The following is a 108,147-nucleotide window of genomic DNA, read 5'->3' as shown; positions in this document are numbered from 1 at the left end:
CCTTTTTGTCTTTCAAGTTTTCTATATGTTTTGTGCGAAGTTCTGCCAGTGGTAGATAAGTCCTTGAAATAAGATGGAAGCTGCAAATGGTGCCTTGCCTCCAGCCTCTAGTGGAGAATTTGGTGGGGGAAGCAGGATGGGATATGGAGCACCAGGTTTGGCCCATGTTTTGACAGAACAGGATTGTCTGATCCATACCTCTGGAGGAACAAGCCATGATTACTTTCCAGCCTTTTAACTATTCAAAGAGTATATAAGAAATCCTATGCTTAAGGACTCTTCACCATTGTTGTGCTGGAAACCAGCAGGCCAGTTGTCTTCCCATGCTGACTCCTTTTCAGTAAGAACTGTGACCCTGCTCTGCCAGTATTTTTTATGTTCTTAACTACCTACCAGTTGCTTAATCAGCCTCTGTGTTCTGTTCCCCAGGGGAGGAACCTTTCTCATCGTGTCAGTGAGCACTTATTCTTCTAAATGCTTGCAATAAAATCTACGCTGTCACTGCAATTATGCGGCGTATGTCTGGGGAAAAAAATGTGTTTAAAAGAGGAAAAAAATAACCTTCTCTCCTGCCACATCACAGGTGTGAACTCCAAAGCTTCCTTCGGTTGACTGTGGGCTGGAGAAAGTTGAGCTAGTATGTTTATTATATGAGTTCAGAAATGCACATCACAGAATGCCTGTTAATTTTTACCATATCCTGTCTTCAGCTCTTTTTTCTTTTTCTCATTTTGTGACATACTGTTGAAAACATTCTTTTTCCAGCAGGCCTACTTCAGGGAGTGGCTACCTCTGCAGATGACATCTTGGGATAATCTTTTTTCTTTGCCTGTCTAAACGCATGATTTCTTAATGCCCTTTGTGAGCTATTTGCATGATGTCAAGTGTGAATCCAGATTGGGAGTAAATATCTGTGTCTGTACAGTGTGACACCGTTACAGATTCCAGATGAGGACTTGGTACACGTGTAATGTTATCTCACAGATGACTTTGCTGTTGTCCTCACCATTGAGCCTATGCATGGCTGAGCTCATTCTGCCTCCTAAAAAGATACTGGTGTCTGCTCAGTTCTTGTAGGATGGCAACACGTATCTCCCTCTGCTTCTGTTCCTGCTGTTTCTCTGCTTTTCTGCACGTGATATTGTGGTGGTATACCCTCAAGATCCATTCCCGTGCCCAGTTAATGTCCACTTGTGGTCAGTTTTGATTTCAGCAATGAAAATTCTTTTCATTGGTTGCAGAACCAATAATGGATTTTGATTTATATATTGATAGCAATTTTATGAGCATTGTAAGTGATCTTTGTAGTGATGAAGTGGGAAGATTTTTCCATATGGAGTGATAAGATTTTCTTGTGTGACCGCATTATCCAGCATGCTCAGGATGAGTGACATTGGTGTGAAAAGTTTTACCTTTCTGAAAAGAACACAGGTCCTTTAAAAGAAAAGTGGAGCTTTGTAAACTTGTTTAGCAAAACCGAGGCTTGCTGAATCCACGAAGCACAAACACTGGGAAGAGAAGAAAACAAACCATCCTGTATCAATAGGTTAGTTGCTGTGGGTTCTAGGAAGAATGAACTGCGAGGAGGAGTCCAGCTTATATAGAGGAGTTATTTGGATGAATGCATAGGAGTTGTTCCCAGGCAGGTTTTCCAGGCTGGAAATCAGCTGATGTATGAGGAATTCAATACCTGTCTAGGTTGTTCCATTGGGTTTTAAAATGCTTTCTGATTTTTACACCCTCCACCCTGCCCTAGTTCACCTAAACTCATTTACAGCACAGGCAGTGCTTTTTAAGGCATTTGTTGCTCATTGTTGTAATCGGGCCTAAGGGAGCAGAACTGCAGAGTCTGGACAAGACTTTCCCTGCTGAAAGCAAGGTTGGATATGAGCTAAATCTGAGTGGAAGAACTATGGGATTTTGCTGGAGAAAGGGAGATCATATGTATGGAGCACTCTAGGGAGTAGAGAAATGGAGCTGGGAATGTAACTTGTTTCTTTTTTTGTTATTAAGCAGTTAACTTTATTATAGATATAGGCAGGGAGAGGGAGTCCCACATGTCCAGAAGCTATCTGAAGCAATGGAGATGCTCTTGTGTTAGATGAGATGCTTGATACTGCAGTGCTTCAGGAATAAGGTTACATTTCTGTGTTAAAGCAGCAAGTGGAATATCAGAAACGATCAGGTAACTTTTCTCCTTTTTTGTATTTCTTCAGTGCAGACAATGCCACCCACAGGACATTGCTACCTCTTCATTTCATTTCTGAAAGGAAAAAAAAAAAAGAGGGCCAAATTAATTTGTTTTCATTCCAGCCAGCTCTCGAAGTTTGTGGAGACTTCCTTCTTTATCACAAGAAGAAAGCATCGATTAGACTTGGTTTACTACAGTAAGTGATAAATTTGGTATGGAACGAATTCACAGTGCTGGAGTGAACAGGTTGGGCAGCCCTCTGCCACTGGCACAGTGCACTGTCAGAGCTGAGCTGGTTGTCTCAAGGCTGGAGAAAACAAACAGGGAAACACATGTCAAAGAGATAAATAGCTCTACTGCTCAGAGCTCTCTGTGGAGTCCATTCGTCTCCAAGATAAGGAAGAATGCACTCCAAAGCTGAAAAGATAAGGTGAGAGAACAAAAACGAACGTGCAGTTGCTGTGGTCATCCCTGATGGAGATCCAAACATGCACATCCCTCCCAGGGTTGTGCAGTGACGGCTGTGAGCAGCCAATGTGAACCTGCACAATTCTGTTAAATACTTCAGCAGTGGAAGACATTTGTACCTTTACCACATGCAAGCAAATGGAATTCATGTCAGTTGTTTGCACAAGTCTCGAAGTATTTCCTATGTCTGTTGTGGGTCTGTTTATTTCCTTTTTTGTGGTAAATGGACTGCAGCCTGTGATTATACAGGCACATGTGGGTGTGATTCCAAAGTGGCAAACTTGTAAATTTGAGTTTGTAGTATTGGGAGACCTATAAATCATATTTCTATACTTCCAGGTTTTAGAGAAGTGATGATACTATTTCCTCGAATACTACATTTGGAGACCTGACTTAGGTCATGTTTTAAGTGAGTCCTGTGATGTTGGTTTGCATTTTATTAAATGCTTTCTCATATTCAAAAGCCACAACATGATTCAGCACTGCCTTTGGAGGATGCTCGAGGACAAGAACAAAGCTGCACACCTCTGGTGAGAAGCATGAGTTCAGTGCAGCCAGCATGTATCTTAACAAGAGATGCAGACAGGTGAATGCTGAGCAAGCAGCTTGGTCGGAGGTGGCAGCTCCTCACAGCATGAGTTTCGTAGCCTTCAGCTGTGCTGCTCAGTCTGCAGTCAGCAGCGAGGTGAGTGGCAGCAGCCAGCATCCTGTCTGCTATGGATGTGGGATGGGCTGGGCAGTGCAGCATGTAATGAGATGTTATGGCATAAATCAGCTGTTTATCAGGGTGAGAATGAACTGCTGTGCCCCAAACCCTCCAGGCAGCGACCCGGCTGTGGCACCTTCCCACTGGGGCTGTCACCACGTTTTGTTTCGTGTCTGCGTTTTTTTGGCAATTATGCAGAAACATCTCGTTTCCTACAGCAAATAAATTGGGATTCATGTTTTGCCTGGATGTAACTCCTCCTCCTCCAGTACGCTGCATTGTCCATTGATTTGCCTAATTGCGCGTATTGCTGCAGCGTAAGGCGCCGCGTAGCAGCAGGGCTCCTTGGAGGAGGAGATGGCTCCATCTGTTCTACGAACTGGTGAGAGGCTCAGAGCAGAGGGGAGGAATTTCCATCCAGTGCAGGTGCTCTGGAAGGAGAATCCCACAGCCAGGTGCTGACAGCAGCTCTGTGCAGCTCCTCGTGTGCTTAATTACCCTGCAGTGAGGCTTCCCTGTTAAATTAGAGCAGGCAATTGCAATTGAAGTCTTGAAACAGAGTGGGGAGTGTAGCTGTGCTGAATCTATTTCCCTACTGAGACCTGCGTTTCTCATTCAGCAAGATTCATGCCCCATTCAGCAGAATTTAAAAGCACTTACCTGGAATTAGATGATTAATTTAAAAATCGGGATGGAGAAGTGTAAAAGCAGACAAGGTCAGAACCTCAAAGTCTGGGAAACCACTCTGGTGATGTTCCACATGACGGATGCAGCACTGCCCTGCGGATTTAAGAGGATGCTGCTCAGCAGAGCACGGGCCGAGCTCTCCTTGCTGTCTGTTTGCTGCTCTGGACATGCAGATTAACACCTCTGTGGCTGCTTTCCCTTCTCACCCTCAGGACCACAGGTGGATCAATGGCAGCAGTAGGATAATGGCACCTGCTGACTGCTGCCAACAGCTGCAGCTGGAAATTGCATCCTCTGGGTCAGCCTGGCTGGGGGTACTGAGTACCAAGAGACACATGGTGTACCTGAGGAATGTCATGTGGTGGGAATGATGTGCTTGGAAGGGCACGAGTGCCAAGGGTCAAGTCCTGGTGTGTGTCCTTCCCCACCCCAGTGCTTCTTGGTGTGCTGCTGCACTCAGAGCAGTGCTCTGCAGCTCTGTGTGTTTCATGCAGGCTGCCTTGCATCCACGTGGTGTGTTTTAACTTGGCTGTAACAGGGAGATTGCTCTGGAGGATTTAGCCCTGTAATTAATTTAGGAATTAAGTTGTCTGAAATAGTCATGTAACAGAGCACAAGGCAGCGTGGGCTTGGGGCCCATCCTTCTGTCACTGCTGTCCCTTTGCCTGGCTGACTGCTCTGCGCACAGCTGTGGCACAGGGGTGGGCAGAAAGTGTGATGGAGATGTGTCAGTCACAGCCATGAGGGTCAGGAGGTGGGCTGAGGGTGAGTGAAACAGTGTTGTCTGGCAGCTGAGTGAAGTCTTTATTTCAGAAGACGGCAGTGCTAATGTGGTTATGCCATAAGGCTGTGCTCCTCTGGGATTTGAGTTGTGAATAATTACCCTGATATGTGTTTCTTGAAATTGTTTTCTATTGCCAAAATCAGCTTGTGGAGCCTTAATGCCATGCTCTTAATGACACTAATGAAAAGTCCTAGCTTGAGATTTTCCCACTAACTGTAAAGCTGGTTGGGCACCAGCGAACATCTGAACTGTGCAGGTTGCAGAGGGAGAGCATGCCTGAGCGAATCAATTTGTTTTTCAAGCAGCTAAAAACAAAAGTCTGAGGAGCTCCTGCTGCAAGGTGATGACCCTGGGCAGTGCTCAGCTCATGGCCATGCTGACTGCTGTTTGTGCTGCTCGCCTCTCACAGTGCACTGTGCTTGGAGCTGAGGTGAGCAGTGAGCTGCCATGGCACAACCCAACCCACCTTTAGCAGGGGCTACTGGCCAGTGAACTCAGCCAGTGGGAGCACTTGGGCAGTTGACTGTTAATAATTGGGATTGGGTGCATGCTTTGCCTTGCTAACCCTCCAAATTGCACCTTAAATCCAAGGAGACAGACCAAATTCCAAACCAGTCCTTTGAATAAGTTGGGATTTCATAGTGTTGAGAAGACACCTTTGCTGATATGGTGAAGCCTGTTTGCATGCCCATGCTGTAAGGATGGGAACACCAGAGGTGCTGCAGTGCAGGTGCGATGGTGATGCTGTGGGTACCTCTGCTGTCATCACCATGATATAAATGTTTGGTGGATATTTTATAGATCAGGGAGAGCAGGCTAAGTGACTGACAGCTATGGGAAGACATAAGTACCTGCTGACATTCAATGCTGGAAATGTGGTTTGAGTGCTGAACTGACCGCTGCAATTACAAGCCATGTGGTGAGCAGACGTGAACTCAGGGGAGATGTTACACTGCTGTAATGTGTGAGGCAAGGCAGGAGCAGGTGCACAGAACACAGGGGATGTGTTTAACCCACCCTGAAAACACAACAGGCATACGCTGCTGTGCGGAGTGGTGGCTGTTGTGTGCTTGGCTCCAGGCCCTGCAGCACAGAGGATGCAGGACACGCAGATAGGGGACAAGCTACCAGCAGCCCACACAGCCACCCCAAGCACAATGCCCACGTCCCTGCAGGCAGCTCTCCCCCAGCTCACAGCACCAAAAAGCATCCTCTGTGCACCACTCAGCACAATCCCCTGTGTTCTGTGCACTTGCTCCTGCCTTGCCTCACACATCACAGCAGTGTAACATCACAGTTTTGATGGAGCAAGAAACTGAGGACAGCGTGAAGGTGGGAGTGGTTCTCCTGTTCACATCATTTGCTGTTGGGGTTGCGTATTGCTTCAGAGAGAATGTAATAAATAAAACACAAAGCTGCCTACATGCAGTGCTCAGTGAGGATCTCATGGAAGCATTTTGCAGCTCACCAGCCTGCTCCTGCACTCCACCTAATCCCCAGCAGCCCTGGCAGTTTGCTGCCTGTGATGGGTGTGTGGGTGTCCCTCGCTGAAAGGTGAACTGGAAAACAGAGTTTCAGTCTGTTTAAACCTGGTGATGCTCGCTGCGAGTTCTGGTTCTCTTTTTCTGTTGCGTTTCCCCATTGCTACAACAATTAATTAAGAACGGTTCTGCTGAAGCCTGTTGATTAATTTGGCACTTGGAAGCTTAATGAGGTGTAAACCCACAGCCTGCTGCTGACGTGGTGATTTATATCAATTGGTGTGATTAGCACTGCTCCTCCATCATGGCTGTGTTCCTCCCTGCGATCCGTCACAGCCCGGATGGGGAACCTCGATGCCACGTTTCTGTTCTGTGGTGCTGCTGACACGGAAAGTACCGCTGGTGGTGGCGTGCCTTGAGAACAGCAACGCCCAAATTGCTCCCGAGATGAGTGAGAGGCAGCCCTGCTGGGTGTGCAGCCACCTGGCTGGGCACTGGGAGGGTTTCTTTCGAGAGACAGCAAGCACCTGGCTGGCTCCCGTTGCTGCAGACTGTTGGCAGCCCGTGGTGCGTGGCTGTGAAATCCCTGTGGGTTGCTGTGCTTGCTGTGTTGTGATGGTTCGTTAGCAATGTCTGTTGCTGCAACATCAACCCAGGGGTGCACGAGCTGCCTGTGGTCTCTTCTCCCTTCTATTATAGAATGGTTTGGGTTGGAAGGGACCTTTAAGGTCATGTCGCTCCAGCTCCATGCTGTAAGCAGAGATGCCTCCCACTAGATCTGCTTGCTCAGGGCTCCATCCAGCCTGGCTTTGAATGCTTCCAGGGAGGAGGGGGGGGCATCCACAGCCTCTCTGGGCAACCTGTTTCTGTGTCTCACTACCTTCACAGTAAAGAATTCCTTCTGTCAACCCTGTGCAGGGGTTGAGTGAGGGCTGTGAGTTCTCTGCTCCCTGGTGATGCTATTGTTGATGCCAGCATCCTACTGACTCCATGTTCTAAGAGAAACGCACCTGCTCAGAGCTTTGGAACACCTTTGCTGAGGCACTGTGTGAAATAGAGGTGCTCTCACTGGTGTGAAGCATAAACCCACAGCTGCATCTCTGCTGCTCTGATATGGTGGTGTTACTGGATAGATGTTCATATGCATGGTGCTGGTGCAAAGCCCCAGTTGTGCCCTGGCTGTGGCTGGAGCAGCATGAGGGTGACAGGCATGCTTGCATCAATCCAGTTCATGTGGTTCAAATCAACTTGAGTTCATACAGCATAGAATGGTACCACTGCTTTTTTGGGGACCTGATTTCTGCAGGGGGAAAGAAACAAACTTGAAACCAGAAACATCAGAAACTAAGCTATACCAAAATAAACTGACCTTAAAGTGGAATAAACAGATCAAATGGATAAAGGAATAAATCTAGAAGCCAGGTACAGACCTTTCCTATATTCACAGAACCCGAAGGCAGCTTTGCAGTTGATTCTTACAGCAAAGAACACATGTGCTGCGTTCTCTTATTCAGTGTTACGCTTTTAAGTTGAGCAGTGAGGCATGGACAGGCCCATTTCTGCACCGTGACAGTTGTGTAAACCGATTGTAACAGCCTTTCTACTTCCAGAGCAAAGAGTCCTTCGAGTAAATGAGTGTTTGACCCGTAGCCACTGGGAGCAGCATTCTCTCTGGGGCCCATCAAAGCCCTGTGTGGAGAAATAGAATTTATTTTAATGATATTTAAACTAATGAGCTTGGCTAATAGATATTTTTGAAGCCCTTTATGGGGGCTCAGCTATGGGACAACATGCCACTGGGCACAAATGCTCATTTACCCAGCGTGATACCAGAGAGCGGCTGGCCTATTAGTAAAGTATTTGGTTTGAGGTTTTGTTTTTTTTAAAGAATCCATTTCCATAAATTACCAGTAAGAAATAAATCAAGCAGCTGCATGCAGGGATGCTGGGGTGCCCCCAGATCTGTGCTGCTGCTGCTTTACCCCCCATCTGGCTGTGTGCTGTGTTGCACAGCTGCTGCCCACGTGCTCTGTGTGTTTGTTGGTGTAAGTGCTGGGCAGGGCAGGAGTTTTTGGCACCAGTGCATCCATGGCCAGCTCAAACTGTTCATGTTCCCAGTGCTTGCAGGGCCAGGGAGGGGAAACTCTTGTAATAACATCATTGCATTGAGGAACAGGGAAGGAGGCAGAGCTTAGAAGAGCCATTTGCCTGCCCGGAGGCAGGATTATCCACATCAAACCATCACCAGCAGCTGCTTGTTTAGCCCATCCTCTTGTGTTGCCACTGCTGCAGATCCCCCAGCATCTCATTGCCGTGAGCTTCATTATAGCATGGACGTGTCAGCGCACACTTGGCAGCAAGTATGGCCAGATCTCTTCTCCCCTTCAGCAGTAGTGAGGTGAGGCTCCTTTATACTGCAGCACACAGGGCTGCTCTGCGGGCACAGCCTGCTGGTACCAGCAGCCCAGCTGCACAGTGAGCAGATGAAGGATTATGGTGATCAATTTGGTGAGAAAGGAGATTTTTCTCTGTCTGTCCACCCTCAAGGCTCTATTTCCTCATAAACCATTCCAAGAGACATCAAGAAAATTGAAGCTGTTCAGAAATGGAAGAGATAGTTAGCCCAAAATGAATGAATATCCAATACACCAGCTGACTTTCATGAAACATAATGGGAGCAGCCAGCTGAACCGATGGCTTTCCTGCAGCATGCTGATTTTTTTTAAAGCAGAGAAGTGCTTTTGTAGCATGGTGCTTGTAGCAGTGATGCTCAGCCCTACGTTGCACAGCCCACTGAAGGTCCGGATGATGTGCTGGGTGTGGGCTGGCATCCAGCACTGATCCTGGGCCCTGCTGCATGTCCTGGCCCTGCTGTTTGTGCTCGTTAGCAGAGCCTGTGGGTGGAGGACTGGTGCTGGCCAGCCTTGGCTGCTGCAATTGCCTAATGCAGCATCCAGGCTCCCAAGCCCTGGGGCTTTCAGTTCATTTAGTAACCTAATGTAATGCATTTTGATATATTTTTTTTTAATTTAAGGGAACAGCAAAAGGTGGAGAGAAGACATTTTAAAGGGTGCCTCTGAAGCTGTCACATCCCACGTTCACATGTCCTTGGGTCCTTCAGTACTGCAGCTGGACTTCTGTTGGAGTTGCAAGGCAGCCCTCAGCTCCTCCTCACCCAGTGCAGCCAGGGATGCTCCAGAGCCCTGGGATAAAGGGCTGAATTTGTTTTGGTTTTGCCTAAAGCTGCCTTTCTACCAGAAGAGCTTCCCCTGACCTGTGTCCACTGGAGTCCAGGCTGTGGCGGGGAGGACAGAGAGCTGCACCCCAAACTAATTGGAGTCCTCACAGGTAGAGCCTGGCCCAGGCACACTGCAGTGTGAGCCCAGCGCTGCTCCTGCCTGCTGTCATAGAAGGTACCACTCAGTGTCACACAGGTCTCAGAACTACTTGCTGTTGTTGTTGTTTCCTCTAGTTTGGTTCAAGAATGTTACTGGGCGTGAGAAAACAGGAAGCAGTGTCAATAGCAGCGTTTTTTTTCCTTTTCACAGACACTTTGAACTCCTTTTATTCTGTCTCTCCTCCTGTTACATTTACACACCCTATAAAGAACCTCCTGATGCTTCCAAATGCTTTTACTAAGAAAAAAAAAAGTGTTTTCTTATTTTTTTCAAGTCCAGTCTAATTTTCTTCATTATTGGTAGGCAGCCTTCAGAATAATGATTACAAATGGCTTTAGGTTTCAACCACCATCACTGTGTGTGCTAATCAACCAGGAGAGCAGAGCACAAAGCCAGCGGGAGCTGGGAGGCTGATGACCACTGCCCTGCATCCCCCTGCATCAGACTAAGGCTGCTGGATCTGAGGTTGTGGCTTAAAGAACTGCTTGGAAAAAGTTTGACTCCAGGGGACACAGCAAAACCACTGAAAAACCACCCAGCGAGTGCCATTAGCGCAGCACTTAATGATGGCAGATGAGGCTTTCTGGAAGCTTAATGAACCGGGAGGTGAGACCACTCCCACCAGCCTTGCAGCCTAACGAAGGATTTATCTCTGCCTCTTCTTATCTCACTGAATGATGAAAGCTGTGTTCACCGCCATCTATCTTCAGCTTTCTGTAGCCAGGCGCTGACTGCAGCCCCAGCAGGGGGGGTCGGGGCTGGGGTTGTCTTTCTGAATGTCACTGCTGCAGCTTCTGCTGAGGTGTGGTGCCAACCTGTCCACTGTCCTGGCACCGGTGTGCCTGATATTCTGCTTTGGCAACACACCTGGTTTTTTAATGGAGTTTTTTAATGGAAGTTGAAGGTTTGGTGCCAGGATATTCCTTACCAAACATCTGAGCTGCTTGCCACCTCTGCTCACCCACCTTGGCACAGGTGGCACAGCTGTAAGACATCAGCTTTTGGATATAGCTAAAGATTTTGGGGAAAATGACACCAACTAAACCTCCTGCTTCTGGGATATCTATAAATACAGTGTTGTGTTGGATGGTGTGTTTTGCAGGAGCTGAGCGAGGGAGGAATTTTGAACCAGCCCGGTGGCAGTTTGGCAGGTCATTTTCTATTCTACGTGTGTGAGCCATGAAGGACATTAGCTAAATAAGAGATGATTTAGTGGTGATGGCACTATTGGGCCACAGATCCCACAGCTGCTAAATTTCAATATAAACTCCATAACTCTGGATGCAGAAAGAACTGAACGCGCACAAGAGACTGTTTCTGAATATATTTCCCCCTCTCTCTCCAATAAAAGGCACAAATAATAGCGTATTTTTCAAAGTGCAAAGCATTTTACATTGCAAATAGTTACATTAAATTTACATTTCACGGGTGAGTGGCTGTAGTTGCTGCTTGCCACATCCTCACCAGTGATGTGGCAGCAGTTGCAGATGATCTCCCACCCTTCTGGGCTCAGTGTGCTTGGATTTCCTGGGCCAGAGGCTGATGGCAGAGTCCTGCCACACCAGCAATCCTGCGGGATCTGGGTGCTTCCTCCATAAAGGTCAATGCACTCGCTGTGCTTGTTTTCTCCAGAGATAATCAATGTGATGCAAACGCTCTGTTGCCAGTTACGGTCACTATGGAAAACTCATTTTCAGCCTTTAGGATTGGGTCGGTAGAACCATTCTAATAAACTCCATTGGGAGCTCACAGGTTGGAGCCATTCTGGCAACCTGATGGTGTTCCCCTCTGGTGTCAGAAAGTGCTGATCAAGGCAGAAGGGCTATGGGAGCAGGGAGCAGCTGGCATGTCACAGGACAGGTGGTGCTGGGAGCTCAGTGCCCCTTTGCTGCCTCTCACTGTGATAAGAGCCATTTTTTTCCTTTCTCTTATCTGCAACAAGCTTGATGACATTTCTGGTCAGTCCCTATCGTGACCTTTCCACTCAGCACATTTGTTTATGCATTGTCTCAAGGTTCATTGTTTGCCATGTGTATCTGTGTTGGTTTTGGCACCTGCCAGCACAAGGAATGCATGTGAGTCACTCTTTACCTGGCGGGGGTGATTCCTCATTAGTCATCATGCTGCCATTTTCCCTCCTGGCAGCCTTGAAGTCCTGCCCTGTGTGGGGCTGGACTGAGCCACAGTGGGCATCTCCTCCATGGGACACTGAGGTGACACGAGTGGCAGCACTGGTGCTCTACTTCTGGATGTGCAGCTGTGCCCACACCTCTGTTGCATTCCCCAGCCTGGGATAAGCGTTATTCCCTATAAGATTCATCCTGCTATGGCTTACTGGCTTGAAAAGCCATGAGGGTTTGCCAGGCCATGCAGCAGCAGTGACTTTGCTAGTGCAAAGATGTAGCTGCAGCCCTGTGCACAGCTGCCTTTTGCTTTTTGCCCTTTTGCATTTATTGGCAGGCTGCCCCATCCCCGTGAGCAGCAGCGCAGTGCCACGGAGCCGTGCACATGGCATGCAGCCACGCACTGCAACACAGAGCTGTGCACCGTGTGTGCTGCAGGGCTGTGTGTCATGGCATGGATCTGTGCACCTCAGCACGGGTCTGTGCCACATCCCCAGGCCTGACTCCTGCCCTCAGGATGTTACTTTCCAGAATGGTGCCTCTCTGAGAGTCTCAAGTAGCTCCTTAATAAACTAGTCCAACACCTGAAGCATTGCACTGCTGTGCAATTTCCTGGCAAGCCAGGGGGTCCCCTGATAAATGCCCCACTGTTGCTTAGGCTGCCCTGTGTGTACCATCAGCGGGCAGAGAGCCCCAGGCAGGGCTGGGAGCCCCCCACTGCTGTGCCTGCAGGCTGCCTGCTTCCAGCTGCGCTCCTCACAGAACCAGTTATTCTCCTCCACCTCCGTGTACCCTTTTGCCTGGAGGGCTGCTGCTGGTTCCTGGCCTGAGATCTGGGCTGGGCTGGGTCTCGGGCAGAGATGGAGAAAGCCTCCTGCTGCTGCAGCCCAGCACTACGGCCACCTCCACCTGCTCAGCTCCCTGGGGAAGAGTACAGGGCTGAGGGCAGAATGGGGCCCTGCAGCCCGCACACCCCCACATCGGAGCTGGCCCCTTCACCACACTGACCCAGCAGGAGGAGCAAAGGCCACAGTCCATGCAGGGCCTGGGGCAAAGTCTGCTGCAGCCTCGAGCTCTCTGCTGACTCGGTGCACTTTGCACCCACAACCATCAGGGAGGATCCGTGCCCCACATGAGACACTTTTCCATCCACAGCTGTTTTTTAAAATGGGCACTTTGGGTAGGGCTGATGCCAATGCACAGGATTGCTATTTGTGTTTCTAAAGGAGAGCTGCTCACAGGAGCTTATTTGTGAAGCAGGCTGGGGCTGCCCAAGAAGCTTGGCATGGTTTTGGTGTTGTTGCATTGCCTGTGCCAAGTGAGAGCATCGTGCTCTCCCAGCAGCCTGAGCACGGCTGCGAGGATTTCCTTCCCCTGCAGCTCTTGTTAATGAAGATTGGCTTAGCAGGGGGCGGCTCTTCGGGATTTGGCACTTCCTATGCTACATGCACAAGGAGGTACAATCTGTTGGCAGACCTTCCCCCAGAAACGCCCTCAAGCCACAGCTTAATTCATCCCAGATGGGCACTGCATGCACATCTCAGCCTCATCGTGTCTCAGCCCTGTCATGCCTCAGCCCTGTCATGCCTCAGCTCCATCATGTCCCAGCTCCATCATGTCCCAGCTCCATCATGTCTCAGCCTTGCTGTGTCTCAGCCCCTTCATGCTGGCAGGACCGGCTCCTGGGCTCTGTTCTCTGCACAGAAGGAGCACTGTACCTGCTCCACCCCTCCACCAAATCCTATCTTTCAGCATGAGCTGTGGACGTGACACCAGCCAGGCTTTTATTCAGTATTCTGGGCAAGATCTGTACATATTTTGTTGCTCTAAATGTCTGTTTTCCCTTTCCAGACCCAAAAATCAGTTTCTTTGCTGTATCCATCCCAGAGCTGCTCACCAGAAACAGCTTCCTACACTGAAGGCTTTGTTGGGTGCTCCACCTCAGGCAGAAATCAACTGCTTTTCTGTCTGGAGACAGAAGGCAGCCAGTTAGCCACACTTCCTTATTTTTGTTTAAGTGGCCATCACATCCTAATTACAGTTTCTCTTTTTTTAACTACTGCACTCAATTTACAGCCTAATTACCCTTACCTTGTTTGTTTAATGAAGCTGATATAATGATTCCTGTGATCTTCATGAGACGTTACGCCGGGATTTTATTTTTCACTTTATAAACTGTGATTTTTACATTAATGTTTCATAACCTCAGGTTTCTAATCATAAAGTCATAAGGAGTTTAATTGATTTGAAACTAGCCATGCCCTGAAGTGTGTACATGTCAGATTGATTCAAATTGATCCAATGTGCTTAAATAAAGCTCGTGCCAACAGCGTGCAGCACCTTATGCTACCACATACTTGCCCAAAGGCCTCTGGAAGCTTAATTATGCTGCCATCTCGGTACCATCAATTATTGACTAGGAGATATTTTCTGGTGTGTTTGTTGTAGGTTGCAAGTTTGTTGTGCCCACAGTGCAGATGCAGCACAGAGCATCAGCACCAGCAGAGCCATTTGGTGCCATTAACAGAGGCAGAAGTCCCTGCGTGCAGGCAGCCCTCTGCTCTCCACACTGCCTTACCAGTAAGATACGAAGCTCTGTGAGCAGCATGCATCGCTCTCAGGAGAACATTTTTTATCAACTGGCCCGTAAAATTTCACCAAGGAGTTATGCCAGCATCGATGTATCTCCAACATCCCTCCACTGATTATGGCAACTCTTTGGTGTCGATGAAATTGAATTTTAATTTGTTTGCTCTCCCACACAGTTTTGTTTTCCGGGTGGATGTGTGGAGCTTACACAGAACATTGAGTCTCCTGGGGATCTGGTGATGTGCGTCGCTCCGCAGCCACGTGGTGCGATGGCAGAGCCTGGTGGGGTCAGGCATGAGGACAGGGTGTGGGCAGCAGGATTTATCTGTGTGCTGCGGGGCGGGGGGTCCTTATCTCCGCAGCAAGCTGATGGAGCACAGCTCTTTCCATCTCGATAAGCAAGCGGGCAGCATGCATAATTCTTGCAGGGGTTTCCTTCCAGCCTAAACAGAGACTCTGCAATTTTATGCTCCAGGAAGATAAAAGGTAATGAGACTCCGTACATTTCCTGCTCTTGTCTCTTTACCAACCTTTCAATTGCTTCTAAAATGCCCTCTTGTAACCTCTCCATTAAGAAGAGATTGGAGGGCTGCATGCTGCTCTTACTGCAGGCAGCGCCCATGGAAACAGCCCTGCAGAGCCACCGTGGGGTCAGCCCTGATCAGCCCTGGGGAGCAGCTCGGGCAGCTCCAGCACCCCAGCCCATGACAGGAGGCTGTGGCAGCTCTCACATCTGCACCCACGGAGAGGGATTACAGAAACAGGAGTGTGTTGGAAGTGCTCGAGTTCCTGAGGTCACACTATAGCATTTTCTCATTTAAAGGTAATGTGTGCTGCTTTTTGAAACCTGCTGAAGTCCAGCCACACTGGTGCTCTCCTCAGTGTGCAGAAAAGAGCAACTTCTGTTCTTCGTTAAATAGAGATGCTGTCGGCTTTTATTTTTGTGCTTCAAAGTTGCTCCCATCCGTTTTAATCTTCCTGCTTTGAGCTGCCAGCACTGCATGGCACATCCCATCCACCTTTCATTCTGCTCTAGCTTTGCTCTAGCACGGTGATGCTCACCTCCCAGCACTTATACCACTTCTAGACCAGAATGGTGTGACTCCTATCCCATGTTTCTTTAAATAAACTAAGTGAAGGTGAAAGAAAGGCTGAGATGCAACCTCTGTTCCATGCCTTATGTTCCTTCTGCATGCACAGCGATCAGCAGAGGACTATGCCCTCCTCACTGCTGCAGGAGCCAGGCTCTGGGCACAGCTCTGAGTGCATCCAGCTCCCTGCCTGCTCTCGTGCTGTGGATGCTCGGAGCATTCCCACACCTGGGGATCCCACTGCTGGTGGCTCTGGATGATGTCAGTGCTTGGTGTCTGCCGGGGGCCAGCCTCCTCCTCACTGCATCAGCCTGCTCCTCTCAAGGCATTGCAATGCAGTGAGCCCACGTGCCGGCACATCACCAAATGACCATTGATTTCCCAGCAGGGAGTCTGAGCTGCAGGCAGAGCGCTGCTCTTCAGCCCGGCTGCGTGCTGCAAGAAGTCAGTGAGGTATAATCTGAAGACCCGACGTTCCCAGCTGACCTCGCAAAGTGCAGCAGCGGGCAGCGGTACGGTGTGTGTTTGATGACAAGAGAGCACCTCGGGCTCTGTGCCAGCACAGCAGCACGCCAGCTTGCTTCTATATGGGTCCGTGCCAGCATCCTCCTGCCCAGCCAGGGCATGGAGCCCACAGCACACGGCCGTGTTGGGCTCTGGAGGTTGGAGCCCCCTGAGCTGCTCAGCACCAGCCCCTGCTCTGCTCCAGTGGCTGCTCTGTGCCTCATTTTGTGACACAAGAGTTTAGGATCTGAGACGGGTAAAGGCTCTGCTTGGCTAATTCAGCTGGCAGCAGGGGAAAGGCCATGGGTGTGCTCCTGGAGACCACCTCAGACCTCACAAACCACGCTCCATAGCTGGCATCTCCTCGGGCAGCGAGCAGAGCCCGTGCAAGCAGGGAGGTGTGCGGCTGCAGCGCAGGGATGTGTTTGTGAATGCAAAGCAGCCACTCAGCGAGCCACCAGGGCTGGAGGCTAACTGCTGCTAAATGGAGCAGCTGTTGGCTTCTGTTTTCCTCCAGCAGCTTATCAGAGATCATCTCTTCAATCACAGGCACTTAAAAAATCTTTGACAATCAATTCATATTCTACTCTGTGCTGGGGAGAGAAAAAGCGCTAATAAAAGACCTCCTGTGATTGCTTCCCTAATTTCTTCTGTACAAGATAAGTTTAGGCCCCAGTTCATAAAGTACAACTTGCAGGACATTAAGTTGTTGTTTTATTCAGAAAAATGCTGCCAGCCCATAAAGAATTCAATTTTGTGATTCATTAAACCTTTATTCCGTGTCTCTATATTGCACCCTTTGAATGCATAATCCCAGACAGTCGATTGGTAGAAAGATAATCCTATTTTTAGCTTGGAAAAACATCCATCCAGCAGCAGGGCGAGGCAGCAATACGAGAGCCAGAGCTCAGTGCTGCTTCAGGAGAGACTGTGCTGGGAAACAGGTGAGATAGGGACTGCTGATTCACCCCAGCGCTGCACTGACCCCAGCACACCCTGCATCCCTGTGTGCCCACCTCTGCCTGCTGTCTGCTGGCACAGAGCTGCTGTGCCTCCTGATGGATGGTGGGCATAAAACCTTCCTGCTGAGCCAGGCAGGTTTTATGGCTCTGTAACTCATCCCCAGGGCCCTGCGGCCCCACGGCAGTGATGGATGGCTCCAAGGCCACCGTGTGTCCCCGGAGGGATGGAAGAGCCTGAGGAATCTTCTGGGTGCAAAGAGTGCAAATTCTATGCTCCAGTTTCTTTTCTGCAGGGTGAAGAGTGCTTCTGGGGGATACTTTGGCTTCAGATATGCAACTCCCCAGGAGAAGCTCTTGGAGTACTGCAGCCTGGCTCCAGTCTGACCCTCAGCCCCAGGGGTGTAGGGGTTTCTGGGCACAGAGCTGGAGACCTCTCCTGCCCATTTCTGAGCCGATGCAGGGAAAGCCTTCTCTTTGCTAACACTCCTGTTCTGTCACTTTTACTGTTTTAATCACACTACAGTGATCCAACCCTTACATTTCCCAGCCCATCTGGAGACAGTGAGCAGAAGAATGCCCCTTTCCTGGCCACGTGTTCCATCTCCCCAGTGTGTCTCTAAGAGGAACTGGGGTCAGGGTTGTGCCTCTCCCCAGCACCAACAGAGCTGGGGCTGCACCACCTTCAGTCAGCTGGAAACGGGCATGGGGACACATGAGGAGCACGTGGGCACCCACTGCCATCTCAGATCCTGCTCAGATCCTGCAGCCATCACTGCACTGCCTGACCTTTCTCTGCCTGGGGACACAGAGCGATAACTCAGCGCTGCGTTGCCACCAGCGCCTTGATTGGTCTCGTCTCATGAACAAAGATAAAGGTCGATTCAGAGCTGAGTTCAACCAATATGTTCTCCATATGGACAAGAAATGTTGCCTTTGTGTTACCCATGTGCTGAAGTAAGGCTTTTTTTTTTCTTTTTGCCATGGGGTTTTAAACTTCAATGTAGCCAAGCACCAGTCATTAAAAAATAGCTCCGGCTACGAGAAGAAGTTGTGGTATTTATAGGCAGTTAAAAGAAATCACTGCTTCCCATTCAATGCTCCGTCTCAGCAAATCACTTCAGTACACAGCTAAATTGCAGCACATGATGGATCCTCCCCATGCTCAGCAGCATGTGCGCTCCCTTTGATATCAGTGGGACCTGAGCATGTTCTGAAGATGGGTAGAGCCATATTTATTGGCTTCAAATGGGTGCTCAGTGCTGGGCTGCATCAAGGCCATTTTATTAGCGCAAAATTCGGAGATCTTACATCAAAGCCGATACTATTTATACAGAGTCACATGCTGCTTCTGATGATGAGACAATGAGGGAAGCGATCAAAGGTTTGAGGGTGAGGTCCCAGCACTACAGGCAGATGCAGAGGCCCTGAGCTGTGTCCTAAACCCAGCCCTACGGCCCTGCTTATCGCTTATCAGCTGCCAATATTGACACGGGTCCCAGACACCCGGCTCGAGGGCACCCTTGTTTAAACAGTGGTGTTAACAAAGGTGCTCAGGTGTCTGCTGTCCTTCCAGCGCCAGATGCCAAAAATAAATAAATAAAAGGAAAGAAGAAGTAGCCAGATCCCACGATGTTTTGATTTTTGCAGGGCTGGTTTTGCTCCACCAGCATGCTGCCTCAGATCTTGCAATCGTTCGTGTTTGATGTGGTGAGGCTGGGGGGGCTGGGGTGGTGGGGGCTGTCTGAGTGGGCAGAGTGCAGGCGAATCCCACAGAACCCCACCTGGGGGGCTGCTATGGGACCCTCATTGTTCTCTGCCCGAGGACATGGGCACTGAGCCAGGGGTGGGGATATCCTTTGGTCTCTCTGGAAGGGGCCCTTTGCTCAGCCCTTTGCTAAGGCTGAGTGAGTGCAGTTCCCTGGAAATGCATTGCCCACAGCCGTGCTGCTTGCAGCAGGAGCAGGGTTTCTCCTTTCACCTGGGCTCTGAGCAGGGATTGCAGCCTGGGGAGCACGAGGCTTTGGTGTGTAGGCTTCCAACATCTTTCAGATCTGCTTTAGATTTACCTGTGTTGAACCAGGAAATAAATAATGTACATGGGAAGTACGGTAATGTGTTGTGGCACCAAAACCCTGGAGATGGCTGAATAATAAATAAAAGCTCCTCCTTTTGTCATGGCCATGTCCTTGCTCCAGACCCTGTAGCCGCATTGCTAACACTTGGGCTGTGCAGATAAACGTTTTCACTGCTTGACATGAACCGTCCTGAGCAGCGGTGCTGGGGCTCCGTTGGGCATAGCGGTGTCAGGATGGAGACCTGGGGATGGCAGCACTGTCCTGCACAGCATGACTGGTTGGTGTCAATGAGAACAGCCAAAATCCACATCCCCACTGTTGGCAGAGAGAATCGATGGGTCAGGTTTGCTGTGGGGCAGAGGGCACTAATCCTGTCTCTCTGAGTTTTGCCAGGTGCCTGAGCCTGCTCCAGCTACACAGATGTCAGGCTGAGTGGAACCGCCAGGGTCACTGGGTGCTGCTCGAAGTGCACAGTGAGCTCATGGCCGGGAGGGACCAGAAGTTGTGCTGCACACTTGTGAAACTTGGCACGGTGTGCTGAGAAGCCCAGCCTGCAGCACAGTGCACTCAGTGGATAAACCTCCATGAGCAGCAGTCGTGCAGGAGGAGCACCATGCATTCCCCCGACATGGCCAGCAGTGCCCCTAAGAGACGCTGCGGGGGAGGTTTAATGCCTCCACTGAGACACAGCAGAGCCTCCCCATAGGAAGTGAGGAGCATTTATCAGGTACCTGAAGCGCACGCCTCGGCAGGGCTGATGGGAACCAGCTGCACATGTTTGTGCTCGTGCTTTCGCCCAAGGAGCGGGGTCTGGTTTCCTCTGCAGCTATGAGTGCTGTGCAGGCTGTGGAGGAACGCGCCTGGATGGGGCTGTGGGGCTCTGGGCTGTGTCACCAGTGCATGCAATGAGCAGTGCCAGAGTGTCAATAAATGTGTGAAGAGAGCTCAGCGCTGGCTGGTCCACAAGCAGGGAGCATCCATCAGTCTGGGCAGGAAGGGAAATCCCAAAACAACAGGGAATGTTCACTGCAGCAGCCAGGCTGCTTGTTTTCATACTGCCTTGCTTGCCCCCTCTTGTGCACAAAAAGCCCTACTTCCATGTCATGCAGCACTGGGGAGCTTATGGTGTCCCTGTGCATTAGGAAGCATCACTACATGATGCCCACATCCCATCGTGCAGCGTGGCCTGCAGTGTGGCAGTGAGCAGGGATGCACAGCCCCAGGGAGAAGCCCCTTACAGCTGCAGCTGGAGGCATGCCTTCAAAACATAGAGAGACACAGCCAAGCTTGAGATGCCGTTTAAAATCCCGTGCACACGCTATTGCCATTCACCAAAAGGTATTTTGACAGGGCTCTGTGATGCACTAATTAGAAACAGTCACTTAAAATCCACATCTGAAACACGTTGTGGGATTGAGGTTCAAGGAGTGCAGGTTTGCTACAGACACCAGATTCCTAAAGAACAATTTCCCACACCTAAATAATGATGTTTTCCATCATGTTACATCCATTAGCTGAAGCTTGGCAGTTGCATCCATCATAATATGCTATTTCAGGGAAATAAATGAGTGTATTTTTCTCTCTGAGAACCAAGGCACAAATATCCAGCTGCTGAAATATTGAGCAGGTTTATAGAGACAAACCCAGCACAGCTTCTGGCTCTGGTGCCTTCGCTCAGACACAGACAGATGGAACAGACCGGTTTGCTCTCTTTACCCCAGGTAAGGATTTCCGAGGATGTAATCACAGGATATCTGGAGATCCCAACTATCCACATGGCAAATCCAAAGGAAGGTTTGAACATCAGCTGTGGAGCAATCTCTGCTGTGAGCAGTGCATTGCTGAGCCCCAGGGCTGCAGGGTGGGATGGGAGCAGCGTGGGGCTGATGTGGGGTGGCTGCAGGGGAATGGTGCTCCAGGCAGCACTGCTCCCATTGATTGCCAAAGCAATAAAATGGGCCTTTAGCGAAGCATTGCAAAGTTGCATAAAGCACATTTGATGGATTACACCTATCACAACTTTTAGTGCGAGAAACAGGTACAATTAGCAGGCTGCGTGCAGGATCTTCTCTGCAATTTTTTCCTTGACATCATCAGTAATTACCTGCAATAAACACGCTGCTGCCGAGGGCAGCTTGTCAATCACGTGGCAGCGCACACCCGGAACACCATAAATCCTCCACCATAAACTCTGCTGCCAGAGAGAGCGCTGCCAGAAGGTGCCCCCTGCCCCTGGGGCACTGCAGGGCTGTGTGCTGAGCACCGGTCCCGCTGCCACCCCTCAGTGCCTCCTGCCAGCCTGGCAGCGCTCTGCCGGAGCGATCCGGGGTTATTAAGCAAATGTGATTAATGAATTAAAGGACCTCTGGCACGCTGGAGTGAGGCTCACCGGGCGCCGGGAGGATTCACCGCCAGCACTGCAGGAGCCGTGCTGGGTTTCTGCAGTAATGTGATTAATGCTGAGCCCATCCCCGAGCATCTCTCGGTTCGGCCTCTGCCTGGATGAAGCCCTGTGCCTATCGCTGCTCTTGTGAGGGATGCAGAAAAGGACGTGCTGTCGCAGATGTGTGCTGAGCCCAGGCTGCAGCCGCTGCCTCCTGACAGATTGCAATCAGCTGTGGGCAGATGGCGAGAGATGGGGATCTGCTGGGGCTGCAAACTGCTCCACTCTGGCAGCGGCTGCGCTGCCTGCAGGCGGGGAAACTTCCCTGCCCGCGGGGCACAGAAATGGAAGCACAGGAATTCAAGCTGCTTCAGGTTGTTGGTAGGCTGGTTACCCCGTTCTGGGTAACTTCTGTGGCAATATGCTGCTGTAGTAATTCCCTGCAAGTAACTTTGTTTTGCAGGCTCGGATAGATCTGTGCTCAGTGTGGTTCCCTACAGTCTGGTTTTGGCTCTTCATCGCTGGGTGATGGTGAGGAGCTGAGCTGTGCCGAGGGGCTCCCAGGGAAGGGATTCATCTCAGTCAGACCTTTAAAATCGTGTTGCCACACCAATTCCCCACACTTACAGAACCTGACCGCAGTGTGAAAATTGATATTTATGCTAAGGAGTGTGAATGTGCCGCTCCCCAGCTCACTGTTCTCTGGTCCAAACACCAAGGCAGCAGTGAGAAGCACTGCTGTATTTCCAGTTATTTGGTGGTGTGAGCAAGTGTGCAATGTTTTGCTGCCAAATTAAGCTTAAGGAAGAAGGCTGGGTGAGGAGGGAGGATGCTGGAGAGGACTCCCCAAATCCCCATGCAAATCTGCCCAGTATGCAGGAGCTCTGAGCACAGCAGGATGCAGCAGCTCGATCTTCTTACAGCGATCTGAGCACCCACCCCAGGGAGCAGAGCCAGAGCGGTGACACACAAGGGCAGAGCGTCGGTCAGAAGGGACAAATGGAATGCAAAAAACCAACAGAAGCTCCCAAAGTGGGTCAAGTTCCTCGATGCATCCAATGATAGCCGTGGGATGGGAGGGGCAGGGTTGGTGACTTCGTGCTGCAGCCTGGGCTCAGCTCCAGCTCAGACAGGGCGATGCTTGGACCTGAACCATGCCCTCTCCAGCCCGGCTTCATGCCTTCATGCTATTAAACTGCAGCTGTGCCTTGTGCTCGCCCTTGGGTATTTCAGGCTGCCGGGTCTCTGGGGCAGGATGCTCTAATGCTGCTTTTATACCACGTCTACCGCAACAAGGGCTCCTTAATTGGCTTGTGGTTCCCACCAGCACTGCAGGCACCGAGCAAGCAATGGAGCAAAACGCAGCAGGAACACACACAGCTGCTGTGCGCTCCCCTGAACCACAAACTGGGCAGAACCCAGGAGAACCCAGCCCAGCACACAGGGTCCCACACAGCCCTGCACTGCCGCAGCACAGGGGCATAAAATTGCAGTGACGTTTTGTTCTTTTTGCTCTCTTTACAAGAAGTACTCCCTCCGCCCCCCTCCTGCTTTAATCACCTTTAAACAATCCTGGAGGAACAAGATGAGGGTAAACAGATGTGGGAACCAAGGGAACGGTTAAAGAAATCAATACAAATCACAGCACAACCTTGCCCTGGTATCTTCCTTATCACCTCTGAGGCTCTACCTGCCTTTGTCTAACAACAATCCTGGTTAATTACATAATTAATTTAATGATCTAATTAGGTGGAATAGCTAATAGCAGTTCCCCTGGCGAGGCCGCACCTTGCAGTGTGGCTGTAGCCCTACCCAGCCGTCTGCCTGCTGCCCACAGCCCGGGTTGCTTTAACCATGCTCCCATTTGGTTTCCCTCAGATGTGAGCAAGGCGGTCACTTGGAAGCAGAAAGGGAAACTCTCAGTGTAAGATTTCAAAAAGGTCCTTTCTGTACAATCCAAAAGAAAGGGGCAGCTGTCTGCTAAGCCAGCAGGCAGACACGGCCCTGAGAGCACTGCTGTGCACCCAAAGCTCTGCGTGTCCCACCTTGTGCACGAGGGCAAGGAAAACCATTGGCACCTGAGCACTGCAGGAGCTCTGCCAGCCTGAGGACGTTTCTGGGCAGTGCCATTGCCACCAGCTGGGGTTTTGTTTGTTTGTTTTTGTCTTTATGTTTGTGTGTGTGTATATATACATACATATGTAAGAAAAACACCATGAAATGTCTCCATGGGTAGTTTGATTTTTAGATCTATACATATATATATACACACACACGTTCTTTTAATTGGTTGGAACAAAGTTGTCTCAGCATTCTCATCTGGAAACCCCCATCCTGAGCTGTTTATTACAGCATTGTGAAAACTTACATTTAGCTGAAACTTGGCAAATGCTTTTTGGCTCGAAGCAAGTTTTCTTTTGAAGGAGTTTGCCACGAAGTGTTCAAGGGTTTTTTTTCCTCTTTTCTGTTTTCCTTTTTGGAGAGCAGCCCCTCTCAGACCCAGGTGCAGGAGCTGCGCTGCACAGTGTGAGAGCTGTGAGTCGGTCACACAGCCGCAGCCCCTCGTGCTTCTTTTCTGGCGTGTGTTGAGGAGATGGGAGGGAGAGGTTCAGCTGTACTCGAGAAGAAAAGAGGGTCTTGTTTTGTTCTTCAGTGAGCCCTGTGGAGCTGTGCTCACACCAGATGCTGGTATCTTAATGCCAGCTGCATGAGTGCAGCACCATGGGTTTCCCTTTGCAGAGCCAGGGCTGTTACTGTACCTGTAAGGAAATGGAGCAGGAGATGTGCCTGGTGCTGTCACCCGGCTGTGTGCTCAGTAATGATGTCCCTGGCAGGGTCTGGTGTTGTGTTGTGGCTCCATGCAGTAAATGTGGTTACTGTGCTCTGATGTGTGCTCTGGCCTCAGAACAGATGGCACAGTCTGTGCTTTGCTTTATACCCTTGTGTTTTTCTTATTTCTCAGGTGGGAAGACCCAACGTTTCCATGAGGACATGCAAATGGATGACTATGTTCTATGCTAACCCAGACACACAAGGCTCGTATGAGCTCACTGACCGCAGGAGGAGGGCTGGGACGTGGTTCTGCTGGGGAAGATGCCTCCTGCACACAGATTCCTTTTTGGCAAAAGATCTGCAGCCTGAGGGCCGGGCAGGACTCAGTGTGGGCTGGGCAGAATGGGTCCTGCCTCCCAAAATGCCTCAGCTCTGCTGTAGGAGCCAGCAGGGTGCAGCCATAGACACCAGAGGGTGCAGCCAGGGCTGGAAGGACCCAAATTTCCCATGTGAGCATGCATCTCCCAGCTTAGTCCTGCGAGCTGAGGACATTTCCTGATAACCACCTTGCCCGTGGTTCTTCGCCAGCTTTGCCTCCATCCAAGGGGTTCCCAGTGCCCAGAGTGGGATGGCTGGCAACCACTGCACTGTCACAAAAATGAGAAAAAATGGCATCAGTGCTTTTGGTTCCATTTTTGCAGCAGTTTTTCTATTTCCACAACAGAACTGTGAAGATACCCATCTATTTATCACCATTTTGTATCACAGATCTGACAATCTCACTGCAATATTTAAGATAGCTTTGTTGTTGGACAAATAAGGATTTGGATCTCTCCAGACTGGGATTTTGCAGCCTCTTCCACAACACAGAAGTTATTTAAGTTACTGATTTCCAAAGGTGACTTGTTATTTTCTCCCGTTCTTTCCTGTTTTATTATTTATTTATTTATTATTTTATTAAACGTGATTTTTTTTGACATTATGCTTGCAGGTATCATTGCTATGCAGATGCTGCACAGATGTATTCCCTGTTTCCCACTGCCTGTGTCTCAGCAGCACGGTGTTCTCCCCTGCCTGAAGCCTCAGTGCTCTGCGTGCTGCGTGGGGCTGGAATATCAAGGTGCTTTTTCTTGGCTGCCAGCATCTAGCACAAAGGGGGGAGGCAGATTTGGTGATGATGCTTGTTTCTATGGATAATAATCAATAAGACCCATTAGGCAGACAACTACATACATCACTAAACTTTGACCTCTGCTCTCCAGAGCAGTCCCAAGATGCCTATTCATATGCCCGTGACATCCAGATTGTGCTGTTGCAAAAGCCTCTTTGCTTGGGAAGGGATTACAGATTTAAATTGCGCAGCCTTCGCTATCAGTGGAGTGCAGTGTGCAGGATGCTGAGCTGTGCCTCTGCTTTCTGTTGCCTTTCTTTTCTCTCGGCAGAGTTTTGTATTTAACACTGTTGCACACTCAGCTTTGTGTGCCTCTCTACCTTTCTGGGCTGCTTTCTGCTCCAGCCTTCTGGCATTTCAAGGGTTTGCAGTCCGGGGGATTCTTGGCACTGACTTGTGCTTGCACATTGCTCCTCATCTTTCAGATCCTTTTTCTCCTGAGTCGCTCTTCGGCAGGCTGTTTCTGATAGAAAGTTTTTGGCTTGCCGTTTGAAGTCCCTGATAGTCAGCATTTGATCACTTGTTAATTCAGTTCTAAAACTATTTCCCAAAGAACCCATGAAAGACCATCTATAAATAGATGATATATATTAAAGGAGAACTTTTAAAAGACCCTTATTTGCTGAACAGAGGAAGTTTTAAGTTTTCTGGGATGGCAAAGAACATACACCAAATTTAGAAGCAAGTCAGAAATCCCTGGGTATCTGAGAAATCCACTTCTAGAGTTCTCCTCCCCTTTATCCTCCCCCTCCAGGGGAGATGTGCTAGAAAGCAGCCAGAGGAGCTCAGACGGTGCTGGGGGTGAGCAGGGAGATGTGTGTGTTCTGTGGGACACTGACCTCAGGGCTGAGCCCAGGAAGACACAGGGCAGGGGGAGCCATGGTGGCCACTCCACTGTGCAACTTCCTCTGCAGGCACTCGAGGTCCATCCTGACACCTCCTGCTTCTCTCCTCCAATTGCAAGGCTGTTTCCTCTGAAGGTTAGAAGCAGATGTTGGATTTCCAGACCACATGGCCAGCACAACTCGGCTGTGCTCTTCTTTCTTGTCTGTTAGCTCTTTTATTGCTCTGACATTCTGTATCCAACCCCAATCCCTGGTGTGCTTTCAGAGTGCAGCCATACCCCCCTCAGCCTTTGTTTCCCAGGTTGTGCAAGTCATTCTTACAGAGACTTCTGTTAAATAGGCTCTCTACCCCTCTGACCATCCTAAAAGCTCTCCTTTGTGCCTGTTCCAGCCCAAATGCATTCTGTCTTCAACTGGAGAACTGCCTGGAGAACATGGAGAATGGCAGTTCCAATAAGATCTTGCCTATGGGTTGTGCAATGCCACTTGCTGTTTCCCTCTGTCTCTGCTGGAATTTTGGACCCCTCTGCTTGACATTTGCCTTTCCAGAAGCTAGATCACACTCATGGCAGATGAATTATAGAATTGTCAAGGTGGGAAGAGACATCTAAGATCCCTGAGTCCAACCCCAAGCCATTCCCACAGTGCCCACTGACCATGCCCCTCAGTGCCACTTCTCCTCAGCTCTGGGACACAGTGACACCACCACCTCCCTGGGCGGCTGTGCCGCTGCCTGACTGCTCCTACTGAGAATTAATTTCTCCTAATATCCAACCTGAACCTCTTGTGGTGCAACATGAGGTTATTGCCTCCCATCCCAGCTGAGATAAGTCTTTGCCTCCTGTGTGCCAAACCAAGGAGAAGTCAGAAAGTTTTATTATCGGCACCCAACCGCCTACGTCAGCTAATGCTGCATTTCGCCTCATTTCACTTTATCTCAAAGTTATTCTTTGCTTCAGATGCGACATCTGCTTCACATCTTTGGGTTGTTATACAACCCCTCATTTTCCTAATAGGGTCACTACTGAAAAGATAAGTCATGCTCATCCCAAGGCAGTTTTCTTGGAGGAGCTCTGCCAAGGACCTTCCTCCAGCCTGGCTGAGCTCCTCACTTCATCCCCTGCCCGTGCTCTCAGCTCAGCTAAAAATACACCGACTGACAGCTATCAGTGTCCTTACTGAAGTCTGGAAAATGCACACTGCGCAGGAACTCTTCCTTATCTCTTGTTTCTCCCTCACAATTATCAGCAAAGTCTCTCCGTGTCTCTTTATTAACCCAACACACTTGTTAGCTCGGTACGCTTTGCAGCAGCGCGCATAAATCTCAGCGGTGCACCAGGGCTATCCATTAGCGAGTTCTGTGTTTACACAATTCCTCACACAACGCTTTCCCCAAAAGCTTATGGACTCAGCCTGGGCCACATTTTTAAGGATCCTGTCAAGCGCTAAGTGAGATTTCCAAGAGCAGTTTCCTCCTGCCTGCTTGCTGGCAGCGGCACCTGAGAGCCGGCGGCAGCTGAACTGTGCTGGAAGCAGTGCGGGGTGCGGCCAGTTGGCCACCGTGCTTCTGGCCACTGCCTGCCCTCTGCTTGGCTGTTCTGGTCTGCGGCGAAGACTTCCAGCGTACAGCGCCTGCTTCCTCTGCCAAGGATGCTCTTGTGGCAAACCTTGCTCTGCTTTGTGTGAAGTCCGTCAGCTCTCACATAGCCTTTTTCTTCCACCCCTCAATATCTTCTCAGCTTGGAAACCAATGCTTCGCCCCTCAGCAGGATGTGTTGGATGCTGCAAAGTGAATGGCTGCCGCTAATAGGGTCTGTGCAGATTGTTCCCGGTGCCTACCCTTAATTGCTAACTTCTCTTTCCACCCACTTCCACTAAAAGGTGCTAATCATGTGGTGAGACGCAGCCTTCCTGCCCTGGAGAGCAGCAGCATCGCTTCTGGTGCTACCAGCGCTCAGAAACTCATAGAAACCCCTATGTGCTGAGCCCCATTCCTGGGTAACACATTCCCCATTAAATCCACAGAGAAGTCATTTACAAGTGGTTAGAGTTTGGGCTCCTGAGGACAGCAGTCACTTCTGAGAAGTTACGCAGCTCTGATGCAAAATTACAAAAATGCATCTTTACTGCAGCAGCTAACGGGGCCGAAGGGCTTGAGTTAATATTTATATTTGGCATTGAACCCTACGCACAAATACTGACTTTGGCCGTGCGCGTAGCGTCCCGCTTTGTTTTCGTATCCATTTCTACCAGTGGTCCAGGTGCATGGAAATACCCCCATGCTCTCAGCACGGGGTTCAGGAGATGGTGCCAGGCTGCGGGGCTGCCAGAGGGGTGCACCTCTGCACAGGGGGAGGTGTGTGCTGCAGTTAAGACCAGACCTGTTCCCTGAGCTGCAGTAGGAAGCGGGAGTAGGGACGGTCCTCCTGCAGTTGTGAGGGCTCAGAAAACCGCTGGCTCTGTCAGTACCACAGAGAAAGTGCCATTTTGTTGTGCCATTTTGTCAAACGCAGAGGGACGGCAAATGGCTGCGACAGCAAACGGAGTTGGGCTGCTCCCAAGCCAAAGTTTCAGCACTTTCTGCCTATGTGTGCTCTCCTTTGCTGATGTTGTCCCCAAACACGTTGCTGTTGTCTGTAACAGCGCTGCGGTGGAAGCCCTGGCTGCAATCACACAAAGGCCGCCGTGCCTTGCACACACCGCCGGGCGCCTGTTCCCACACACGTCCCCATAGCAAACACTGATGCTATCTTCTAAAAGAGCAAAGATGTTTGGAAAACAGCAGATGCAATGGGAAAATGACACTTCCTACTTGTGATAATTACACAACCTTAGCTCTGCCCTCGGAGGATGCCTGCTTCTTGCTGTACCGCTCAAGAACTGGCAGGGAGAGGGCTCCGTGCAGCCCTTACATCGGAGGGGGACTCGGTGGGCGCTGGGGTGGGACGAAACCTACTGCTCGAGGAGGAGTGCGGCCCGACCACCACAGCAGGCCGGGGGCTCGGAGCTGCTTTGGGCAGCGCCACTCACTGCCACCTCAGGAGTTTTGCTTCAGTCGGAGCGCGCGTACGGATCGGCACCGGATCCACGAGGATGCCGCTGACGGATTACGGACGCGCTGTCAGAAGACTTTAACTCAGAGCCGTCTCTGCGCAGGGCCGGCGGCTCGACCCGAGGAGAAAAGCCAACTCGCGAGGGCACTTCGTGAAGCGCTCGCGAAGCAGCGGCGCTCCCCCCCCCGCTCGGAGCGGGCACCGCAGCTCCTCTGCCAGTCCGCCGCCGCCCCCCGCACCTCCGCGAGGCGAGCGGGGCCTCCGGGGCCGCCCCTCCCGCAGGAGCCCGGCGAGGGGGAAGGGAAGGGGTCGCCTCCGCCCGCGAGAAAGCCGTCCCTCCTCCCGCGGTGCGCTGCGAGGGGGCGACGGGCGGAGCGCGCCGGGGGGCTCCGGCGGGGCAGGGCCGGACCGCGGGGCTGGGAGGGCGGGGGGAACCCGTCGGGGCGGCCGCGGCGCGGGGGGCGCTCCCCGCTCAGGGCCGGCGGCGGGGCCGCCACCATTGGCCGCGGCGCGGCGGAGAGCTCCGCCCGCCGGAGCGGCGCGGGGAGGAGGAGGAGGCGGAGGAGGAGGGAGGGCGCCGGGCTGCGCTGCGCTGCTAGTCTGGAGCGGAGCCTGGCAGCGGCAGGAGCGGCGGCGGCGCGGGGGTGAGCGGCAGCCGGAGCCCGCCGGCCGGAGGCAGCCCCGTCCCCCTCTCTCCCCCCTCCCCTCCGCCCGCCCTCCTCCCTCGCGGCTTTCTTTGTGCGCAGGGCAGGGGCGGCCCCGATCCATGGTCATGGGCGACAAGAAGAGCCCGACCAGGTGAGCTGGGGGGCGCGGGGGCGGGCGGGGAGCGGCGCCTAAGATGGAGGGAGCGCGGGGGGGGAGGCGGCGAGGCAGCCCGGCCCGGCGCTGCCGTGCGCGGGGATGGCGGCTGTAGGCCCCGCGCTGCGGGCGCGTGGGGCGGGGGGAGCGGCGGCGGAGGGGCGCCCTAAGATGGAGGGAGGGAGGGAGTGCGGGAGGGGCGGCCCGGCCTCGCCTCGGCGCCAGGTGCGGGACTCGGGCGGGAGGCGGCTAAGATGGAGGGAGCGCGGAGCGGGGGGAGGAGGAGGAGGAGAAGGAGGAGAAGTGTGCGCGGCTCTCCCCGCCGGTGCCGGGCTGATCTGGTGTGAGAGCAGCAGCCATGGCGGCTCGGCTCGCACACGCACTCCCGCCCCGCACACTCACTTCTCCCAGACAAAGGGAGATTTAACAAGGTGGAGGCGGCGGGCGGGCGCCGAACACGCCTCCCGGCCTTCCAACTCTCCGCCACGCCGCCCCTCCGAAAAAGGAGGGCGAGGGGGAGACGGCCCCCGCTCGCCGCTGCCCCCGCCCCGGGGCTCGGGGCGGCCCTCCCGGCGGGGCCGGGGCAGCGCGGTGCGGCCATCCCGGGGAGCGGAGCGGAGCCGCGGCTCCGGGCTCGGGCCGCGCTGGGGAGCGGCGGGGCGAGCGGAGAAAGCGCTGGGTTTTCAGGGCTCTGTAATATGGTTTCTAATGTGTGTGTTTTCTTTCTCTCCTCCTCCTCTCTCTCTCTCCTCCTCCCGCTGCTTTTCTCCTCCTCCCCAAACGCACGCATACACACACACGCACACACACACACAACGCTTCTCCCTCCCTCCTCCAGGCCGAAGAGGCAAGCCAAACCTGCGGCCGACGAAGGCTTTTGGGATTGTAGCGTGTGCACCTTCAGGAACAGTGCTGAAGCCTTCAAATGCAGCATCTGCGATGTCCGGAAAGGCACCTCGACCAGGTATGCCGCACCTCTCCGGATGTGTTTCATCGCACAGAGCGGTTGGTTTTGCTGCTCCCTGATCCCGGTTATGTGCAACCCCCCCTGCCATGTGCTCCAGCTGTCCCCATTTGAAATAGTGTGGTTTTTAAAAATTCTCTTTCAAGCGCTTAATTAGCCCCAGGAAGCATGTTCCGTGGCTGTGGCAGCGACCTGAATCTTTTTGTTCTCTGCTTTTCTGTTGCTGTTTTGAGAAAGAGCTCTTAAAGCTCTGCAGGCAGCCGGGAGTGCTCAGATGGTGTTTTAGAGCAGATGGCTTTTGGGGAAGATGTACCTGTGTGTTGTGCTGGAGTGACAATAACCAGGAGTTGAGGAGGGCAGCAGCTGGGACTGGAGATGTCTCCCACCCTGAGATGTTGATCTCTGCCTGTTGTCGCCTGGAACGGATTGGTTGTCGTGGGGATGGAGTTTGTTTCGGAGCACTTGAACTGTCAGCTCTCTGACTGCCTTCTGCTCAGTAACTTTGTGCGGTTGTGAAGCTGACATGGAGTGGTTAATTTAACTCCCAAACCCCCCAGATTGTACTCTTCCAGTTAGTTGGTTCAAAAAGTTTGTTCTAGAAGGACCAGTTGGTGCTAAAACAGGCACGTGGTGCTCTTCGTCTGCTTTGTTGTACAGTGTTGTCTCCTGATTTCCTTTTCTTAAATGTGCATGTCCCATATTTGGTTCACGTTACTGCTCCCTCCATCAAGGCAGTGGTCTGTTAGATGTGCCTTGTGGGAAGCATCGTTCTTTTCCTTCTTAGGATGAAGCAGTGTGTTGTGGTGCTGCCACAGGCAGGCTGTTCTTGTGAGTTGGGTGTCTGGATGGGATCGACAAAGGAACTCACGGTGTTGTTGGTTGTTGTTTGCCTGTGCTTTAAGCAGTAGGAGGTGGCAGTGTTTTTTACAGGGAGTGTGCTTTTGGGCCATTGAAGCTCTCTAAGTTACAGTCATAGGATGTGGTATTCACTGTGCACAGATTACAGGTAGCCCTACTTTTTACAAAAATATGCTGAGATGCCAAACTTTAAAGTTGTTTCATGTCGTTGAATGCAGTCCAGCTCTCGGGACAGCAGCACTCTGTACATGCATAGATCTGATTCTTCTCTAGCTTTGTTCAATCTTGTTTTGTCATGCAGCTGAACCTTCAAAGCATGCTTGAGTGCTGTGGGTTTCTCTTCTCTTGGCTTTACCTTGATGCAGGTAAAACACGTTGGTCCTGCAGCTTCTGGTACAAACTGTGCTGCTCCAGCGCAGCGTGGAGCCCTGCAGTCACCGAGAGCACTCACAGCATAACGTGGAGCATGTGCAGAGTGTTTGTAGGAGGGGAGTCCTAATGAGATGTGGGAGTCCACATGGAGCGTGGCTGGTATCATACCGGACCGTTTTTGTTTGGCCACCATACTGATGCTTGTTTGGAGAGCAAAAGCTTTATTTTTTTTCTCCTTTTTAAATGAGAAATTTCAAAAGGTTTGTTGAGATAGTAAGAAGGTTTTGTCTTCTAAAGGGCTCTTCAGAGGGAAAGCAATTCATGGTTCATGTTAACAACTACAGCCTTGCTTGCAGATGTGATCCACGGGTCTGCAGTGCTGTGTCTGTTTAGCTTTTTTTATAGACACTTATGAATGGCTTCTAATTTTAATTCATCAGCTTTCTTTTCATTTTTGCCACTTTCTAAATTGCTTTTGTTTGTACAATTTGAGAAAGTCTTTTAAATACTCAATGGACCATGATGCCTTCTTGCATATTTATGTCATTTATGAATAAATACCAAGTTCACTCACAACATTCAGTTGTATGATGGGAAGGGTGGGGGTCAGAGCACTTTGTTGTGGTTCTGCTCTGACTGTTACTGTGTGTGATGAACAAGTCGATGGCTGGGAAATTCATCAGGATTTTTTAAATGAATGACTGATGTAAGGAAACCTTGTGAGTTGTGATTGATAATTTATTACCTGAAACACGATGAGCTTGACTTCTGAGTTGTAATTTGACAAGTTGGTGACACTTATCCCCATCTGAAACTGCCTTGCATCATGAAGGCTGACTTTGATAGGATTTATCAGAAACTTACCAAATGCACTTTCTAAAAAACTCAAGTGAAAGAAGAGCATCATAGATGTGATGAGGCAACTTGTTTTCATCAGATCTTAGTGGGAAATTACAGGATGCACAGCATTTCTACGAAGATCTGATATGTTCCTCCCCCATAGAATCAGTTCTTTGCTGTAGAATTTTGGCTGACAAATGTTCTCCTACCTGAGAACTAGCTCGCTGTTAGCTAATTCTTACTGTGTCTGTGTTCTCAGGCTTGATCTGATTGCTGTGGCATGTGAGAGAGGGGGGCTGGCAGCCTTGACGAGTTGGACTTCCTCTGCTCCAACTATCCCCTTTCCATAGGATCTCAGAAAAGGAGCTTTAATTACAGTAAGAAAATGCAGAGCAGTTGTGCAAACATCATACTAAACCTGTAGTATTTACTTGAGTATTGGATTTTGATATAGGTTGTCACTGACTCACTTTCCCCAACTCTGTTCCTGCTTTTTATGGTTAAACTTCACTCTGGCAGGTATGTTGAGTGTGGAGCACACTGACTTTTTCTGAAGTGTTCCTTCTGTGAGAACAGCAGCAAAGATGCAAGCTGTGTTCAGCGCCACAGCATCCAGTTCAGTGAGGTGACAGTTTAATTGGCTGGCTTGGGAATGAGTAATGGCAACGTGCTTGCTGGGCTTTGCAATCATTTTCTTTCCTGGAGGTTTCTGCATTGGTGCAGTGGCTCAGGAGCTGCTGCTGTCACCGCTCCCACGTGTGTGCTGTGCTGCTCGGGTGGTTGCTCTGCTGGAGGCTGTCTGCTCCTGAATGCAGAGGGATGGAATTTAAACTGCTGCTGGGAGCTCTGCTCCACTAACACACATTCCCTTCCAATACCCATTCCCTCTTCAGCATGGAAGGAAAGTTTACTTTGGATTTCCTGAGAACGTTAGGCTGTGTTTGGCCTTGTATTCCCTGTTAAGGGGAGCTGTATGTCCCTGTGTGAGGCATCACAACATTTTCACTCCCCCATTCTTTCTCTGTTGGTTCGGGTATGTCATGTTCCTCTGCACTTCTTGGGGCTGCCTCTTCTCCAGGTGTGACTTTAAGGCTTTGCTGCAGAGTAGGATGTCCCTGTATTTCACAGAGAAAGTTACTGTTTTCTGAAGTTTTCCTTTTGGTAAACGTAGCAGCAGCGGAGGTGAAAGCTGCTCTGATGTTCCTATTTGTCTAACTTTAAGATAAGTGCTTTCACTATCTGAACTTTGTGTCCTTTATTGCAAATGTGCCTTGATTATAGAGAAATGCTCTGAAAATCATCACCTGAAGATGTGCAAGCAGCAATTAGATGTCTGACTTCCAATTTAAAAAAAAAAAAAAAAAAAGACTTTAATAGAAAGACAAGTTGCAGTGTCAATGTCCTCTGGAAGGCATGCGTTTAGTATTAAGTGTTCCTGTGTGCATATTGCTAGTATCTGTGTATACTCAAAGCACATGGTTTGGGGAAAACATACATTTCATTGCGGAGCACTCAAGTAGCTTACACCATTGGATTTTCATTCTTCAGCCATCCTAGGTTTTGGAAGGCCAAGCTGAACCTATTCAGTACAACTTTAAAATGAATTTTGTCCTCTGTGGAACAAGTGTCTGGATGCTGGCCTTCATGCCCCATCACTTCTCCAGGAGCTTGCTTTGCGTGCCTGCAGTAGCTGTGCTCATACCTTGCAGGACATAAGTCACTGCTGTGCTCTCTCGCTCTGTACCCGGGCTGGGCTGACCAGAATAGACATCAGATAGCCCTGCTATTCCTGGAATGAGGAATCGCTTCTGATCCCGACCTCTGCAGGACTGATACTGCAGCCCTGCTTATTTGCTGCCTATTAGCAGGGCTGCTCTTTTAAAAATGCTTGCTGGTGTGTAGCTGTGGCGTAGGTTAGAAACAAAGTGGTTTTCATTCAGTCCTTTAATGTTAAATATCTTTCACCCACGTTAGGGTGGGCTTTATTTTGTCATCACGTCTGGCCTTTTAAGTGGGTTATTCTCTATGAAAATTGAGTATCTGCCTCTTGTGGAAAAAAGCTGTCGGGGAGGGGAACTCAGTGCTTCTGCTCTAGAATATTAACTTTGCTAACTGGCTGCTTAGGACTGTAGTGAAATCATCTCTGCTTGTGCAGCCATGGCTGAAGTTCAGTGGCAGCCAATGGGGTCTGTGTGAGCCCTGGGATGTCCCTGCACCTTGTGGGTCTGGAGACGTGTCCCCTCAGGAGCTGTCTGCTGGTAGGAGTGAGAACAGCATAGTTCTGCCTCGGTCAGTTCAGTTGCTGGAATTAACAATATGTGTTTGGTAAGTGTTTGTCCATGTGCAAGGAGTTCTTCAGACCCCAGTTTTCTTGTATCTTATTTACCAGCACTGTCTGAAACTGATTGGCTGTTACTTTCTGAATGTGTAGTTGAAGAGCACTTTTACTAGGTTTGGCAAACCCTCTGTGGTGTGGGAGCTAAAAATAGGAGGAGCCTTCTGCGAATCTAGCATTTTACAAGCAGAAAATGCTGATTGTTCACAGCAAGACCTGAGTTCTCAGGCTGTGGTTTGGTGATACACCGCTTGACTTCGTGACTTATGTTGTTGCACTTCAAGTGCATCAGCCAGCATCAGTTATAAACTGTTACTGGTACAGATTCAGCTGCTGTTTTAACCAGCCTAGAGTTGGTCTGTTAGGCTCTGTCTGGGCGGATGAAGCTCTTCAGCTGCAGATCATCTATTATCTGTCATCCTGGTGCAAGCACAAAACTGGCATAGGATCAGGCTCCTGTGCTTTGGCAGCTGGGAAGGAGTGAGAGCCATGTCCTGATTTGCTCTTTGCTGGTGTTTGGCTCTGGCATTAATGATCTGGTTACTCCGATCCCGGATTTTTTCTCCTGGGCTTCAACACCTCTGGGTTCATTCCATGCAGGGAGGATCCTCTATTAATGTGTAGCATCTTGGGATAGCACTGAGCTATAGCCTTCAAATTTGGGTACCTGAAGTGTGGTAGGTGACAAATGCCATAGGCTCTGTGTTAGCTGCTGGGGCTCACTATTCTTCTACCACTTTTGCTCCTCAAGGATCCTAGTGAGGAATTTTAACTACATCCATTGTGATGCTTTTGTATTAGGGAAGGAAAAAAGCATATTTAACAGTGTAGTAAAGTGTTTAATGTGGATAAAGTGTATTATAGCTTTCACGTGGAATGCCTGTTTGGGTTAAATGATGGCATACTGGAGGGTTTAAAGATCTACCCCTAATTTCTGCTGGTGATGGCATAAAGGTCTGATTGATAAACTGCAGCACTGAGCATGTTAATCTGCCACTGATAACACCCAGTGTGGGTATTATTTATTTTCTCCTTACTCTATAGGCTGCTTTTTTTGGAGACAGGAATCCAAGTCAAAGCATGCATGTGCATGTAGGAGGAGAGAGCACGCAGCTCTGTTACTGCTGGGCTCCCTGGGACACTGGGCTCCTTCTCTGTAGGTCAGCATGGATGGCTTGTAGGCAGAAGAATGCAGGGTGACTCCCTGCATGCCTGTCTTATATTGAGAGGATTGTTTCAAACTACTGTCAGCTGCCCGTGGAAGGGCTGTACATCTGCAAGTTCAGTGTGTAGGTTTTGTGCCCCGGTGTGGCTTCATCAAGCACATGGAGCCTTGTCTGAACTGGAAATAGAAAAGCTTTTGTACAAGATTGCTCTGAGGAAGTGGTGGATACAAAGAGCAGTTCTCTGTGGACACCTTTGACTCGTGCAAGATCTTGACTTACTGTCCTGTGCTGCGTGTTAATGTTCCCAGCAACCCTCGGAGCTGTGGAGCTCTATTGGGGCTGAATTATTAGATCTGTGCAAACAATGCATGTGACCCACAGCCCCTGAGGGATGAAAGGTGTCAGGCAATGTGCTGAGGGCTAGATGAGTTATTTTGGTTGGCTCACTCCAGCTTTTGTGCTTGGATGCCTCTGCCATAACTCCAGGCTAGTTGGCTGCAGGCTATGAATCAGGTGTCCACTCCCCTTTAGGAGTGGGAACTGCACAGCTTTGCTGTTGGTGTTCTCTTGCTGCAGTGCTGCTCTTCTTCTCCCTGCTGCCAGACTTGGAAGGCCAGGCAGTGGCTTCCATTGGTAAGAATCAAAGTAGTTGTTGCCTGCACACAAATATGACAGTGTGGTGAGAAGTAGACTTGGCAGCGTGCTCCTGTGTTAGCTGGGCAGAGGACGTGCTCTGTGTTCTCCATTACGTGCAGGCCTTTGTGTCTGTGTGAACCTTCCTACCAGGAAACCCACTGACCTATTTTGTGGGCTTTCACGTAGTTCTGTAGGTTAGTGGGTTTCAGTTCCACAATGTAGGTCACTTGCAAGGTGCGCCGGAGTTTCGTAACACAGCTCTGACCTGAAATCAGATTCACACACACTATAGATGTGGCTGCGTCCTGCGGCTGTGCTTTTCATCTCTTTGCACTGCCCTCCTCCCAAGGCAGAAGGAGAAATCTGGGCATTTCCAGAGGGAGGTGATCTTGCAGGAGGGCTTAGGAGCATTTCCACAGCGTGCATATTTCAGACAGGTGAGGGCACATTGCTCTTATTTGCTGCCTCGTGCCTTTTAACTGAAGACACTGTTTCAAAAAAAAAGAAAGACTGCAAATATTGAAAATTGCATTCATACTGTAAGCAGACGTCAGATTACAGAAGTAAGGTGACAGTGCCCATGTTCTGTATGTGCAAGTTCCTCTTGGAGGTTCCACGTGCTAGATACTTTGCTTTCCTTCCTGTCAGCCACGAATCCATTTAAACTCCTAGTTACATCTGGAGGTACGGCCAAACCCTTGGTGTCTTTCTTCCCATAAGCCAGCTGCTAATTAGGAGCGTGTTCTTTGTAGCAGAGCACTAATTGGGATGCTAACAAATCACTGTCAGCTTAGCATTGGAAGTGGTGTGATGCTGAGTAGCTCGGCCATAAGGCATTGCTGCTCACAGCAGAGGGGTACATGTGGGACCCAGCTTATTTTGTAGCATTAGGCCCTGCTGGAAGAGCGTGGGAAGGAGGGCACGGACTTGAAGCATGGATCCTGAAAGCAGGTGAGTGGCTGTGAGAAGAGCATTGCCTGGCTCAAGGGGCTGCCTTGGGGTTGTGGAGCAGCCCGTGCTTGCTTTCGCACAGAAACACGTGTGGCTGTGTGCTGCAGAAGCCTTCTGATTTTTAAATTGATTTTAGCTTTCTGACGGCTGTACGTCCCGAGCCCACACTTTGCAGCAATTTGCTGAGAGCTGAGATGTGCCATATTTAAGCAAGCACAGCGTATGCTTTATGTCACTTGCTATGTGGAGGTGCAAACTTCCAAAAAAAAAAAAACCTATCTGCAGCTTAATGTCTGAGTGTGTCCGGAAGCTGCAGAAACTCCAGCTTTAGGATCTTCTCTGGTTGGTTGTCTTCAAATCCAGAGGCAGTAAAACAAGCCAGTTTTGGGTTCTGTTTAGGGATAAACAAGGAGTAAATGTTTGGACGTGTTTCCCGAAGCAGAGTGCTCTTTGGGATCTCTGAGTGATGATGGATTGTCTGTAACACACAGAGGTGCTAAGTGAGACAAAATATCTCACTGAGATAAAGCTGCCTACTTCAGATTTATATTGTTGAGTAGACAAACGTGAGACTGATTATAATCTTGAAATACTTTTCCTGAGCTAAATTATTTTTGTGCGGGTGGAACGATGTCTGGGTAATTCATGTGCAATTTAACACAGCCAAATCACAGAGGTGGATGAAGGATGCAGAAGTGCTGTGTGAGGAAGATGGCCAGAGCGCTGCAGGGTTTGTGGGGAAGCTGTTAATTGAAGAGGATTCCTCCTTTCTTTTTTCTTTTTTTTCCCATGGTATTCTGGATGTGGTGGAGAAATACACAGAAGGATGTGTGACATCTCTCACTTCACCCAGGTGGTGGAGGCACCATTCCTGGGGGTGTCCAGAAAACGTGCACTGAGGGCATGGTGATGGTGGGCTTGGCCAGCTTTAATGGTTCTACAATTCTGTTTGCAGGTGCCAGTGGGGATTTGGCACTGGGGCAATCTGAGCGTATGTAAAAGAAGCTGGGAGTCACCTTTAGGGAACGAGTATGCTGAATGTCCTCAAACTCCATTCTTTAGTCTGCCTGGTTGTATTTGCTGTCTGCTTGAGCTTGCCCAGGGAATTTATGCCTGTGCTAGGTGCTCCATCCATTGCTAAGGAGCTGCTGGAGTAGGGTTCTGCTGTTGTCGGGGAAGTGAAGTACTGAAAGAGCAAGGACATCTAGAAGTGTCTCATTGCCTCATTGTAACAAGGAAATAAAGTGGGGCTAATTTACCTGGGTTACAGATTCTGCAGTGAGACTGCTGTTGTCAGTGAGAAAGGTATGTTATGATTCAATTAAATATTGTGTGTTCTGCTGCACATGGAGTTACAGTGTGAAATTGTCAGCATCCCTAGCATGGACCAGCCATGTGACACCAGGGAGAAATGGGCAGTGTGTTCAGGCAGCTGCAATGGGAATGGGCATAGAGCTTTGGGGGACAGAGCTGCACTCCTAAAAGCTGCTCTCCCGTTATTTATTAAGTCTTATTATGATATATGGCTCAAATTGTTGGCAGTTTTTCCAGTGGTTGTTTTTGGTCTTTAGAAATGCCAAAATGTCTCTGGGAAAAATCCTTGGGTGGGATTCTCCCATTCTCAGTAAAGAAATTCATCCCTAAAGCACCATGAGGAATGAATTCTGCTGTGGGAAGGATACGCCCTTATCTATTTCTTCCTCTCTATACAGCTTGTGTGTTCCTATGGCGTGCCAGGCTGCAAGGAGTACCTGCATGTATCTGCACTCTGCAGCAGGGAGTAGGCTGGGCTTTCCTGGGCCTCTGGTGACAGTGTCACCATGTCTGGCAGTGGTATTGAGAAGCATTGCTCAGAGGGACGGAATATGTACGGCTTGTGGGGGGTCTAAGTTAATTTTTGGAGAATTCAGCTGGTATGGCACAGCTGTGTTACTGAAGGCATAGGGTTGTTAGAGCTGCACGTGGTTTCAAATGTGGGACAGCAGTGAGGAATGCTCTTCAGCATGGGTGTGGGAACATAGTACTCTGGGAGCAATTAAGAATCATTAATTGGAAGCACTTGTTGCCGGATGTGACTCAAGTTAGTTGCAAGTTGCTTCATTCACAAGGTCAGGAGAATCCCTGCATTCAGATGGGTGTTCTGGTGGTCCTTGAAGTTGGGGGCTGTGTGTGGGGATAGGTGGCAATGCCAGAGCACCAGCTGGGATATCTGCAGGTTCATTAGCTCATTTATTTATAATTACAGCTTGAAAGACCTCTGTGAGATGGGATCGCATTTACATGCAGAAGTTCAGACCTAGGAGTGCCTCCTCTCGATTCCTCAGTTGTATCTCCGGGTTGAAACACAGTGGGAATTTACACGGCTGTGCTGAGTCTGCTATTACTCAGCCAGCATTCAAAGTGATAGTGAAACTGCATCACAAACAACAGCTTCCTGACCTGTGTGAAGAGGGTGACGTTTTTTTCCAGTTACGCATTAACCAGCAGATACCACTCTGCACTGCTGACTTTGTAGAACATCCAAGTGCATGCCAGGTGCCTGGGTGTCGAGCAAGGCACAGAAAACAATGCACAATAAGGGACTTGCTGTGTTTCTGTACCAGTTCTCTGTCTTTTCCTGAGGGGTAGCATGTAGCACTTGCTCATTTCTAAAAGCCTGCCAGGGGCATGAGCAGTGTGGTTTCCTTGTTGTGTTTTGTTACACGAAAGCGCACAGCATAAGGAAATGCCTTTTTAGGCACGGATGTGGGGATGTGGAATGCTGCTGTAAGAAATTAGTTTAATAGCAGTTGGTGACTGTATTTCTGAATGTGAGAGCGTTGAAATGTCATGGTGGTTCAACAGGTAGGTGACACACGGAGACGGTGACCTTCTGTTGTTTGCATCATGCTCCCCTGAATCATGTCCAGGGGCTGCAGGGCAGCACTTTGCTGGCAATTGCAAGAGCAGGATCAGATCTCTGAGGCTGATTCCTGCGAAGATAGGGAGTAAGCTGGCGTTAAACTGAAGGTAACTTTTGTGGTCTTGCTTTGTTCCAGGAGCATTTTTTCTTTTTTTTTTTTTTTCTTTTTTTAAAAATCTATTTAAAAGGAATGAATTGTGTTGTATGAAGCCCTAAATGAAGCTGCAGGGACAAATTCTGTTAAGTAAAGAACCTCTTTGGATTTCTCATTGCCTTGGTTATCTCTCTATCCTATCAAGTTTGAACAGTGCTGAGACTGGTGAAACTTGGGATTTTATCATTTAATCATTTATATATATGTCAGAGATGGTAATCAAACCAAGGCCAAACCACTTGTTACTTCCTGGGAAGAAACAAAATGCTCAGTCCAATATATTCATGAAATATTGCAGGGCCATAATTCTTAATGAGTCCCATCTGTCCAAAGTGTATTCTTTCTGCTGCCAACTGAGAGAAGTTCTTGGTTTTGGTGTTAGTGTACAAATACAGTTGTCCTCTTCCTCCTATTGCTCATGTGGACCAAAAAGATGATGATCCTTCTGCTGAGCTGTGTCTGTGCCTTTGCTCATGGAGCTGGCAGGTGAATTTTATCTTCAGCAGCTCAAGTAAGGCTCCTCTTAGAATAATTTCTTGCTCAAGGCAGAAGTTGTTTCCTTACCTGTCCTGAGCTGCTGGGACTGTGGTGTTTTTTGAAATTCCATTCATCTCTTCACAAAACTTTTACAAGTACCGCTTGAATCATGTACAGCCTGGAGAATATCCTGGGGATAAAGAGGCTTAAATAATCTTTACTTGGGCTACTCTGGTGTGTAGCTTATATTGCGTTGAGTATATGGAAAACACTGAAGAAAATCAGTTCTTTACTGTAAGAATTCTCCCAGGCTGAAACTGAGCATTTATCTTAGTGAAATTGAGTGTGCTAAATTAAGTGAGATCTGCAGATGTGTTTTGGCTTAAAGTTTTCATTGGTGAATACAAATGTTGTGCTGAACTCCAATGAAATCCTCTTGCAAGGAGAAACTTTTCTGATTAATAGCTGTATGAGTTGATGGATAACTTTGTTTCACTAGATTTCTGAAAAAACATCCCATGTCTTCTGTGGTGGTTAGAAGGGAGAACAAAAACGGGAGCAATATACTGACATTGCTTTTACTAAAAAGACATTGATATTCTCCTAAAAATTCAGTACTGATTTTTCAGCTCACGGACGTGAGTGTAAAACTGAACTTCTTATTCTGCAGAATGTAAGTTCTTGAGCTCAAAACATGCAGCAAAAGCAATCCCATGAAAATCAATTAGAATAATAGAGTACAGCCATTGCAAAATAGCATTACAATAGTTAAGTAATTATCCCACTGCATGACTTAGCAAGAGGGATAAATAATGCATGCGGAATTGTGTTGGGGCTTGCAAGGGAGGTTGGTGCTGGGAGTGAGGGGGGAAAGGGCGCAGATGAAGCTCTGGGCAGGGGAGGTCTGATGGGCTGAAGCCTTATTGAGCCTTGAGAGGGAGCAAAATAGACCATTTTCTATTTCTTTCATGCTCATTTGGAGATAACTTTCAGGAAGAGATCTTTGCTGTGTTAGTGGATGAACTCATAGCGATGTGTTTTTTCCTCCTTAGTGTGGCACACTGGAGGTAAGACGCACACACTTAAGAAAGGTGTGTGGGGCTTTACATGGGACTGCTCTAGGATGTGCTGGGGTTGGTCTGATGGCTGCTCTGGCCCCAGAGGGAGGGATGGAGTGATGCCCACTGGGTTTGGGTGTACAGCATATATGAATGGCGGTGTGCTCCTTCGTGGGTGGGAGGTGGTCCCACCTGTGTGATGCTCAGCTCTGCCAGCTGCAGGAAGAGGCAGTGAGTGAGGCCACTGCACTGCTGTGTGAAGGGACAAGGACTCGGTGGCACACAGAGGCACTGCAGTGACTGGTCAGGAGGCTGAGCTGCTTGGACAGGGTATGGCTGCTGGCTGGTGCCATCCAGGCCGTGGGGCAGCTCCTCTTGGTGCCCTTCCCTTTCTCCTCCCTACTGCCCTTCTCATCAGCACAGGACCAAGAATCCTGCTTGGTTTGGATCTGTTGTTTGCCTTTATGTTGCAGAAGTTTTCCTTTATTGTGTAAAGAGGGGTACTACATGAAACAACTCTTCAGGCTGAGGCTGAGCGTTTCTGTAGTTGCTCTTTTGAATAGAAATTTCAGGGAAATTGTGCAACGCCTTTGTGTTATACATTGCTAGTTAAGCTCTGACAGCATCTCACCACTTGTGTTTTGGGGAAACTGAAATGGTCTTTGAGATTTCCCCAGTAGCTGCTGTTCTGTGACAAGCTCAAATGTGAATGTCCTGAGGACGCAGTGATCAGAATGCAGAGCTGCTGCTGTAATGCTGAAGGAGTCTGATAAAAGGTTGGTGTAATTGTGCCATTTGCTTACTTTAGTTGTCTAAAGCCTCGTACTGTACTCCAAATATTAGTTAATTAAAAAAGAAAATAATTATCCTGGTGTGTAACTTGATACAGGTTTCTAAAATTGGCACCTTAACAAATGTATTGATTGATTATTTAGAAAGTAATTCCCATGTCTTAAAAGAGCCACTTAGTATTGAGATGCAGCATTGCTGCCCTCCAGTTCTGGGTCTGCGTGGGTTCCCTGTGTCAGTTTGTTCAATATTCACTGCCACTGACCTTGGATAATTAAGAAGTCTGCTGTTTGGAGGAGATAAATGCAGCTTGTGTTTGGCACATGACTGATGAGCTCAGCTGTGGAAGTGTAGTTTCTGTGCTGCTGGCAGGATGGATGCTGCCCTGCACAGCTCCGCATCCCTCTGTGCTCCAGAGCTGAAGCTTTGTGTGGAGGTCTCCCCAGGCTCCAGCACCTGAACCAGTTTGCATGGGCCTCCTTTCTCACTCAGGATATCATGCTATGCTTGTCCTGGCAATAGCTCTCAGAGGCGAAGATGGCTAGTAAGTTGCTTTTCTGTTTTGTCTTTTTTTCTTTCTGATCTCTTCTTATTGATATAATAAAACCATCTTAGCAGTAGTAGTAAATCAACCCAAAGAATAGCTTTAAAAATACAGCTGTATCCGTGCCAGAGTATTTTAGCTGGTGTCAACTTCCTTTGTGTTCTTGAGAGACAGAGCAGTGGTGGCAAGTAGTGTTCTGCTGGGCTGCTTTGTTTGCGCCCAGCGGGGCACTGTCCCTGATGGGATCTCTGGGTGTGGGCACCCAGGAGGATTGCGGATGACATGTGCTTCTTATGGACTCTACTTGTTGAAGCCAAATCTGTAGCCTTGAAAATCTGGAGGACTTTGTAATCTTCCCCCCTGCAAGGATATTATTTATTTGTGAAATTGCATAATGCCTGTTATGCAAGCAGTCTCTTTTCAGCAACTGTGTAAAGTGTATTATAGAAGAAAAAAATGGGTTTTTGTATGTTAAATTCAGGCTTCAAGTGGCACAAAATAGATCCCACAACTGAAGTGTTTTAATGAAGAGAGGCTTTAACGAAGGCTGCATTCTATTTATAACAGGAGCGAGGCAGAGCCGAGCGCAGCTCTCACAAACACTCACACCTGTTTCCACAAAGAAGTTCGATTCCCACCATGCATCCAGTTCTGAGAAATAGTGATTAAGTGCACGGACTGTGTTGCAGATGAAATCAGCGCAGACCTATTAAACTGATCTATGTTGGTTTCTTTTTTTCCTGGAATATCTTTAGGAAACAAAATCTTAGGTGAAATATAGGCATATCTCATTTTACAGCATCTCACTTAAGGATTTACTGCTTACCCTGAGTTCTGAGTCCTTTTTCCACCTGTCTGTACACATCCTGAAATAAGTCACTTCGTAGACAAAACGCCAAATACGCATCTCTCCTTTCCTTTGCTAGCTGGTGCAGTTTGAAAGTTTCCTGAACAACCTGAATTAAAAGCAGCAGCAGTTGATGAATGGCTGTTGGTGGGGCTGTAGGAGGGCACTGGAGCCTTTGTGCCTCGCAGTGTGGATAAGAGCTCTGTGTTGAATGCTGCACAGCTACTTTCTTTGCAGACTTCATGTTCGGACTAGGTTCTCATGCAGTCTATCTGTTTAGCTCTGAGTGCTTTCTTTAATGGGATACGTCTGAGTAGAAGACTGACTCGAACGCAGGAGGCATAAGATGAAGCTGTTGTCACAGCCACTGCCTTTTTCTTGTGCATTGCTGTCTACTGACAGCTTTTCAAACTTGCCTCCAGGTCAGAAGACCTGTTCTGCTCAATTCTGTCATTGGAGCCTGTCTTATTAAAACAACAGATGAGTGTGTTTGTGAAACCACTCTGGTGGTTTTGTTTGTTTATATAGCAGTAAAAAAAAAAAAAGTAATCTGTGGAAGCATGGGTCCTGCATTTCCAGTGGGCTCTGTGCACAGGCATGCTCTGCTGCTCTCTGACAGGCCAGCTTCATGAGACTTGGCTGTGTAATGTTCTCTTCAGAGACTTGTTTTCAGGTATTTTATCTTGCTACAGGAGAGTGGCAAGGTGTGGGTGCCTGCCGTGCTTGTCTGCAGGGCTGCGGTGTGCTGGGGCACTGCTGCAGCAGGTGGGATGGAGAAGTGGTGAACTTGTGTGGTGGAACACCCTTTCCTTAAACATCTCCTGCTGGCTTGCAGTGTGAGGGTTGCAGAGTATGAAGGAGCCGACTTGCTGGTGTTTGTGTGCACTGTGGAGGGATTTGGTGGCTGTTGGTTCCATGTGGGAGATGGAAAGCTGTTGCTGAGGCTGCAGGTGTACAAACACTGCAGGGTGCAGCCGTGGTGCAGAACTGCTGTTGGTGATGATGAGGACAGGAGTGCCAGATGGGAGCGTTTGAGATCAGGACCGTAAAGCTGGATTTACACCTTCATGCGAGCATGGAGGTCCCAGAGGAAATAAAGCAGATCTGTGCTGTGTCAGAAAGCTGCCTTGCAGTGGAAATCCCCACGGAAGAGCTCTACCAGCGCTGCAAAATGAGCACGCTTGTTTACAAAGGGCGTTTGTGGCCAGGCTTCCTACTGCAAACACACATGCCTGGAGGTTCAGCCCCAGCCCTGCAGGACCTCCGTGCTGTGCTGGGCAGGAGGAGCCAGCTGGCAGGGATGGGCTGAGGGCTGAGCCTCAGCTGGGATGGACCCACCTGAAACACCAGGGTGTGTTTGTCATATCCACAGCAACCTCGGGCATCCGGAGGCTTGGGGATGGCTCCATATAAATGTATGTTTTAAGTAGCTTCTGAAATGACGTCCCACCTTATGGGGTTTTTCCCCAGGCTGGGAGGAGCAGCTCCCAGCAGCAGGAGCCAGCCAGCCACAGGGCGCATGTAGCTGTTGGCTAGAGCTGCTCACCTCGCACTGAGCAGCACACAGCCAGCTCTCTCGGGCTGCTGCTGCAGAGGAAAGGAGCTACATAAACAGGGAAGCTGCAAAATAAACAGGCACCAACCCAAAGCCGGCCCCTGTGCATCCCAGGGCAGTGAGGCAGCGGGTTCCGAGTTAACGCTGTCTGCTGTTGAAATGAACGTGTGCAGGAGAGCTCTCTGCTTTTGTGCTTGTGCCATAGTGATCATTTCCATTCATCTTTTTGTGATACTCACAGGGTTGTTTGTTTTGAGGAAATGTGTCTGGAAAGCTTGTGGTTCTTTAAGTTGTTATTGCAGTATTTACTGTAAGTGGCTGCTTCTGCCTTTTTGACTTGGTGTGCCTCCAGTGTTCCTAGTACAGGTAATGATTTTCAAGCAGCAAACTTAAACCTATGCTGCTTTCTAAGTTTCCACTGAATCTTTGAAGACTTCTGGGCACTGGATCCACACGTCAGGGTGCTGCTGGCCCTGTCCCAGCACAAAAGCCTTCTGTTGATGGGATCCTGCAGCTTGCTGCTTCTGGGAGTCACTCTGGCAATTAAGATAAGGGGGGAATATTTTCTGTTTTTCTTCTCTATGGTTTGTTGCACCATTGGGCCAACCTGGGAGGCTTTGACTCTATTTTCTCCCTGGCTTTAGTGCGGTGTGGGGGTCTGCACTCAGTTGGCTGCTCAAGGCAGTGCATGCTGTTTTGTGCATTGAATCTGAGTAAGAACATGGTTCTGTTTTTAGCTTGCTTTTACTTGGAATAAACAATTAGCCACACAAATCCAGGAAGAAATTAGAAGAGGAAGCAATGTGAGATGGTAGTATCTCACTGACTCATTTCTGCAAATCTGTAGCAACGAGTAATTTCTGTAATCTGGTAGATGTGCATCTCTGATGTGGTGTGATCTTGAGGATCGGAAGACCTCTATGTATTTTCTTCTGCTGTAGTCATCCTGGGGTAAGTCACTGCCGCAGCTTCCCCGCTGTTAGATGGAAATGAACCAAAGTGATAAATACAGGTGGTACTGAGGTGCCTGGGTGGTATGGTGTGGGAATACACCTGAAGCACCAAACCTGCCCCCATCTGACTGCTCAGTGGTGGTTGTCAGGACTTTAATTTAGTAGTTCTGGTGTTGTGTTTGGAATTATAAACACACGCTCCTTATTTTATCAGCAGCAAAATACTCTGTAACACTGTGCATAAAAATTTCCTGTATTTAGCTGTGGAGTTAGGAATCTTTTATCATTTTCTGAGTATTCATAAAAATCTGTAATGTGGCATCAGATGTAAGTGTAGAAAGTCTTGGTGTGCGGTACAGAAGGCAAGGTGTGAGGGGCTGGGGGGGGATGCACCGTGTGCTGTGATTGGGCTTTCTGGTGTGTGTTGCTATATGGGGGAAGTGAAACTTCAGAGATACTTTGTGTGTTCTTCCATTTCCAAGAAAGCTCTCCCTAGCACATCTGTACTTCATTCATCTACAAACCAGTTTTGCTTTCATTGCCTTTCTTCGTTAGGAACAACGTTAAACGTGCGCCTGTCTGCTAATTGCATGTGGTCTGCTGCTTCCTTCTAAATAAAGGATCTTCACTTGCAGGACCAGCCTGGAGCTCCAGCAGCACGCTGAGTGCTGTCACTACTCTTGCTATGTGTGCTCACCTCTCAGTGGGTGACCACAGCATTTGTGCATACATCTCCTCCTCCTGCAGTTCTGTGCAGCTGCTGGCAGTGCCCTGGGCTCGGTGTGTCCACACTCAGCTGCTGCCTTGCATGAGGCTGCCAGTCCTCAGCGTGCTGTGGGTCGGGCACGCGGCCAAGGGCAGCTCTGTGCCGGTAGGGAGAAAGCATCAGGAATCCCAATAATGCACGCAGCAGTCCCTGTGCTGCTCGGTCAGTGGAGACGAGCGAGTGAGCTGTGGAGAGATTGTGGGTATTAAGTGGGATGGGTAATGAAAGGCTGCTCGGGCACTGATGGGAGGCTCTTTAAATGGAAAATGACTTTAAGTGATGGTGCTGGGCTGGTCGTGGTGATTTGCAGCTGGCGCGGGTTTCTGGCTGAGCTGGTAGGTTTCAGCAATGATAACTGCTGCTGTGTGATGGAACACCAGGATTGTTTTGGAGAATTCAAAGGAAGAACGTCTAACAGAGCTTGCTCTCTTTCCCTCCTTGGAGTCCAGAAAGAGGGCAGCTGATTGTATTTCTGTATGTTTGTGTGGGTCTGCTTTATACAAATAAACGTTAGGTGGGGAAGAGCTGAACTGAAGTCAGTTCCTCCAGCCCAGGAGCGATAATTCTGAAAAGCCAGAGTGGTGCTCCTGGGGCTGCAGTGCTGATTTGCCTGATGCAGGTGCGGGAGCAGTGGCAGAGCTGCAGCTGGGGGCTCCTTAGGCTTCCCCAGCAGAGTGCTGTGATCAGGCACGGTGGGTTTCACTCGCCTGTCTGTGTTCTGTTCTCATTGTTTATCTCATAAGAAGAAATAAGGCTCGAAGGCACATGGTCGCCTTATAAAAAGGCATGCCTGCCTGCACCCTTGTCTCAGAGCATCTGGTATTCCATGCAGTGTTAGGGGAGCATGCTGCTCCACTGGGCAGGGAGCTTTCCTCTTGGACCACAGGCAGCAACCGTTTCTGTGCAGTGTGTGCTGTGGCAGAGCTCAGCTTCTCTCATGAGATAAAGCCTTCCTGACGTAGCTGAATTAAAATCACCACCTTGCTCACTTGGCTCCTTTTCATGCCATCCCTGGAGATTTAGGGCCTACAGAGACTGTTCAGCATCTGCTGTAGAACAGGTAGCGTCTCATCGTGCTGCTGTGTGAATTGAGCCTGGCTGGTAAATGATAGAGAAATCTTTTTTTCCCCAAGCATGCGGAGTGCTGCTGTGCCATGAGCACAGCACGATCTCACACCAATGAACTGGCACATCCCTGCACTGCAGGTAGCTCTGCAACACGGGGACTCCAGAGGAATGGCTCAGCTGTTTTAAGCACAGAGCTGTCAGCCTTTGTGCTGCCGGTGCACCTTGCTGCAGGATAGCAAGTTGGGGGACTGTTTGCTTTCCACAGGATTACACACAGCTCAATAACGAGTCCAAAAGGAAGGAGCATTCAAGGAATTGTTTTGTTGTAAATCTGAGTATTTTATTACACGCATTGTGGTTGCTGCCAGCTTTATGAACTGTTTTCCAATTTTTGCTAGTGAGAGCAGCTTATTTCTGACACGCGAGTGAAATCGCTTTGGTTTTATCATCCTTTGGGTGATAGCAGGCGAGTAAATTTTGTGCTGAGATCAGTGAATTTTCCCTGACAATTTTAGAAGTTGTAAATCAGGGATCATTTGGTAGTTCTGCAGAGAAGTATGTCTGGATGGAGGTGCCAGAAGAAACAGTGCTGCAGCTTTTGCAGTTTTGGTGACCAAAGAACATAGCCTAAGGAAAAAGAGTCAGTAATCTCGGGGCCATCATCTCAAGTTCAGACTTGGTTGCATTTTTACGTTTACGGCTGCATCTGGTTTTATATGAACTCAGTTGTGGGTTTTCCTACTGCTGTAGAACTTCTTCCCTGCAAAAACAATTTTAAGTTGTTGCAAAAGGAGGGGTTTTGCTCTCAAAGTGCAGTTTTGCAGAGGAAGATGGCTCATCACTCCTGAGTGCAGCAGGAGCTCTCTTTGCTGCTCTTTGTGCTCGGGGTTTCGAGCTCTGTCCCTTGGTGGCAAGCAGGTGGACTTCAGGGAGAGCTGTAAGGGTGCTTCTGCAGTGACAAACACTCCCCGCCATTCCCTAGACATCCCTGCTCTCTGGCTTTATCCTCACAATGTAATTTGTATGCTGATACTCCTGCTGCTGAGCTCCTTCTCCAGCTGGTGAGCATCATGATTTGTAAATGTGCCCAAATAGTAAGGAAAAAGCCAATGCTGAGGTTCCTGGTAAGAGTTGCACGTTCCTGCAGGCATCACTGAAAGAGCCTCTGACACCACAGAGTGACGGATGGGCAGCGAGCGGGCAGCTTCCAGTAAATGCTTTCTCCAGTAGTGCTTGTGTTTAATTTAATAACCTTTTAATTCTTAATCTAAGAACCAAAAAAAAAAAAAAAAGTAGTAAAAGGAGGGGTTGTCTTGGCAGTCCTGGCTGTGCTGTGTCTGCACATTGCTGCCCTTTGCAGAGCACACAGGAGGCAGCAGGTGGGCCCTTGGCAGTGGCTGAGGGTGTGCTGGAAGCTCACCATAGGTGGCCATGCGTTTTTAAATGGACTCTGTGTAATCTGTGGTGAACAGTGATTTTGTGTGTGTGAAGTCATTGTTTTCTTGCACTTTTTTCTTTCTAAAACGTTCAGACCTAATGCTGGTAGTTGTACATAATGCTTTGCTGTGTCCTCGTGTGTACAGCTTACAGCAAAGCCTGTCCTTCCCGTAGACCCAACTGTGTCTTGCTCATGAAAACCCCAAACCTGCAACCCAAAATTAGATCTTCCTTGGGTTAACTTATTTTTAAACATCTACTTCAAACAGTCAGTGCAGAAGGAAAACTCCCCTCTTTCAACAGAGTAATGCTCAGTCATATGTTTCTTGCTGTTTGACCTTTTGTTCTTGGTGCTGCTGCTGTCCTGTGCTCCTGTATTACATGGGGAACCACAGGTATCTTTACACGGCTCCTGTAATGCTGTGTAGTTGTACACTAAGGGCAATTTGTTCATTCATCTCTTTTCTTGCTGCTGAAAAAGGCTGTGTGGTCACCACAACTGAGCTGGAAAACACGCATGCATGGAGTTCTCATCCCGTTGTTTGTATGGCTTAATTTCTCTAAAGTTTAGGTACTTCCAGGCGTAACGTTCCTTAAAGGAGGCAATTTTATTCTTTTTCTGTTGGATGTGTCCATGGGTTGGTTCCTAACCTCTCTTGCAGAATTTCTCTGAAGTGGGATTAGTGTACCATTGTTCTGACACTAGTGGTTTCATAAACACATCAATACTTTTAGTCCCATTTTTCCTTTGAGCAGAGACACACTCATGTTGCTGGGATTATTAAAATAATCATGTACTTCAACTTTACACTGCACTGCATATGAAACAGATTTCCTCAAAAGAAGCAGAGAGCCTCTCAGAGGTCTGCTGTATCACCACTTGCATCAAAGCTCGAACAGCATGAAATTACCCAAATCCTCAGTACTTCATGTTACATGAGGCTTTTGACTCTGAAATCCCACTTGATGCTACTTTCATTCTTCTGATAACAGAGTTGTAGGAAAGTAAGAGCAATTATAATTAGATCCACATTGCTGGGATTGCCAGAGTCCCCGTGTGTGCTGCTGTGGCTGTAAAGCAGGCTGCGGTTTCCACGCTGTGTCTTCAGGAGATGGGTGGTTTGTGATGTGTCGAGAAAGCAGGATCAGAGAAATCCCAAACAGATACAGAAATTAGGGTCACATGAAAAATACGGTGAGACTTATCCTCCTTTATCCCCCTGCAAATCCAGCTCCGAGTAAATAGCACATGTTGAACGCGTGGTGTGATCTGTGTGCAGTCCTTGTGCTCTATTTTCAGCCCTGAAACGAGTTTCCCAAGGCGAGTCTGAAGATCTGGAAGGAAGTGCACAGGGAGATGCTTGGCAGAACCTTAGGAGTATGGTGCTTTCTTGTTCTGGGAGCACAGCAACGTGTGGGAGCCCTTGGTAGAAGGACTTGCACTTTGGGCGCTTCCTCTTGGTCTCACTCAGTGTCACTTAATGGGACATCCCAGGGTACAGCCCAGCTCTGTTAGAGAAGGGGTAGGGCGGTCCTCTCTGCAGTCAGGAGTGTGACTGTGTTCCTTGTGGGTCCTTTACGACTTGAGATGTTCTGTGGTAGCTGGGAGTATTTGTGTGCAACACGAGGTGAAGACCTGGTTGCCCGAATCATACTCTAAATAATAGCCAAATATGTTCAGCTTTCTCATGAATCACAATTTCTTTGCTGCAATTACTTTCTCCTGTGGTCAGCTGCAGTTGAACACTATAATTACTGTGAAGCAATTGGTTGAATGCACCTTTGAAAGCATAGTTTAATTGTGCTTAGTTTTAGGGTGGGAGAAGCCAATCCTTGTCACTGGATTCTGAAAACACAGGCAGTGTTCATTTATGTCACATCGAGATTGCATCTTCACAGTTGGGTCTTTATCCAGACTGTCACATTAATAGGGGGAAATTGCCCAAGCAAAGCCAACTTAATGCCAGGTAAAGGGAAGCCATCTTATTGTGGACACTTGCATTGACAAATTGTTCTTATGCTGTTGGCATCACTACAGTAATTCTGACCTTTTTGTTGCTAGCAACAACTTAGATGTGTTTGAGACCACTATGCAGTGTTGCATCTCTTCAAGGACATTTATTGTGGAGACTGGGATTTGTTAGCTGTGTTGTGTGTATGATGACATTCAGCTGAATGATGAGATAGATATTGGTGTTCTGTTTAGAAGAGGCTGAGATGAGGTTTAATTTTTGTTGCCTGAATATGTTCATGGGTTGTATGATTTGTTTTCATGTTACAGACAGCAAGCTGGTGAGCAGATTTGGGATTAAAATGGTTAATGCTCATTTCTGAGGCTCTCTGTCATACAGAAAATTTGGAAGGGGCTTTAAGTTTCTGTTCAGGTTATTCTGCTTGAATGATAACTTATATTAAGATAATAATGGTGTATTAGAGTTGAAGCATTCTCTTTGGAGATTGTTCCCATCTGGCACTTTTTTTTTGGCAGAATTAGGGTGAGGGACACTCAGCCACATTGTAATGTTGAGAAAAGAAAGGAAAAAAGAAATTTGAAGGGGAAAAAAAAAAAAGCAGCAACAAGGGTTCCTTCTGTTTTTATGAGTTCATGTTCTGGAAGGGATGCAAAGTTGTTGTAGTCCTTGTGGGAATGGTACTTGGATCTTCCCACTAGCTTTATGTCATTGCTTGCACTCAGGAAGGCAAGGTGAGTGGTGCCCAGTGTGGGCTGTCACCCAGCAGTGCTGCTGCTGCTCCTGGAAGGCGTGCTGCAGGACAGGGCTGTGCTCGGAATGAGGCTGGGGTATTGCACACACATCCTTTGGTTGTGGTTACTATGGTTGTGGCTTGCTGTGCTGGAAACATGCTGTTGTGCTTGCTTTGTTTGGCTGCTTGTGAAGGGCCTCTAAGCAGCAGGTCCTGGCTGGAGCAGCACTGCGGCCTGACTGCAAGGCGGTGGTTACTGCTGGTGCTATTACTGCTGTTATGCCAGTTGCTGAACTGGTGTTCTGACTTGTGTTCTTTTATCAACTAAGGCCAGTCATTAAAAAGAATTTCCCCTTTAAAATTCAAATCTTTATTCAAGCAACATGAACTACACCTCAGTAGCTGTTAAGGTTGAGAATAACATCACAAACAGCAACAGAATTAAAAACAGAGAGACGTGGAAAGTGTTGCTCTCAGGTTCCTGAGCTGGGACTTCCCACACACAGCCCAAGGTTCTGATTTACCTGCCTGGGTGAACAGCAGATTGCTGCGAGTGTGGCACGGGAGGCAGCTCCACGCTGTGGGGTTAATCATACAGGGAGATGGTGTTTGCCTTTCCTTTCAAGGTTCCTTGATGCTCGGGATTTTTCACATTACTTTTTAAGGTATAGGAAGTGAAAATCAGGAAACAATGCACGAACATCCTTTATTATTATTATTATTTAATTGAATTAGCTGCTGGCAAGGAAAAATGTCATAATTTTCTGCTCCTGGAGGAGTGATGGGTCAGCAGGTTGCTTCAGACAAGCTGCTGCTGCCAGCTGCATGTGGCTGCATCTGAGTAACTTCTCTGTATAACAGAAGGCTTTGTTGCATGCTTATTTACAGTCGGCAGACAGAAGTTGCTGTATACCAGGATTCTAGATGCCACGGTGCTGAACACCTCTGCTGTTCTGTAAACTGTTGAATAGAACAGGGAACTGCTTGGTCTGATCTGCAGAGCTTTCCTGCACGATAATTATTGGTACACCATATTTACTGAAGGCTGAAATCCAGATTCTTTGTTCTCTAGAAAACATGTGCAGATTGTAGCACAAAATGCATAATAGCTTCAGTACTGCATGAAAAAATGCAAATGGTGGTGGTGTTGACATAGATTACCCCAATTCCAGCTTGTAGACTTAGCAAAAACTTGTTATAAAAATCAAGCGTTAGGGCAGATATGGCTCAACATACATTTGTAGGAAGAGCAGCCACACCAGAGATGGCTCTGGAGGTTGGTGGTGTCTGTTGCTGGAGCAGGCTGACCAGGCTGCCCTGTTTGTAGGGCAGCAGCCACAAGTTCTCTTTGGGTGCTTGTAGTGTCTTGGGTTTGTGCCCTGTAATACTGAGCAGGACCAAAGACCAGGGCGGCATTAATGATGTAGGTGATGATCAGGCTAATAGGGTTTGTCAGGGTTCCAACTGCAGTGCAGACAGGTTCAGAACAACCTGGGAGCTGTCTGGGGGTCGTGGCTCCCCATAGTTGCCACTGTCCCAATGTTGATGCAAGTGTCAGCTGTGTGCTGCCTTGAGTCTTCCTTAACCTGCATAAAGCTTGAGCTGTGCTTGTAACCAGTGTAGCAACGTGGACAAGCATCAACAACTGTTGCAATTAGAGTTCAGCTCCTAATAGGGTTGACAGCTCTGTTTCCTTCCCCTCCAAAGCCACAGGGAGGGTGTAGGTCTTTGTGGTATAATGGTACTGCTCTGTACTGGACCAGAGGGTGAGCTGGCAAGTTGCTGAGATAAAAGTTTGGTTGAGGAATGTAGAAGAAACCAAGGTATGAATTACTAGGGACTGAGGGAGTATCAGGTTCTTGCATGCCTTGGTGTTTTTTTGTTTTGTTTTTTGTATAAATCATAATTTGAAATTGTCTTTGCAAGACTTTTTGCTTACCTTTGTTGTGTTCCCTTTTTCTTCCTGGCTCCAGCCTGTGAATTTTGTTGCTGTGCATTGCTTGACCTGTGCATTGCTTGTTGTCCTTGCTCAGACTCAAGCTCTTGTGGCAGTCATGGCATAACCTGGTGCCTTGCCTTGGGTTGCCACATGTTGTGATGGTGAGCAGCCATTCCTCCTGCCCTGTGCTGAGGACCTCACTGTGATTTGGAGGAGTTGACTCTTTTGCTTCTCTTTCAACCCAAGTGTGAACTGTATATATCCCAGAGCTCCACACAGGGCTTTCAGACAATGGTATGAGGACAACGTGCTGGGGGCTGGCACAGCCTTTCTCCCTATAGGGTGCTGAATGCCTGTTTGTTTTCTGTGAATTTCAATCCTGGCGTTTGGGACAAAGCCATCTCAGTTACCTTCTCTTGTTCTTTGTTACATGTACTGCTTGCTGCATCAGTGCACCAGAAACTCATTTGAAAAAATACAGCTGGAGCCTGATATTCATCAGGGAACTGACTTTTGTCTTTACCTCTGTTCCTTCTGTTGAAGAATAGCCCATGCAGTGTGGTTGGCAACTTCTTGGAAGCTGCTTTTCACTGTTGTCTAAATTTGGGCTGTGTTTTCATGAAATGGGTGGGAGAAAGGGAGCATTATATTTAAGAGTGTTAGATGAGGCTGAAAATGGTGGAACAGCAGTTGGGAGCATTTCTTAATTTGAACACTTGTGTCTTGTTTGGTAGCAACAGTAGTACTCAACATGAAATGAGGGCATCCACGTGGTATTTCTTAAGTGAGGTATTCTTCCCCAGTTGCTGAAATAAATCTTTGCAGTGCTTTCTGTAATTATTGCTTTACAAAGTCTGACTACAGATCTTTCTATTATCATTGTAGAAAACCTAGGATAAACTCTCAGTTGGTGGCACAGCAAGTTGCTCAGCAGTATGCAACCCCACCACCACCCAAGAAGGAGAAGAAGGAGAAAGTGGAAAAACAAGATAAAGAAAAACCTGACAAAGAGAAGGAAATCAGTCCCAGCGTCACAAAGAAGAACACTAACAAGAAGACTAAGTAAGTTTCAAGGGTGCAGTGTTAAATGTGGTGTGACTTAAGCAGTGCTGTGCATTGATTGATTGATTTGAATGTTAATCTAACATGATCTCCCCTCTTCCTTCTAATTCTTACAGACCAAAGTCAGATATTGTGAAAGATCCTCCTAGCGAAGCAAACAGCATACAGTCTGGGAATACTACAACAAAGACAGGCGACTCAAATCACACTTCAAGGTAACTTTGTGGAAAACGTTTAAGCTCTTAATATTTGAGAATTGTATTAGATAGCAGACACTGCTCTTTTGGTGGGCTGACAGTACTGTCTAAAGGACAGGATCTGGTACAGTCAGTGTGACAAGACCTTCCTTGGCTGTGCATGTGTAAGCTCTCAAACGCTCTTCTGGTGAGGACAGATTCAAGCATTGGAAATACTTGTTCTGCTAGCCACTCAGTTCTCATTTCATTGCTTAAATCATATGTCACTCAGGCAGTAATGTGTCTTGGCTGGACTGAATTCATCAGTCATCATACTGATCTTGGTCAAATTCTTGCCACCATTTGATAGCAGTAATGAAGGCTTACTTTTTTTTTTTATTTCCTTACCTGTAATTAAGTCACGGTAATTGTCAGGGTAATTCCCTGAGTGTGCTGGAGTTAAGACTGCGTGAGCAGATTTGTTGGAATCTTGCTGTCAATAAAAAGCATGAATGGTTGGTTTTGTTTACCTATCTGAAATGAGCAGCTGTTTATGGGGAGAGGTTTGATCCTAGTCTTGCCTACACTGATACTCCATGCTTGTTTTCCTTAAGTAGTGTCTTGTGCTCTACTTCATAAATCAAAACTTGGGAATCAAAATACAGGTTTTATGTTCTTGAAGAGCTGCAAGAAGCAGAATTCAGCTGGGCACTTTTCTCTGCGTGGGCTACATAAAAATTGTCTTTTAGTGGTGTTCAGAGGTGTTTTCCAGTGAAGCTTTGTGAACTGAGGCAACGTTAGTTAGCTGCAAACAGTCGTGAAGTACATGAGAAGTATGATTTTCACTGTTGTATTAGCATTGAGATTGGCAAGACGTGACTGCAGAAAACTGTCTTGGATGATTGTAAATAATAGAATGAAAGTATTTAACAGTGGCTGTCCTTTATAGAGTAATTCATTTGAATGTAGGAAAGGTGTTGTGAGATTTGTTGTGCTAAAACGAGAAGACAGAGCTGTTTGTGGTGACTCCTGCCATCTGTCTTCCTCAATGCCCAAAGATTTAAGTCTGTGTTCTTGGGCTGGTTGTAGAAGTACAGCTTTATTGCAGTGATTTTTTTTTTCTAGTTCTTTTTGAAACAGTACTTCCTTCAAAGCTTAGGATGCAGGAGTCTCAATGCACTTGACTAATGAGATAATGTTATATTGATAGATTGCATCAAATAATTGTTTTCACTCCTTAAAGGAGTCGTTCCGTCTACTGCAGAGTTATCTAGTTCATGTTTTGTGACAAGACTTTGTCATTCCTAATTAATCCTTAGAAGTATCAGGTCTACCTGGACTATTTTTAGGGGATACATAATCTCCTTTGAATATTAAACTCTCTTTCTAAGTGCTTAGTTTAGTGGAACTTAACTTACAGCTCAGTGCCCTCAGGAGCATTGTCAGTCATCTCTTCAAGGCCCTGATTTTTACGGAGTTCCAGGTTACTTTTTTATTGGTTTTATTGGTTTTCATGCCCAAGTTTTTTAGCATTTTTTGGTAACTCTTTGAAGGAGTCCTGTTTGAGCTCCTGGCCATGCTTATTTCTGACAGAACCTTTGTTTATTCTGCATTGTCCTGCACTCTTTGTTTTGAATTGCATTTCTTACTTGGCCATAAACTTTTTCAGCTATAAAAGAGGATGTGAAGCATCAGTGTGTTTGGTCAGTGGTGGCTTTGGAGAAGCTGTAGCAGGAGCTCATGTTTGGTGCTGTCAGGAGGTGGAGGCGGCAAGGTCTGTTTATCTGGGCCAGCATTTCTTGGGCTGAGTAAGAGAGAAAACAACTGCCCCAGCCCAATTACAGGAAGAGCTGGGTTTCCTAGAGGAACTCAGGGTTTGAGGAGGAAAATACGTATGTGTACTACGCTTCCGGGAACGCTTACCACTGCATTCAGTGCTGATGCTTTGGGGCAGCGCTCATCTGAGATGTTATCAAAAGCTGACGGAAACCCCAGAAGTTGCTGAGCTGGCTGCCCTTCCTTGTCACCCACAAATGGGGTGACATCATCTCATCTGGTCTGTGGTTATGCTACACTTGCTCACTCTAGCAAGTGCGTATGTGCAACGTGTGCACGTGGACGTGTGTGTCATTGCTGCTGGGTTGAGAAGACTGGGAAGTTCTACTCGTGGGTATTCCTATGCAGTTAGCATTCTGGTTGTGTTCTGAAGCTATTAGAATTGTTGCTCCTGCTGTACTTGTTAGAAATATACAACTTGTTGTATGAAACACCTTCTAGGTTTGATACGAAAATACTGCTTGTGCTGTATTTGCTTCGTTTTTGTTAAGGAAGTCTGCAGCAGTACAGTTGTCTATCCCTGAAGCTGTACATTGATCCTTAACGCTTCTTTCTATTCTGTCTAGTTCTGGAATACCACATGGATTAACTTTTTAAGGACTTCCTTCTTGTTAACTTAGCACTGTGAGCCAACAAGTATACATGGCAAATACAAAATCAGCTTAATTTTCTTTTTGTTTAGGCTGCATTAGCCTAATATGCCGTAGACAAAGAGAAAATTGGTTTAAAAGCTGCAGCTATCCTTCCCTCCATCTCTTGGAATAAGGCAGTTCTCAGCAAGCTACTTTTCACTGAAGTATAAAGACTCTCCTTTTTAATTTCCCTACTGAGAATATTCCACTGCTTAAGTCTGACCTTTAATTAGGAGGAAAAGCAGTAAATTACAGCAGTTGCTGCAGCTGACTTGGAATTGGTTGGCAGCTGGAGGAGTGTCCGAGGCTTGTTGTATCAGGGCTTTGGACCAGCCCCGAAGCACACGTGGATGTCAGCTTCCTAGAGTCTAGACCCTTATTAGCTGCATTACTAATTGAATGATAGCACAGCATGCAAATTACTGAGATAATCCTAAGCTATAAATATCAGTTTCTTTTCTGTTGTTTTTTTTTCCTCTAACCCAAAGAGCTAGCTGCAAGAAATATTATTGTGTGTTCTGGATGTTATTTCCAGTCGCTTTGTTTCCAGAGGGAATGTTCTGAGCGATTTCACACACAGGCTGATTGGGCATCTGATTTGTAGAAGCTTGAAGCGGTTGGAAGAGGAGCCAAGTTGTCCCAGTGCCCGTGTTGTTTGCAGCTGCAAAGCTCCAATATGGGAATGAAAGAGCAGTGTTTGACTGCTTTAATGTGGCTTTGTACTGCGGAGTCACAGCCTTGTCTCATAACATCAGGGCGCATGGGGAGATGGAGAATTTAGATAACAGAATCCTTTCATCCTCCCTTTAGGGAGGAGATCCCTAGGTCTCCCTGACTCCTGTCTGCTTGGCTCTGGTTTAGTGTCCTGCTTTCCGGCAGAGATGGTGGAAGATAATCGTCAGCAGCATGGCACCGTTTGCTCTACAAGACAGGTCTTCCCCCTGGGATGGAACACCCTGCTGCAGGGAGCAGGAGGTCAGACCTGTGTCCTCTACTGTGCAGCATTTGCTGCTGCCTGGGTTCTCTTCCCAATTGTTACAGTCTGTGGAGGCAAGTGGAAGGAAGGCCACCAAACTTGTTGAATACTGTTTTGTTTTGTTTTTTTTTCTAATAAACGCTTCCTTTCTCATTTGTTTTCATTTTGTTTATAAACGTTTTCTCATTTATTCTAGACCCAGACTGAAAAATGTGGACAGAAGTACTGCACAACAGCTGGCAGTCACAGTGGGAAATGTCACGGTAATTATCACAGACTTTAAGGAAAAGACTCGCTCCTCTTCCACGTCATCTTCTACAGTGACCTCCAGTGCAGGCTCAGAACAACAGAATCAGAGCAGCTCGGGCTCTGAGAGCACAGACAAGGGCTCGTCCCGCTCCTCCACGCCAAAGGGGGACATGTCAGCAGTCAATGATGAATCTTTCTGAAAGTTGCACATGGAGTTGTGGAAACTATGAATCAGGGTATGAAATTCAAACACTCCACCTGCCCACGCTGCTCACATCCTGGAAAGCCTCTTCTGTGCTTGAACACACTTCCTTGGACATCGACCTCTTACTGATGCAACCAGGATAATTTCTGCTTGCCGTGGGCATCTGGCCACCAAGGAATTTCTCACCCTAATGATTACTCTTGACACTTTTATGTATTCCATTGTTTTATATGATTTTCCTAACAATCATTTATAATTGGATGTGCTCCTGAATCTACTTTTTATAATATCTGCTGTGCACAATTTTCCATGAACGTTACGACTTTTGTTTTGGGATAGGGAGCGGGTGGGGAGGGAAGGGGGCTTTATTTATTGCATTCACAAACTCCATCCTCTCTCAACATATCCTTTTTAAGTTCAGTTCTTCTTCCAGTTATACTGTGTACTATCAGTTTTGATATAAATTATATATAAATATATATATAAATAAATATATATAAAGGGTTATTTGAAACCAATACATGGAAACGCTGGTGCTTGAAACACTGTGAAGTGAAAACAAAATATTGAGCAGTTAGAGATCTGAGACAGTCCCCTTCTGTGAAAGTGCTGAAACTGAAATGGAACTGGTCGTAGGTGAGGATGTTCCTGGAGGTTCGAACCTAGATAGGACCCATTTTCTTGACTTGTTCCTTCCCCATTTCTTCCCTAAGCAGTGGCTAAAGTGTACTGAACACAGTTTGGATTTTTATACCTTGGGGTGTGAAATCAGAGAATTGCTCTAGGGCAGCTCGTATTCGCACTGGAGTGACTCGGCTCAGCGCTTTGCAGGTTTGTGTCCAACTGGAGCATGAGTGCTCAGAGCCAGGCTGGTGTCAGCACACCCTGATCCACGTGCTTTGGTAACGTGAGCATCGCTGTGTCATACGCAGCCAATCCCACAGAAGTTTGGCATTCTTAGGTTTAATGAATTTTGGCTGTTTTTCAAACCTGCATCAATAACTGAGGTAGCTCTAGAACTGGAGTTGTGCTTGGGATTTCAGGCAGCAGTGCTGTGGGGTTGTTTCTCGCTGCAGCACGTACATGGGTGCCATCAGCTCCATGTCCTGTGCTGTGGGATTGCTGTTCAGCACAATTCCAGCTGTGCTCCAGAGCAGCTGAGCAGCACCCAGCAGGGATGTTAGGCATGTGGCAGCAGGTGCTCTTGGTATCCCGCTGCAGAAACAGTGAAAAACTTTGGTGCTGGGCACTGCTTGTGACCAGCACCTCCTTCCTTCGTGCTCTGATGTATTCAGGCTGTCATTCCTTTTCCTGGCCTGTTAGTGTTGCTTTACAGTTTACCTTCCATGCATTATCCTGCTAAAACACTAGTCTGAAGAGGTAGAAAAAAAACCTCTTTTGCTTTTTTTTTTTCTTCTTTATTTAGTGGCCCCAGAGTGTTTTGCAGTAAGGCACAGAGGCGGTGGCTTTGGTCAACATCGATGCGTAACTTTGGGGTATGATGAAAGAGTGCCACTTTTTTTTTTCATGACAACTCCGTGCCGGCTGTTACATTGTGAATTATTTGCTCAGCAAGAGGCGTTTCTCTTTGTGGAGGCAACTGGTGTAACCTTTCCTTTAAAATCCGTGTGGTTTTGAGTAGCAGATGTAGGTTCCTTTCACACAGTGACAGAAAGCCGTGCGGTGCCACCGATCCTTCCCAGCCTCTGCCTGAGGGCGCACGCGGTGGCAGTGCCTTGGTGGTGGTGGTGGTGGTCCCAGTGTGTTCGTATGGGCACCCCAGTGTAATTCTGCTGATATCCGCGGTGTAGGCCGTCTTTACCTTTTTAAGCATTTTTAAAGTATTTATTAAAGAACCAAAGGAAACCGGATGCTTCCTATGAGCATCAAGACAATTTATTATACATAGTTTTAAATACTATGAATTTCTCAATCCACATTTTAACATTAATAGTGGGATATTGCAAAGACATTCCTTTTCCAGTTTTTACTATTCCTTTAAGGGTCTCAGGGAGGGTAAACTGGTCAGCCATATTTATTTATTTTACTGAAATGTATTGGAATAATTTTTTAAGAGAGATTTTTTGAAGATGCCCCCGAACTTGTATATTTTGCACTGCTTTATAAACGATCCATTATCAATTAGGCTTGCGCGCATGGTGCCCATGATCCAGCGGCGCGTGCGAGCGCACGGCACGTCCCTCCAGTGGGGCTCTTCCTGGTGCTTCAAGTCAGCCGTGTGCTCCCACTCGTTGTTGAATCTGGGAATTTGTGCAAAAAAAGCATTGTGTGTACCAGGAAATGGCTTCTTTCTCAAATGGATGGACCTGTAGATGAGCTTTAACGCGGTACCCGGCTACTCATCGGCTACTGGTTCAGTAAGCAAAATCTGATTTTGGGTGTGCCTCCTTGATAAAGCAGCTTACTGTAAATAAGTGGGAAAATGTCTTTGGGACAAGTGACCTGTAATTCTGCGTTTGGTAGGAACTGCTAGCAAAGCATCCAACTCAGCCGGCCTCGTCCGTGGCCGTTGTGCCGTGGGTTTGAAGGACAGCATTCACTTCTGCACTTGGTTTCTGAGCTCAGCACCCCAAGGCACGTGTCCAGAAATGGGATTCTGTTCACACTGCGTCCGTAGGTTTCCTGCTGTTGTTGGGGAGTGTGGCTAACAACCAAGCCAGCAAAACACTAGTCTAGAGGAAGGACCGGGCTCTGGGCGTTCAGTGGCACAGCAGCAGGTAAGTAAAGCACAGTGTTACGTTCGCTAAGTTTCAATTTGGCACAGACACACACATACCCACACAGCTTGCCCGACTCGCTCAGTTTAACGTAGTTATGCAAAGGAAGAATCCAAAAGCATTTTAGGCAAACAGACTATTTATTTTAATTGGAATACCTTGCTGGTCTCAAATTGGACAGATCTAAAAAGCGGCGATAGCTTCCATGAGTTTATTTCCACTGAGATTTTTCACCTGCCTTACCAAGATCATTCTCAGTCTACTTTTTTAAGCTCTACCATAAACTTAAATTATTGAAAACTTATTAATTGCTGACTATATAATAACCTTTGCTTGTATGTAACCGAATGGTTTTAAGAGCCAACATTTAGAGTATGACAATGGAGCTGAACAGTTTTTAATGCGCAAGCAGTTCTGTTCTTGTGTATGACTTGTAACCTTAATTTACTGTGTAAAGATGGTTACATTATTTCCTTAGCTTTGTTTGTTGGAGACAAATATAGAATGCTTGTTTAAGTATGTCAAAACATAATCTTATCTTGTGGATTTTTATGTTAATGTATTATACGAGCTATATTTTTCATTTGCCCAGAAAGACAGCTTGTATAACGCTTCTGAAAGTTTTTCCGCTCTGTAAAGTCTTTAGAGCTGACAGTCCTGTTAGGTTTGTTTTAATCTTCATGCTAAAGTGTCAATGGTGGTTTTGTGAACTGGTCAGAAATTCACAGGTCTTAAATGTTTTCGAGAAATTTATATTGGACACTGCTCTTTGTCTAGCAAATAAAAGATGTTAATATATTCCTGTTACTGGCATGTGCACGACTGTTATTAGAAGCCACTTTATCATTTTCCTGCTTTAAATAGAAATGTCTATTTATGAATTCTGCTTGTAGTTTTTTCACAAATAAAATAGTAAAATTTACTTCCATCTGAAAGCTCTCTTTTTTGGGAGATGCCACTGTTTGGTAACAGGGAAGCGCTTTGCCTTCCCTTCGAGCTGTCACTGGAGCACCCCAGTTCTGCAGAGCCACGGCTGTGAATCCGCCGTGTTCCTGAGGGTCTGGTTTGGGGTTTGTGGTGGTGGCTGCAGAACTGGGGTCCTCTTCCTGTGACGTTTTCCCTGTGCTGTGGCCATGGAAGCGGTGAAGCTCCGTGCAGGAGGTGTTGGTGAGAGCCCTTGGGAGCTCCTCCAGTTGCCGTGCGCTAACGAATTCCCACCAGTGGGATTAATGGAACTTAAATGTAATTGAGGGTCAAACTGTATTTTTGGTGCATAAAAGTGCTGTTATTTTGCAAGCAGTAGTTTGATCCTCTGCTAGGAAACAGGCTGATGTTTCCTGGCTGGAGGCATTTTGTGACCATGCAAATCCAAATACAAAGTTGAAATATGGGAACCAAATGATCGGTAAAACGCAAAGAAAGAAATCTTATCCAGAGTTCTTTTTTCTTTTTGCTTGGGAATATGAGACAGTTACTAACCTAAGAGCAATTTGAGTATTTTTGTGTGTGCAGGGGGAAGTGTGTGTTACAACCAGAGGTCGCATTAAAAAAACACTGTGCAAACAGACTCCTAAATGCTTTAACCTCAGCTGGAAGCGAGTCAGAGCGGCGGGTGCCAAGAATAAGAAGCAGCAGGAAAGGCGCTGTGCGGTGCGGCCGTGAGCAGCTGGTGATGCTGGGACAGGCAGTGCTGGTACAGCTTGAGCAGCGCGGGTGGCACCGACCGCTGCCTGAGCAGCAGAGCAGTGAGGATGCGAGCTGAGGGATGCTGTGGGCAGTGGTGGGGAACGCTTGGGCTGACCGTGTCCATGTGTCCAAGACTCACCTGTTGTGCCACTTTGCTGCTGGGTGGTGCAGTGAGGCTCCTTTTGTTGGCTTTAGGTTTGATGGAAGGAAGTTTTTCATACAGAGGGTGGTGAGGCACTGGAGCAGGTTGCCAAAGGAGGCTGTGGATGCCCCATCCCTGGAGGCATTCAAGGCCAGCCTGGATGTGGCTCTGGGCAGCTTGGTCTGCTGGTTGGCGACCCTGCAAATAACAGGGGGGTTGAAACTAGATGATCATTGTGGTCCTTTTCAACCCAGGCCATTCTATGTTTCTATTATATGATTCTATGGATGAGCACTTGGTGCTGCAAGGAGCCCTTTTCTAGGCAGGGTTGAGGCCAACGCTGATCCTGCCTACACCTGTCTCCTAGGAATGTGCTGGAAGTGCCTGCTGTGCTTTTCTCAGTGCTTGTTTGTGTCTCTGCAAAGAACAAAGTGCTCACTGAAGTCATCAGTAGCACCAAATGGCTGTCATAGAAATACTGAATCCAAAGCATTACAAGCCATACCTGTGTAATGATCCTGCTTATGGAATAAGATGGAAACTCATGATGGCACAGAGCAATCTCTATAGAACAGTGGTCTTCACATAGTGTAAAGCTAGAAAATAATGGTGTTATTCCTGTACTGCATGTCTCTATCTGGATACCAAGAGGAAGTTCCCACCATGATTATTGGCTATTTCCACTACCTTGAAAATGTCATGATTTTCTATCACTGTAGCCATATTCCTTCCTCACCTTCTTCTTCAGCATTTGGAGCTGTAAGTACTCTTCCAACCTGCAGAAGAGGATGCTCCAGAGCACAGATCACCTCTTCCTTATATCTCCACATTACGTACCAGAAATCTGCAGAGCAGAGGTCTGTCCTGCTCTGCTCTCCCGACTCAGCCCCACGTCAGTGCCAGCAGGTGAGTCAGCACCGTGTGAGCCGTGTAATGCCAACAGCCTTTGCCTCAACACCGTGAAATTCCCAGCGTAGCACACGCTGATAAGAGCACATCAGGAGCTTTTAGGAAGCATTAATCGGTCACAGCTCCCGGAGCTGGCTGGGGCTGGAGGAGGGCTGCCGTGCCTCAGAGCTCTTTGCAGATGGCAGAAGAAACACACATCTTCCAAATTTGAGAAGCGTGGAAGTCGCATATCGGATGCAGGTGGCAAAGGCTGCTTACCTGGGGCTGCTGCTCGTGCTTCAGCCCAGGGTGAGGGTTGGGGAGCCCCAAAGAATGTCCCATTTGTCACAGCAGGAGGCGGAGCTCAGCCCGGCAGCTCTGCTGTGTGTGACCCAGCCATTAAATGGATTTAAAAAAATAATACAATAAACAGTGGTGCTCTTACCTCAGGCAATCCATTAGGAGTGTGATTTAGTGCAGGGAGGGCTATAAAGGCAGTTGGTAAATTCTTTGTGTGGCACAAGTAACATTCCTACCAAGGAAAGGGGCCCTCATAATGGGGCAGGGAGGGGCCTCTGGTTTAATGAGGCCATCCAGGAGGAGGTGATATAAAATAACAGAGCTGGAGCATACGGATCTTCTAAATCTCAGGAAGGACTCCATCCCCTGAAGTCATGAGACTGAGACCTCATTCAGTGCTGCTTTAAAGGCAACCAACTGGTGGTGTGTGTGTGTGTGTGTGACCTGGAGCTCAGAATCTGGCTCTGTATGATTACAGCTCCTTCTGAGGAGCCCTCTTGCACTGACTGCTGCTATTTTTATCCTCCTTCATCCTATGGGGCATTTCCAAAGGGAAGCAGCACAGGAAACAGCAGTGCAGGGAACAACAGCTCCTAACTCTGCTCCCTGCAATGATCCCTGTGATGAGAAGAAGGGAGTGAGGCACAGCCCTGTGCCAGGCAGAAGCGGCCAGCATCACTCCAACACACACCATAAATCAGAGCTGCAGTGAGTTATGGTGCCACAGTGCTGCTCGGGCGAGGGGGAGTCTTTAAATCAATCAGACCCCAAATAAATAAATAACTGTGCAGCACACGCTGGATTGCACGTCTGGTTCCCACTGCAGGCGGTCATTTAACTCTGACACATGGAGTTTCTCCGCGTTACCTGGGCTGCTGAAGTCATGGAAGGGAGAGAGCAAAATTCTTACGTGCTTTGGTTTGTTGTTGCTAAAGAAACCATTTCATTTGGTTGCCATGTGTGTAGCAAAGCTGGTTCTGTCTGTCTGGATGGCAAAAACTGAAGGAAACAGCTTTGGGAAGACAACACACAGAATGCTCTGCTGCTGCCTGGCCCCAAGTTTGGGGGTTCTCTTCTCCAGGGGATCTTCTGTCACTCACACAGGGGATGGGGTGCCTTCCCAAATCTCTATGGCTATGCATTGGGATTTAAGCAGCGCTTTTGTTGCAATGGTGATGCTCTGCCCTGGTTTGTAAAGGGCAGTGAGCACTGCTGAAGGGAAACGGTTCTGCTGCAAAGTCCCCAGCATGGCATGGCTTCCCTTGGGCTGTTCCAGCCAACCCAGGTGGGCCTGACAGAATGGCTCTGAGCCCTCTCCTGTGCTGTACCCCACACAGTACACTGAGCTGAGCAGTGGAGCTGTTGTTTTCCCAGCACCTTGCAACAGAGAATAAAATGATTGCACAACCAGGAGTTCAGCTTTAGCTCTGAGCTGCTGCACTGGGAACTTTTCTGCTGAAGTTCCCCTCTTGACCCCAAAGTGATAAAGGCCCATCAGCACGTAACGCTGTGTCCCCTGCACAGCTGTGTGACACCCAGGTCTGCTGCGATGTCACACTGCACATCCCCACTGTTCTCCAGCACAACCCCATGGGGCACCTCTCAGCACTCTTCCTGCTGTACCACATCCCTGCCCGCTGCTGGCTAAATCCTGCCTTGCAAATCATTGACCCCATAGGTCATAAATGCTCCTTTACGGTCTGTCAAGACAAACTCAATTCTTTACGTGCACCCTAAGTCAGCACAGTAAAACTTTTATGATGTTTTTAATAACAAGAGCTACTGCACATGAACAGCAACTAATTTTTAAAGCCCTGGTATTTCAGCTGAAACAGGCTTTTCCCTCTCCGTGCTGGAAAAACACTCAGGTCAGCGCGTTCAGAAAGCAATGTCTGAAGCAAACCTCTTTGCCTGCACCCCAGTGCATGCATCCTCAGCCCAAAAGAAGTGGGAGATCCCAGAAGCAGCAGAGAGCCCTCGCCCCAGGCAGATGCAGGATGAGTCCCTGCTGCTGTGAGGCTGCAGCGCTGCGAGAGGCAGCGAGCGCTGCGAATGCTCGGGGGAGCTGCAGGGAGGAACTGTTGCTGTCGATCTGCTAATTAAGATTAATGTGCGAGCTGATAAGGATGACTCCGTGCCAATTGCTGCTACACGCCAAGATCCTGTGAGGCAGCAGCGGGTGCGTTCCTGCTTCCCCAGCAGCTGGAGGCCCCAGAGCTGTGCTGGGGCTCGTAGTGGGGTAGGGGGGTGCTGGGGGCTGCCTTGGCAGAGGAAGGGGTTTTGGCTTTTAGGCAGTGTGAAGGCTGTGCTTTGGTTTTGTCCTCTTGCCCCAGTAGGCATGGGAAAATGAGGGATGTTAAAAAAGATAGACTTATAGAAAGGTGTGTGTATGGTTTCCTGCCCCCTGGCCAGGGCTCTATGGGGCTGCATGTGCCCACGCAGTGGGACTCCAGCAGTTAGGATTTGCCTTGGCCGTGGCTGTTGGTGCATTGGAGGAGCTTCACTTTTGCCCGGCTCCGCAGCCAAACCCAAGCCTTCTCAACCACTCTGTCTGAAGTCATACTTAGTGCAAATTTACCCCAGTCCCACGTGCAGAATTAGATAACCTTATCGCTGCATCCTGCACAGATCAGTAACTCTGTGACTGTCGGCTCCTTTCAGCCAGACGTCATCGCCTAGCAACGTCGCGCTGTCTCTTTGGATGCAGCCTAATTCAGTTTCTGGTCATCCATAACAAAACCTCACGGAGGCATCTGGCACACGGATGGGCCGTGGGCATGGGGATGGCTGCAGGTGAACAGGAGGAGTTGAAGTCTTCATGTCTGAGTCTAAGATGGTGGTTTGTGTACCACATGCATAGGACAGAGCTGAGCCTTCAAGGAATGAAGTCTGCAAAAGGGTTTTACCCCATACTGCTGTTATGTCTGGCGATGACTTATGGCAGAAGCTGGCATCGGGCTTGGCACTGGGACCCATGTCAATGGAAAGGCTGAGCATGGCTGTGTGGTGGTGCACAGCCTTGGCTCAGGGTGGGTTAAAAAACCTTGATTTTATCATCTAGAATTTGCCTTTGGGAACCGAATACCAGCATTCAGCTGTATTTCCTCTGCAGAGTCCATCCGTACGATACAGTAAGTGGGCAGGATAGTGGTGGTTAGAGGGCATGGCGGTGATGGGCTGAAGGTTGGACTTGATAATCTTGGATATCTTTTCCAGCCTTAATGATTCTGACATTCTATAAGTCTCTTTGAAATAAATGAAGTGCTGATGCTTCTTTAGAAAGGATTTATGGGCAGTAGGGTGCAGCTCCAGATGGTGAAGCACAGATGGAAACCTAAGTGTGAAGCTGGGTGTAGGAACCAGGGCTGTGGTATGGGTGTGTGCCAGGGCCATACCTGTGCCACCCCCATACCTGCTGCATCCCCGCAATGGGGGAAGTGCTGTTCGTGCTGCCACTGTTCTCCTAATGCTGCTGAGCACTGCTGGATCCCCAGGGATGGACTTGTGCTGAAGGCTGTGCAGTGCCATAGAGCACTTGGGATGAGGATGTTAACATTTAAATATAAGCAATTTCTGTTTGCATGGGTGAGAGCCCTTTACCGCTGCAGAAACGCTGCCACTTACTCAGTGATTGCTGCTGGGGGTGGGAATGTGCTGCAGACTTCCCTCCAGGTCTGCACTTTCCCCACAGTTGTCTGAACCGGAGCCAGCACTGCCATCCTGCCTGCACACTCACTTCAGAGCCAGTAGATGAGGATTTTTTAGGCTCATCCCAAATTGAGATCTACGGCTAAAGCTGCTCTACTGGCCTGGAAGCCCATGCCCTCCCCTCTGCCCTAAGTTCTGCACCCTCTTGCAAAGCACCTCAGGTGGAACTCTCAGCAGTTCTCCTGCACAGCTATTCTGTACAGAGCATGGAGTCTGCATCCTGAACCCCAGCAAGCACCCAGCTCCTGCAGCTCAGCCTCCTTGCACCCAGGGAACAACAGGGTGGTTTTGGATCTCACCATTACAACCTCATGCTCAAGAATTACTACTACTATTATTTCCAAGGAAACAAGGACTCACACTCATATCTTTTATGTGATTTCTCACATCCGGAGGTTTGCACGTGACTTTGCTGCCTATTTTTAGCTCCTCAAACATCCCTGCTAGGATGAAAGCTTTAAAGAAAACCCACCCTCAAACTGATGAAACATGCATTTGTTTCAGTGCTGAGTTACTGAGCGCAGCCCCAAATCCCTGAACAGATGATGGGCTGCCCCATTTGCTGTCTCAGCCTCCAGGCCCACTGTTTGGGAGGTATACTTCAATCTTGCAGGTAAAGTGCTTGTCCCACACTGCCCTTGGGCATGTTATCCTCCCTCTGCCTTTATTCATGTCTGCATTTGCTTTTAGGGAGCAAACCACAGTGCCATGAGATGGGACCAACCCAAATGACTTCCAGCTGCAGGAACAGCCCAGCTGTGAGTGGTTAAAGCTGATCACTGCCTGGCTGGCAGGGCCACTTAAAGAGCCCACACTAAACCTCTGCAGATCACTGGCTGTGTGCAGCAGGTGGGTGATGGTGGGATAAAAATCCCATGATCCCAGAGCCATCACAGAGCCTGGAGTGCTGTAGGGTATGCCCTCACCTTCCTGATGTCCTGGGGGAGGAACAGCAAGTCCTGGTCATGCTGACAGCCCCAATCCGAGGGTGGGGTGATGGTGTCCTGGTTGGAGGTGACAGTGTGTTGGGCAGGGAGCTGGGGCTGAGCAGGGCTGGCAGCTGTCTGCCTTCAGCATCTCGTTAGCAGTACTGTTATTAAATGTTCTTGGGGCAGGTCCCTGCTGAATGCTGCTCTGCTGTGCTCCCTTCTGCTCAGGCTGTCAGTGTGGGAAAACCCTCTGCCTGCTCAGCTGCTGTCACCGTGGAGTGCCTACTGCCTTGAGTTCCTGCCCAGGGAAGGGGCAGCTCTGTTCATCTGAGCACTGTGCATGGATTTATCTTTTCACGCTCTGGTTACAGAGCTTGGAGACCCTGCAGCCCCTGGCCACGTGCTACTGAGGTGTGGGCTAATTGAGACATGACAGCGTGGAGCAGCAAATGGTGATTGCAGAACAGCTTCAGGACCGTGTCAGAGGTGGGGGTGTAAGGTTTCTTGATAAAGGCATGGCTGTAAGGCTTCATCACACAGCCATGGTGATGGCTGCTGCCCTCATCCTCTCAGGTGTGAGCACACAGATGGCCACTGCAGTGGTGCCTGCCTGATGCTGAGGTCCTGTGGCTGTGAGATGGCATCTTATGGGGCTGGGCACAGCGGTGTCTTGCATTGCACCTTTTGCCAGTTCTAGTCTGGGTGGGCTGGCCCAGCCTCTGCTTACGTGTTACGCTAAGAAAAGCAGAGATAAGCAGCAAAATAGCATGTAAATGACACATGTAACTGATGTTCTAACCCTTCACCTTCTTATTTGACCCCTTTCCAGCTGTGACCCACGGAGAGGAGGTCAGTGAGGCTGAAATCTTCTGCACAGCTGTGTGCAAGAAGCAGCAAAGAGTTGCACTCCTTACCTCCACCATCCGTACTGCTGAGAAGCAGCCTGGGGTTGCCTCCTCCTTGCAGCTCTTTCTGGCTGTGCCCAGAATGGAGTTGATCAGGGCTGGGTGCTGTGGGGGTGCACCCTGTGTGCCTCCTGCAGTGCTGTGGGCATGGCAGGAGCTCAGGAGGGTGCTGAGAACCTGGGGATGTCTTTGTGATCTGAGCATTTAATGCCATTACTCGCAGGCTCTGAATAGCTGGTTTAAACACCCTTGACCTTCTGCTGCAGAGCAGATCAAAGCCGATCTCTCTGCAGTGATACTCTTTATCTGATTCAAAAGGGAAGCATCCAATGAAGGGCTTGTTTTGAAAACATTCTTTCACGTTGTGCCCTATTAAATTGTTGACATGTTGCCCTCTGGCTATTTGGCATTAGTTGCACTCCAAAGCTATCTGCGGCATTAATCTAATTTTGCCTTTCCTCATCTTTGCTCCTTGATCTCCATATTATGCCACTTAACAAATCTGCTTGGGGCCAAACTCGCTTCAAGACGGAGCTCAATAAGTGGTGGGAGACTGCGGGCAGTGTGGGGCACATGAGCTGCAGGATGCAGAACAGCACAGCAGGACAGGGATCTGTTCAGCTGATCTTTGCTTCTCTGATGCTCTTGGGTTTGGGTTGGTGGCGATGCTGCTCTCCTTACCCATTTGTGATGGCTGTGGCCTTTTCCCTGTGTTCTGAGAGTGCTGGGGGTGATCTGCCCTGTGAGCTGCAGACCCTGAGGTGCAGTTGTGTGCACACATGCAGGGCCAGGAGCAGTTTGGGAGCAGTGGCTGTTGCGGTTTTCAGAGCACGCTCTTGCTGGATCTCGGTGGATGCTCTAACTTTGGCTTTTGGTTGTGTGCAGTTGTGTCCAGATTAGAACCAGGTGAAAAAAAAGTGCTTACAAAGCTCTCAGTGGGAAAAAAAAACAAAGGCTTGATTTTAAAAGTGTTTCATTTTGAAAAGGAGAAGAAAGCCTAAACAATCTGTGTTGTTAATACTTGCCATTCGCTATCTTTTTAATACAATACCATTTCACCACAGCTGTAGCTTTCAGCAGCAATGCGGGGCTCCTGGGAAGCAGCTTTCATCAGAAGTGCACAGAAAAGCTCTGCAGAAATGGAACGGGGGTTTACAAGATGGAAACAACACTTTTCATGGAGACTTTTCCAAGTTTGTGGCCCTTTCTGGTGGGACTGTAGTGGGTTCGCTTTGTGCCGGTCCCTGTGGAACATGCAGTGATGGTGTCATCATTGGCTAAATATGTATCTGTGCAATGTTGGCTGCAAAAATGGATGAAACAAATGAAGAAAGGTACAGCAAAGGCCAGTGCTCATTGAGATTGGTGCTTTCATCTATGCTTTGGGATTCTGAGTTGGAGAGGAGTGGTAATCCACCTCTATTGCACATAAACAATATCATTTACTGTAGGGTCTGGATTTACAAGGGTTTATGAGATCTGAAAGCCATAGATAAGCATTTAGTAGGATTTACTGAAAAGCCATAAATGAGACTTCCAACAGGTTTTGGGTACCTCTTGCAAGTCTCACTAACTTTTATACCTACACCTTTAGGGGTGTAAATACCTTCTGAAAATCTAACAGACCCTCCCCTCTTACCATATAAATCGAAACAGGGCAGCCTGAAGGATGGGAAAACCATTTTCTAAGTGGGGAATCTGGACCCCATCAATAAGGTCACCATTCTGCAAATAGTTTTAGCATAAGTGCATAAGAAAATTTGTTTTCCTTTACGTGGAGAGCAAATTGTATGTTGTAAGCAGGTGAAGCTGCAGCAAGGCTACAGATGGGCAGGATTTTGTAGCTCCTATGACTCCTTGCTAAAGAGGTTACCCTCCTGTGTGTATCCGTGCAAGCAATTTATTCTGTCATCCAAATGGCAAAATGTGCTCTGTGTTTTCTGGGGCCTCCACACAGCTGAGATTCCAGAGTGGAGCACTGGGAGCCCTTGCTCTTCCTCATCTGGAGATGCCAAACGTCAGGAGGTCGATGTGAGCAGGTTCCTGTGTGACCCTGTCTTCCTGAAGGGAAAGAACAACACCAGGCTGTGTTCTGCTTTTTAAAAATTCTTCTGATGTGAAGGGGGGAAAATAGTGCTGCAGGGACATGGATTGAGCTCAGTTCCAAAACTAACAGACAAACAAAAAACCCCATATAACAGAAGGCCCAGAAGCCATCGATCAAAAGGAGCTAGATCCCCAAGTGGCTGTTCAGTGGGGCAGTCTGCAGCTCCCCAGGTCTCTGTGTACAGCTGAGTGCCAGAAGTGAAGAGATGCATATGAGGATGATTCTCTCTCACACGGAAGGGTCTGGTAATGTCCCTGGGGCTATGGTCCCTTGCTGCACAAGTGAAGTGCTGGTGCAGCAATGTCTGAACGCTGCTGGCCCTTAGTCTGGTGATATCTATCCCTAGGGGCTGCAGGGTGCAGGTCCTGCAGCAGGAGCTCAGGCCATCACTGTGTTGTGCGAGCTGCTGGGAAAGGCAACAAGAGGGATTGTGCTGGAGAGCCTGGCTGATGTAGAAGTAAATCTTAGGAGGCGACGCAGAGTGCAGCTCCTTACATCGAGCTTTAGGACTAATTGATTGCTTTCCCCAAGCACACAAACCTGTCTTTATTTTGAGCCCGAAAGGAAAAGTTCTCTCAAAGTCACCAGAGACAAATAATCCTTCAGGAGTCACTGCTGACATGGAATTATATTTTCAGTCATTTTTCAGTTGTGTGCGTCTCCATCCCGTCACATTAGTTTGCTAACACTTCCCATGTAACAATGAGACAAACAGAGCATTGTGCTGGTCCAAGCCAAACATTCATCTCTGCTTGGCACTGGTTCAACGGGCCTGTCAAAACTCCTTGTGCACTGGCCAGAGCTCATTAACAGTGGTTGGATGCATATTTAGCATGGAAAAGAGCTTTACCAAGGGCTCTTAGTACTGTGGGGCTGAGCAGGGAGCAGAGAGGAGGGTGGTGGGAAGCAGAGAGGGGACATGTTCCTTGCAAAGTTGAAATGAAGGGAAAAAGTACATATCTGTGGAGCAAACATATTTCAAAGCAATGCTTTGTGCAGAAGAGAAGCGAGTTGCAAAATCCCTGGGCCCAACGCCAGCCTTAAATCTGTCTCAGAAGAGGCTCCGATGTTATCGCTCCTCAACGTGCATTCACTTAGAGCTGCTCTCACAGGGATGGGAGCAGATCTGCTGACCGCAGCCCTCCTCCCCAGCCAACCTGTGGGGACTGAGAGTGGTTTGGCCGCAGGCAACTCCACTGAAGTCAATGGAAGGATCTGATGGTGGGGTCTCGTACCCCTGGGTGCTGTGTGGACTAGCTCAGCCCTCAGCAATCTCGGAGGCCTGTTGGGGCTGGTGAGCATTTCAACAGGAGGGAGAGGGAACTAATTACACAGCCTGGGTGTTTGTGTTGAGCTGGTGTCAAGAAAGAACAATCAGGGTGTGAATGATACTTTCCAACTTGTCCGAGATGTTCTCGTTGCCTGCTGCACATCTTTGCAGCAGAATCCTCCATCTGCAGGAGTGTTGCTGATTTTCAAAGACAGATGTTGATATATTAAGGAAATTTATCCCCAGAAATGCCCGCATGAAATAGAGAAAAGAAATTATTTCCTTTTTCGTGTATCCATACTCATGTACCCATGTCCCAGTTTGCCTAAGAGCACCTATTACTAAATTCCTGTGTGTGGAGATGGGTTAATGGTTGGACAAGGTGATTCAGTGGTCTTTTCCAACTTTAATGATTCTACGATCTCCTAAAGCTCTCAGTACAGTTCCAGTAAGTATTCACTCTTGTAAAGGAACAACAACAGACCCTATGTGCTGCAGGAGAAAGGGAGGAAAAAAGAGAAAACCTGTTGGTATTGAAGAAAGCTTTTAGTTCCTTTGCAGAGAGATGATTCAGTATGAGGGCAAATAATGAAGATGCTGGAATTGAGAAGATCATTAAAAAGAATGATGAAAGAAGTTATTCATGGACTAATTGCCAGAATGCTTGAAGCAAATGCTAACAGTTAACTGATTGAGTATCTCAAGGTGTGGCTCATTTAAACCTAGCATCTCTGATTGCTTATTCACTTAACACTTGCATGCTTGCTTGCGAACAACTGCAGTGCTCGTTCTGCTTTTTTCCTTCCTTCTACCTCGCTGTGCTCTGCTAGGTCTTGAATGTTCTGAGTCTGATCTCTTATAGTGACATCCCTCCTGATCCGTGCAAGCTGTTCTGGGCCACCCAGCAGCGTTCTCTGTGCCAGGATCTGCCTTTTGGAGGTGAGCTGTGCAGTTCTGTTTGTGGTCCTCCAGGTGATGAGGGAACATGCAGCGCAAGGCTCCGGTCTCTGCTGCACCCTTATCCCAAACCACTGCTGAGAGGAGGAACTGGGGGAGATGGGCAGTAAGAACTCTGTAAAAATAGTGCTTCAATTTTAAATATATTTTATTATTTGAGCTGGGGAATAAAAAGTCTAAAGCATGCCGAAAGAGGGGGTTCCAATCCGTAAGCTAACTGTTGCATATCCTGTGTATCTTTATGACATGAACCTGAATGCACGGGTTTCACCAAGAACCCCTGGCTTTAATATCAATTTGCTTGTAAAGACACATTCCATAAAGAACGAACAATGTGAGCAGGGCGAGTCTGGCTGGGGGGAAAGGCTGCGTTTGCACCGCTGAACGTCCCCAGCCTGCAGCACAGCTGCTGGCCTTGCATGAGATGGACCCTCCCACCTCCAGCAGGCATTGTGCAGAATTTTGTGCAGGTGGGATCTTGCTTTCCAGCCCTCTGCCTACAGGAATGCATTGGGTGGCTCGATTCAGAGTTTCGATGCCATGTTCTTCCTGTTCCAAATCACTGTGCAGCACCAGCAGGTGACCCAGCTGTTGTTCAAAGGGAGGAGAAAGCAGGTGGTGGTGGGGACCACAGTGGGCATTCACAGAGCAGCAAGATGTAATACAACACAGGAGTAAAACTTCACCTCAGGCAGTAAGGTTTGTGTTGGGCAAAGGGAATAGCAATAAAGACTTTTAGGAGTTACAGTGAAATGTAGGAGTTTCCTAAAATCAATTACCTTGTCCTTCAGAGAGACTGACTTGATTTTATTTTTTTAATAATGCAATAATCAATAATAGATTAAATCTCCATTCCCTTACAAATCCTCTTGCCCAGGAACAACAGAACAAAGGTCTCCAGAGGTCCATTAGGAAAAGCAATCTGAACACCAACCTGGATGGTGTGTGTCTTAATCCAGAGCAGGCACGTGCACGCAGTGATCCTTTCCCTCTCGCAGGCTGCATGGTTAAAGAAGCCCATTCCTGCAGGATCAGGCCACGACCTGCTGCAAGCAGCCCTTTGCAGTCCCTGACTCCAGGAGCATTCAGGAACCCATGTGTTACTCTCTGGTTTGTGGCCACTGCTCATTGAACTGAGAGCTGAGGGATGTGGTAGGGTGAGTTGCAGCCAAAGGTAGGGGGTGAGTACAAAGCAAGCAGAGCTGTGGCCATGGGGCTGCTGCATTGCTGCTCTCCTCATCCCACTGCACACACAGGGTGCTCAGGGTCAATGGAGGCTTTCCTAGGGCAGTGACTGTGGGGCATCTAACAGCATGCCTGCTGCTGTGGAAAGAATATTTTGCTCTTGTGTGCTGTCCAGAGCACTAAGATTAGCTTGGAAAGAAAGGTTTGGAAGGAAAATTGAAGTGTAAAATTGCTTACTTGGTAAGCTCAGGGAGGAGGGAGCGTATCTGCGGACCTTGGGATTCTGGCACACGATGATGCTGAAGTACCTGCGTGTGATGTTTCCTCTGTTGACATCTTAAAAACGCGAAGTAAGCAGAGGCTGGGATGCAGATAAGCGTGGGGCTGATGAATGCTCACAGGGGGAAGCTTAGCTGGAAACCATATGGGCAGTAAAAAGGCACTTGTGTAACATGGTCCCTGGCAAGTGGGGCTTTGCTGCTCCAGCCACAGGACAGGGGCGATACAGCCTGGCTGTACCAGAGCAGCTCGGTCAGAGCTCCCTGGCTTGGCTTCACATCCATGCTGGGTGTTCACAATATGTCACAGCAATGGTGTAAAATGGGAGCAATGTTCCTCCAGCCCTGCCCTGTGCAGATCCCAAATGCCACTCAGGATACTGGGGAAGGCATACCACTGAGAGCATCACTGCTGATCTCCGGGATGCAGAGGTTGACACGTCGCATTAAGTGCAGAATGTTTTATTAATCACCAGAGTAAACGAACGCATAAAGCCTCCAGAGCTCATTGGCAGGAAGGCAAGTCCTGCTGCCCCAAGGCTGCAATAATTTATGCTCTTGTCTTTTAATGCAGTTTCTTTTCCTGTGACTCCACAAGATTTAATGCTCTTTGGAAAGGGTGTATGTGAGTAGGCTGCAGGCACTACTGTCAGAGCACCTCATGCCAGGGTTGCTGCAATGTGCACTGCTCAAGCAGCACTCCAGGTCAATGCCCGTCCCTTTTGGGTTTTGCTGCTGACCTAGCTGGAGCCAGGAGTTCATCCCTGACTGCACAGTAGCCCATCCAGCCCTCTTGTCTATCCATCTCCTTGTAAATCCATTCTGGAAATAGGAGAATAGGCGGAACCTTCAGGTCCTCCCTCAGCAGGACTGGGATCCTCCTTTGGGCTCCATCACTGTGGTGCTGAGGGTGGGCTCCCAGGGCTGCTCTGGCAGCAGACGTGGCTCTCTCAGAGCTGCTGGAGGTTTTCCCTGTTGGGAGCCCCCCGGCCAACTGGTGGGCCTCTCACCAGAAATTTGGGCAGAATCGTCTTTGATGGCCTCCTGCTGCTCTTTTCTTTCCACATTCCACATTCGACTCCCACCCCCCCGTCCCTCCCACCCCCATTTCTCTTTTCTTTAAAAGCTTTATTGCAAAGCAGTAGGTCATTTCCTACCTCTGTGCCTCTCCCTTCTCAGACCCCACTCCTTAGCACTGCAGTTGTTAACCTCTGCTTTTAGGTCGACCCAAATGGCACTCACTGTTCTCAGCTTACAAAATAATCAGATTGTTACAGAAGTACAGAAATGCTCTGGTTTTGGGTTCTGTTGCTGTCCAGCAGGGAGGGTGATGGGAGGTGGGGAGGGGGAGACGCATTTCTTTCTTCTGCCCCTTTTCAAGGAGTGAAGCCATGCAGTGTGATAACGACAAGGTGACCAAACTCAAAGGGATGGCAGTGAGGATGGCTGGTGTGTTAGAGACCTCCACAGACCACCTGGAGCTGAGTGAGGTCTCCCCCATGAGTGTCCTGCTTACCATGATGATCCATGAGCTGTGTGCAAGGAAGAGCTTTGCTGTAACAGGGCTGTGTGTTAATTTGACTCGTAGAATCATTAAGGTAGGAAAAGACCAGTAAGATCATCAAGTCCAACTGTCAACCTATCCCTACCATGCCCCAACTGTCAGTCCATTCCCACTATGCCACGTCCCTCGATGCCATATCTACCCTTTTCAAGATCTCCAAGGATGGTGACTCCACACCTTCCCAGGGCAAATTTGGGTGCAATGAATGGGCCAATGGAGTAAAAAATGTAAGTGAGCCTCTGCTGTGGTGCAAAGCAGTTACCTGAGGTGGAGGACATAAAGCACTAAGACCTTCACTTGCCTCTGAGCAGTGAGGGCCATTAAAAATAATTGCTCCTTTCATTAAAACCAGAGGAATACGAAAATTGGCTTCTAAAATTCAGATATGAAGGACTAACTAGGAGAGGTTAACTGGAGTAGGCCACAGCAGCATAGTTTTGGGGCAGTCCTTCACACAGCATCACTGTCATCTTCAGGGCAAAGCTCACCTGAGGTTGGTCTTGCTCAAGTCTCATCATGTGTCAGCACTACAGGCCTGCAAAACCAGGAGGGGAGAATGAAGACAAGCAACACAGTCTCCCCTAATGTAGCAAATTGGAGACACCATTACTATCCTGTCCTGGGTGATGTCCCAGCTGTAGATGCAAGAGCAGTGCTCTGGGTGCAGCTCTGGCTGCAGCTGTGCAGCTGCTGATTTTTCTTCCTGGGCTTTCATGCTAACTGTCTGTTCCCACTGGTACCCTGACGCAGTTCTCTCTATCAGCCCAAGGTGCAGTGCAAACGCGCGCAGCGGGAGATGCAGCCCTCGTGGGAAATCTGTGCTGGCTTCAGATAGACCTTAATTTATTTGATAAAGGCAAAACTGTAAACAACCTAATCTCCCCCTTGGGCCTCGCAAGCCTTCCTAATTATTAGCACCAGAAGGAAGCTGAGCTAGATTCCTGCTCCACCAAGCTTGGGGGATTGCATCCCTTCCAGGTCTCGCTTGAATGTTTTCTGGTAGCATGCCTTGGTCTGTGCTGGCAGTCAGGAACATATCTCTGCTCTTTGCTGTGTGCGCCCAATTCTCTGTGCCTGTGAGCAGCACCGGCTCCTTGTGACACTTTGTGGATGGGTGTCCTGGGACCAGGATTTTTGGTTCATCTCAGGGAAAGTGATGGATGCAAAGAAGATGTGCTGAGAAACTTTTTTTTTTTTTCCCCCTCTTATTCCTTTTGTTCATACCTCCCAGGTAAAGACTTCTTTTTGCCCTGGCTTCTTTTTATCTCAGAGGCTTTAATATTCACAACTTAAAAAGGGGAAGTACATGGAAGAGGTAAATCTCCAAAGTCTGAGACTACAAAGCTACTGAAGAAGACAGAGCTGTGTGAAGGTAATTGCAGGGGGAAAAAGGAAACCAATCCTCATCGTAGGACACAGCTATTGAGCTGCTATGGACTTTCCAAATCTGCTCTGTATTTGAGTTTCACATAGCAAAGACATTTTTAAAGGTGCCTGTGTTAAATTACAGGGTCTTGAGCAAATGCATTGCTGAGATAGAGACGATTTTATGCCATTCCTGTGCAAAATGCTCCTTCCTCATCCAGCACTTTGTGTGAATGGTTTCCTCCTGTCCTTTCCTCTCTGCTGCATGAATGACTTTCTGCTCTTTTATCTCCTTTTTCTCACGTGTGCCTTCACTGCTTCCCTTGGGCCTGCTTTGGTTTTCTTCTTAAATAACGTTTTTCTGTTTTAAGGTCTGCCAACCCATGGCTGAGGATGATGAAGCTGAGGAAACTGGGGTGTTTTTAAGGAGGCTGAAAGACAGCAGTGATAGGCACCAGCACCAAGCCTGGCTTAGGCACAGGGAGGCACTTGCTGGAACCAGAATATCACATAAAAGCCAAGGGAAAGATTCCCATCAGACTCAATGGGCTTTTGTCTTTTACCTGTCATGTTTCCTGTCAATTTTCTGCATGAAAACAGAGCCCAGACCCCACGGGTATGAAGGTTAAATCTTTCAGATCGACGAAAGTTTCTCCTGAAGCACTGTGGTCCCATCACCTGCATGTCCCAGCCCACGGGGCTCAGACTGCAGAACCCCTTTGGAGTGTGAGGGTATTTCATGAAGCAGCACCCATCCTGTGCCCATTCCAGCTGCTCCCTGCTGGGACCATGCTTGCCTTGGGCTGTGGGCTGCTGGAAGTTGAGCGTTTCCAATATGCAACTCATTTCAGTGCTGTTCCAGAGGCTGCTGGAATGCAAGACACTTCCAGAGTATTTTAATAAATATAAAAACTTAAAACAAGTGCAGACATGCTGGCTCTTGCCAATTCTTCCTTTCTCAACCAGGGCCTGTGTTGTTTTTTCTTCTTGGAGTATCAAGAAAGAGCAAAGCAAAGGATATGACAATGAGTGGGGAGAGAAAGCTCTGCTATCCCTAACTCAAAGCAAACCTGTGTGCACAGCTTGCACCATGCTGTTCTGCCCTGATGCAAGCACATGATGGGAAGCATCTCCCTGTGCCTGGTAAAGCAGCCTGACATTGGTGGACACCCCACTTGGCACCCCGCTGTGGGGTTTGGGGCTTCTGGGCACTGGCTGTGGACTCGCTCCCCTGGAGGAGAGCCGAGGCAGCAGTACCATCCCTCAGCCAGAAGTTAATCCGACTCCACGCGACCAGAACCTTATGCTCCAGAGACACAGAAATTAGCTTTTCCTCCCTCATTTCAAAGCTAATCCTGCCCAGAGCTGCTTCGGCACAGTCTCGCCTCCCTGGTATCTGAAGGCACGGAGCCGCAGCCGCGCTGACATTTCTGGCTGCAAATGCTGCCCTCTGCACACACACTTGATGCTGATACAAGGTCTCTTGGCTGCCTGTGCTCAGCCCCATCTGTCGCGGTGGCACTGTGCCTGCCAGCAAGATGCTATGCTATATTTACTGAAGCAGAGGTGCCAAGCGGACCAGATGTTTTCAGCAGGAAAGTGAAGCAGGGAGGCAGGGGCCCTTCTAAAAGCACTGGCCCCCTTGGCAGCACTGCGAGGCAGCAGCACGGGGAAATGAAGCCATGTCACCCAGCTATCAGCATGTAGGCAGCCAGCATTCCGCAGCTGGAGGCAGGAGGGCTCCATCCTCAGCACTCCGGGTCAGCTGTGCTGGTACTGAGATGAAGAGCAGAAGATGGTGCTCACGGTTGGGTTTTGCAGCCATGAGCATTGCATGCTCAGCCATCATACCTGAGGAGAGGCAGTAAATAAAGTGGTGTTTCCCCTTCTACATGAGCAGGAATTTCAGGACCAGTGGCACTCCCCTGTCCCCATGGCAGTGCATAGGGGTTGGGATCACTGGATACAGCAGCATCAGGGTGGGAAGCACTGTGTGGCTGTGGTGGCACCTGCAGCACTGGGGAAAGCAGTTCCTCCTCTGCTTATCCTTAATGTTTTTCAAGCAAGCACTGGAAAAATAAAAGGCATCGGTAACAGCGGTGAGGGTTTTGGGAAACAACTCATTGGTATCTGTTCACACCAGCTACAGCAAAACCATCCCTACAGGATTACAGGCTGCCCAAATCCAGGAAAGAAGGGTGTTTGAAGTGCCTCGCTGTTAGCAAAACCCCCTGAGTGTTTTCTTGATATCGTTGTCAGGGAAATGTTGAGGTTGGAGATACTCGCCCCACAAGTGTCTTGGCTCTGCTGTCAGCTGTGGATGTGCATGGAAACCGTGTGCCTCGAGATCTCCTGGTGCTGAGCAATGAATGAGGCAAACCCCACAGAGCAGCTCACATGTGGATGCTCAGCGCTGACAACGCTGCTCTGCCTGAGAAGAGATGTGGTTCTCCAGGGTTACAGAGAAAAAAGCATGGGAAAAAAAGCAAAAGGTTTGAGCAACTCTTGCAGAAATCTGGCACTTCTATATTTATTGTTCTGATTGACTTGAAAACTGCACTGCATCTGTGTTATTCCAATCAAGCAGCTCAGTGCTTCTGTGGTGTTGCAGTGAGCATCTTGTCATGAAGTCGAGCTCTGGAAAATAGTTTTGAAGCTCCCGGGACCACGACCTGTGTTTTATTGCTGTTGGCTGATGCTGTTTGTGGAAGTTGGAGCGGCGAGCTGATAATTTGCCAATCACCACCAAGCAAGAACTGCTCAGCTTTCCTCGTTGGTGTCCCATGGGAATTATCTGCTGCTTGAGATGCTCCACGAAACACAGCAAAGCTTTCTAAATTTACGGGGAGTTGGGATGGACCCGGGATGTGAATGCTGCTGGCTCCCAGACAGACAGAACTCTCTTGTTTTTGTTTTTTAAGTGTGGAAAATGGAGCTAGTTGCTGTCAGGGTTAGCCCGTCCCATGACTTATGAAGCAAATGCTGGGCCAAGCTCAGAGCTCACAGTGTTTGTTTGTTTTTAGCAGAGCTGGCCAGAACACAGCAGCACTGTGATACTACCAGAGGGAGGCCTTGGGTTTTCTCACCTTTAGTTCTGAAAGCCTGGGAGACACACGGCCCTCTGCTCCAGGCAGCCCAGAGCTGCAGATGCAGCGGTGATGCCATGGGTGAGATTGAGCCCTCAGCGCAGAGGCCATCACTGGCAGCTCGGGGAAATCCTCACCAGAAGCACCACTCCTCTGCGCTGTTGTGTTCCCCCCAAAATCCCCGGTTTCAGGAGATAAAAGCATCACCCACGCGTGACTCATCTTGTTGGGTGTGTGTTTTCCCTCCTCTTTCGAACTCATCCTGAGCTGTGTGTGCTGTTGTGAACAGAAAGCAGCAGGACGGAGGGGGGTTTTGGGGGAAGGAAGGGTGAGAAATATTTGTGGTGAGTGAGTGCTGATGGGCATTGGTGGCTGCGAGCAGACAGCCTGCTCTCTGCAAGGCGCTGAAGAGTGACTGGTGAGGGGAGAACTTGGGTGCGTGGGGAGGGATGAGGAAGGCTCTGACCTGCTCCAAGCAGATGGGGAAAGTCCCCCTGAGTCCCATTCCCCTGTGGGAAGGCTGAGAGTGAGAGAGGCTCCCCTTGGCCACACCACTGGGAACCAGGTATAGCCACTCGAGGTGAATTTAACAAGATTAAAGCTCCCTGTTTGCTCTCCCTTGCTCCCTTCCAGCCCCAATTAACTCCCACTTAAGCTCCCTGTTCCCAGCCACTGACCCCAGCAGAGGCTGTAGGATGCCCTGGAATGGGGCACGGTGGCACTTGGGCATCACACCATCTGCTCCATTGTCTCTTGCTGTGTCTGCCTTGAGCCCTGGATGCTCTGGAAGAGGAGCAGTGCCTTCAGGTCAGTGGCAAATGGAGGAGATGGTGATGGAAGAGAAATCCATCAGTCACATCCCTGCACCACTCCCCATCTCCACTCTCCATCTTTGCTCATCCTCCCATGGTCGGGACGTCCTGCACTCTGCTGGAGAAGCAGCCACCTTTGAAGGGTATTTTTAACATCACCTTCTGAAAATGTTGAGGCTGAAACCTCCTGGCAGACAGAGAGCTATTCTTCTCTCTGATGAAGAAACTATTTCCTCATACATCTGGTTCATATTTTTCTTTAGGTTTCTGCCAGAAACAATTCTGAAAACAAAACGCAGAGCAGAGTGAATGTATACATTCCTGAAGGATTCCTTCACCGCTCCTCTCTGACCCAAACCTACAGCCCTCCTCACCAACCATTCTTTTTTTTTTTTTCAATTTCTTTTTAATTAGTTTTCCTTTCAAAATGTGAAAACATACGGCCTGATGAGCTCTGGAACACTGTTGCCTGCGTCATATAAAATGATCTACTTTTAGAAATTAATTACGGAGAATACGACAAGGAAAATATTCTGTTGCAGAAACTGTCGGGTTTTTTTTTCCTAATTATTTGAGCCCATTATCTCTCCAGTCAGATTTTGTCTGGAAATCCTTATCAGATATGAGTTTTGCCACTCTGAAATGTTGTGTTCTTTTTGGAAATCCAGGTTTTAACCCCAAAAGGGGAAGCAGTGGTGCTTGGAACTGCAGTTAGGGTTGGTGTGCAGCCCTATGGCACTGTGCCAGCCCTGGTCTGGTGCCACAGGAACAGTGCCAAGGCAATGCTGGCAGGATGCAGCTGGTGGGTAGGGGGAAAGCAAACAAAAAGCCTGATGGAAAAAAGTAAAGGGAGAGGGATATCCCAGCTCTGCTGCATCTAAGCCCCAACAACTGGGAGGGATGGAGTGGGAAGCTGATGGATCAGTGCAACTGTGCTGCACGCACCTGCAATGCACAGTGTTGTCATAGCACCACGCTGCTGCCCCTGGAGCTGCTGCTGGGGAAGCAAAGCGTTTGCAAGACACTGGTTTTCCCTAATTGGGAACAGACACCGTGCATTAAGAAAAAAGTGTGCAGCCCCAAATTATTTATATTCCTTGTGGGAGCTGTGACTGCTCATTTGCAGTCAGCCTCTGCTCGTGAATTTATTTTTTATTTTTTATTTTTTATTTATTTTTTATTTTTTGCCAACATATCCAGCAAATGCCTGAGCTAAAGACCCCTCATTTTGCAGTCAGCTCGATGGCAATGGTTGCAAGCACTCACGGAGGGAGGCTTGTCGCTGATGCGGAGCAAAGAAACCTAGACTGGGAGCAGGACCTCCTCTGCCTCCCTCCCAAAAATCTCAGCTTTTCATTTCTAGTTTAGTTTCCCTGTGAAAGAGCGAGTGTGAATCGCCTGGGAGCTTTGCAAAGGCAGCCAGGGCTGAAAGCTTTCCTCGGGCGAGCCCGGTGCTCTCACAGCCCGAACCGAGGGAGGTAGGGGTGGTTCGCACACGGCTGAGTGATGCTGCGGGGCGCTGGGAGCAGAGCGGACCGGCGGGTTGGGGCAGAACTCGTGAGGCTCCTCTGGGAGGCCAGCAGCTCAGGGCTGGGGGCATCGGGCTGCCCTCAGGGATACCGTGCGTTCAGGGGAGGATGGAGGAGGGCGAGTGGTGGCGGGGTGTGACCCTGCGAACGCACTTCTGGTCGGGTTTTGACCCGCTGTAGGTGGTTATGCAAACGTTGAGAGTGAGGGGGGTTACAAGGTGGGACTTTCTGGCTTTCCAGGGGAGGAAAGACGCCGGGACACGGCGTGAACGCTGCAGCTCCTGCTGGAAGGACGGGGCTGCTGCTGCCGGGGGGAGTCCGCGCCTGCTGCCTCTCCTGCAGAGAAATGCCGGCTCTCACGCAGTAATTGCTGCTGCTTGTAAGCCGCGCTGCTAAAAGACCAAAGTGACTGATTACAGAAATGGGAAAGGATTAAAATCTCTAAAACAATGCGAGGGGAAGAAAATAGATGAGTTAGCAAGGGAACCGGCTTATCTCTTCTTGAGCAAACAAACAAGTGGAAGCTAATTTTCCGAGCCAGCAGCTGAATGATTAATGGAACTCCCCGTGATTAACCCTCCGTCACAAGCTCACCCCCTCCGGATAACCGCTTCGCACAGCCATTGCTCTGTTTCACGTCGGGATAAAGACGCGGTTTGATGGTCGTAAATCTGCCGCTCAGGTTGTATTTCAAAGGGCTGTGAGTCCAGGTATATCTGGGGAAGGCAGAAAGCATCTTGTAAAGATGTTCCAGATGCACAGCACACGCACTTGTTTTAAGCACCATCCGCTTGTATCTTTCCCAGCATGCCATCACAACAAGCTCTGTGACACGGGAACAACATACTTTAAAACACGAACTTGTCTTTTTCACCGCATTTTGTTAAATGATTAATTTGCCTTATATTAACTTAAAATGAGCTCATTAAGAGATTTCTTTTTTTTTTTTCTTTGAAAGCACTGCTCATTATACTATCATTTTAAGTAATTAAATCAGAATAAATGGCTCTGTGAAGCTATTTTAATGTAACATCTAATTATATCTGACCTAGACACTGAACTATAATCATTAACTACATGAACTGTGTAATGTTCTGCAGACTCTTAAATAATTTACACTGGCTGGATTCAGCTGCGTGGTGTTGCAAACTGAAGTCATTAGATCCCATGCACCTGTAGGCTGTGTGGGGCTGCAGGGCAGAGGGTGTTTCAGGTGGGTTTTCCCCAGCACAGGGTCAGGCTGCTGAGCTGTGAGCTCTGTTTGGTTGGGTTTTCTCCTTTATGTCGTGTGTGAGGATGGAGCACGTGTTTGCCTGATGCTTCCTTCTCTCAGGCTTGCTAATCAAGGTAATACATTGAAACCAGGTGTATTTAAATGGCATTAGTCTCTCATTTAGATGCTTTCACGTAAGTGGTCAGAGCACTTGGTTACAAGAAGCTTGGGCTTTTACTGTGCTGAGCTGTATGATTTCTGTTTCCCTTCCACTGAAGCTCTGCCTCCATTTTAAAGAATTTTTTTGCATCCAGGCTTCTGTTCCCTGAAATGCCCAGGTAAGATGCGCTCCTCAAAATGGGTCTGTCTAGGAAAGAGAAACAGACTTGTGGGACTGTAACCTCTTCCTAACTCAAACAGATGGAGAGGGGCCATGTGCTGTCATGCCTCCACCCCCCATCCATCTTCGGGTGGGAAGGGGGCCATGAGCACCATGTTGCAACCTATCCAAAAATTGCTGGTGCCACCTATTGGTGGAAAGTAGTCGGTTATAACACGATTAACGCGTGTGATTGTGCCCTCTGCCTCTCATTTTCCAGCTGGCAGGTGGGTCAACCAGTTTTACTGTTGGTCTTCCTATCGCTTACTGCTGGCAAACATTGTTTGCATTCCTCGTGTATCTTGGATGTGATTTGCAGAGCAGTGGCAGTGATGTGGCTTGTGGCAGTGGCCCCATAGAGCCCTGGGGATGTGTGTGCAGAGAGGGCAGGTCTGCAGTCTTGAGCTGGGAGGCTGGAAATGTGGCTTGGAAAAACAGATGATTTTAGACATACTGTTGAGCCTACTTGGCTTAGGTTGGGTTTTCCTATGGCAGGCGACCACAGTCATGGTCAGGAAGATGAGGGATGGCAGTGTAACTTGGAGGTGCGTGGTGTGGTGCTGGGGGTTGTGCCCACAAAGGGGAAGTGTGGGAAAGGATCTCCCATCCTTGGGATTTTTCAGCCTTGCAATAGAGGTGAGCAAAAGCTGGCTCCCTGCCCTGCTGCTGCCTCAGTGCATGAGGCCTTCAGCCAAGCCCTGATAGGTAACAAAAAGCCATGCTGGCCTCTTGCCTGGCGTGCTTAAGGAGTTTTATAGCTGTCATATAGTGCAGACCTATATTAGCATCGGGTTTAATACTCCCGGGAAACATTCAGCCACAGCACTGACATCATGGACTGAAGGCTCCAAAGGTTCACTTGCTTAAGTGGCTATTTGTAACAGAGTCTTTTAATAAAAGCTCGTTAGAGGAGAGCTCCTGCCTGAACCTGGTTTCTGAGACAGATGGAGCAGAGCACAAATGCCCAGCATGGCCTGGGGTTTGGGGAGCAGCCCCACGAGGGCACTATTAGGGAAGGAGAGAAGCTCTGGGTGTTGTATAGGGACCAGTTTAAGTTGCTGGAAGGGCTGGTAGGGCAGAGGTGAGAAGGGCTCAGACATCTCCAACTCCTCCTCCTTGCCCTCACTGCTGATTAGTTTGTTCCCCAAGCAAGGAGCAGAGGGTGCAGGGTGCTCCCAAGTTGATGGGATGTTGGTGCTTCTCTGTGCCACTGTGTGCACCCATAGGGGTGCAGTGCCCATCCCAGTGCCACCACCAACGCTCTTGTGCCAGTCTTGAGCTGCAGTCTGTGTTCAGGGCTTCCTTTATGCTTTCTATTGCAATTTGGCTGAATTTTTTGTTATTTATTCTTGAAGCACAGGGTAAAAACAATCTGAATTCTAGGGAAGAGTTTTTTAAATGCTTGTCTCCTCTGTAATTTTTCTGTCATGTCAGAGAGAGGAGCTGCTTGAGATACTTCAGCAAAGAAATTATCTACTTCAGTCCTAGGTGTTTTTTTTTGTTGTTGTTGTTATTGTTGGTTTTTTAAATGCCTTAAAAAAATTTGCTCTTTGATGTGAAAATTATATGCACTTAGAGATATGCTAATATGAATCTGAATGGAGGAGTGCTGAGCATGAAGAGCAGCTTGTTTCCAGGCTCTCTCCTTCACCACCTGCATCTCAGACAGCCCCAGCCTCATCCTTCCCTGTGCAAGTCTCTCTCTATAGCCATGCTACTTACATGCCTGTTCCTCATTTAAATTAGGTTTAAAAGCAGATTCTTCGTGTTTGCATTGGGAATTTGCCTTCCTTCTTTTTCAAATAAAGAGTTTTATGCCTTTTTGGTGGCTCTGGTTTTGCCAAAAGATGTTGGTGAGGCACCACTCAGAAGATGCTTCAGAACCAGCTGTGCTTTCCATGGCTGTGCCCTCACAGCATAGCAGAAGCTCAGCCACAGCCCTGGGTCTCTGGTGGTCCCAGGTACTCCTTCTGCTTTTGGCTTTGTATGGATGAAATCTTACTGCTGACTGAGCTAAAGCTGCCTGCCTTGGCCGCCAGTTTTGAGGGGCTGCATGCTTCTGGTGTCTGTCTGCTCTCAGAAATGTTTTGCCTACGGTTTTTTACATATGCAAAATGAGATAAGCTGGTGAAAAAGTGTAGTGGTAGAACAGGAGCCAGGATTGTATCTTCATGTTTACTTCCCTTGCTGGTTTCTGAAGCAGAACTTGCAGCCTATAAAGGCAGGCTGGTATCTTCGCAGCTGGGGATGGCAGTTTGCAGTGGTGCCATGCTGTGTGCCCAGCATGATGGCTGAGACGGGAAGAGCTCCTGCAGAAAGCCTGGAAAGCAGGAGGTGCGCTCTTCTGAGAAGCAGGAGCAGCAAGGTTTAACAGATGCTGGTGACACCTGTGTCTTTCAGTATCCCCATTGCATGGGGCCATTTCCCTGTAGACTCTCAATTATAGAAGGTCAGGCTGGAGAGAAGGGCCCTCAGTGCCAGGCCGGCCTATTGATTTCCCAGCTGTTGTGTGGAGCAGCTCCATATCTGTTAGTTGCACTCCTGAATTCAAGGCTTCCCAAGGGACACACCTAGATTCCTCCAAAGCTTCCAAGCCACCACATGTTCTGACTGTCTTGCATTTGTTTGCGCATTATTTGCTTCCAGGTCTTTTTTGTCCAAGTGCCAAGGGCACTAAAAATAACCACTAAATTTAAAATATATCTCAAGAAGTGCAATGCTTATCCACCTGTATGGTATCTGATAAGTTTGCCCCAAAATCTGGGGATATGACACATGCACCCTTCATTCGTAGTGCTCCTCTGAGCAGGTATGAGCTGTGTGGGACTGGTGACTCTTCCCAGTTACATTATGTGCCCGTCCAAGCTCAGCAAAAGCTGCAACCCAGCAGCTGGGGGTGGAGCAGTTCTTCACGCCCAGTTGGAAGCTTGCTGCACGTTGCCTTTGCTCCCAGCGCACACTGCTGGCTACTGGCTCGCCCTGCTCCTGCTGTACAATGTGTTGCTGTTCCCAGCCTGGATCTTGCCCTTTGATTTCCATTGGTGTTAAACCAATTGTTTAATCTAAAACCTGCATGTGAATGTGAAGGCTTGGGTATAGGCTAAGCTTTGCTGCTTTAAGTCCTAAACCCACTTAACTGAGAGGCACGTAGGCAGCATTTTGACCTTGCCGAAGGGAGGACAAGCAGGTAGATCTTCCTCTAGTAAGGTCAGCTCTGAACAGGGTTGGCATATTTGGGGGGGAAATAACACCCTGGGGTAAGAGTGGGAAAACAAGCTGTATCTATGAAGCTTTGTATTAAATAAATCAATTGTAACCAGCTTTGCCTTTCCCATCACATGCCAAAATACAAAGCGTGCTGTCCAGGGTTGTGTGAACAGTTTGGGAAGCTTAGCTTGGGTGCTTGGGTTCTGAATGGGAATGGAGATATTCTGGCTCTTGGGAGGTTGTTAAGGGAAAGGTATCTTAAGTGTCTGAGATGTGTGTGCTGTGAGTGTACTTAGAGCTGCAGGTACTTGGAGCCCATCAACAGTACAGCAATGAATCAAAATGAACACATGCATATGTCCAGTAGAACAAAGGGAGCATTAAACAGGCACTACCCATTTTGCTGGGAAAGAGCAAAGTTTCGGAGTCCATAAATAAAACCTTTTCCTCTTCTGATAAATGTTCTGAAGGTAACTGGTAGAAACACCAGACAGGTCACAAGCATATTTCAGTTCTGTCCAGCAGAAGGGCTGTGCGGTTGGGTTGATTCATGGCCCTTTGTAATGTCCTGGTTATCCCCTGTCACAGAAGCTTTGTGCAGCAGGTGCTACACTATGTCAGTGCCTTGTTAACATTTTAGGGGGAACAGAGAACAGCCATTTCATAGTTGGCTGATGTCTTCTCTTTCATTTCTTTGGTTATTTGTTAGGGAAGGGTCTGTACTGAAAGCCTGTGCAGAAATGGCTGTTGATGCGTATGCTGTGCACATCCAGTGACTTCTGCCATCATTGAGTGCTGTGAGGGACTCAGTTCTGCCAGCTGTACCAGCTATTCAACACAGTGAAGAGATGCTGTGTGCAGGCACTCCGGTTGCTGTTCTCCTCCTGCTTGCAGCTGGAATGAGCCCTTTTGGGATGGAGGGAGGTGATGGACACTGCTCTGCTGCTTTGCTGAGCTTCAAAGCTGCTCTGTGAGGCGCTCGCACTGTGCCCTCAAGTTATCCATGCCTGAATCAAAGATACTCCTTAGTAGTCCATATTAAGCAACATGAAGTCAGAACTGGCTGCTCAAGCATGTGCTTTGGTAGGTTTTTCTGACCAGGCATAGTGTGGCAGGCAGCAGGAACAGTCCCAGCCATGGCTGAGCTGCCCCCGTCACTCTAAGCCTGTCTTGTGCCACAAACAGGGATGGTGTGGCTGAGCTGGGCTTGTGTAGATGCTGGACCTGCAAAGCTTTCCATTAACCCTTCCTGAGCATCCTTTGTCATCAGGAGGCGCTTGGCAAATCTAACTGGGAAACTTGAAGAGAGTGTATGGTTAGATAATGAATTATGGGCAAGAGAAGTAAAGTTACAGATTCCTTTATTCACTGTAGCTAAATAGTTATTGATTAACTCACCTGTAGCTGTTTTGAACTTGTGCCACTTCTTTCAACATAAGGACGTACTACAGATCCTGTCTTTCTCAGTGTGATGGTCGAGCTTCACAGCATATACCTATGTAATGCAACCTAGGGTTGCTTCAGAATATTGTTGGTGGCTTAGGTTTTCTATACATTTATATTTTTGTATATTCACTTCTTGTATGGACTCTGAAACATTGCTGAGTATGAATACAGAGAGGAGAAAAATCTTTTTTTTTTGTCCTTGGAGAACTCAAACCAAATGATCTGGTTTCTGGAGAGCACTGCTTTTTGAGGACTTTTGAGTTACATGGTGTTTGATTATTGACAGTGGGGCTCTGGGAGCTGGGCACCTGGAAAAGGCATTGGTGTGGAGACGGCTGAGTGAGGTGTCAGTTTTGGCAAGGGGATCAGTGGGGCTTTCCAGAGCTTGCATTTCCATTTTATTTGAGAATCTGTCACTCAGCGAACACCTTTAACCTGGAGACACCATTTCAAGTGCAGCCTGTTGTCAAGGCTACAAAGAATTGCAGATGTTTGCTCAGTGCTTCACATGCACACAGCGTGGGGTTTAGGAGGAAGGTTTAGGAGCAGGGTGGTACAAAGCCAGCATCCCATGCAGATTGCTCACCCAGCTGCAGCCCCACTGCACTGCAGGTGTTTCCCAGGGGAGAGGCAGACTGCAAGTGTGGGCTGGGTGCTAATGGCCTGATCTGTGTCTGGACGAAGGGCCCTTCCCTTCCATGCCGGGCTGAGATCTGCTTTCCCAGCCCTTCAGCGTAGACGTGGTAACATCTGGTGAAGCACCAAATGGGGAATAGCACTTGTGGGAGAACATCAGGAAAAAGATGGAACTCTAGGTCTACTGAGTGGGAGTCTGGTGTTAATTCCCTTTTTTTTTTTTTTTTTCCAAATGGTATTTTCTGAGTAGGTGATAATCACTAGGCTCCTACTATTTAATTAAAGGGCTTAGCAAGGCAAATGATGCAGAGAACGTGAAGCCTGAGAGGGGAGTGGGTGAGGGATGCTCTGTCATGTCCATGTGGTTTTAATCTGAAGGTTTTAATCCATCTAATAGTCTTGTTTGGTGGGAGTGAGTGGGAAGGAAGGCCCAACCCCTGAGGAAGGGGAGGTTTGGAAGGGGAGAAGTGGGTGGGCAACACCATCTCCAACCACCTGGGTTGGTGCAGCTGGAGGAGCCAATGGCAGCCGTGCTGCTCTGGTCTGAGTGCTGGGAGGCAGTGCTGTGTCGTCTTCAAATATTGATGTGACCTCCAGATGACGCTTCAGAAATGTGCACTGATGCTCTTCATGTTTCATTGAAATCCCAGAGAGATTTGTCACTGCCTGCTATGAGAAAAGTACGATACTCCAAGATTGCTAATTTAATAACTTTTCAGTAGTTGTACTACAAAGTGAATGCATACATTAATGTGTGAGTGTGTAATAAATGTTTGGAGAATTTAACCTAGCGTAGATTAGTTCTGAGTTTACTTCTCACAGTGCCTGCTGCAACTTCTGCAGCTTTCCAAAGGGACTTGGCCCCTCAGATTGAGAGGGTATAATTCCTGGGTGTCATTTTAATTCTTTAAGCTTCCAAGATCAGTATAAACTTTTGTCTGCTAAATGGTTTTGGAGGTGAACTTGAAGAAAGGAGGGCTTACGTATGGGAAGATCCCTCATAAGAGGAAAGCTGTATGTCATGAAGCTGAACCACATTAACTAGCTTCTATCTCCAGCCCGTGTTTGGAACCTAGGTGAATACAGTGGTACTGGTAATTAGTGTGTTCTAGGCAAGGAGGATCATTTAATGCTAAGCTTTTACATTAAGACTGTGGGAAGCATGCCTGGACTCTCAGCATGAATGTGATCAAATCCATATGAGGACAGGGTTATCAAATTCCCCAGCTTCCCACAAAAATGTTGTGATTAATCATGCTGAGAGTTGCAATTAGACCAAATAAAAGCAGCATGTTAAAGGAGCAACGAAGGAGGTGAGATGAATGTTATTAATGAGCGGGAGTTCTTGGATTTGTAGTGTTTTTCAGCAGCTCTTGCCTGAAATATGTCAAACAAATAGAAGCGAGATAAATGTAGAATCAGCTGGCTGCACATTACCCACGAGGATTTGAAATGAGTGTTGGGGAGAGGAAGAAAGATCATAATTACCCAAAGGAAAAGGGCTAAATCTGTGGAGTGAAATAGTTATTAACGTTAATTGTGGCCATCATTGCACAGATGTGGAAGGCAATGCCATGTGAGGTTTTGAATGCGTGCTGTGTTCCAGGATGGTTGGCAGGATTGGGATGGGCATTTATGTCCTGCACAAAGGACATCAAGCCCCCTCCGAACACTTGTCCCTTATATGGATGTGGACCTGTGGGAGGAGATGGGGAAACCTCAATCAACTGAAAGAACAGCACTGGCAAAAAGCATCCTATAGTCAGGTTGGCCAGTATTCATCTCCCCTTCGTGGGTTCTTCCATCAGCAGAATGATGCATTGCTGATTATTATCTCCTGTAATTTAATTAAGTTGTCATACAACACCTTTTCTGGGTTTACTTGAACTTCAACAACAACTCTTATTTTTTCTTCTTCTTCCATTGGTTATAATCTTTGTTTTGGATTGGTTTCATGCTGGTACTTTCCAGCATACTATGGCTATTCAACTTTCCTTATCTGTTTTTGTGCTGTGTGCTTGCAGAGATTTATGGGCTGAAGTATTAGATGCAGAGCAGGAAAAGGGGAAATGGAGCTAAAAGCATTAAAATCCTGGAATTCAGGCACTGAAGGAATTAAGTCTTTAAAAGAAATAAGAGGAAAACCTGAACTCAGACCGGTATGTGAAATCCTTGTGCTTGGCCCCTGAAAAAGAGCAATCTGGGACTGCAGTCCAGGCCCTGCATTTCAGGCTGAAGAAAGGGAAACCAACAGCGAACTGTGAGAGATGCCTCTGGTTTGGAAGGGCTCATCCTGGCTGCAGGACCCAAAGGTCTCAGTGGTACCCACGCTTAGTGGTCAATCAGAGCCAGGTAGTATCAGTACCTCAGCAGAGTTGTCTCCCAGACTCCTTTTTTGCTTTTACATCCTCTCAGCCACGTGAGTGGCTTCCTCGGCCTCAAGGTCAGGTTGGCTCTTCACAGTCTAATGGGGTTTTTGTCATATTTATTAGGTGTTTGTGTATATCTTACCACTCAGCCTTTGAAGCTGTTCTCTCCTGTACCTGTGTCTAGTTTAATTCATCTGCAGTTATTGGCTGTAGTTGAGTATTATGTGGATCTGAATGGTGTAGTTATTAATTTAGCCTTTGGGCTTTTTTATTGGGCTTTAAAAATAAACTGGGATATTGCAGAACAGAGAGGTAAGCAAGGCCTGATTGTGCTGTCTTGTGATCCCTTCCCAGCCAGGCTGAGTTGGCAAAAGACTTAACTACAGAGAACAAGTCATCTCCTCATCTTCTGCCATAAAACAGGGCTCTGTAAAGCCTGGGGTTTGCAGCTGCCAGCTGCAGTAGACCAACAGTTGTAAGAGTTTAGAATAGCACAGATAAAGACAATGACAAGTCCTTGCTACTTGGCATTCAGTTGCAGTGATTGTATCCTATAGAATCTGAGCCACTGCTGTTCCCTGTGTCCCCAGCACTGTTCCCAATGTGCTCTGTGTGACAGGACTGACGTTACCCTTCTTGTCAGGTTCCCCCATATCTGCTTATTGATGACCCTTATGCTGCATAGGTGCAGCTACTCACCTGCTTAAATGCTTCCAAAACGCTCATTTTAACTAAAACAATGTTAATCCAGAGCAGATGCCTAAGTGCATCTTACAGAAAATTGCTCATGCCTATAGACCTGTCATCGCTCCTCTCGCAGGCACGTTTGTGCTGCTCACGTGGTGGCCACCTGGAGCTGGTGGTAACACAATGGGGATGTCCAAAGTCCTGCCTTTGTTCTCCACCAAATGAGATTTCTTCCTGTGCTCTGTAGCTTTTTTTTTTGTATATGGGGGCCATGCAAACCCATTTCCATGATCTGAATGTCAACGTGAACCTGCAGTACTTCTTGCTGTCTAAGAAACTTGTTACAGCAAGGTGTGTGAGCTGTGCCAGCAGTAGGGTTTGCTGGCTCCTTGCTGCTGCTTTTAGGAGCTGCTCTGCAGTGTGGTGGCTGGCCTGACTCACAGCCTGAAGAAGCAGCTCAGTTCTTGTGTGGTCCTCAGCTTTTTATGCCTCTCCCACAAAGCTCTGCTCCTTGAAATGGCCTTTCCTTGGACTGCAGCTTTCAGGATCACTGCATGCTTGGGACCACCGAGTCCTGTGTGAATACAGTCCCCCTGCTGGGAAGTGCCAAATGGTGTTTGAATTCAGGGAAGAAAAAATGCAATTGGGAATGTAATGGGAACACCCTATCCAGGCAGCAGCTTCTGCTGTGGCTCTGCTGTTGCCTGTCTCCCCAGCTCTGTGCTGTTGCACTCTATCAGCATTGCTCTCCTGCCTTCTCTGCACTGATATCCAGCCCCGTTGGCAACATCTGTACACACACAGCAGCCTTGATTTTCTCCTGTTGCACTACATGGGAGAAGTTTAAGACATCTCAAGTGGACTTTATTTATTCTGCACCTTGGCCAGAGGGGAGACTGAATTACAGTAAAATAAATAAATGCACTAATTGCTGCTGCTTTACCTTGGAAAGGATTCTTGCTTATGAAAACATCCCAATAGGTGTTTTTTTTAAAAAAAAAAAAAGGGCTACATTAGCTGTCTGTCCTAATGAGCCATTAACACAAGCCTGTTTAAGATAGAATAATAAAAAATCCCTCCTGCTGAACCCAAATGAAGTTCTCATGTTGAGTTCAGCATGCTCTGGGCGATGCTCTTCTTTGTACAGGAGTGGTGGTGAAATGGAGTGTGTGGGGCTGGAGGAGAGGCAAGGCAGAGGTAAATCAAGTTGATGCTGTGAAGGAATTCACACCCGCCAGCGCTGTGTGCATGGCTGTAACCACGTTCTGCTGCTGCTCGCGAGCCAAAAAATTGACACAAAAAGAAATGACGGGGGGGAAAAAATGCTAATCACCATCTTTCCTTTCATATAAATGTGTTAATGGTTTAGTAAGTGTTTCCAAAAATGTGTGTGTGGGATTAAAATAGAAACCACAGCCAAGTTTAAAATGAGCTCTTGGCTGGAGAGCAGACAGTAGTGCATGTCCTTGTGCTGCGGCTCCAGTTGCGGAGGGGGATGTGTGGGAACACATTGGGGCAGAGGATGGGAATGGGGTGCACTGGGGGCACTCTGGTGGTGTTTGGGGAGCTCAGCCATCCTGCTTCATGAGAGCAGTGCTCTGCATGAGCAAAAAGTAACACGTACTGAAGCATGCAAGTGTTGCCATGGAAATCGGGAGTTGTTAGTGGGAGCAGGAAAAACATGAATGATCTGAGAAACCATGGGTTATTATGGCTTCCTACCCTCTGCTCTGCAAAACCCTCACCTAAATTATTTAATTATGGGCTAGCAGTTGGGTGTGCATGCATGCTGTGGCTGGAGCTGAGCAGAGAGGCAGGTATGCAATTGTACCATGCTGAAGCTTGTAGCCCATGCTCTCCATCACCACACTGGTCTGCAGCTCTGGGCACGGGCATCCATACTGGGACCTCCCTGGAGAATGCAGCAGCGTGCAGCCAGCCCCAGAACACCAGGAAGCCATACCAGTGCCGTCACCTGCAGCATCCCAGGGACGCAGGGCGAGTAGGGGGAAGACTAAGGAATCAACTCCAAAAAGATCAGATGGGAGCTGTGCTGAAATGGGTGCAGCAGTGTGAAATGGTATTTTGGAACTCTAAGTTGAAATATATTTAACAGCAATGAAGGGTGGAGGTCTGCATTGGAAATGCCAGCACTCTTGCTGCTTCCACAGTTTTATTTTAAAGTCAAGATACTGGAACTGCCATTCAGTGTGCTTTCTGAGAGTTGCAGTGCCCCCTGGAAACACCGGGTCTGTAATAGTTGAAAGGCTGCGGAGTGGGTCCTGCAGGAGCAGTCTGGGAGCTGCTGGCAACGATGGGGTTTACCTTTGGCAGCCTGGTGACTGAGTGTGCAGTGCCATGTAAGGATGGAGCTGCAGTTTGAAGCCATGCTTGTCTGTGCTTAGCAGGCAGCTGTGCTGAGCTACAGGGAGGGAAACAGAATTTACCTCTAAGGATGCTTCTGCTGACTGTGGACTTGTATATTTGAGTTTGCTTTGAAGAGCCAAACCAACCAACCACATCTGGGTGGCAGGTGATGGAGGGCTTTGGTGCAAGGTTGCACAGCGCAGGTGAGAGCTGAGCAGGGATGGTCTGGCTGCAGTGACAGGGGTGACCTCATGGGCACTGCTGGGCAGCATGTGGCTATGGGGAAGGATCCAGTACTTCCACTGCACTGGGGTATTCTTGGTGTTGCTGTGATTAACTTTCTACCATTGGCCTCCACCTTTGTGCATATAAACTTGAGCCATCCCTTTAGTAGAGGTCTCAGAGCATCATCTTACAAGGGGAAAAAGAATTTTCATTTATAATCCATGAGCCCTATTCAGCCATGGGCTGTTCTCTCCCTCCCACTGCCGATAGACCTCTAAGTGAACAAACAAATGTCTGGAAATACAGGCAATTTAGCTCGGAAGAGATATCATCAGCGTGGTTCAGAGGTTAATGGGCATGGAGGATTTATAACAAACCAGGCCTATAAAGAACAAAAAAGAAAAAAGGAGGAAAGGAAAAGGGGGGAAAAAAAGAGGGGAGGGTGTAATCTAGTTGACATCTATTGTTCTTTGTGTAACAGCTCATCTGTATTCTATCTGGTCGAGGGTATTACAATGAGAATTCAAAAACGTGTGCACGTGCACACGCACATCTCTCTGTGCGCACATAGATGTGCTCGTATAAACTGAAATATAACGAGGGAAAAAGCCCCTGTAAGTTCGAACCAACAACAGCAATCCATATATCTTTATTTGCTGCCAACATCCAAGCGCTGAACTCTCGAGGAGTCTGGATCTCTGCCATCATCTGTCCGTGTCTGATCTCTTTGGTAAATACGACGGCTGCCAAGAATGAGGCAAACGCAAAGCACTCGCAGATTAGAAAGAAACACATGGCAGCCACTGACCTGCTGAAATCATAAAATACATCATGAAGTAAGAAAAGAGGGAAACAAATCATCCTCTCAGGGACTGCCCATCTGCTCGCATAAAGCCGCAATCATTATTGCAAATAAATACATTCAGACTGGAGAAGCCTGGGAATAATTTAGGGGGTGGGCTATCAGTTTTTGCTTTTCTTTTTCTTTTTTTGGAACCCTCTGGAAGTTTTCCTACATAAACACGATGATATCATCGGGCAGAAATAGATATCTATCAATTGTACCCTTTTTAATTATGTAAGGAGCGAGTCTTTATTTTATAGGTGTAATTATGAAAAGCAATTACCTCCAGGACAGGATGGGGCCGCGGTGCTGGAAATGGAGCCCTGCGAAATGGCAGCTCCATGTTTTTTCAATGGAGGGCGGATGTAGCGGTATTTACTTCATCTGAAAGGCTCTGCAAAGAGAATGGTGTCTGTGTTTTTGCTATGGAATGAAGGAATAAGGCGAATGGCTTCTATTAGATAACTTAATGCATGCTTTGCTAGTTTTTTTTCTTGATGCTCCATAGGGCTTTATCCAGGTATTAAATTCAGTGCGAGGACACAACTTGGGTTGGATCTTTTTCAATTTTAGGCTTTCTGGATTAAATTTTACCCTAGAGGCCTGGTGTGCATACAGACCTTGCTAAAGCCCAGAGTGAAGGGGTGAAGCAGGGAGGGCTGGCACTGGAGGAGAGAGCTGACAGCAGGAGCTACATGCAAATTTTGTCATCTCCTTTTCTTCATTGTTCTCTTTCCTCTTGCTCCTTTCACCAAACTGCTCTGGAAACCTTCCCTGCAGGGGTTATCCTGTGTTTCATAGTGCTTGCTTTCTCCTTGAGACAAAGGTGCAGTTGTGAGGCATTTGGTACTTCGTTCTGCTGGGATGATTTTCCTTAGGGTGTGGAGTGAAAGCTGTGCATGGTGTGTGTTGGCTGCATGGGGCTGTGTGCTCAGGATGTGCCCTCTGCATCCCCATCTCTTACGTTGAGCTATCTCCATCACCACCACTGCATTCAGAGAAATGCTTTTTCTCTTTAGCAATCACATGTGTTCCTTTTGAAATAAGCCTTTCTGAAACAGCAAAGAAAGGTGCTTAAAAATACCAAAATGGGGAGAATAAGGTGCTTGTATGGTTTTATTCCTTCCCATTTGGCCAAGCAGCTGAGCATGTTCCCTCAGACTCATGTGTTCATCCATACACATGTGCTCACAAGACCAAGCAGTGTCTGCCAATGGGGTTGTTGTGGAGGGATGCCCTCGTGTCTCACTGGTTTCCCCAGAGGTCTCAGACCAGCAGCATCTCTGAGAAGCCCTTGGCCACGTGAGAGCTATGCCACCTGTCTTGGGGCAGGACCTTGCCAACTGCACCCATGCATTTTCTCTGCTTCATCCAACCAGACGGCTTCCCCTACAGCAGGGAGGAAATGGAGCAGGAAACACACTACAGATTCATAACCTTCCCAGTCCCATTTTGGAGTTTCAGGAGTTAAAAGAACAGCAGTTACACTGAGAAAGGCTTTTGTTACGAGATGACTTAGCAGAGTCAGGAAGAAAATGAGGAAGAATCCCTCAGTGCCAGAGGCAGGTTGGCTGAGTGACCCCTTCTTGCTGGGAAGCCAGCAGGGTGGCTGGATCTTGTCACGATGTGTTAATGTATAGGTTCCTCCCATATACATGGAAGTGAAGATTTCATGCCTGGTGCCAAGCAACTCTAAAAGCACAGGGTTTTCCATCGCTGTGAGCTGCTGCTCCTGTTATGTTGTTATGCCTTTAAAACTGCATGAGAATCCCTGCTTTCTGGCTTCTCTGAATTTATTTTTAATACTCCTTGTTTGTTCATTCCTCTGCTTTATACCCAAACTCCTCTGGGAGCCTTTTCTGTGGGTACAGCCCAGCACAGACCACACAGTGCCAGACAGCAGAGTGGCACCTGGCTGCTCCTCCTGCTCAGTGACACTGGCAGTGGTGGGAGCAGTCCCCAGAGCATTTGTTGGCACATGTTATTTCCCTTGAAGTTATTAGCATCTTCATACACCTTGCAGTTATGTACTGATCTTTTAATTCTCTTTGTTTCTCTATAGGGTTAAGTTAACATATGAAATTGCACCTTTGCTTAACCCTTTGCCCACAGTTAGCAAAGAAAATCAGTTCTCCTTCTCACCCGTCCTGCAGGACTGGAATTGCTGCCTGGTTTTTAGTAGATGGCTCCTTACCAGTACTTATTAGTTTGTGGTATGGCAGAATTTTCAGTTTTCTTCCTTGCTTCATGCCAAACCTTCTATCCTCAGTGACAATGGGAATCCAGATATATAACATAGGCTGTAATATGTCATCTTCAGAAAATAACGAGCCAACCAATTTATCATATTTTTAGTTTCCTCTTTATGGATCCCAGGGGGTGCTCTGTTTTGTTTTCTTTTGCTTTTTTGTCTCCGTTCCAAGATTAGTGATGAGATGACATGACTTATCTTCCTTATTCCCTCAAGATACTGCGTTTGCACGCTTGCCGTGCAGCAACAGCTAAAGCTCCTCATTCCCTGGGGGAATGTTGTCTCCCAGTTGCTCAAGCCTTTGCAGGACTGCGTGCCAAACTGTGCTGCCTGAAACACTCCAGCTCTCATATGGCCACAGATAGGGAGTGCAGGATATGGATTTGCTGTGGCTTTGCTCCAGTCTCCCCTTGCCATGTTTCTGCTCCCTTGGGAGCTTGTACCTTGTTGTAGGGGCTTTCACAGCTTGCTTCCCTCTTCTGACTCCCAAAACCTTGTCCAGTGCAAATGATGAAGTGGTGTGGGGATGTATAAGTGACCACAGCAGATGGCTGATTTCGCTTACAGTGTTGGCTCTGCATTGTGGCACCCAATTGGTTATTTTCCATGTACAGACTGGGGTTGTGTGATGGGATGCTGGCTTTGAAGTGGTTCTTCCCTTCAAATGATCGCTTAAGGCAGCTAACCTGAATTTTTGGGTGATGCTGGGCATTTGTGGGACTCGCCTTGCTGTAAATGGTTGCAAGGACAGCAGCATCTGAGGACAAGCTTGTTGTTGATAACCAATCAAACGCTGTCAGTTTGAGGTCCCCATCTTGCCCCCTCTCTGCCACCCTGCAAGCAGAGGTGAGATGAAATTGCATCATTGTGGCCCAAAGCAGGGCTATGGCTTCAGAGCAGTGTGCTGCAGTGCGAGTCCATGTGGACCAAAACATGTGAAGCAGTGTGGAAGGGTTTGTTGAAAGCTGAAACAGATCTATATCTGTCTTCCCCCTCACCTTTCGCAGCCTGCTTGGATGGTTTAAAGGAAAGCCAGATCACATGCTGATGAACCACATTGGGCTGTTATGAAAATTATTGCATTATAAAGCATAACATTGGCAAGAAGTTTCTTCTTTGGTAGTGCATCCTGGAGAAATGATGTGCCTCACTTCAGCTGAAAGGAAGCACTTGCCTCAACCCCCCTGCTATGGACACGCTCCTCTTCCCCTGTGGTTGAGATGTGCTCCCATCCCAGCACAGGGCTGCAGCCCAGCTCCTTCCTCCTCTCTGGTGAAGGAGAAGACCTTGCTTTGCTCAGGAATTTGGGGCTGTGGGACTTGTGCATGTTCTTACACAGATGTGTTGTGCTTTTGATGGAAACACATTGCTTTCTGCTTAAAAACTGCTTAAAACCATACATCAATCCCTGTATCAACTGTGAGACACTGAAATACAGATCTGGTTCTTTGGTCTTTAGGGCATGCAGGAAAATAACGTGACAGACACCTTGGAAACATCTGTGGATGTCATCACTGAAGTGTTGCATCGAAGCTTCCCTCTGACACAATTCCTGACTGTGTGGGGCTGCTAATTTCACCCTAAACTCTTGCTTACAATTTCTGAGATGGGCAACCTGTCTATGCAGCTGGGAGGGACAGAATGCGTATGTCTGTCTGCTTTATACAGATGCAGAAATACTCTTGTTTGCTGCTGCCTGGCAGCTTTCTGTGAGCTTTGACCAAGTGCTGTGCTATTCCCAGAAAACTGGAGCACAAACCAATGTCACCTATTGCAGTTGCCTTAACAAGCAGTCCTGGCAGCAGGATGCAGCTCCAGCTTTGTGGTGCTGCAGAATTTGTGCCCCAGGGTCAAAAGGAGAAGGAAGGGTCTGTCCCTGACACCTGTACCTGGGACAGAGGCTGGCTTTGACCCTTTGGGGATATGGTCCTTTGCAGTGCTGTAAAAGAAAAAACAACAACATTAAAAACAAAAATCATAAGTCATTCACACTGGGGCTTTGGACAGGTGTTAAATCCCTAGCACAGACCATCTTGTGCGTCTGTGTGGCTGCTGTGGGTTTGCCTGCATGGACCACCTGTCCCTTTACGTCTAACTTTATTCTTTGCTTACATTTTCCTAAATGCCTTAGGCAAACAAATGTAATTCTCTTAATGAAAAATGCATATATTTCTGTTAAATGGATCTAGCTGTCACTGTGTGGCTGCGTTCCCCCGTTAGGGGCTCGCTAACAGGCTGGGCTCCGCACATGTGCTGCATCCATCATCTGTCACGAGTGTGCGCCGAGGCATGCAAGGATCCGAGCACTAACTCTATTTCCTAGCAACCAGAGGAAACCATCACACACCACTATTTTTCCCCTGTCAGCAGGATTGCTCCAATTTATGTAACCTACAAAATGTGTGTTATCACCACAACAAACCATATATTCTGAGGCGTTATTTACAGCCTGGTAATCAGAGATGCATCCCTGCAGTCTGGTGCCTCACGCCTCCTTGCTTGGAACCATGGTTGGTGGGAAACCTCATGCAAGTGTGGTTAAATGCTTCTTTGACAATGGTGCTAACTGCTTAATTGTTGAGGAAGAGAGCAAGTTGCGTGCTGAAGTATTGAAAAATAGCTGAAGCAACCTTGATTTGCAGGCTAGGGAGAAGGATTCATACCTGCAAATAACTGAGTGGGATGTGTCAAAATGGACTGCTGGCAATAATTAGCTCAACAAATGACAAAGCTGGAAGTATGGAGGAGTAAACTCATCCTAGGGAATGGCTCATGGAAGCAACACTGCTGCAGTAGTGCTGGGAGACAGAGCTCTGCCACACCGCAGAGGCTGCCCAGAAGCTCCACACGGACCGCTTGAAGCCTCTGCAAGTGGTCAGCGTGTTTGGGTCATGCAGACTCCTGGGTTCTGTCCTTGGATGCCCTGGTCCTGCCAGGCAGCCTCTCTGATAGGCTGGAGCCCACCTGGGTGCCACCTGCCAGGGCTAGGCTGTGATCCAATTAACTTTTCAGGAAGAAAAAGGGCTTCTGGCTCTTTGGCGCATTTGTAAATCACAAGAAGCAAATGATTCAATCAGCAGATGAATATCAAGCAACCTTAGTGAGCAGCTTCTGCATCACCAGCCCGTTTAACAGCAGATTGAGCTGCAGATTACTGAGACATTAGAGCACAGTGTGATGCATCACAGCGTAAATGGGAAGGCTGAAATCAGCGCAAATTTCCTGGAGAGCTGCTTTATTTTCTGTAATGCCAAGCCCATTATAGTCCAAAGGTTCTTAAATAACTCTTCTTACAGCAGATAATTTTACAGACTATGGCAGAAAACTGAGGACTACAAAAGGAGACAGAGATGAGGGAAACACAATTTCAGAGGGTGCAATAGGAGTAGAGAGCTGTGCAGCACGAGGGAGCTCGCAGATTCATAAGGGCTCATTATGTGAATGCTGCAGTGGTCTAATCCGGAGCAGATTGCCCATGGGTATCTGCTCAGATTAAACGCCCTCGTGGTGTCCCGCCTACTGCGAGGACATGGCATCACACTGCTGAACCCATCTCGAGCCTGCATGCTGGCATGATAATGATGATGCAGAAGGACCGCAAAAATGTCAAGGCTGAGCCCAGCAGATGAGCAGGCAGTGCCAGCCTGACCTGCAGCCCCACAAATGCTGGCTGCTGCCAGCCCACGCACATTTGGGTTTTGACAGTGATGCAGAAGCTGCTCAGGCTCTGAGCGTGATGGATGTGTCACCTTCAGGATGCATAAAGGCATCTGTTGCGTCACTTAAACAGGAGCGTGGTGGGCTGTGGAGTTTTTGTTTGCTCGTTTGTTAGCTATTCAGCTCGAAGTAGTGGAGCCTATTTACATGTGTAGCTTATTATTTGAAAGAAGGCAGCATGGTGCATAATGTGGCCTCTCAGTTAGAGCTGAGCATCACAGTAATGATAAACAAGCCTGAGAGTAAGGAAACACTTATTTTTCTTGGCTGAAGCTGCTCCCTATTGGGATAGCAGCCTTGTCAGCTGCCAAAGGTGTTTACTGCTGAGCACGCTGGCACTGCTGGGGTCCTAAAGGGTTGGTTACCCAGCTTCGTGGTGCTGCAGGTTTGTCCTGTGCTGGCTGGGACAAGCCTCAGCTTCTCTTGGTGGCACTGAGCAGCCCATACGCTCCCTGCTGCTGTCAGCTGTCCTCATATTGCTTGCTCTTCCTGCATGGAGCCCTGGGTGGGTGAAGCAAGCAGCTTAAAAATAACCTGCCAGAACCAAAAAAGCCTGGGGGGTATTTTTAGCCTGTAGCATTTCCCTGTGTGATTCACCACGTGGCCTGTGTGTGGCTGAATCAGCTGGGGATGAGATGCAGGGAGAGGACAGGTGGTGGGGATGGCATGAGGGCTGCTGAAGCATCCCCTGCACCCTTCGAGAACTCTCCTGTCACCCCCACAGCTCCTCCAATATGAGGCTGTTTTGGGAAAACATACTTTGTAAGCACTCTGACATAGTTTGGTGTTTTTTTTGTTCCCTTTATAAGTCCAGGTGCTGAGGCCAGGCAGGGTGCTGAAGGAACCAGGGGGCTCCTCCTTGCCCGCAGCATTTTTTGCTCCATGTTGTTTAATGCTGAGTGATTTCAGCGTGTAATAGCATTACCAGGGCTTTGGGTTTGTTGAAACAGTTGCAGCAAATTAAACCTACTGGGGGCCCTACGAGCATGTGCGTGCTTGGAGCAAACCTCAAATCTGCCACCCTCTTGGGCTGCATTCCAACCCCTGGGAGCTCACAGCTGTTGGAACGGTTCCCTGAAGGATTTGTTTCCCTCTATTTACAGCTCAGCCGCTCGCTGCCCCCAGCTTCTGCAGGCACAGCTCCGCTGCTAGCAGCGTGATGGCTGCTGTGAGCAGGGGGATGCTCTCCCACTTGTTTTCATTTGTATTGGTTTTGTTTCAGCTGACTTTGGCGAGAGATTTACGCGCAGTGGTTTTGGGACTATCATGTTTTAAATGAGGGTAATCAAACCAGCACACTGTGCGAGCCAGAAAATGCAACAAAGGAACTCCTGAGCGTGCTGCAATTCTGCCTGTAGTAGGTTGTGCTTGTATTACCAGGATCAAGTTTAGCAAAAACCAAACTTCGCATTCCTTATAGGCATTAATTGCATCCCTTCTTCTCCCATAAGTACAATCTGGAGTTCCCCAAGGACTTTTGCAAGCTTTTCCAAGGAGGAAAGAGTGAGTGAGACAAAGTTTGCTGCAAGATCCACACATATTTTGAAGTGTTTCTATCTTGCACCGATACCCATCTGTGTATTTCTGTGTAAGCAGCTTCATTTCTAAGCTCTGATGTGCTAAAATATGTCCTAGACAGTTTTGATGAGACACATCACTCCTAGATATGCATGTTAATGATAGGCTGGCTGCCCAAATTGCAAACCCCCAAGGGAGCAATGAACAGGGTACGTAACCTGGGTGTAGAAGCAAGTCATCCCAAGGACTGTCAGTGTGGGGCTACGTCCTGCATCTGAGCTGCTCTTGCCATCTGTGCAGGACAAGCTAATGCAAAAACAAACAAACAAACAAACAAAAAACTCTTTTATTGCACTTTTTCCCAATATGATCTTTTCAAAGAAAGCCTGCATCATTATCTTTTATTCAGGATTTTTATTTTACTAGTTCCAGGTGACCGATGTATGTGAGAGTTGTTCCCTTGTAACACTCTGCAGCCTCACTGTGTGCTGTCTGTGAGTTACTCATCCCCATGGCTCGAGCTGCGCCAGGGTCTGGGTCAGGTCCTGCAGCAGGATGAGGAAGGAACAGGAGGAGCAGGGCATGGCAAAAGGGGCTGCTGGCTCTGCCCACACCTGAGGTAGCCTTGCCACAGCGTCTCTCCAGCTTTGCTGTTGTTGCTGCTGTTCTTAATTAGCAAAATGCCTGTGAAATACTGGAAGCTGATCAACGTTTTGGTGGAGTTGGGCTGCAAAATTCATCTTTATTTCCATGGAAACCACTCCCTCTGCTAGGGAGGCTCGTTCCCAGACAACGGGCCTCACTGTGCCACAGGGCTGGGAGGGCAGCATGAGGTGATGCCACAACGCAAGCAGCCTCCATGTCCTCACTGCTCACATGCAGGGCATCCGCAAGCACGCTCACAGCCTCTGCATGCATGTATGAGCCTTACCAGTACTGGCTGGCTCTGCACAGAGCTACAAATAGTCCTTTAAATAGAAATGATGGGGTTAAAGGCTTTGCAGTACGTGGGTACAGTGCTTCAGTTGTAATTAAACAAGAGAGTCGCAGCCTTGAGCCCTTACCGTGTCAGTGTGACAAACAGAGGAAACAGCCTCTGAGTGGCAATGGTGAATGAGCATAAGGAGAGGGGGGGAGGCCTCCCAGCTGGCAGATCCCACGTGCACAGCATCACCCCTCTGTATGGTGGGCTGTGGGGCACAGCGTGGCTGCAGGAAGGGACCTCAGAGCCTGGAAGCTCAGGGCACAGTGCTCCTGTTCACAGGTCCTGGATAAACGCAGAAAAAAAACCATACAGAATTAGCT

General features: G+C 48.2%; 1 protein-coding gene and 1 long non-coding RNA gene across 2 annotated transcripts; both read left to right on the top strand.

Annotated features, from left to right (window-relative positions):
• Positions 1–29,933: 29,933 nt before the first annotated feature.
• Positions 29,934–64,185, top strand: RYBP (RING1 and YY1 binding protein). Its single transcript, XM_031605804.2, has 5 exons — positions 29,934–30,081; positions 30,923–31,048; positions 56,284–56,460; positions 56,577–56,675; positions 60,277–64,185. The coding sequence occupies exons 1-5, from the start codon at positions 30,050–30,052 to the stop codon at positions 60,527–60,529; spliced, it is 687 nt and encodes a 228-aa protein (XP_031461664.1). The 5' UTR covers positions 29,934–30,049; the 3' UTR covers positions 60,530–64,185.
• A 23,230-nt stretch (positions 64,186–87,415) lies between these two features.
• On the top strand, positions 87,416–105,501 carry LOC149916464 (uncharacterized). The gene is made up of 3 exons (XR_016469935.1): positions 87,416–87,534; positions 97,068–97,117; positions 103,067–105,501. It is a non-coding gene; the product is annotated as an uncharacterized LOC149916464 (long non-coding RNA).
• Positions 105,502–108,147: the final 2,646 nt, after the last annotated feature.

Source organism: Phasianus colchicus, chromosome 11, assembly GCF_987193195.1.
Source record: "Phasianus colchicus chromosome 11, bPhaCol1.hap1.1, whole genome shotgun sequence".
NCBI lineage: Eukaryota > Metazoa > Chordata > Aves > Galliformes > Phasianidae > Phasianus > Phasianus colchicus.
Note: the sequence above shows the minus strand (reverse complement) of the source record. Positions and strands in the feature narration are given on the sequence as shown.

Coding starts and splice junctions, on each gene's coding strand:
- RYBP (XM_031605804.2), top strand. CDS start 30,050: ATGGTCATGGGCGACAAGAAGAGCCCGACCAG. Junction 56,461..56,576: donor AACACTAACAAGAAGACTAA/GTAAGTTTCAAG, acceptor TAATTCTTACAG/ACCAAAGTCAGATATTGTGA. Junction 56,676..60,276: donor GACTCAAATCACACTTCAAG/GTAACTTTGTGG, acceptor CATTTATTCTAG/ACCCAGACTGAAAAATGTGG.